The 139,284-nt window shown below is 39.3% G+C and overlaps 9 protein-coding genes and 8 long non-coding RNA genes across 31 annotated transcripts; 11 read left to right on the top strand and 6 right to left on the bottom strand.

Annotated features, from left to right (window-relative positions):
• Positions 1-3,611: 3,611 nt before the first annotated feature.
• Positions 3,612-4,339, bottom strand: LOC121051723. Its single transcript, XM_040514805.1, has one exon. It carries the CDS (start codon positions 4,259-4,261, stop codon positions 3,809-3,811), a length of 453 nt encoding a protein of 150 aa, XP_040370739.1. The 5' UTR covers positions 4,262-4,339; the 3' UTR covers positions 3,612-3,808.
• A 497-nt stretch (positions 4,340-4,836) lies between these two features.
• On the top strand, positions 4,837-15,031 carry LOC112196091. Its single transcript, XR_002934928.2, has 3 exons — positions 4,837-5,078; positions 5,186-5,223; positions 14,818-15,031. It is a non-coding gene; the product is annotated as an uncharacterized LOC112196091 (long non-coding RNA).
• Positions 15,032-18,745: 3,714 nt separating this feature from the next.
• On the bottom strand, positions 18,746-21,129 carry LOC112165098 (zinc finger MYM-type protein 1-like). The gene is made up of 2 exons (XM_024301510.1): positions 19,321-21,129; positions 18,746-19,057 (listed from the first exon to the last, which is right to left on the bottom strand). Exons 1-2 carry the CDS (start codon positions 21,127-21,129, stop codon positions 18,746-18,748), a joined length of 2,121 nt encoding a protein of 706 aa, XP_024157278.1.
• Positions 21,130-25,009: 3,880 nt separating this feature from the next.
• LOC112165089 lies at positions 25,010-25,835 on the bottom strand. Its single transcript, XM_024301500.1, has 2 exons — positions 25,623-25,835; positions 25,010-25,201 (listed from the first exon to the last, which is right to left on the bottom strand). Exons 1-2 carry the CDS (start codon positions 25,833-25,835, stop codon positions 25,010-25,012), a joined length of 405 nt encoding a protein of 134 aa, XP_024157268.1.
• Positions 25,836-26,703: 868 nt separating this feature from the next.
• LOC112182573 lies at positions 26,704-30,447 on the top strand. The gene is made up of 4 exons (XM_024321080.2): positions 26,704-26,905; positions 27,395-27,521; positions 27,625-27,697; positions 29,946-30,447. The coding sequence occupies exons 1-4, from the start codon at positions 26,719-26,721 to the stop codon at positions 30,210-30,212; spliced, it is 654 nt and encodes a 217-aa protein (XP_024176848.1). The 5' UTR covers positions 26,704-26,718; the 3' UTR covers positions 30,213-30,447.
• Positions 30,448-45,118: 14,671 nt separating this feature from the next.
• On the top strand, positions 45,119-46,840 carry LOC112182224. Its single transcript, XR_005804964.1, has 4 exons — positions 45,119-45,539; positions 45,668-45,692; positions 45,764-45,814; positions 46,674-46,840. It is a non-coding gene; the product is annotated as an uncharacterized LOC112182224 (long non-coding RNA).
• A 5,648-nt stretch (positions 46,841-52,488) lies between these two features.
• On the top strand, positions 52,489-54,108 carry LOC112174609 (UDP-glucose flavonoid 3-O-glucosyltransferase 6). Its single transcript, XM_024312417.2, has one exon. It carries the CDS (start codon positions 52,603-52,605, stop codon positions 54,043-54,045), a length of 1,443 nt encoding a protein of 480 aa, XP_024168185.1. The 5' UTR covers positions 52,489-52,602; the 3' UTR covers positions 54,046-54,108.
• A 1,561-nt stretch (positions 54,109-55,669) lies between these two features.
• LOC112196660 (putative UDP-glucose flavonoid 3-O-glucosyltransferase 3) lies at positions 55,670-57,398 on the top strand. The gene has a single exon (XM_024337072.2). It carries the CDS (start codon positions 55,746-55,748, stop codon positions 57,177-57,179), a length of 1,434 nt encoding a protein of 477 aa, XP_024192840.1. The 5' UTR covers positions 55,670-55,745; the 3' UTR covers positions 57,180-57,398.
• A 5,927-nt stretch (positions 57,399-63,325) lies between these two features.
• LOC112181856 lies at positions 63,326-64,174 on the bottom strand. The gene is made up of 3 exons (XR_002929164.2): positions 63,948-64,174; positions 63,685-63,866; positions 63,326-63,563 (listed from the first exon to the last, which is right to left on the bottom strand). It is a non-coding gene; the product is annotated as an uncharacterized LOC112181856 (long non-coding RNA).
• A 1,709-nt stretch (positions 64,175-65,883) lies between these two features.
• LOC121051032 lies at positions 65,884-67,482 on the bottom strand. Its single transcript, XR_005804872.1, has 3 exons — positions 67,222-67,482; positions 66,918-66,983; positions 65,884-65,904 (listed from the first exon to the last, which is right to left on the bottom strand). It is a non-coding gene; the product is annotated as an uncharacterized LOC121051032 (long non-coding RNA).
• Positions 67,483-67,887: 405 nt separating this feature from the next.
• LOC112165078 lies at positions 67,888-68,523 on the top strand. Its single transcript, XM_024301493.2, has one exon. The coding sequence runs from the start codon at positions 67,888-67,890 to the stop codon at positions 68,521-68,523; it is 636 nt and encodes a 211-aa protein (XP_024157261.2).
• A 7,883-nt stretch (positions 68,524-76,406) lies between these two features.
• Positions 76,407-81,872, top strand: LOC121050981. 7 transcript variants are annotated; one of them, XR_005804619.1, is made up of 10 exons: positions 76,407-76,630; positions 76,790-76,844; positions 76,984-78,871; positions 79,269-79,323; positions 79,631-79,717; positions 79,840-80,097; positions 80,198-80,248; positions 80,788-80,853; positions 80,963-81,120; positions 81,386-81,872. It is a non-coding gene; the product is annotated as an uncharacterized LOC121050981 (long non-coding RNA). The 7 variants fall into 7 exon arrangements; XR_005804620.1 differs by having other exon boundaries at positions 76,981-78,871; XR_005804618.1 differs by having other exon boundaries at positions 76,781-76,844.
• Positions 81,873-85,438: 3,566 nt separating this feature from the next.
• LOC121051073 lies at positions 85,439-86,553 on the top strand. The gene is made up of 2 exons (XR_005805026.1): positions 85,439-85,770; positions 85,854-86,553. It is a non-coding gene; the product is annotated as an uncharacterized LOC121051073 (long non-coding RNA).
• Positions 86,554-96,341: 9,788 nt separating this feature from the next.
• LOC121049280 lies at positions 96,342-98,872 on the top strand. Its single transcript, XM_040505991.1, has 3 exons — positions 96,342-97,060; positions 97,148-97,291; positions 97,368-98,872. Exons 1-3 carry the CDS (start codon positions 96,349-96,351, stop codon positions 98,870-98,872), a joined length of 2,361 nt encoding a protein of 786 aa, XP_040361925.1. The 5' UTR covers positions 96,342-96,348.
• Positions 98,873-114,678: 15,806 nt separating this feature from the next.
• LOC121050992 lies at positions 114,679-115,814 on the top strand. Of its 3 annotated transcripts, XR_005804684.1 has the most exons (4): positions 114,679-114,988; positions 115,130-115,158; positions 115,390-115,514; positions 115,617-115,814. It is a non-coding gene; the product is annotated as an uncharacterized LOC121050992 (long non-coding RNA). The 3 variants fall into 3 exon arrangements; XR_005804682.1 differs by lacking the exon at positions 115,390-115,514; XR_005804683.1 differs by having other exon boundaries at positions 115,130-115,514.
• Positions 115,815-116,561: 747 nt separating this feature from the next.
• Positions 116,562-121,703, bottom strand: LOC112193468. 7 transcript variants are annotated; one of them, XR_002933917.2, is made up of 9 exons: positions 121,277-121,703; positions 120,878-121,116; positions 120,151-120,301; positions 119,028-119,134; positions 118,662-118,874; positions 118,461-118,508; positions 117,502-117,571; positions 117,099-117,365; positions 116,562-116,792 (listed from the first exon to the last, which is right to left on the bottom strand). It is a non-coding gene; the product is annotated as an uncharacterized LOC112193468 (long non-coding RNA). The 7 variants fall into 7 exon arrangements; XR_002933919.2 differs by having other exon boundaries at positions 116,562-116,787; XR_002933915.2 differs by lacking the exon at positions 116,562-116,792 and having other exon boundaries at positions 116,924-117,365; positions 121,259-121,703.
• Positions 121,704-129,630: 7,927 nt separating this feature from the next.
• LOC112194795 (putative UDP-glucose flavonoid 3-O-glucosyltransferase 3) lies at positions 129,631-131,367 on the top strand. The gene has a single exon (XM_024335028.2). It carries the CDS (start codon positions 129,690-129,692, stop codon positions 131,124-131,126), a length of 1,437 nt encoding a protein of 478 aa, XP_024190796.1. The 5' UTR covers positions 129,631-129,689; the 3' UTR covers positions 131,127-131,367.
• Positions 131,368-139,284: the final 7,917 nt, after the last annotated feature.

Raw genomic sequence — 139,284 nt, 5'->3', positions numbered from 1 at the left:
CAGAAACCTATCTAAGCAGAGCTAAACTCATTAATAAACTAAGGGACGCTCGCTGAAAGCAAGCCTAACTAAGCAAGACAAACCTCGCTTTCTAAGGCAAATCAATCATCTAGCCTACTTTGCCAACACTCAATTGTGGTACAAAAACAAACTAGAAACATCTTAAGAAAGCATATAGAGATTTAAACCCTACCTGAAACAAGACTTGCATCCAGAAGGTCTATTGATAAGAGAACCTAGACAAGGGCCAACTCCTTCCCCTTAGGGTCAGAATTAACTCCATCTGTAGTAGCTAACAACCTCGACATCAGGTTGGTCTTCATGCTGTTCCTCTTGGTCCTTTTACCTTGATCATCATCCTTCTTAACCATTTAACTCTTTCCTGCAGTACCATACGGCATTTTGTTGAGACTTCCTACAGGACGACCACGCTTTCGCTTTGTTTGCTCAGGAGCACCAACAGGTGCTTCAATAAGGCCCATAGTCACTGCATCTAGAGTTTTCTTACCCACAGCCAAATTGAGACGAAGCTTTTTAGGGCAGATGGTTACCTCATCACCTTCTCTATGATGACGCACCCCTGTAATAGGTTGTACCTCCTGCCGTGGCTCCTCAAGCTCCCTGATCTGCACCTGCCTTCTAGCCTGGGGCATATTCACCACATGTTGAGGTAGAAAAGCTTTAGGAATGGACCGGGGAACCTGGGCCTGGAAAACTAGGGTTTGGCCATTTGCCAAAACCCTAGTTGTAGTAGTACTTGTTTCTGGCCCTCCACGCATCACTGCCAAGGCTGACGGAAGCTCCACCGTCCCCATTGGTCCCTGCTCGTCCTCCATCAACTCAGGCCCGGAGCATGGCAATCCCACATGGGTAACGAACCCACAACAACTACATTGCCCAAACAACTTGTCGTATTTGAACTGCACCACAAACTGGACCTCGTCCTCAACCCAGAAACGACGCTTGAGAAGCAATGGCATCGTATAGCGATCTCCACTCTGATACGTAGCACCCTGGTCCAGAAAGCCGTCTGGTCGAACTCCATGAACTCCCCGATCGTGCTGCCTATCAAGCGCATGATCTTTTCCAATCTAAACTCCATAGGAACTCCCATCAAAGTCATCCAATACGATGACTTCTGCAGCAGTATTGACAACACCAGGCTCACTCCATCATACTCCACCAAAGCGATCAGAGCTCGATTGAAACCCCTAGGGCCGCCCTTCCAAACCCTAGTCCTGTCCATCGGATCTGAAAATGAAATCAGGACACTATCATCTTCTCCAACTTCTTCGACACGAAGAGTGCCATTAACCCTCCACGCAGACCTGAACATTCCCATGAACGACTGGCGTGTATACTCCCTTGCAGTCAATAGTTTTCCAAGCATGAAAACTTCCGGTTGTCGCAGCCCCTTGGACGGACGAATGTCAACAAGCCTTTTCCCTTCTGCAATAGCAAGGGAGGAGGCAAGTCTTGCTGCCATTGCATCAACAGAGGCCATTCTTTGTTAAAAAGTTTATTCTCATAGACGCAAACCCTAACCCTATGAGAGAGTTTGCGGCTTCTTGACTGAGTTCTGTTGAACTGTTGGAAGGAGTATTGTGTTAGGGTTTTTAAAAATTAATGTATATGAATATATATTAGGGAAAATGATCATTTACCCAATTTTAACAACAAAATTGCCCACTTGCTCCACTAACAGTTTTTTAACCCCATTTACCCAAAACACTCTAAGGGATTATTTCCCTACTACCCAATTAATTTTTTTTTATTCTTTTTATTTATTTTTAGGACTTTTTTGCCCTCTCCTTCTTTCTCACTTACATAGAAAAGTCATCCTCCACCATGCTGTGCTCCGGTGACTAGTGGCCGGCAGCGGACTCCGGTGACCGGTGATCGAAATCCGGCGATTGATTACCTGAATCTGGCGACCGGTTACCGGAATCCGGCCATTGGTGACTGGAATCCAGAATCCGGTGACCAGATTCCTGCGTCTGATTTTATTACCCCCCCAATAATACCCAGTAATCATATTATTGCCTCCCAAAAATCATATTATTGCCTCCAAAAATCATATTATTGCTGTCCAGTGAATTGTATGAACTCCCAAAACCAAAATGAACACACTACAGGCACAATTGATCAATTTATTATCATATTATTGTCCCCCAATAATCATATTATTGCCACCCAATAATCATATTATTACCCCAATAATCATATTAGTACCCTCCAATAATCATATTATTGCCCTCAAATGAACTAAAATGAATACATTACAGATACAAAAAATAAAAAATAAATAAAATAAAATAAAATAAAAAATCTCTAGGCACCCACCGGAGTGTGAGGCCGACGCAGGAGTGGTCGGGGCGTGTTTTAGGGTGACAGCGACGTCTGGTGCTTGCAGACCGGGAGGAGATTTTCGTCGAACTCATTGGCGAACGGTTGTGGCTGCCATTGCGGCAGAGGCATGGCAGTGGGAAGGGATCGGAAGGGATCTGGACTGGAACCCGACACCACTGGTGGAGGGCACGACGATATCTTTGGCTTGAGGGGTCGGTTGATGGTGGCGCTCTAGTTTCTGGTTTGGAGCCTAGCATCTCTCCGTTCTGGGTGCGCGGGTGGTGGTGTTGTGGAGTGCTGGGACCGGCAGAGGGGAAGATGGGCTGTGTTTGGTGCGGCATTGGCCGTAGATCTGTAATGCATAGGCTCTTTTTAGAGAAGCCATGGGTTAGAGAGAGAGACAGAGAGAGAGAGCAGATCCGGGAGAGAGAGAGAGAGAGAGTCAAGGCATATGTAATTAATTAATAAAGTTAAGGGTACAACTATCATTAAATATTAAATTAGGTAAATGGGAGTGAAAAACTCTTAGTGGAGTAAGTGGGCAATTTTTATCCTAAAATTGTGTAAATGGTCACGGCCCCTATATATTAATGGATCATAATTTATAAAGAGTGTAAATTAACAAAGAAATAAATGAAAATATAAACAAAGACAGTTTTTTTTTTTTTTTAATAAAAGAATGTTGGCCTTAGATTTTTGACCTAAATGTGGCATTCCATGTCCACCACACACGTCTACTATATCCGCCATCTCATCTTATCAAGTAGCCAAATCATTTTCTGTAAAAGGTCATCTTAATAATCCTAAATCCAATGGTTTCATTTTTTATTAACAATATTTTAGTTGTATAAGCTTAATTAGTGTTGAAGGTTTTTTTTTTTTTTTTTTTAAATTAGTGTTGAAGTTGCTTGTGCTGAAAATTATAGGAGAAAATAAATCTTAAAAGAGGATCAATGATTCAATCTCCCCATATTTTTTCATGAAAGAGAAATCTTTTGTCCCAACTGTTTAGTGGATGAGATATCAAGTTCAAATTCTTATAGACAATTATCAAATCTGTTAATGGCATAGGCTCATGTTAATTGCCACTCTGATCAATGAAAATTTATAATATTGGTCACTAAAATTATTCATGTCGATGCAAAAACTCATGTTTGAATCCCACTTAATACTTTCATCGAATTTACATAAAAAATTGGTACATATCTTAGTTACATTATTAAAAAATAAAATATAAAAATAAAAACTGAGAAAGACACGAATGAAGTTAAGCATATGAATATATAACGGATCTGGAAGATATAAAAAGTATAAATTAACAAAAAAAATTATAAATGAAATATTTTTTTAGTCTATGTAAACAATGAAATAGTCATTGATGTATGTTGTTCGTTAATTTGTTTCCTGTACCTGGGCTTGGCCCATCCTTAATTCCTCCTAAAATATCTACATTTGTAAATTAGTTTCCTGTACCAGGGCTTGGGCCATCCTTAATCCCTCTAAGAATATCTATATTCGTGAATGAGTTTCTTGTATCAGGGCTGAGGCCAGCATCCTTAATCCCTCCGAGGGTCTCAACCTTTGTAAATTTGTGTCCCGTACCAGGGCTTGACCCGGAATCCTTAACCCCTTCGAGTGTCTCAACATTTGTGACTTTGTTTCTAGTACTAGGGCTAGGGCCGGAAACCTTTCTTCCTCCAAGGGTTTGGTTGTCATTGAACTTGTTCCCTTGACCCGGGCTAGGACCCGACTCCTTGATCGATCCGAGACATAAGCCGTCAAAGAAACCCCCGATTGCTCCACGACACAAATTGCGGTGCTTTATAATATCGAAACGTCGAGCACTTTCCCCAAGAATTGTGGAGTTGAGCAAAACAATAACCAAAAGGAAACCGAGGCATTTGGTTGTCATCTTGGTGAGAGAGATTGAGGGAAAGAACTTTGCAATTCTGTGTGTTTTTGTGCTTGTGATCTTAGAATGAGTGGAGCCTTTGGCCGGTGTGTCCTATTTATAAGGGTTTGGCACTTGACAAGCAAGCAAGACTATAATAGAGATGAGGCTTCTTTGACTAGAGTTTTGGTGTGGAAAATATCATGTACGTTTCAACCAAACGACACACATCCAATTTCCATGGCATGCTATATATGCATGTGTAGGAATTAGGAAGCACCACGCGGTGGTTCGTAGTCACTGGGTAACATGGAAAAATGGATATAAAAACATAGAAGATTTGGAGTCCAAGTTAGGAGGTGTGGAAAAAATAGTATTTTGATGCAGAATGGGATTGAATAAGTTGAATATTTAGGCCTTAGCCGGCTGCAAATAGCCATCGGAAAGTTCCTCCAGCATGGAGACCAAAGACGAAGACAGTCAAACACCATTCCTATATTTGAATTCCAATATAGAAGGGTAGTGTGACTTGATAATTGATTTTTTTTTTTTTTTGATTTCTCTGACCAGTCAATTTTCACTAGAGGAATTGGAAAATTCGTGATATGATACACTTTGATTTGTTTTGACGCACTTGTGCATTGCAATACACCACACGTGGATTGAAACAACATTTGGATACGTTGTTGCATTTTGGGGAGTCTGTGGGAGCTTGATATTCAAGAGATCATGGAGATATTCCTACTAAATTTCTTAGATGCTCTAAGTGATTGGTGTTATGTGAAGGTAGCTTTGATCAGACGGCGATTAAAGGATGTGCTTAATATAATCATAAACGGTAATCTCTCTCTACATGTATTTGTGCATGATAAAATGATGATATATATATATATGATTGTCAATTAGTTCTTAATGACTAGTGTTTCTCTAATTCTTTTTATACAGCGTCAGTGTCTTCTGCGATGGAAAATCATAAGCAGTAGGTAATCTCTCTCTACATTTATTTGTCCATCATAAAATGTTAATATCATGATTATTAGTTGTTTTATGTTTGTCTTTTTCTTTTGGTAAATGATTTGTACTGATATTGCATTACTGTAAGAACTCTTTGGAGTACTTCTCCAATCAACTGTTTGCCTTGCATATATAATGACTATTGTAGCTAGTTATATTGTAGAAATTATGCAGTGTATATTTTTAATAACAAAATCAGTAGCTACAAAAACCTATTAACTATGTATGTAACCTCTTCCTTTTTTTTCCCCTTCTCCTTCTAGCTACCTCGTTTCTGGGATCTGATTATATGTAGGTATTAATATATCTACAAGTACAACACAACATAGCCAGGTCAAACACCAAGAAAATATATCATTATATAACATCAAATTCATATACTGTATAGTTCATCAATTTCTCTGATCTCATTGATTTGGACTACAAAAACTCAAAACAAGTAGCTATTTAGCATTTCCATAAAAAATTAAAAGAACAACACAAGATTGAACTTTACTAATTGAGAAAAGCCACCCAAAAAGACTGAGGCTTCAAAACACTTTCACAGAAAGCACCCTTAATTGGCACCTCGAATATTCATAGCTCATCAACTTTCTTCCTCTTCTTTTTCCATAGCTCGAATGTTTCGCACCTCCAGACATTTCACGTAATTAATCTTTAACAATTTTCTTCATCAACTTGCTCTTTGGCCAGTTTCTTTTATCGATTGAAGATGGTGAAACCTTCTTGCAAACCCTAACTTGCCAGCTCAGTTTCCTGTCATCTTCTTTCTTCTCATCCTTTTTCACTCTCTTTGATTTCTCCCGGTACAACTCCGACCACTTGAACTTGAGATTCCACTCCTTCATTATCTCGGAAACCGAATTGGTGGATTCGATTCCGAACTCCTTCTCATAGAAACTCTTCCACAGCGTATCAGTCACTGGACTTAGATCTCTGTCTTTTGTGGACATCTCTATATGGATCAACTGCTTCTTGGAACAGTGAGGTAAGATATGCTCCAGAAGATCCAAGTCCATGTCGCTCACATCACCCAGAAACCTCCGATTGTCTATGGCCGTACTGACGTCGGCGAAAGACAGAGCCTTTCCCTTCTGATCATCGGTGTTAGCTTGATCCATTAATCAGTTGCTATTATGTTTCCGAATGAGATTGGATTTGCAGTGAGTAAGAGTTTCCATTTAGGTATGTGGTGGGTAATTTATAGGCAAATTGTTCCATGTTTTCCTTTTCCTTATGGGATTTGTGAAGATTTTATTTTATTTATCGTTTTTTTCCTTTTCTCATTTCCTTTTTCTTTTTCAGACAAATTTTTTTTTTTTTGGTCACATTTTCTGTCAAATTGAGGTATGCTAAACTACCAAAAAACAAATTTAAAAAAAAAAACCTGAAAATAGAATGTGAATGTGAATAATTTTCAAAGAAAATAAAATCAAACTTCATGAAGCCGAAAACAATGAGGGGGAATTGGGACCATAAAATTACAATAGTAAAATACCTGAAAAGTTATCAGGTGCTTTAGAAAGCTCAAGTGGAAATGCAAAACGATCGACTAAGATATTGTTTTTCCTCAACATGCATGTTGTGAAAAGAAAAGATGAGCACTGATAAGAAAACTGGTATAGGGGTTTATTATTTTTATTCCTATATATTATGTACTGCCCTGATAAAAAAAGCTAGGTATATATAGGATTTTTTGTGACATTTTCTTATCTAGTGTCACTCGACCAGTGGCAAATCCGGCCTAGTATAATTAATAGTTTAATACTAACCCGGCCCACGAGAAAAAAAAAAAAAATTTGGTTAACCTACTTGTGCATACCAAAATGAAACCTTTGGTCATTAAAACTAAAAGAATTCCATTAAGGATTCAATGCGAAGTGCTTCCGAGTTTTAGTCAAGAACTTACTTGAAATCATAGAAGCGGAGGCTATGCCATCTCACGTCTAGGTCAGGAAGCAGAGAGTCACGGACGTTGCCAAACCTTTCTTCGAGTGAGACCCACAGCCTTCGGGGGTCTTCTTCATTCATACACTCGTACTGGAGTGAATCATCCATATGACGAGTCATTAGGATGATGGCTTTCGCTTTATTTGCCTCTAAGGCTGCTCTATCTGCTCCTAAAGCTTGAGTTTGCTCAACAGTTATCACGTCCTGACTAGGCTCGAGAATCATATCCAAGATTCCATCAGCCTTGAGATGCTGACGGACATCACGAACCCACCTGTGATATCCAGAGCCAGTTGTTTCTAATGGAGCAAAGTCCAATTTGTTCAGGTTACTCTTCCTGAAATAGAACAAGAAATTAGGGTTAGTTTCGGAGCGCAATAGGCTACCACAAAAACATATAAAATTTCTGAGCGTAATCACTTCCAAGAAATTAGGAATTTTCGAGCGTAGTCGCTTCCAAAAAATTCGATTCCAAGAGATATTGGATTAGATCGAAACAATGACGTAAGTGGTCGATCATAAATTCTATACAAACTCTAAGTTTGGAGATCTCAACAAGCTCTAAGCTTGGAGTGAGCACGAGCCCCCACATTTCAGCTTAATTTGGTCTCCCCTATGATGAAGAAAGGGGGGTAGAAGAAGGGAGGTTGCAAGTCCCCGAGAAAAAGAAGAGAAATTGAATAAAAACTCAAAAAAGGGGAACTTTTAATAAAAAATACTATGAAATAGGTGGCCGGAAAATTTGGCAGGAAAAAGTCGCCGGAGTAGTCGCCTAAAAGTTGACATGTGCTGACTGTCGCTGACATGGCAGAGGGGTCCTGATGCAGACGCGGCAGTGGGTCTGTCACGACCCTGATTTTACACACATGAAAATCGATATATATAACCCCATAATTATATATGCGTGAACGTCCAGTCATCAATACAAAATACCTGGAATCTTTTTTCCTTTAACTTACACAGATATTGATGCCCTGAACCCACAAAGTTAATATACACTCGCTCCATAGAGTTATATATTACACAAGCTTACGAATTAAATTGTCAACAATAAGATAAAACGTAAATGCTCCTCAGAGCTCACTACAACGGAAGTCCAAATAACGGTAAAGTCACAAAGATGGTTTCCTACCGTAAAGCTGCTAGCTCGCTGCCTCAACCTTGATTATCCTAACCTGCAGGATTAACCCCTACACCGTTTGAATAGTGTACCGGGTTGTCACACAACAAACCCGGTAAGCTTTTGCAAGCCCGTATGAGTAACTCAAAACACACATGCACAACTCACGCTTTAATTCCTTAAAACACGAAATAAGGAGAACAACTCACACTTTAATTTCCTTTCAAATCGAAATAAAAGAAAGCAACTCACACCTTGTTTCCTTTTAAAACGAAACATAGAAAACAACCCACACTTGAATTCTATCAATAAAACATAGAAAACAACTCACACCTTGAATTCTATCAGTTGTACCAGAAGCATACCATAGAAAGCAACTCACACCTTGATTTCTATCAGTAAAACATAGAAAACAACTCACACCTTGTTTCCTATCAAATGTACCATAATCGTACCATAGAAAGCAACTCACACCTTGATTTCTATCAGTAAAACATAGAAAACAACTCACACCTTGTTTCCTATCAAATGTACCATAATCGTACCATAGAAAGCAACTCACACCTTGATTTCTATCACAACATTAATAAGGAAAACAACTCACACCTTGTCCCCTTAAAAACCATTAATAAGGAAGCAACTCACACCTTGTTCCCTAAAAATACGTGATGTCATGAGTTGTAAATAACCAATTCCCGTTACCCCATGAATTACCTATATGGCAGACAGATTAGAGCTCTAACTGAAAACGTAACCACTCGTCCGGCCAAAGACGTGGTCACCTGAGATTCTGCCCAAGGTCTTAGACCTTCGATCCTCGGGCCGCACTGTCCCTTGAAGCAAAACATTAAAGGAGTCGCACAGGACCCAAAATGTTATACAAATCGCAACGCTTTTGAAAACAATCGAAATCATCATTTCCATAATCATTGTTTTCCGAAAAAGCCATAACACAAAACAATAAAAAGCATTAATTCATGCCTATTGTTTTCATACCCAAATCTCAACGCTCTTCTCAAATCTCAATGCTTTTCAAAACAAATTGAAATCAATCATTTCCACAAATCATTTGTTTTCCAAAAGCCACACCCCAAAACAATAAAAAGCATCATTTCATGCATATTGTTTTCATAAATCCACAAACCACCCAAGACATATATATTTCACGCAAATACATATCTATATGTAGTCATCCGCTCAGGAATGCCTACTAATACCAACTATAGTTTGCAGTTAACTAATAACTCTCAAAACAATAAGGTATTCCCGTTCGTGAATGAACTTCGTGAGATTACTCACCTCAGAATCCCGCTGCATCTTCTATACAGAACCGAACTAGTACACTATCACCAACAACTCATCCAATTCACCTTTTAGAAGCACCTATTCACCAATGATCTCAAATCAGTAACGATTCATAACCAATTTAAGTCCGAAACCCCTGTTTTGAACTAAAATCCCCCAAAGTGGCACCAATCGAGGCGAAACCACATCCGAGACCTCCCAAAGTCTCTGGAATACGTCCACGATCGATGTGACCAAACCACAAGTCGATCGGACGCTCAAATCCTCACGGATAGCATAAATTGGTCGGTATGAAATTGCAAAAATCATAACAATTCCATACGAACTCCAAAATTTGCATATTATATATCGAAACGCTCGTATCAACGAGTAGAACATATATAATACCAAAAACAGTTCCTTAAGTGGTCGGAACACCGCCGGAACGCCGCCACAGACGGAGGCGCACCGCCGCCGGCCAAAACTCAATATTTCACAAAACTCCCAACATCAAAGTTCTTCATCTAAGCATGCTTGTGGATACTCATAACTAGCTCGAAGTCAGAAAACAAGCATAAAGGGTCGAAAACTACCTCACAAGCCGTGAACAGTAATCCCAACTGAGTTGAACTGATTTCCACGTCAACCGATCAAAACAAACACCATGGATCGATCAGCGAGCTTGTTCTGAACTCAACTAAGGAAGCCTGAAGCCATGAAGTCGCCGGAGTTGAGTTTTCCGGCCGGGTCCGAAAGCACTAGGCTGCACCGCCTTGCAGCGCCGCCGTGGAAGAGAATCGGCGATAGAGGGCACCACAAGGACGACCAGACGGAGGAGGCGATCCTATCTGGAAAGTTTCGTCGCCAGAGACCGCCGCAATTCGCCGGAAAAGTCGGGTCGGATAGACCGGGTCCGGGTCAGGTCAGTCTGAAATCTTCGATACCGAAGGTAGCAGCCGAGAGAGAAGAGAGAGGAAGGAGCTGGTTTCCGAAAAAGGAAACAAATGAAAATAGTAAGTTTCTCCTTCGGGAAACTTCTATTTATACCAAAATGGAAATTTCTTCCAATGGCCATAACTTTCTCATACGAGCTCCGATTCTCGCGTTCTACATGTCCACGAACTCGTATCGACGCGCTCTATAACTTTCGTGAAGGAAGTTTTTGGAGAATCCCTACGAATAAAAAGTCAACCTTTGGCAACCCCCTAAAACCATATTCTTCAATTAATTATTCGCCCGAAACACTTCCGCTCCATCCACGAGCCACGAAACCGTCCAATAGTTATAAAATTAATTCCGGAAAATCCTCGGAAAATAAATACGAATTTCTGGGACATCACAAGGTCCCTAGGTGCTGACTTGGCAGTGAGGTTTGATGCTGATGTGGCAGTGGGTCCTGGAAGCTAACGTGGTGGTGGGCCTCTGGGCTTCAGGGCTTTTAGGCTTCCTTCTTTTCCTCTTTTTTTTTTCTTTCTCTTCTTCTCTTTTCTGCCGGTTTTCTGTAGAAGATTTAGTTGGCCGGTTTACCATTTAGGCCGGTTTTTGTGCTTTTTCTTCTGTTTCCTGAATCTTTGGCTTGAGAGGCTTCTACTACCAAAATTTGGTGGAAATTGGAGGTTCGGAAAATGGTGAACCGGTGGAATATTTGCTGCAAGTTGTACGGAGATTCCGGTGGTTGGTTCGGTAGGTTTTCGGCTGGTTCTTATGGTGGGGCCGCCGGTTCTGGACTCCTGGGATCGAGTTCTTCAAGGTGTGAGGTGGAGGCAGAAAAGACTTCAAGGTTTTGTGTTCGGATTCAAGGTTTTTAGCTTCTTGAATCAGAGTTTGGCTATTTATTTCAGGGTTAGGGCTTTGTGCTGATAACGTGTTTTAGGAAAACTGAATTGGGAAAGAATTGAGTCGTACTTTCATTGATAATAGGAGCCTTTTTATATAGAGGATTACAAACATAGAGATAGAATTTACATGGAAACATAATCGTACATTGATTGGATATCTCCTAAGATTCTCTGAGAATATCTCTAATATAAACCATATTTCAACTAAAGCAAGTAACCTCTAGTTTGGGCCATACACATATTCTAGATTTACTTGAACAAATATTACATTTAAGAAAAAAGTTTAGTTTTGACTTTTTTGTTTTGATTAAATTTTTCTAAATTAGTTTTTGGTGTATGTACTTGTGAGCCCCAGAAAATTTTGTTTAATTTTCGAAGGTAATTTTCACCAATAAGATTTTTCCACAAGGTGATTTAAGTGGAGGAAATGACATTGTGGGTCATTTTGGTCTCAAATCACGATTTGGGCTATTTGAACTAAGTTTTGGCCGAGATTCCTTCATTTGGGCCTAGAAGGTCACAGAAGTTTATTGAGACAAATCAGACAATGGCTTGTTGAAGTTTCGAAAACGATAAATTGAGTTGTGACAAAGTTTTGAATTTTTAGTTTTAACGAAATCGAGTTTCGACTCTAGGCGTAGTCGAGAAATTACTAAGGACGAGAGAAAGGAAAGTTACGACCCAAAACCCTAGGGAAATCAGCTAGGAGAGTTTCGTAATTCATCGCAAGGGCAAAATTGGTATTTCATGTACACAAGTATAAATAGAAAACTTGGAAACCCTAGTCTCATTTCTCTTCCTCTCTCCCTCTTGACCGCATTCTCACACTCTCTCTCTCCCGACCTCTCGTTCCCTCTCCCTTCTCCTTCCCTCTGCAACCACCAGAAAACACCAGTTCCGGCCACCACCTCTTGACACCGCCTCCACCCTTCGAACCAGAACATAATTCCGACCCAAACCTCACCAAAATCCCGACCATGCACCACCATCCTCCTTCGCACGTGACAACCCAAGATTGCGCGTCACTGTTCCTCGACCCTCATCGATTTTCCTGCGATTTCCACGCCCTTCCGCCACCATCGTTCTACTAAACAAGCAAAGCGTAGCAAAACCCAGAAACCCCTCTGCCCGCCGACGCCTGATGGCGCAGTACAAGCATCGTCGGGGGTCCCAGTTCTGCATGCCTCCATTCTCCAATCTCCAGCTCGAATCGAGCTTCAACACTTCCATAAACGGAGTCGGAGCTACACTATCCTTCGAAACCCAAGCTCCCGACCTCTGACTCCGACCAGAGCCGCCTGACGCAGTACACGCACTGCCGCTGGCGCATCCACCACCGTAGCTCCACCACTCAAGAACGCCAGATCTTCGTACGTTCCTGATTAGGTAATTGTCGTACCCTCCTTTAGTTGAAACATTCAATTTCAATTTGGATGGAGAAATCCCTAACCCACTGTCACTTAATTTCAAAATGAGGTTCTTGGATTTCTGCGAATTGGAGTTTCGGAGAAGACGAGCTACTGGGGTAGCTTTGGTTGAAACCAGAAATGATGGAGACTTGAGGTTTGAGGAATCTGCGTTTTTTGAAGATGTTGGAGAAGAGAGAGATTATTGGTTTAGTCCAATTGATATCGGAGATTGGTAAGGATTCTCAAACTTGGTTTCTGGTTATGAATATTGGTTGGGGGTTGTCTATTAACTTGTGTTTTGCCTGCTAGGAATTTGAATGGTTGACAGTGGTGGAATGCAGATACGTTGGATTAGCTTCCAGTTTGGAAAAGAAGAATTGGTAAGGGTCCGGGTTTTGAATCTACTATTTGGTGAAACTATTGTGGTTGTAATCTGTTGTTTGATCGATGAATAAGTATGGTTAATGTGTGAAATTTTTAGTAGCAGCTATGTGACTCGGTTAAGTCTTGGTATTGTCACTCACGATTGAAGTTGTAGAAATGGGTAATAAGAATAAGTTAAGTGTGAGTTGGTGAGCATGATGTTGAATGGTTGGAAAATGGGTTAAATAAAGGTAAATTTAAGATGACATTTTGGGTCAAAGGCTTAAACAGTTTGAAAATTGAGATTGGATCAATTTTACGACGTAAACTAAATGCTGTGATTGATGTTAATATTGAGAAGTTGTTGATAAAGAAAATGGTGGATTTCTTATGCTTAAGTATAGTAAAGTTAATGAAACAAAAACAATGAAAGTATTCTCTTAGTTATCATATCCCGAAATGAACTTAGTAAACAAAATCATTCGAGAATGGTAGTTGTGCTTTAGTTTCTTAAAGTAAAAGTGCTAAACAAAAGAGGGTGAAAGTGCCAAGTATGATCACCATATCTCGAGTGATTCAAATGCTACATCGGTCATTTGGATTATTTGGGAATGGTAAGCGTAATTGTTACTAAAAAAAAGGAATGGTAGACAGTATATTTAACCTGAACTATATTATTGAAAGAAGTATGATCACCATATCCCAAATGAGCTTACTATTCTAAGTGAGTTGTTCGGGAATGGTTTTTGATAATTATCGATCATATATGGGTTATTTGGTGAATTTTAAAGTGAGTATGAATTAATTACTTATCGGATACAATTTTTGTTAAAGGACTAGAGTGTGTGCACATGGAATTGGATGAAGTATTGTAAGTCGGAAACGAAGCTAAGTTTGGGCGAGCACTCTATATCCAGGTAGGGTGAGCTATCCCTTCCTTGTTAGAGGTTTTTCAGTATATGTGGAATGCTATACTAAGATAGTGTATTACCTGTAAGAATATTTTTGGTTGTTCATTAGTCGATGCCTCGTGATACATGTGTTTTCAGAACTGATAATTGCTAATTGCGAAAATCGAGGCTAGACTTGCATGTTAAGATATAGTATCCTTGTATGTTTGTACTTGTGACCTAAAAGTGAATGGGACCTAGACGCGTAGATTCCTAGGGATCCCACGGTGTCGATAACCGTGAACCTCCAGAGGGGGCCGTGCTCCTATGTTTGTCGAGGAAGAGTGAGTACAGACAGTGAACCAGTCATAGGAGACTCAGGGCCAGGAAATGGACACTTTCGCTACTTGTAGTCACAAAGACTACAGAGTAGTTGGCCGGTTCTCGAAGGATGACGAACCAAGTCGGTCACCGATTTGTTTTATTTTAGCCGGCAGGTAAGTATCTCAGAGCTCCAAGTTGTGTGAAACATACTGCATATGTTTTATAAAAGAGATAAATGTTTGTGGTTGCCTATTTTAAAAGTATTTTCGATAAACGTGCACAATATTATATAGTAAATATTTTCAAGTATATTATTTTTCAAACCTAGCCTGGTTGGGTCGGCCACTACTGGGCATGCGAGGACGAAAGCTCACCCCTACAATAGTTTGCAGGTTTCGAGTATGTGGTCGAGAAGCGTACAGGGGAGACGCATGGCTTGGCTTGGTGCATTTCTCTTTAACTTTATCAAAAGAAGGTTTTGGTCCTTAATCGGACTTTGAAGTCACTTATTTATTTACTTTTTATTTGTTTCCTATTTGCTTATTTACAAAATTTCGAGAGACCGGCAACACTGGGGCGCGTCTCTCATACTTATATTTACTTAGTGATTTGTTATTTCCCAAATTGGGCTCCTATTATAAGCTCAAATCCTTTAGCCCATTTTAAATTCCGCTATTGAAAGTATGTTGTTTGGTTGCTAGAATGATTTGTCCAAGAAAGTGTTTTGTAAACCAACAGTCTGAACTCAAAAGGCCTTGCGATTTCGGATTGATAAGTTATCGGGATGTCACTCGTGACATGTCGGTTTCTCATTGGCTCGAGGTCGTGGCGCTGTGGGACCCCTCTCTCAGGTCACCACAGTACTATTCTAATTTGTTTCAATGTTTCACTCATAGATAAAAAAATAAATAAAAATTAATGTATATAAATAGATATTAATGGATCATAATTTATAAAGAGCGTAAATTAACAAAGAAATAAATGAAAATATAAACAATGACAGTTTTTTTTTTTTAATAAAAGATTGTTGGCCTTAGATTTTTGACCTTAATTAAATGTGGCATTCCATGTCAAGCACACACGTCTACTATCCGCCATCTCATCTTCAATTAGCCAAATCATTTTCTGTAAAAGGTCATCTTAATAATCCTAAATCCAATGGTTTCAATTTTTATTAACAATGTTTTAGTTGTATAAGCTTAATTAATGTTGAAGTTGCTTGTGCTGAAAATTATAGGAGAAAATAAATCTTAAAGAGGATCAATGATTCAATCTCCCCATATTTTTTCATGAAAGAGAAATCTTTTGTCCCAACCATTTAGTGGATGAGATATCAAGTTCAAATTCTTATATACAATTATCAAATCTGTTAATGGCATAGGCTCATGTTAATTGCCACTCTGAGCAATGAAAATTTATAATATTGGTCACTGAAATTATTCATGTCGATGCAAAAAATCATGTTTGAATCCCACTTAATACTTTCATCGAATTTACATAAAAAATTGGTACATATCTTAGTTACATTATTAAAAATAAAATATAAAAATAAAAACTGAGAAAGACACGAATGAAGTTAAGCATATGAATATATAACGGATCTGGAAGATATAAAAAGTATAAATTAACAAAAACAAATTATAAATGAAATATTTTTTTAGTCTATGTAAACAATGAAATAGTCACTGATGTATGTTGTTCATTAATTTGTTTCCTGTACCTGGGCTTGGCCCATCCTTAATTCCTCCTAAAACATCTACATTTGTAAATGAGTTTCCTGTACCAGGGCTTGGGCCATCCTTAATCCCTCTAAGAATGTCTATATTCGTGAATGAGTTTCTTGTATCAGGGCTGAGGCCAGCGTCCTTAATCCCTCCGAGGGTCTCAACCTTTGTAAATTTGTGTCCCGTACCAGGGCTTGGGCCGGAATCCTTAACCCCTTCAAGTGTCTCAACATTTGTGACTTTGTTTCTAGTACCAGGGCTAGGGCCGGAAACCTTTCTTCCTCCAAGGGTTTGGTTGTCATTGAACTTGTTCCCTTGACCCGGGCTAGGACCCGACTCCTTGATCGATCCGAGACATAAGCCGTCAAAGAAACCCCCGATTGCTCCACGACACAAGTTGCGGTGCTTTATAATATCGAAACGTCGAGCACTTTCCCCAAGAATTGTGGAGTTGAGCAAAACAATGACCAAAAGGAAACCGAGGCATTTGGTTGTCATCTTGGAGAGAGAGATTGAGGGAAAGAACTTTGCAATTCTGTGTGTTTTTGTGCTTGTGATCTTAGAATGAGTGGAGCCTTTGGCCGGTGTGTCCTATTTATAAGGGTTTGGTACTTGACAAGCAAGCAAGACTATAATAGAGATGAGGCTTCTTTGACTAGAGTTTTGGTGTGGAAAATATCATGTACGTTTCAACCAAACGAGACACATCCAATTTCCATGGCATGCTATATATGCATGTGTAGGAATTAGGAAGCACCATGCGGTGGTTCGTAGTCACTGGGTAACATGGAAAAATGGATATAAAAACATAGAAGATTTGGAGTCCAAGTTAGGAGGTGTGGAAAAAATAGTATTTTGATGCAGAATGGGATTGAATAAGTTGAATATTTAGGCCTTAGCCGGCTGCAAATAGCCATCGGAAAGTTCCTCCAGCATGGAGACCAAAGACGAAGACAGTCAAACACCATTCCTATATTTGAATTCCAATATAGAAGGGTAGTGTGACTTGATAATTGATTTTTTTTTTTTTTTTTGATTTCTCTGACCAGTCAATTTTCACTAGAGGAATTGGAAAATTCGTGATATGATACACTTTGATTTGTTTTGACGCACTTGTGCATTGCAATACACCACACGTGGATTGAAACAACATTTGGATACGTTGTTGCATTTTGGGGAGTCTGTGGGAGCTTGATATTCAAGAGATCATGGAGATATTCCTACTAAATTTCTTAGATGCTCTAAGTGATTGGTGTTATGTGAAGGTAGCTTTGATCAGACGGCGATTAAAGGATGTGCTTAATATAATCATAAACGGTAATCTCTCTCTACATGTATTTGTGCATGATAAAATGATGATATATATATATATGATTGTCAATTAGTTCTTAATGACTAGTGTTTCTCTAATTCTTTTTATACAGCGTCAGTGTCTTCTGCGATGGAAAATCATAAGCAGTAGGTAATCTCTCTCTACATTTATTTGTCCATCATAAAATGTTAATATCATGATTATTAGTTGTTTTATGTTTGTCTTTTTCTTTTGGTAAATGATTTGTACTGATATTGCATTACTGTAAGAACTCTTTGGAGGACTTCTCCAATCAACTGTTTGCCTTGCATATATAATGACTATTGTAGCTAGTTATATTGTGGAACTTATGCAGTGTATATTTTTAATAACAAAATCAGTAGCTACAAAAACCTATTAACTATGTATGTAACCTCTTCCTTTTTTTCCCCTTCTCCTTCTAGCTACCTCGTTTCTGGGATCTGATTATATGTAGGTATTAATATATCTACAAGTACAACACAACATAGCCAGGTCATACACCAAGAAAATATATCATTATATAACATCAAATTCATATACTGTATAGTTCATCAATTTCTCTGATCTCATTGATTTGGACTACAAAAACTCAAAACAAGTAGCTATTTAGCATTTCCATAAAAAATTAAAAGAACAACACAAGATTGAACTTTACTAATTGAGAAAAGCCACCCAAAAAGACTGAGGCTTCAAAACACTTTCACAGAAAGCACCCTTGGCACCTCGAATATTCATAGCTCATCAACTTTCTTCCTCTTCTTTTTCCATAGCTCGAATGTTTCGCACCTCCAGACATTTCACGTAATTAATCTTTAACAATTTTCTTCATCAACTTGCTCTTTGGCCAGTTTCTTTTATCGATTGAAGATGGTGAAACCTTCTTGCCTATGAAGCATGGATACGGCCAGGCACGGACCTGAGATTTTCAGACCTGAGGCAAACTCTAGGAGCTGGGCCCTCAAATCGTAGTGTGCATTAAAAAAAAATCTGGAACTAAAGCTATAAACTCAAAATTTGATAGTAAAACAACAAACAACATGTAATATCCAAAAATATTTAGATTATAAGTCAATAATATATCCTAAGATGTCTTAAAACAATATTTAAAAGATTAAGTTAAAAATATAGCCAAATTAAAAATATAAGAACAAAACTAAAGATGAACTAGACAAAACAAAACTAAAGCTAGAAATGTTGACAGGAAGCTATATTTGGATATCATCATACATTACACGCTCCCTTGAAGCATCAAATGTTTACTTAAATACCACTCGCCTCGCAGTTTTGGAGGCAAACGTAGTAATTAAGTTTGCATAATCAAGTTTTTCAACCACTTTTTTCTCAATTGATAACATAGCCAATCCATTCAATCTTTCTTGTGACATAGTTGATTGAAGATAAGTCTTGATTAACTTCAACTTGGAGAAGCTTCTCTCTACAGATGCAACTGTAACTAGTATAGTTAGCAAGATTCTATAAGCAACATAAGCATTCGGAAAACAACCATCCATCTTCTTCAAATAATTCAGCACATCAATTGCTCTTTTTGTTTCTCTTGGTAAAGAGCACTTCAAGATTTTTAACTCCAAAAATAAATCATATCCATCAATATCTGAATGGCCATTATGTGTTAAAGAATTCTCAAGATTGTCACATGACATCGTTAAACTATGATCATCAGCAGACTTTAACCTCTCCAAACTAAACAAAAACCCAAAAATTTCTTCATATTTTGAAATTGTTCGAACCGAGTTTGAAGTGAAGAACGGGCTTGATCAATTATAAAGAGGAAGTAATTAACTCTAAAAGATTCTTCAGATGATTGCATTACCTCATCACTGCCACTGTCATCAAACTGCTTCTTTCTTCGAATGATGCGTTTTTCGCGGAATACAGCTTCAATTCCCAATTCACTTGCCATTTGTTTAGCTTCATCCATGGCCATATCAAGCCCGGATTCTCTATACTCTTCAAGAAACAAAATAAGTCCATTTAATTCTTTAAGAGCAGCATCAATATCCATATTTTCAGCTTGAAGACATTTACTCACAGTGTTGATCGCATATAACAACTGATACCAAATTACCATGCCAAGCAAAAACTCAAAGTTCTCAAGTTCATGTGTTACTAAAGACTCAGCTTCACTCTTTGTTTTCGGATCTTCACTAGTATTTGCCAAGTCAACTAAAGCATCTCTTATTTGCGAAGTCTGCTCTTTTATAGGTTTGACACTTTCGACATGACTTTCCCAACGTGTTTGTGACAATGGCTTAACTATCAAACCTTCCACATGATCTTTGAAAATCTTCCAACGCTTGGTAGAAGAAGAGAACAATGTGTAGATGCGTTGTATCACTCCAAAAAATGACATAGCTTTAGGACAACAATTCGCCATATCACATAATGCTAGATTAAGACTATGACAACCACATGGAGTATAAAAAGCTCTAGGATTTATTTCAAGTAACCTGCTCTGTACACCTTTGTGTCTCCCTCTCATATTAGATCCGTTGTCATACCCTTGACCTCTTATATCATCAATATCAAGTTCAAGATTGCTTAACACATTTTTAAGCTCGGTAAAAAGTCCATGCCCTGATGTGTCATCTACCTTCAAAAATTGTATCCAATATTCTTCTACCACTGCAGAGTTTGCTGAATCATCCACGCATCTTATCACAAGAGACATTTGTTCCTCGTGACTCGCATCTGGAGTACAATCCAGTATGACTGAAAAATATTTTGCTTGTTTAACTTTTGTAACAATTGAACTTCTCAGATCATTTGCCAACATCTGTATCAATTCATTTTGAATTTTGGGACCAAGATATGTATAATCGATCTGACGTGCTTGACTACGCCGAATGTGCTCTTCCATTATTGGATCAAACTCAACAATCATTTCAATCATTTGCAAAAAGTGGCCATTGTTTTCAACATAAAGCTTCTCACAATCTCCTCGAAATGCCAAGTTATTTTTGGCTAGTCTTTGCACCACAGCGATTATCCTCTTTAACACTTGTCTCCAATGTTCTCTTTCTTTGTTGATTTCTACTTGCAAGCTTTCATCAATTGTCTTATTTTTTTGCAGCCTTCTTTCCAATTCAATCCAACTTGTCATACAACTAATATGCTCCTTACTAGCTTCATGATTTCTAAGACTCCGAGACAAATTATGCCAATCTTTGTATCCTTCATTAGCCAATTGGCCAATTAAAGTCATATTTCTTTGTGTCTTGAACAATTTGCAACAAAAGCAAAAAATCTTGTCTAAAGAAATAGAATATACTAGCCATCTTCTATCACTTTTCTCCCCATTTGGCAACAACCGCTTATAATGTGATGAATCAAAATGTCTACCAGAACTATCTTTGGGAAACAACTCGACACCATCATCTCTATTTGGACCCCTTTCAACTAAGAAGTCCCTAATATTTTGATCAATTTTATCCCAATTTCCTGGATCATCAATATTCAAAGGAAAGCAGCTCTCTTGATTTAAATCTTCATGTTGAACATCTTCAATCATATTGACATCAACTTCCTCATTCTCAAGCTGCTTCGGGTCTTCAACCTCGGTATCATTTAATTCATTCACATTGGCAAGTTGAATCGCTTCTTCATTCTCATTCTCATTCATAGATTGATCATGTTGTTCATTGGCATGGTCATTCTGATTCGCTTCCCTCTTCGCTTTTTTATTGCTAGTAAAGTACTTACTAATATACTGACAGGTCCCGCCCCGGATTTCACCCTGAAATCCGAAGTGGCCCTGCGGGGTCCACCTTAGAAGAAATTCTTCCAAAAACTTGGCAGAACTTCCCCTAAAATGAACTACCCAAAACCTGTAGAAAGAAAATTTACACTCCTCAATCAATTCATCCTTATGCTCCAGGAGCCACCCTGCTCCCCAAATCAACATCAGTCTCCAATTCACAAAACACACATCTCAACTCGAGTAGCATAAATCCCATAGGTAATCAGAGCAATTCTAACAAAAAGGTATAACAGGAAAACCTAATTCAAAGGCAGATGCGGAAGTCATGCCGTTGACTATGCCTCAACTCCGTGTACGCCCAACCTCAACCAATTCGCATGCAAACTGGGCATTTGAAACCGAAGGGCCCAGGGGAAAGTACATAAAATACGTTAGCGTGAGTGGACAAAAATAAACAATTTTTAAACCAAATGGATTTTATACTTTCCCACATTTATTTCCTTAAAAACTCTCGATGCATGCAACGATTTAGAAAACAAATCACGAGAAGCTCCGCTCAAGAAAAACCGACTAGCCCCGCTAGTCACAAACAACTGAGAGGAAAGATCAAAACTCTGATACTCAACAGGATAAGACCAGCCCCGCTGGTTACACGGAAATCAGACTAGGCCCCGCTAGTCGAGAAATGATAGGATATGGGGAAGAGATATCACTATACGGGAAATGGAGCCTCTACCTACCCTCAACTGCCACTCACACATAGATTGTGCGAGGAGGAGAACTAATAACCTCAACTTCCACTCACACATAGATTGTGCGAGGAGGAGACCAAATAACCTCGACTGCCACCCACGTGAGGAGGAGAATAAATCACCTCTACTGCCACTCACCAACACAAAGTAGGTGAGGAGGAGAACAAGCTACCTCAACTGCCACTCACCAACACAAAGTCAGTGAGGAGGAGACCTAATCACATAACCCGCGTATGGTGAGGAAAAATCATCGAAAACCAGTAAATCCATGTAGCTTCCCCACATTTCTCACGAGATAGAAACCATGTATTCAACGACGTGACCCCGCACGCCAAGATTACTTTCAATCTCAAAATGGATATGTGAGAAATAAGAATAAATCGACGGCGTGTCCCACACGCCCAAATATTCTCAAATCCGTAACCAAAACCGGAAATTAGTATAAGTAAATCTCATTTCCAAAAATCTCTCAAAATCTCCAAGAAGCCAACCAAATCCAAAATCCTTAATTAGGCATTCCCGATGCCAAAATCGAAAGTCAATAAACAATTGAGAATATCCAACTCCATTGAAACTCATCTTAAAAATCTTCCAGGAGCTTAACTCGGTGATTAGGGATATGCTTAATTCCGGAAATTTACCTCGGAAATAAGGAATTCATCAACTAATATTATAAATCAAAACCAACCTTTGAAACTCATTATTGAAAACAAATCCATGATATAATTCGAAATCAATTTCCGAAAATTAATTCATTTCCTCAAAAAGTAATATGAATAATCACTAGAGCATTATTTTAAGAAAATAAATGCATGCATCGCTATTTAAAACAAAAGTCCACTCACAGTACTATTCCGACGATCACGCATTCGTGTTCCGTCATCGAGCAATAGCTCGATACGTCGTCCTGTACACAATTATATTCCGTGAATAATTCTTCAATAATTTAATACAATTCCTAAAATCAATTCCTCATAATTTCGCCTCCCAATTCTCCTCGGATTTAGCCCAAATTATACCACTAATACCAATTCGTTAATTTAAAGGTTCCAAGACAGAACCGAGAGATATCCGACAGTCGGATTCTCGTAATTCGATAATCGAAACCCTAAACTTCAAAAATTCATAATTAATTTCAAGTTTCTCCAAAAATTACCAAACTTCACATACAACCTCTACACAATTTATAGGATTTAATGGGCTAAAAACCGGAATTAAAACACTGCCCTACACGCCTCCACGCGCCACCAACAGTGGCAGCGCGTGGGCCCCACGCGCTTGCTGCAACCACCTCTGATGGCCACCAAAATTTGGCAGCACCATCTACTCAACAAACCCAACCTCTTTCTTAACTACAACAAGTTCCAATTTTACCTGGAAGAGCTCCAATTTGGCCGGTGAAAATTTTCCAGAAATTCCAAGAACCCTAGAAATTGAAATTGTTAATTCGACCTCTACACTGCAAATTGAAATGAAAGACCTTAGGGGAAATGATCTATGTCAAAAACCGAACCTTCGACGCCAATTTTGTGGCCGGAGACTGCCGGAATCGGAAAATATAGGCGTTGACTCAAAACTGCTACAGTGACCGTCCTCTTCTTCTCGTTGCTGCACCTTCCACAGTTCATATTAAGCTACTAAAAAAACCCAGAAATGAAGAGAAGGAAGAGAGCTTTCCAACGACATCTTACACGTCAAAATCCGTCGCCGGATGGAGGAGTTATGGCCGGAAGAAGGTGAAGAGGTCGGAGAAGAAGAGAGAATCGGGGAGAGAGAAGTGAGAGGCTCGGTAAGTTTCCGAAAATGGAAACTTACCACAGTAACTCGGCTATTTATAGAAACTTACTATAAACAGTAACTTTAGTATTTTGGCCATAACTTTCGCATACGAACTCCGATTTTTACGTACCACATATGCACGCGCTCGGTTTAACGTCCTCTACAACTTCCATGAAGAACATTTTCTCAAATTTTCACCCGAACAAAAAGTCATATTTTAGGGCCCCCTAAAAGTACTGAAACGATAGTAAAAGTGAAAGTAAATGTCGTTTACCGTCCTAATGATTAGTAAATCAGTAAATTTAGGTTCGGGACGTAACAAATATCTCCAGCTTGACTTTGAATTAATGCTTCTTCCCTCTGTTTCTTCTTTCTTTTTTGAGCTCCAGACATATATTTAGGAGGCATGATAACAAAGTTGAATGCAACCCAAGACACAAGACTAGAAATTGATTATTGAGAGTAGTGAATTCCTCTTATGTAATTATCTCTATATATAAGTTCACCAAAAGGCTTATTAATTATTATAGAAATAGGATTACCAAACCTTGATGTTTTAGTAATCCTATTTCTAATAAATATTCTAGTAATCCTATTTACATTATGAATCCTATTTATACAATAAATCTCTTAGACGGTTAGGCTTCTACCCGTTTTTTTTTTTTTAATTAAAACTTTTTTTTTTTGGGTACACTTTCAAGCATTAATTAATGGGTGTACCCCATTTTCTTTCTTTTACGTCTGAATGGGTGTACACACTTTAACATTATATTATATATTATATATGGCAAGCAGCCAAGCATCATGTATATATAAATCTATCCAATTCTTTGTGGGCCCCTTAAAATTATGTTTCTTTCCCTTTAATCGGAGAAGTGATTGCTAATTAATGTTTACACACTTTTGTCTTTGGAGCACCAACACATACGGCCAAAGCTATAAAAAAAAATTTTGGGCCTCCTAGATTTCTGGGCCTGAGTCAGCTGACTCTTGGGCCTCGTGTCAGGTCCGGCCCTGGATATGGCAAAATTCTGACTATGGTGTATCGTATCCGTATCGGATACGGATACGGATACGATACGCACTGGGTGCATATCTAAGACCCTCAAAACGTATCATTGACAATGTAGCATCGGTTGACTTTGTTGATACGTCTTGGATACGGTTTGAGCTGATGTTGGATACGCACAACTCCTCTTCTATCAGTTCTCTCTTCGCGTCTCTGACTCTGTTCGTTGCTTATTCGCGACTTCGCAGCTCGATCGGTTGATTCAGTTCTCTCTTTGCGTCTCTGACTCTGTACGTTGCTTCTTCGCGGCGTCTTTCTCTGTGCGTTGCTTCTTCACGACGGGGATGGATATGATCTGATTGGAAAGCTTGAAGGTTGAAGCGGTGTGGCCGTGTGGGTTGTTTGTTGAATGCTTGAATGCTTGAAGCCTTGAAGGCCGTTCTGGGCTATTAATCTATTATGTCCAGATTGAAAAAATCATCTTATATCAATTATACATTTATAGTGAGTGGGGTTGGAATCAAATGAATGTCCATTGTCCAGGTTGAAAGAATCAACTAATTATATCAATTATAGTGAGTGGGGTTGGAATCAATTACGGGTTGCCAGCAATTATCCTTATATGTCCAAATTGACACCTATGGCAGATCGGCAGCAACCATCTATTTTTATTTTAAATTGTTATATAAATTGGTTATTGTTAAATATATTTATTAACACCATATATAATTATATATATATATATATTGAATATTATTTTAAAAAACGTATCGTACCCTGTTATTTTGAAAAAAAACGTATCCGCATGTCGTGTCGTATCGCACCCCGCACCCCGTACCCGTGTCAGTGCATCATAGCTTCTTGCAAACCCTAACTTGCCGGCTTAGTTTCCTGTCATCTTCTTTCTTCTCATCCTTTTTCACTCTCTTTGATTTCTCCCGGTACAACTCCGACCACTTGAACTTGAGATTCCACTCCTTCATTATCTCGGAAACCGAATTGGTGCATTCGATTCTGAACTCCTTCTCATAGAAACTCTTCCACAACGTATCAGTCACTGGACTTAGATCTCTGTCTTTTGTGGACATCTCTATATGGATCAACTACTTCTTGGAACAGTGAGGTAAGATATGCTCCAGAAGATCCAAGTCCATGTCGCTCACATCACCCAGAAACCTCCGATTGTCTATGGCCGTACTGACGTCGGCGAAAGACAGAGCCTTTCCCTTCTGATCATCGGTGTTAGCTTGATCCATTAATCAGTTGCCATTATGTTTCCGAATGAGATTGGATTTGCAGTGAGTAAGAGTTTCCATTTGGGTATGTGGTGGGTAATTTATAGGCAAATTGTTCCATGTTTTCCTTTTCCTTATGGGATTTGGAAATGAATCCGTGGACAGCTGGGACTTGTGAAGATTTTATTTTATTTATCGTTTTTTTCCTTTTCTCATTTCCTTTTTCTTTTTCAGACAAATTTTTTTTTTTTTTGGTCACATTTTCTGTCAAATTGAGGTATGCTAAACTACCAAAAAACAAATTTAAAACAAAAAAACCTGAAAATAGAATGTGAATGTGAATAATTTTCAAAGAAAATAAAATCAAACTTCATGAAGCCGAAAACAATGAGGGGGAATTGGGACCATAAAATTACAATAGTAAAATACCTGAAAAGTTATCAGGTGCTTTAGAAAGCTCAAGTGGAAATGCAAAACGATCGACTAAGATATTGTTTTTCCTCAACATGCATGTTGTGAAAAGAAAAGATGAGCACCGATAAGAAAACTGGTATAGGGGTTTATTATTTTTATTCCTATATATTATGTACTGCCCTGATAAAAAAAGCTATAGGATTTTTTGTGACATTTTCTTACCTAGTGTCACTCGACCAGTGGCAAATCCGGCCTAGTATAATTAATAGTTTAATACAAACCCGGCCCACGAGAAAAAAAAAAAAAAAAAAAATTAACCCTGATGTCTTTCAGCTTCGGCTTGCCTACTCTACTATCCATCCATCCCTCACAGACAAAGTCAAACACAAAACCCTCCGATATCCAAGATCACCTTCTTCTTCTTCGTCATCGGAGCCAGCCAAATCACAGAGGCCGTTTTTGTATCAGTCAGTACTCCGCCATGGGACAAGTCCTTGACAAATTACAAGGTACCCCTTCACTCACTCCCCTCTATTTCACACCCACTTGTTTCCTCCTGTTCTCTTAACAATTATAACCTTTCCTAATCTCATGGATGACCCATTAATTTTCCTGCAACATGGGTTTTCTTGCTCTTCGTGTTTGACTAACTCTACTGCTTCTTATTATGATTCATGAGTTTTCTGTAGTAGAACTACAAGGAAAGGATATGCCTTTGAAAATCAAGTTATTCCCTAATTTTTTCAGAGCTTTTAGTTTTTTTTTTGTAGCTCTCAGATTTATATCGTGGCCATTGTTGGGTTCTATTTCCAGTCACTTATTTCTTGATTCGAAGCAGTGATATGATCGGTTTGATATTGTGCTGGTAATCATTATGATATGCCACATCAGCAGATAGAATGTTGATTCTTCGTCCAGTCATTTGTCCATATGATATCATTTGTACTGAGGATTAGATGCAATCATATGTAGTGTCTGATAGTTTCTGCGCCTTGCAGGTAAGCAATGGAGGCGACAGCAAATCAGGAAGATTACGGACAAGGTGTTTGATCATTTCAAAAACGAGACAGGAAGGGCAAATTTGACATTCGAGGATGTCTACATTGGTGTACTACTTGTGTACAAGTGAGGAGCTATATATACTTACCAAATCTCTACAGCTGATTATTAACTAGTGGCCCTTTTGTTCTAATTAACTGACTTCTTTTGTTTTCCTGTTTGTTTGTAGTGATATTAACAAGCGTTTACCCGGCCCACATTTTGATCCACCCTCTAAAGATGCTGTCAGACTACTGATTCAGGTACCTATGAATGTTTACCATATTATTCTTATTGCTTCAAAGGTGTTTATAACTTGAATTCGGCAGATGACTTGAAATTTAGAGGGCACCTACAATCGTTGCTGTTTCTTAATATATGGATATTTTGTGAATGGTTATGGACCAACTGATAATGTGTGATTCCTCACTGTCCAACCAGTTATGGATAAGATATATCATTTGAAACTTTTACTGGTACAGATCCAATAGAGTAACAGATTTCATACAAACTCTTTAGAAAGGGAAGCAGACTTTTTTTTTCCTGTCTTTTAGGCACCAGGTTGGATTCGGTGGTTTTAAGGTTACTTACGGTGTACGAACGGTTCCTAAGTACTGACATGGGTTTACTGATGTTATTGCATCTTTATTCGTAATATTTATTTTTTTTAGTTTCCTATTTCCATATCCATCTCAGGATTAAGGAAACCAGTAAATCTGCACATTTTGTTGTACCCTTTTCAACCTGAAAATTTAGCATTCACCGTCCTTTTGGTTGAGCATCCACCATATTCCTTTTTACTCAACTATTAGGCCTCAGATTGGATTCGTGATTTTCAGGTTTACTCAACCTGCAGTTAGTAATGGTCCCTTGGTAGTACCATGGGTTTACTATCATTATCGAATCTCTATTGGGGTATTGATTGTTTCAATTTCCTATTTTAAAGTCCATCTCAGGAAGAAGGATATGTAATTATCTGAACATTTTCGTGTACCTTCTTCTACCAAGGATAATCTAACAAAGAGCAACTACCAGGTTATAATTCTCCGGAACCAAAGTTATATGCCTTCTTTGATTATCTTTTGATGCTGCTCTTATCTCTTGGTACGATCCTTAGAAATAATTTTTTTTCCCTTCTTCTTCCATTTAACTTTGTATCTTTGTCTTGCTCTTTTACCCTATTTTCGGGCCCTGTATTGGAGCTTAAATAAAGGTTAAATCCACATTCCAACTTTCAGTATAACTAACAGCCTCCATATCTAGGAACCTTCTTCCCCTGAGTCTTTCTTCGACTTGAAAGTAATGTTTAGCATCTTTTTTTTTTTTTAATTCAGAATGTTACTAGCTGATGGAAAATTTTTGTTATTGCTTTTTCGCATAATTAGTTACTAATGAAACACATCATTTGTTAGTAATTACTTTTGTTGGTAATTTTTGATATGCGTTCATTAGATACCTTTTTCGACACAAGAAGAAGTCTAGCTGGGCTGTAAGGGGGGGTAAACATATGTCCCAAAGTCACTGACATCTTAGAAGAAAGAAAAGAAGATGTGGGCATTCATTGGCTGAACTTTTCCTTTGAGCTTTCCATCAATTGTTAAGTCACTTGCTATCTTTGATGCTTCAGGTCTTGGAGGTCCTTTGGGGAAGGGGGTGGGAGGTTTGGGGTTGGGGGCGGGACCAGGGGTGCAGCAGGTTGGAGATATAGGCTCTTAGTGTAGAAGAGAATTAAACAAAGGAGTAGAAATCTTGGAAAGTAATTTCTTTCCATCTGGATTCGTCTTTGCACGATTCCTTATTATGGCATGGCTAGTCCCTACATATGAGACTGCATAACCCAGTTAAATGTATGAAATTTATAATACCACCTCTAATATTTATAGAGAAGCTTATTTTCTTGAAGGCATGACTAGGGGGCAGCCTTAGGCTTTCTATTTTCTTTTTCAAGTCTTTCCTGTATATAAGAGGATAAAACTCACATTCTAATAAAGGTTGTAGAATGAATACTTTGGTGGGTGGTTATAGTGCCATTGCTGAATGCCTTTTTAGAAATGGGTTTGTTCTGTTTTCTTTTGGCATTTGAATACATGAGTTGATTCCATAACCTGAGTAATCGTGATGTCAGTAACTCCCTCTTATCAGGCTTTCACTTAAACTTTTAGTCCATTGGACTATAGTTTCATATTGAGTAAAACACCTAGAAGATTGTTCACTTGGTCTGTCGGTCTTGTAAACAGTATATGCATATGCGTATGCATTCTGGATCAAAGAGGCAGACTGCTCAATCTCATTTTAATAATTCTTTTGATTTCTTTGTTCTATGATTTGAAATGTTTAGGTTAGTGATCAGAAGAAGAATTTTACTCATGTGTTTCCCTAACTAAATCTTTAATCATGTGTTTCCCTAACTAAATCTTGTTAGGCGCAATGATTCTTACATTGAAGCCTGGTAAAAATTTGGTTAGCTAAAGGATTCAGAAATATATATTGAGAAGTGTTGTTTATTTGCAGGAACACGATGTCAATCTTGACAGAGAAATTGACCGGGAAGAATTTGCCAAGTTGATCAAGCATATTACTGCCGACACACTTGTTATTATCAGTCAGGGAATGATCGTCACATTGGTTGCAGCACCAACAATTGCAATGGCGACAAAGAAGGCTACTGAGGGTGTACCCCATGTTGGGAAGGTCGTGCAACGGATACCCACTTCAGTTTATGCATCCCTTGTGACTCTTGTTGTCATGATGGTTCAGCATGCATGTCAGGAGCCCTAAATTCCCATATATGTGTTTAGCTAAGACCTTTTGGAAAGACTTCATATAAGACCTTTTGGGTGAAGAGTTGTGTAGCCAGTCAGATAGTCGTGGCTGACAGATATCTAGAAGGAGATTGGTGCTTGAACTTAATACAATGATGCTGGTATAATGGTATTGATGTTTGGTTCTCTGGTTTGCAATTTGTAAATTTCTTTGTTTAAATTATCAATTTCAAGAACAAAATTAAGATCAATTGTAGAAACCCCGGGCCATTTCATTGAGCATAAAATCCTATGACTATGCCTTGAATAAGGTATTTGCCTGATAGAGACATAGGGTACCTTATTCAGTCTTCACTACTTTATGGCCAATTATTCTCTTCTGAGTTCTGATGATCACTACAGTCCACCCATTCTACGAAGTTTATTAGCATACTAATGTCTAGGAGGTTAATGTTAATCCTCTTTTTGATCAAGAAAAAAAAAAACCTCCTTGAATTGGAGAGCAACAAGATATGCAAAGATGCATCAATGACTGCTTCGAAATTCAACAGGAGAAAAGAATACATGTTGATGAACTGGAAGCTCAAGATTTTACAAAGCTTGAACAGATGAAAAAGATTTTACAGCACCCACCGCACGAATGTCTGAGTAAGACGGTTAACCAAATTATTTCATCATTTAGAAAAGACAAAAAACCGACAAGGGCTGTGGTTTAAGAGTTCAAAATGCTGAAACAGTAGCAATACACTGTATATTAACCAAAAGGAATAAGATTGATTGTGAATATGGTAATGTTCACTTTCAGAAAAAGTGTATACATAAGCATAGATATCCCAGATAACACAGTAGCAAATATCATCTAACAAATAAACCTTATAAAATCCCAAGGATCGAGTCTGAACATTGAGATCATAATATAGATTAAAATGGTCATCATTTACTTGGACATCCTAATATAAAAGTGGTCTGAAGCATACTACAAAATAGAAATAGAGCAAGTCATGCCTATAACTGATAGTAATAATTAACTGGAGTCAATGCAGATCAGGCGGTCTCCTCTTCCAACAAATAAACCTTATAAAATCCTAAGGAGTCTAAACATTGAGATCATAATATAGATTAAACGGTCATCATTACTTATACATCCTAATATAAAAGTGGTCTGAAGCATACTACAAAAGAGAATTAGAGCAAGTCATGCCTTTAACTGGTAGTAATATTTAAGTGGAGTCAATGCAGATCAGGCGGTCTCCTCATCATCATCCTCCTCCTCCTGATCAGCTGGTGGTGCGAACGCGTAGAGTGGTGGTCGAGCATTCACAGGCATTGGTGGTGGCGTTGTTGTTGTTGGGTAGAATGGTTGAAATGCCGGTGGCGTGGGACTTGGTGTGGTAGAGTTATTGTTTGCCTCAATCTCATGCTTGACAAAGAAAACGATCAATGCCACAAAAACCAGTATCAGGACAGCTGCACCAAAAACTCTGATTTTCGCCATTGATCGATCTGCACCAATAAACTACACCAACACCACACACAATTATAAATCATTAATCTCAAATTAAATGAAAGTTATAATGTGGAGATATTGCCAACTTATGTTCCTGAACAGAGAATAGCTCTCTGCATCTCTCCTGCTCATTTATAGGCTTAGAAGAACAGCCTCTAACTTCTTTATTCATTCTGCTTAAAACACACTGGTTTCATTAATAGTATAAACATCTCATTTCTGTACAAGGAAACAAATAAGTGGACTTGAACATTTTTTTTTTTTTGCAGAACCCAGTAGGATTTTATTTTTTGTAAAACCTTTTTCATCAGCAAAAGCAACTGAAATGGAAATGGAAATGGATTCTTTACTTATTTGTGAAGGGTAACTTAAGAACCTAACAATTTCTAGTGGGATGAAAGCAAGTGATTAACAAATCTATCTTTACTCCATTTCTAGTGTTATCCGAAGCCTTCTCTCTGTTTCAAAACAGAGTATTGGTGGCCCTTTTTCTCCTCTGTCATTGAAGGCAGATCGATAGAACAGTCCTCAAGTCTTTCAATATTTTACAAAAACAGACTCTTTTAATAACATTTAAACCCTGAATAAAGCCCTAAACCTCCCCACATTATGTTCATGAGAATATTAAAAGAAAAAGTTCCCACAAAAATTTGATTCTACATTTTAACATTGTTCAACCATTTGCAAAAGAAACTAAAAGGGAAGATAGCTTCTTCTTAAAGGGTACCTAAGAAATCTGATAACTCTTAAGTAACATTCTCATGCTCTGCTTCACTATAAATCAGAGTACTACTAATAACAATATACAGATTACGCAGATTTTTAAAGAAGAAGGTTCTTATTACCTGTGTCTATGTGAAGCTTTCTCAGAGAAGAGAGCAAAACCCAGATGAGAGAAAGCTGAAAAGATTTGACCTTTGAAGAGAGCAAGAAATAATGTGAGATAGTGAGAGTAGCAGCAAGTACAGAGTGATTAAGTAGTGAGACTTTTAGGTCAACTACAATAATTATGATCACTTTGGGGCTCTGATATACGAATCAAAAGTACAATGCAGATTACAGCCAGACGTTGGCTCTGGTCGTATGCCATTTTTGAAACCATGCAATTCTCGTCCCATTTTCCTTTTTCGGCAATTCCTTCCCTATTACCTTTATGTTTCTATAGACTTTATAGCCAATTTGTCTTCTTATATCTAGTGTCAACTGCTGAATTATTTTGCTTGCGTTCTTCTGATAAACTTGAAGCTTGAAAATTGGTGGAAAGAATTTGAAAACAGCTTTTTTTTTTTTTTAACAAACATGAAGAAATGAAAGTTTCATGGGACTTTGCCTACTTTTGCCGAAATTAATCTCAACACACTCATTTGAACGAATTATTCGTATATGTTGTGCTGCATTGTAGCAATCAGAAACGTTTCGTGAATTAACCTTATAGTCTTATAGACTATTGTTGCTCAATATCAATCAAGTCATACATCATTTATTCATCCAATAGTATCAAATAAATGATTGATTAACAATTTTATGAGGAAATTAATGTTCACTGTAAACCAAATGATACTTCATTTGATTGGATTTTACAATAGGGATTTCGAAAATAAACAATGTTCGTCCAAACACACTCTATTAACTTCATTAATTTGAACATAATGAATATTATTATTATTATTTTTTCATCATGCACAGGCTATTCACTCGTCACATAAAAATAATAATAAATAAAATAAAATACAAAAAAAGCTACTCATGCCGATAAGCATTTGTATTAGGAAGAGGTTTTGGTAATTTTATCTTCACCGAGCTTCTAAGTTTGGTTTTTTTTTTTTAATAAACTTGTACAAAAGGGGTAAGTCAAAGATGGCATATCCAAGTAAAAAATGTTGTTGGTCAAAGTGTCGTATGGTAATTATGAAAATGACCATTTTGTTTTTCATGCGTAGGTAGAAGCTGCAGACTACTAGTGATGATAGTGTCCCTGGTAAAATCTTGCTGGAATTCAATTTTAAGTTTTTAATCTTTTTTTTTTTTCTCAGCATTTTTACAACATCACTTTCATTACTTCATTAGGGTAAATTATTTCCTTAAAAAAAAAAAAATTAAAAAGAGGTAGACAAGGAGATGAGCAAACCTTGTGCCCCAATTATTAAACTATCTTGCTGAGTGCAAGGGCAAATCCAGGATTTACCCCAAGCTAAACGTACGTATACATACGTAATCTTTTTATTTTTATTTTTTACTTCAGCAAGAATGAAAAATTGTTAAAGGAAATGACGAGAAATATAGGGGATTGTTTAAGGAATGGAAAGAAAAATAGGGATGGACGTCAGAAAGTTTTATTTTGTTCTGTAGTAAGTTGAACACCATTCAAGGTGATAAGAAAAGATACACTGCGGTTGAGACAGTTAGAGCGTCCTCGATGCGCCCATATGACTACTCGCCACGTGGAACATAATACCAAATCACATGCGTGCTACTTTCAAGACTCAACTGTTTTAGTGATTTTTGTTTTGGATTCAGATCCTCTCTTCGATTAGTCTAGTCTCTATCTTGGTATCCATAACTTTTAATCTCATCCATTGATTAGATATTCAAAGGTTACCATTTAACCATCTCAGCATTTATTTATCAAATATTCAAAATTTGGTTTCCCAATATAAACAACTCTATTGTCTCTCTTCCTCCATTAATAAATTGGGTCGGAAAAAAGATAGTACAGAGTGACGTCTTAACGCCTTGTTTTCCTATTCATATTTCTCTTGTTTAACTATGTTCTCTAATTTCTATCTCAATAACCATAGCTATGGCAATAAGCGATGTAAATTTATTCTTAGTTCATATTATTGAACCCGATTTTCTTTCTTTTTTCTTTCATCTCTCCATCTGTTCTTCTCACTTTTCTCTTCCTTATGCTAAATTTTTTTCTTCTACTTTCGATATATGAAACCGCAGTACGCACCTACCCCAAAGATCCTTCATTTGCCACGTAGGCCACGCCAAAGGCTACCCAAGAGCAGCGTCTACGTCGTTGATGAAAAACCACCCGCACCCACTTCAGTGGAGGTCAAGAATGGAAATCTGGAAGCTCTGTTTGACCAAGAACGACCTTTTTCACAAGCTGGTTTTTTTTGTAGAGAATTGGAAAAGTTGTATTGTATTGTATTCATCTCCCCATGAGGTTTATATAGGGTTACATCATGTATACAAAAGGCAATACATAATAGCTATACTAATCAATCGCACATTACAAGTATGTCAATCGCATACATTAAGCAATACCTATTGCATGAATAGTCATTATCATTTACAACACTCCCCCTTAGATATTCCATGTCAATAGTGTTGCCTCTGCTATGCGCTTCTAAGTTGCCTCGTCAAAAACCTTGCCAAGTAATAAAAACCCTGTGGGAAAAAATAACCTTGGTCGAAGGAGAAAAAGAGCACAACGCACGTGAATGTGGAGTAGTAGACATCCTTCAACACCCCCCCCTGTGCCGCTCAAACTCGGTGATGACGCTTTGATCGTTGCCTCACAAAAAACCTTGCTAGGTAACAAAAACCATATGGGACAAAAATAATCCTGGTCGAAGGGCAAAAAGAGCACAACACGTCATTCACTCTTTGAGATCAAACATGTAGACATCATACCTCCCCCTGATGTCAAGGTATCCCCCAGATTTCTACAATTATGGGAGTTCGGATAACTTTCTTAATCCGATGCTCTTCACATGTTTCTCGAAGGTAGATTTAGGTAACGACTTGGTAAACAAGTCCGCTACATTATCCTCTGAACGGATTTGATTCACTTCAATATTTAGAAGTGTTTGTTGTTGCTGATTGTAAAAGAACTTAGGCGATATATGCTTGATGTTGTCGCCCTTGATGAAACCTAACTTCATTTGCTCAATACAAGCTACATTATCTTTATAAATACATGTAGGTTCATCTGTGGTAGACTTCAAACCACAAGTTCCTTGAATGTGTCTAACTACATACCTTAGCCATATGCATTCTCGCACGGCTTCATGTAGAGCGATAATCTCTGCATGATTTGAGGAAGTAGCAACAAGGGTTTGCTTTGTATACCTCCAAGATATCACAGTGTTTCCCATGGTAAAGACATAACCAATTTGGGAGCGACCTTTGTGAGGGTCCGAGAGATACCCTGCATCAGCAAAACCCATCAAGACTTCGTTGTCATTTTGATGGAGGGGAGGAGGAGCATTGAAGGTGGCATTTTGCCTTGTGGAGTCCGATCCCACACTTCCATTATTTCTTTTTTCTCTGTAGGGATAGAACAAGCCCATATCAATCGTACCTGTCAAGTATCGAAAGATTGTCTTTATGTCAATCCAATGGCGGCGTGTTGGCGCAGAATTGTGTCGAGCTAACAAGTTTACTGCGAATGAGATATCCGGTCTTGTGCATTGAGCTAAGTACAATAATGCGCCTATTGCACTTAGATAAGACACTTCAGCCTCTAATAAGTCTTCGTCCTCATCCCTTAGATGAAACGGATATTTTTCAGGCTCAAGACTACGACCGATCATGGGAGTACTCACAGGCTTTACTTTATCTTCATTAAAGCGCCTTAGTAATTTTTGAGTATAAGCTGAATGATGGATCATAATCTTATCGCTACGTTGCCCGAGTTCTAGTCTGAGACAAAACCGTGTTTTCCCAAGATCTTTCATCTCAAATTCAGATTTCAAGTACTTAGCAGTTTCCTTGAACTCATCTAGAGTTCCAATTAGGTTCATGTCATCGACATAAACTGCTACAATTGCAAATCCGAAACTTGTCTTTTTTATAAACATGCATGGGCATATTTCATTATTCTCATATCCCTTCCCAATCAAGTAGTCACTTAGACGGTTATACCACATCTGTCCGGATTGTTTCAATCCATATAGTGAGTGTCTCAATCTTATTGAAAACGCGCTCCGTGGTTTAGAGCCACTTGACTTGGGTAATTGAAGTCCATCTGGAACCTTCATATATATCTCTGAATCTAGATACCCATAAAGATATGTTGTAACCACATCTATAAGCTACATGTCAAGTTTTTCGGAAACTACCAAACTGACAAGGTAGCGGAATGTTATAACGTCCATTAGGGGAGAATATGTCTCCTCGTAGTTGATTCCAGGGCGTTGTGAGAAACCTTGCGCCACAAGGCAGGCTTTGTATCTAACAACCTCATTTTTCTCATTACACTTTCTAACAAAGACCCATTTATGGCCAACAGGCTTTATACTTAGGGGTGTCAGCGTTATAGGCCCAAATACCTGTCTCTTTGTTAGTGAATCCAATTCAACCTGGATCGCATCTTTCCATTTAGGCCAGTCTGCTCTTCGTTGACATTCTTCAAAGGAGCAAGGTTCGATATCATCGTGTTCTATAATTCCTTGAGCAATAGAATATGCGAACACATCATCAAGGATAATAGAATCTCGATTCAACGTCTCATGTACACTAGTGTAATTCATGGAGATCTCCCTATTCCCTAAAATTGGTTCTAACATTGGAGCGTCCCCCAATGATGTCTCTTGGACATAACCATAATCCGGAATATCTTCATGAAACGGGCTATTTATGTCGATGATTAATGAATCTTTCTGTGCCAAACTCGCTTTCTTTCTAGGGCGAGAATCTATCGAACCTTTGGGCCTCCCACGTTTCCTTGCTGGGAGCCCGACCTGAGCCACATTACCATCACTATTAGTGGTGGCGGCGCCATGCCCAATACCCCTAGGGGTGGTGCCATGTCTATGATTTTAGGGACATCAATTCTTGTAGGCACTTCTGCAGCAGGTATATGTGATCTTGTCACTTTAGCGATATCGGAAAACGCATCAGGCATAGAGTCTGCTACGTTCAAAAGATCGAGAATTCTCCGCACTTCAATTTCTGACTGTGCGGTTCGGGGATCAAGATGAGACAAAGTGGGGACAGACCACGACAATTCCTGTCGTTCCTGTTGAACATTATTGTTCCTATCTCCCCCTAACGACGAGAAGACTGTCTCATCAAAGTGACAATCCGCGATTCTAGCGGTAAATAGATCGCCTGTCAAGGGTTCTAAGTAGCGGATAATGGTTGGAGAGTCATATCTAACATAAATGCCTAATCGTCTTTGAGGACCCATTTTGGTGAGCTGTGGCGGCGCAATTGGCACATAAATTGCACACCTAAATATGCGTAAGTGTGAGACATCAGGCTTATATCCAGTAACCATCTGGGACGTAGAAAAGGGTTGAGTGGCAGTAGGCCTCAGACGAATGAGCACAGCCCCATAGCCCCAAGCAAAAACAGGGAGATTGGTACGCATAACCAATGCTCTAGCGACTATTTGAAGTCGTTTAATGGCAGCTTCTGTGAGACCATTTTAGGTGTGAACATGAGGAACAGGGTGTTCAACCTCAATCCTAATGGACATGCAATAGTCATCAAATATTTTTGATGTAAACTCTCCAGCGTTGTCAAGACGAATTGACTTAATGGGATGATCAGGGTGGTGAGGCCTTAATTTAATGATTTGTGCTAGGAGTTTAGCAAATGCAGCATTTCTTGTGGACAATAGCATGACATATGACCATCGTGTCGATACATCAACCAACACCATAAAATATCTAAATGGTCCTCAAGTTGGTTGAATAGGCCCACAAATATCACCTTGGATTCTTTGTAAGAATGAAATATTTTCCTTAGTGTCATTTGCATAGGATGGTCTCGATCCTAATTTTGCTAAATAGCAGGCTTTGCAAAACAAAAGAGGGGCTTTAGAAGCAACCAGGGAAGTATCCGGTTAAGCCACGAAGTCACAATTGACTTTAGAAGTAGAAAAAGGAACCAAGGACGTATTTGGGCCACAGGGGGTAGTCGACGCTAGCCCTTCCTTGGACTGAATTCAGTTCTGACTTCTTTTCGTTTTGAAAAATGGATGTCCGTGTGAACTCCGTGTGAAGTCTTTAATATACGGATCATCATATCACGACCTGGGTGTCCCAAACGGTCATGCCAAAGCCTATATGTGTAAGAATCCCATAAGTCATCTCTCATGATATGGTTGGATTCAATAATTCGAATAGTGGTTGCATACAACCCACTAGAGCGACACATAAGTTTCTCTAATACTCGTTTATGTCCGTAGTCATTAGAGGTGATGCAAAGGAACTCTTGTCCATTCTCACAATGTGTTTCCACATGAAAACTATTGGCTCTTATATCTTTAAAACTCAATAGGGTCCTTCCAGCCCTAGGAGCATATAGAGCTTCGGTGACATTAATACTTGTGCCATTTGGCAACATAAATTGAGCTGGTCCTCGACCATGAATCAATTGTGATGGTCCAGCCATCCTAGTCACAGAAGATCGACTAGGCGTCATCCATAGAAATAGTTGCCTATGTCGCAATATAGTATGTGTGGTGCCACTATCAACAAGGCATTCCAACTCTCCAGGAAACATACTGAAAAATAATCAAGTTCGGAATTAAAACATGTCCATGACATCGAATAATAATACGATACTTTATTAATAAAGATAGCCAATAATTACATCAAAGGTCCCAAAAAGTCTAATCCAAAATAAAATCAAACTAAGACACATTGTAGTCACTCTATCCATTTGGTAACTCCAATCAAATATGACCAGGAAAGTAGAGAGAGATGTTGGTGGAGCGAGGCTCTCTTAAGTACCATTAATCTCAATGACTTTCCTAGACATCATATTTTATTGGGTGCACCACATAAGAAAGATTTTAATACAATTGTCATTTATTGACTAAGGCATATTGCCATTACAAAATTCTTGGAAAATAAGAGGACTAATCTAATCAAAGTCTGCGGCATCCTTGTGCACTTCATCGTCAGCTTTGAAGTCCTCTATGGTGAGATAGACATCTCCACCATTTTGTTCTGCTTCTTCAAGGTACACTTCTTGCCCCCTCAGGTCCCTATATGCCCTGTATCTTGCAGCTAGTTGCTCGCTTGCCTTGCATTGCATTGCTTGAACCATTGCTCACTTGATCCACATCGATGACACATATCATTGTGGTTGCCTCCCTTTAATTGAGGTGCACGTTGTGGGCATTCCCTAGGAGGGTTGGTGCCACCACCATGACCCATGGTGCCACCACCACGGGCCATGGCGCCACCACCACGGCCAGGGTTGCCACGACCCCCTCTCCCACGTGTGGCATTGCCACCACGTGTATCCTCACCAAACTTGCGGTTTCCTTCCTGGTTAGGGCGGTTATATAGACCCATACGTCCCTCATATCCCTTATTCTGAGGGTTCCGTTCCTTGCGCCCTCTTTTGGGTGCATTATAATTCGCCTCATGAACGCTCTTAGTTCCAATGGGCCTTAAATTATAATTCCTCATGAGTATGTTATCATGTTTCTCAGCTACAGATATGAGATTGATAAGCTGATGAAACCTCGTGATCCGTCTAGCATTGACTTCAGTGCAGTATTGTTTTAATACCATAATGGCTGAAACGGGGAAGGTGGAGAGAGTTTTCTCAATTAGCTCTTATTCTGTGACAGGTTGTCCACAAAACCTCAACATGGACTGTAGGCGAAGAGCTTCTGAATTATATTCAGCAACAGACTTGAAATCAGCAAAGCGCAGATTGTTCCATTGAACCTTCAAGTCAGGAAAGAGGGAATTTTGGACATTGCAAAAACGCTCTTCTAGCGCTACCCATAGCTCTCTTGCAACCTTGATCGACATATACTCCAATCTGAGTGCCTTATCCATATGGCGTCGCATCAAGATAACTGCTTGAACATGCTTTGTAGGTGTTCGCACCAACACACGGTCCGGGTTAGGTGCCTAGATTATGGGTAATATTCCTTTAAAGTTAGGTGGTTCTCAACATTGGTTACCCAACTGTGGTAATCCGAGCCTGTTGAGTCAAGCATGGGAAAGTCGAGTCTAGGTTCATTCGACATCCTGAAAATAAGAAGAGAAGATATATTAGTTTCAGAGCTAAACTTCCACGAAAACTAAAATAATAAGATTTTCGAGCTATGCTACGAAGAAAACAATTTCCAAGAATCTCTTTTGGATTAGACCAAACAATAATGTTTTAATATGGTCACAATTTGATGCTTACGGACGCTCTTAGTCCGAGCATTATGAACACTCTTAGTTCGTTAAGCGTGAATCCCCATAATTCCGCTTTATTAAATACTCAAAATCCTATTCATATATTCCAAAATTGTGCAAAAATAAAAGGAATTTAAAATACAAGAAAGCAGCAACCTTAATTACAAAACTTACGTGTTGAAATTCGGAGCAGATTATCTTCTAAACAGCTTTCACTTTGATTGTTGTACCGGTCTCAAAATAACTCCGATAAGGCTGCAATTTGGCGGTCAGATGGAAGAGACAGAGATGAATAACTCTGATGAAGAAAGGATTTTGATCTGAGGTTCTGAACTAGATGTTTCAGAGCCTGCAAGTAGACGGACATGCACAGGAAAGGAGAAGGATGCAGTCGGTGTGCGTTGGTGTTGCAGGGGTAGCAGGGATGCGCGCGCAGGGGCGCGTAGGTGCTGCAGGGGCAGGTGTGCTGGTGAGGCTAGCGTGGGCTAGGAGCTGCGGCAGTGAGGCTCGAAGGTGGCAATGGCAGGTTTTGAAGAATTTTCTGGTTTGGTTTTTTTTTCTTGTGGTTAGGGCTCGTGCTGATAACGTGTTGTAGATATTTGGAAAAATTATATTGTATTGTATTCATCTCACCATGAGGTTTATATAGGGTTACATCATGTATACAAAAGGCAATACATAATAGCTATACTAATCAATCGCACATTACAAGTATGTCAATCACATACATTACGAGTCTGTCAATCGCATACATTAAGCAATACCTATTGCATGAATAGTCATTATCATTTACAACAGTTTTCACCAGTAATGGCGTTTGTTTTACTTGTCCTCTTTGCTTTGCTCTCCTTTTTTCAACTCTATTCTTCTCCTACTTATGAGGGTAAAAATTTTGAGAGTGAACTCATAAACACAACTGATAGGAGCATAAATGCTACAAATATAGTGTGCAATCCTTTACACTTTTCTTAGTTATTTCCTTTAAAAAGTCAGTTTTAACTTTGTTTTCTTTTTAGGTAGTTCGTGGAGTGATTCAAGAGAAATAGGAGCTTTAAGGGAGAAAAGAAGCCATGAACCATGAATTACCAATGCAAAGAACCAATTTTGATCAACCTTTTGGCTAGAAATTACAAGGGAAGTCCACGGAAAAAGTTGTGCAAAGCAGAAAATTACCGTTTCAGAATCAGCTTTCTGGGAACAGCTTGAGGAGCAATTCTTGCATTCTTCCAACTGCACCTTTGAAGAAAGGTCCAGTGATCCTTGAAGACATGATGTTATAGTTTAACAAGAGCTAAAGAACTGGTAAAAACCGTTGACGAGGCAGTAGGAAATCAAAGTCAAAGCAGTCTTCCGGATAAGGCAGAAATTGTCAGCTTTTCACGATGCCTTTTGGGAGATCTTTTCCGGCGATTTACTTGGAGTTTTTCCATAAGGTTCTTGATCAATCTAAAAGATATGATGTCATAGAACTCGTAGGAGTCAAGAACCATCCAGAAAAGTGGCGAGAGAAAGGCGTTCCTTGTCCAGGAAGGAAGCTTCAGAGACAGAAATTGAATCCTAGTCAAAACAGGGTATTTTGGCCTAGACTCTTCTTTGGACGGATTTCTTGGGCATTTTTGGAAGGTTATTGATGCTGCAAATATTAAGGAGACTCCCACAATAATTCCTCAAGATTTTGGGAAATCATTTAATTGTGCACCAATTAGAAGATATCCTTAAGCAACTAGGGAAGGTTTTTAAAGTAGAATTGGAAAAGGAAACTTGGGCTATGCTTCTATATGTTTGAGGGCATCTGCAAATGTGAAAAAGGCACCCATCTACAGCGCCACCTTCTGCCCTAAAAAAAATCTTAGTTCACAAAGTCCTAAATTCCTCAACTTCAAGAAGCAAAAACCGTGCACACCATCATCCATCTTCATCAAGCTTTGCCATATGCCATCTTGAAGGGAGTTCTTGCATCCAAGGCTGCCTAAAAGTGAATTCATGGCTCTCATCTTCTCTCTTTTACGGTTTTTATTTTCTTGTAATTCAAACTCATATGTGTTTAGTTGTGAATTTTAAGACAATGTGTGGCTAATTCACTTTTGTTAGGGGCGAGGTTTGAAGCCCCTAAGATATGTTTTTGACAATATTTTGATTCCTAGTTTCGTGATTGCTTTGTTGTGAAATTGTTTATTTGGTTTTGGTTTACAGATAACTCTTGCATGTTTATGTTTTATGAATGCGCACATAAAATATTATGATCATGTGAGTGGGGCTAGAAATAGGTATTTTAATCTCCTAAACAGTTAATAATTCTTGTTTCAATGGTAGTAAAACCTATAGGACAATAGGTGAAACCAAATAAAAAGGATTGCATACTAGGTAGGCGTTCCACACTAGTTTTGCATACTTGTTTCGATCAAACTTCCACATATTCTTAATGCTTAGAATAAATTGTTGATAGGATAGCATTCTATATCTTGATTGTTTATTCTAAAGGCTTAGTAATGGTGCGTTCATCTTGCTTAAGTAATCGAGGGAAGCAATAAGAACTTATGCATGAGTTCATGGTTTGTTCTTGATTGAAGCCTTTTTCATGACTTAGTAATTGAAAGTAGGATGATAAATTTGTCTCAAGCATGTTTTGGTGGTGGATTTCCGAGTTCCTAACAGCTTCATCCATATATTTTCATAACCCAAAAATCTCAAATTGCTTTCTTTGTTTTCTGTTTATTTTTTGTTAAAAACCAAAAACCCCCAAATCAATTTCGTTTTTAGGATTGCAGTGCCCTCTGCTATCCCCTCTCTGACCCTCCATCTTTCTTTCTTCTTTTCTAGTGGTTGACGTTTTCTTTGGTATAGTTCAGATTTTGTTATTCTTTTTTATGTGTTAGTTTTGTTTTGTTTTCTTTTGTTTTCTTTTGTGTAATTAATATAGTCACCCTCAATCTCTGGCATCGACCGATCCTTGCTTATCCTTTACTATTGACGACTACATCATTGCAGGGTTAAGTTGAGCGTTTATTTTGGGCGTATCAACAACGAGAAGACATCTTGTCAAGGAAGAAATATCTAGTCGAGGAGGGAATATATTGTCGAAGAGTATATTTCTCGTCTGGGGGGAAGTATCTCGTTGAGGAGGATCTAGTTACGGCGAAACCATTCCAAGAAGATTTGCTCGAGGAGATATCCGAATGAAATGCAATCTCCTCGAGGCACGGAAGAATCCTTTTGAGATGGATCTGGATGAGGCGGAATCTGTCAGCAAGCTTAGCCAACTCATCTCCCACGATGTTCTAGAAGTGGCGTTGTTGACCCACTCATGCATAACTTGTGGATAAAGCACACCATTACGCTTATTAGTCGAAATATTCATTCTAGATATATCGTCTATAACCTAGCGAAGTAAACTTTCTGGGTGAGCAATCAACCCTCCCTTATACACACTTACTACAACTGAAGATATTATTAACTTACAACTCAAGATATTACTAATTTAGGCATTAGAGTACCTTATGCAGTTCCCCCCCCCCCCCCCACTTCTTTCTTTCAAAAGCTTGATTCGTCAAACACAATACCCTATTTCAAAGACCACAAATCAATATCTTGATCTCAAAGCTTTTGCTCTCGCTTAAGTCAGATGAACTAAGTGAAGAAATCTTCTATTAAATTTTTCCGCACCAACAGTTGGCGCCGTTTGTGGGAAATCGTTTTCTCGAAAACTAACATGGTAGGAGTGGAAGGTCTCAATCTGGATCCACCGGACAAGATTGGATCAGGTGGATCGCAAAACAACCAGAATGCAAGCATTCTCGAAAAGATGAAGATATGGATGAGGAACTTGCTCAACTGTGAAAAAAAAGGAGCTCTGAGAAACTCGTAAACATAAGCAGAAGGGAGGTGAACAAGAACCAATTGAAGATTCAAGCGATGAAGAAATAGAGGAGAAGGGCGCCAAAAAATCTACTCGTGGAGACGCCGAAAATTGTTGATATTAAGAAAAGATACACTACGGTTGAGACATACAGTTAGAGCATTCAAAATGTGTGTAGACCCCCGTATTTTTATTTTATTTTATTTTATTATTATTGTTTCTTTTAATTTGTCGTAACTTATGAAACTACGTATTCGTGAGGTACAAAAGTATTTGAGCTTAGGTTAAGACTTTGAGGCCATTTAAAGGATTAAGAAATTTGGAGAAAATACAATTTGGGTCTAGAAAAGTATTTTTAAAGTATCGAGGCTTAGGACAAGCCCGGAAAATTTTCCCGAAAGGATTCGGTGAAGTATCGGAGAAATAAGGATGATTGAAGATGTAATTTTCGGATTGGGCTTGAGGAAATTAAGAGAAAAAGAAAGTTGGAGCAGCCCAAGCCCACTTGGCCCAAAAGGAGGGGCGAATTAGACTTTTCACAATTAAATTTGGGAGAGGTATTTAAGGAACACATCCCTCTCAAACCCTAGCCACTTCCCTCATTTTCCTTCAGCTCTCTCTCTCTCTACCCGAGACTCTCTCTCTCATCCTCCTTGCCGGAAATCGCTGCCGCCGCACCACCGCCGGTCGCCGCAGTCACCGGAACCCGGATTTCAACCAAAATTTCTAGATTTTCTTCTCTTCCTACCCTCTTTCCATTTCTCCAACCAAAATCAAGAAATTTGGCCATCCAACCCTCCAAAAAGCCTAGAACCTGAAGCTAAATTGGGGCTTTTTGTGATTTCTTCTTTCCAAGCTTAAATCAAGGTAATATCCATCCTAATCTAGCCTCTATTCATCCGATCTACATCTATTTCTTCCTAAATCCGAGTTTTTGATTTGGATTTGTGATTTTGTTTGCATGAATCCGGTTTCTCCTTAAACCATGAAGCTAGGCTATGGGTTTGGCAAGGATTTTTGGTAAGGATCTATCCATGCAACCTTGTTTTCGAGTTTTTTGGTTGAGATGTTGATGTTGGACAGATTTGTAGGTGAAGAAGGCCAAGGAGAAGGAATAGGACGTGATTTTTGAAGAAGAAAGGGTAAGGAATGGGTTTTGGACAAACCCTAGAATTTTTGGAATTTATTTGGTTGATTTTGATTATGTTGAGCTATTGTTGTTGTTGGAAAAATTGTGAAAAATAGAGATTTGAGGATGGTTTAATTAGTAGGATTTTATTAGCATAATTTTCATAGTGTTGGAATTTTGTGGTTGAAGATTTGGTGATTATTGTTGTGTAGTTTTGGCCAAAAGAAAAAGAAAAGGAAGAAGAAAAGAAATGAGTTTGTTTTTGAAAGAAAAGGAAAATAAAGAAAATGGTAAAAGTTGGATTAAATGAGGTTTTACTGTGGTAAAGTGGTAAAAAGTGAAGAAGGTGAAAGTAAAGGTAAATTCGGTAAAAAGGAGGTAAAAGGTCAAAGTGAAAGTGTGGAGGTAAAAGTCATGGTAAAAGTGAAAAGGTGAAAAAGGAGAAGTAAGTGGGTAAAAAATAAAAGTAAAGCTTTATTTATAATTATTTATTTATTTATTTTAAATAAATAAGAATTATTTACTTATTTATTTTTAATAAATAATAAATAATGGTAAATAAAGGAATACTTGGTCAAAAGTCAGAAGTCAAAGTCAAAAGTCAAAAGTCAACTCCGAGAGTTGACCATGGTTGACCGACCTCGTAAAACGTGAGGATCGACTCAACTTTGGTCGCTCGGATTGGCGGAAGTTTTGCGGAGCGATAAGGACGTTTTCCTTTTTAAGAAAGAAGGTAGTTTCCCAAATTGGTAAAGGTTGAAAGAAATAATTAATGGCCTCATTGAAATAAAAAGGAATTAGTGTACGCGGTTACTTTTGGTTGATCATGATGTTTACCTAGATAATTACTTACAAATTAAGTAATGGTTCAGGAAACACGATCGTTATGGAAGCTTAAGCGGAAAGCATCAGAGTGTGGAGTACGCCAGCATTATCCAGGTAGGGTGAGCTGTCCCTTCCTTATTAGAGGCTTTTCGATATATGTGGAATGCTCTAGTATAATATTATGTTGCCTGCAACTATGTTTTTGGTTGTTCATTAGTCGATGCCTCGTGATACATTTGTTTTCAGAACTGATAATTGTTGATTGCGAAAACCGAGGCTAGACTTGCATGTTGAGATACTGTACCCTTTGTTTGTTTGTGTTTGTGACCTGAAAGTGAATGGGACCTAGACGCGTAGATTTCTAGGGATCCCACTGTGTCGATAACCGTGAACCTCCGGAGGGGGCTGTGCTCCTATGTTTGTCGAGGAAATGTGAGTACAGACAGTGAACCAGTCATAGGAGACTCAGAGCCAAGAAATGGACACTTTCGCTACTTGTAGCCATAAAGATTATAGAGTAGTTGGCCGGTTCTCGAAGGATGACGAACCAGGTCGGTCACCGATTTATTTAGTTTAGCCAGCAGGTAAGTATCTCGGAGCTCCAAGTTGTGTGAAGCATGCTGCATATGATTTCCTGAAACGAAACAACTCTGATTGTTTTTGTTTGCATTTGTTTTACTCGATTTTACAAATGCACGCAAATCTATATTCTAATAGTTATGTTTTACCTATTAGTTTTCAAACCTAACTAAGGTTGGGTCGGCCCCTATTGGGCTAGCGAGGACGAAATGCTCACCTCTACATTTCAGGTTACAACGAGGTCATTCCGGACGATTTGGATTAGAAGTGGGTCGTTGGCCAAGTTCGTGTGTTGCTGTTCCTGTTGCTTGAAGTTCTTCCCTTGTGGTATTCCATCGTTTTACTCGTTTTTCATTCCATGTTGAACTCTGTGAGATCCGCCTACCTGGGAGCGCGCCTCACCCCTTTGTTTTATTGTTATTGTTGAACTCCTTTCATTTCGGTTATGATGTAAGCCCTAAGGCGCCACAGTGCACTTGCCCACTTTGTTTTTAAGCATTTCCAGACTTGCTATTTTGAATGTTGGGTTGTTGATTTAAAGTCTTTTCTTAAAAGTTTTTCTTGGTCTCCTATTTTCTAAAAATTGTATTTTCAAAAGGCCTTGTAGTATTAAGTTGGTAGGTCTACGGTATGTCTACGACGTATCGAGCTCCTATTGGCTTAATATTACGGCGCTGTGGTATACCCATTCGGGTCGCCACAATGTGCCCACCGGACTACTCGCCATGTGGAATATAATACCGAATCACATGCGCCAATCGCACCAACTAGTTGACTTAAAAATTAGTTTTTCAAAAGGAAAGAATGAGTAATTCTTTATATGTTTTGTTTTTAATGATTTATTTTCATTTGGTGAGAATTTGAAATCTCTACTAAAATTCTTGCATTTTTTTTTTATCAGACATCAGACCAACAAATCAAATGAACTAGTCTTCCGTAAGTCGAATTCACGACCTTCCACTTACAAAGAAAAAACTTATATCATTAAACCAAATGAAACTGGGCAAAATTCTTACATTTTGATTTTCTTTTTTTCAATAATAAAGAATAACATCAGTTTTATTTGATAAATGAATTGAGAAAAAAAAGATATATATTAATAAATGAATTGTCCATAAGTTTTATGATAAGTTATTATTGAATTTTTTTTTTTTTAGAGGAGAAAGGAAGATATATTCTTGTGATCGAAAGATCATACAACCATATAAGGTCAATCTAGGAGATCCGAATACAACCCCATTACATTCGTTGCTTAAATAATGCACTGACTACTTAAATAGTCAGGCTAATATCTAAATGAAAAATGCAAAAGAACTAAAATCCAGAAGGAAATTGCAAAGACAAACAACTAACAACTAAATTTATTCCTCCACAACCCTAATATTGCAAAGACAAACAACTAACAACTAAATTTATTCCTCCACAACCCTAATTCTTCGCATATGCCTTGACTAGCTTGAGACCAAATGTCCCTCCAGGTGTACCCCTCCACCAGACACTGCAGTGAACAGCCAAAATTAGTGTTGAGTCCAGCCCACAACAATCTCACCAAAGGGCCCAGCTCCAAATCCAGCCCAAGCTAGAGAGAGGAGGGAAGTGAGCTTAAACCAAAAGGCCCAAACCACTCCCACTTCCCTCATCCCTGCACCGGACCAGTCTTTGCCGGAACCCTAGCGAGATCGCCAGAGCCGTTGTAGCCACCAATTCAATCAGGCGGCCTACCTAGATGCAAAACCACGGCGGCCCATCGCTGTAGTCGCTCGATTCCGATCACGAGCCAGTGGCCTCCTTCAACAACCCAGGTAAACAGCATTGTTCTCTATGCACCACCTACTCCTCGATACATGCAGCACTGACGAGCCTACTCGACCCCATAGACTGAGCTGACATCATGCCAACGATCCCAACCTGAAATCGCTTCTCACGGCACAATTAAGAGATAGACACCAGAGGTCGTACAAAGCATGCATAGATTCGGAGAGTGCCACCGCCCTGTTTTGATTCGATTTGCTCAGTTCCAAAAAAACGGGAGTGATTTTTTTGTAAGTTATTATTGAATTTAATTTCGAAGACTAAAATTAAATAAAAATAATCTGAGTGTTTTAATTCTATATATACTATTTGACGGTTATAACACTGTAGCTTAGGAACAGTGCTGGCTTAGTAACAGTGCCAGCTCCAATGAACCCAGAATCCATCATGTTCTTAACGAAAGAAAGAGCGAGGAGGGAGCGGGGAAAAAAAAAATTGCGATGGATATATTGAAAAAGTTGCGGTGGAAAGCCCTACATTGATATCAGCAAGGTATATATATTTGCAGATATTCTGCAGATTAAAAACTAGATGCATGCCAAATTGAATTACTAATTCTCTGTGATTGTAGTGAAAGAAGAAGGGAATGACTGCAAAGAGAAGATGGTTACTGCACTGCAGCCATGTTGGATCAATGGCTACCTGATAATATAAAGACACATTATCATGTTTTGCAACTGGTAAATTATTGTTATTGGACTAAATGAATCGATTGCATTTCGTGCTTGGTGAATGATAGGTGATGTTTTTGGTGCAGGGTGATGATGTGTATGATGCCATGTTGAACCAGACGAACGTTGGCCATACCAATAACAAGTTCTATGTGCTTCAAGTTCTTGGTGAGCTTATTTTCCGTTCATGAGCATTTTGGATTTATATAAACTTGAAATGTTTAGTCATTCTACGTTATTAAATTATTGTGATTTGAAGTCATGGCAATACAAATGGGGTTGGGGTGGTTGATCGAGCACTTTAGTGGTTCAAGCAATCATGTTCAGGAAGTTATACATAAACTGCTGATAAATTTACAATTTCTAAGTGCAAGCTGTATAACAATTCAAACAACATAAATAAACTACCATATGCTCCAATAAGTCTATGCCCTTATGGCATTGGCATATTACAGAAGTAAATATGTACCTATCTTTCTTTTTGAATGGACATGCAGAATCCGATGATGGTGGTAATTTTGTGGTTCACTATAGATGGGGGAGAGTAGGTGTCAAGGGTTAAATGGAGGAGATTGTAATAATAAGATGGTGGAAACTGACCAACTTGGAACTATCGCATTTTGGGATATGCCTTTGGTAAGTTCAAATGTTGAAGAAGCCTAATGGTAAGAAATTATGGACAAGGAGATACGAAGTTCATGTATGGGACCAAGGGTGTTGGCATCCAACATAATGGAAGAAGGGAAAGCAAGTTTATCTGGGAAAGTACTTAATTACTAACTAGACTGCTCAAAACCACTTAATTGTCCGATAAACATATCTTGAATCATCAAACAAAGGATGTATATGCAGGGGCTTATGGTGAAGAAGAATCCGCAATAAAAGCATATGATTTGGCAGCACTCAAGTATCGGGGAACATCAACTTTCAAAAAATTTCCGGTGTCTGATTATGAGAATGAAATTGATCTAATGAAGACTCTTAACATTAGAAGAATACTTGGCCTCTCTAACTTCAAATTAATAAACATTGAGCAGCTACCTTAACTGTTGTAAAAATTTCAAGTCAGTGATGCTTTTATTTTTGTCTATTTACAGAAGAAGCAGTGGCTTTTCAAGTGGTGTATTCAAGGACAAAGGTGTTGCAAGGTAAGCTTCATAATCAATGCTTTTGTTGGGTCTGTATGTACTATTCCCTGGCTCCAATTAAACAATGCAAGCTTTCTCTATTCCTACTTAATCTTAGAATTGCCCTGTTCTTTGAGTTTATTTGTCTATTTACTAATTATTTGATAGTTCAAACCAGTTAAATATTAAATTCATACAAAACTGTACTCTATGAATGAGTGGATGCAAAAGGACACATCTTTGTAGACAATTTTGTCTCTCATTTCTGTTTTTCTGGATTCCAGTCAACTGATATGTGGATATCTGTTGATTTGCAATGAGGTAAAGTTCAGTGAAACTAAATAATGCTTTTGTTGGGTTTGTGTGTTTTATTCCCTAGCTCAAGTTCAACAATGCAAGCTCTCTATATTCCTACTTAATCTTAGTACTGCCCTGTTCATACTCTCTTTTATGTTCTTTTTTTGGGTGAACTAAGGCAAGATCTAGCTCTCACCAAGCAACTTGGTCTGTACTGATTTGGATTTGTAATAGATGATATGGTTTGTCTATCAGCCGCGCATTTGTTTTCTTATTATTGGTTTCGTTGTACACCCTTCTTAATTCTATAATGAAACCCCAAGCCTGCATTAGGAATCCACACCATTTTTTGTCACTTTTCTCCTTTTATTAGTGATCTTTAGATGATATGCACATTTCAATACATATTTGGAAATGAACAAAGCATAGAGCACCTGTAATACTCTTTAACTTCAGGCTAATTAGATTTTTAGTTGTCCAAAGCACTCTGGTTATGATCTTTCCATTGCTTTCTTTCTATCAGTTGGCAGTGAAGTCTCAGTTTTTTCTCTTTTGTAGAACAATGGCGATTACAACCCCTTCATCAAATGTGACTATTATGATAATGTCACTTGCCACATTACCCAGCTGTAATTTAGTCTCTTACTGTCTTTGTTTTTATTTTGATGCCACTCTGAACAACCATACTTTACCTTCAAAATCACACCCATCCAATGATCATGATTTGCATTTTGCAAGAAAGTCTATACCTTCGATGTTGTTGACCTACTTCCACATGAGCTATGGACATCGAGCTACCTATTCAATCTCTATGTTGTTCTAAATTATTGTGCTCGAGATTCACATTTAGCTAGCCAAGTTTAGTACCAAATTCGTAATATTTTTCATATTTTGAAATATGTAAATCCACAAATACTCTAGTTAGAATACCAGCTTTTGTAGTTTGTAAATAAGTAACAGCTTCAATTATAATACATATTCGGCAAGAAAGTAAACCAACGTTTCTTGAATTACAATTGCTACTCTATTATGCAAAAAATTGAGGTGGAAAACAAACCCACAGTATCGCGCGGGATTCGTAACTACTCTTACATTAAATTAATGAAAATAATTTGAGTGTTATAATCTCAACTTGAAATCAACATTTGATGATAGATTGATTAAAAGAGTGATATTAGGTGATTGAATATTGTGACCAGATAGTTGAATCGGAACATCAAGACGAGTTTCTTCAAAGCCAATGCCAGCAAAGACATGACGTCAATTGCTAGGAAAATGCCAAGAAACATTAACTCGTATACAAACAACCATTATTATTCGATAGATACAATTGTCATTCATGCACAAGTTATATATATAGGTGCATATTTACCATATATATAATATGAGCTTGTCATATATATCCCATCACGATATCTTCTATACTTGATTCTGTCCTCACAAACTACGCTTGAGCAAAACACCTCTCTTCTACCTCAGGCTACTTTCAAATGAAGAAAGCTTCAGAGCTGATCTTCATCCCAATCCCAGGGATTGGCCACATCGTCTCAACAGTTGAGATTGCAAAGCTCCTCCTCTCTCGAGATGACAACCTCTTCATTACAATCCTCATCATGAAGTTCCCCTTCACCGCAGACGGCAGCGACGCCTACATCAAGTCCTTGGCAGACCCGTCGTCGAAGACGCAGCGCATCAGTTTCGCCAACCTCCCACAAGAACAATTCCAAGGAACCGGGGCCACCGGCTTCTTCACTTTCATCGACAGCCACAAGTCCCACGTCAAAGATGCCGTCACTAAACTCACCGACTCCGGATCCGAGACTCGAATTGCCGGGTTTGTCATCGACATGTTCTGCACGGGAATGATTGACGTGGCCAACGAATTTGGGCTTCCTAGCTACGTTTTCTACACCTCTGGAGCGGCGGATCTCGGGCTCATGTTCCACCTCCAAGCCATACGTGATGAAGAGAACAAGGACTGCACCGAGTTCAAGAACTCGGATGCCGAGTTGGTCGTCCCGAGTTTTGTAAACCCCTTGCCGGCTGCTAGAGTCTTGCCTGGTGTGGTTTTCGACAAGGAGGCGTGCAACTTCTTCCTCAACTTTGCCAAAAGGTATAGAGAGACCAAGGGTCTTTTGGTTAACACGTTCCTGGAGCTGGAATCTCACGCTCTTCAGTCTCTCAGTTCGGACGGTAAGATCCCTCCGGTGTACCCGGTGGGACCCATATTGAACGTCAAGAGCAATGATAACCAAGTGAGTTCGGAGAAGTCGAAGCAGAAGTCGGATATCTTGAAGTGGCTTGATGACCAGCCTCCGTTGTCTGTAGTGTTCTTGTGCTTCGGGAGCATGGGTTGCTTTGGCGAGGACCAAGTAAAAGAGATCGCACACGGACTCGAGAAAGCTGGGTTTCGGTTCTTGTGGTCTCTACGCCAGCCCCCGACCGGCCCGACGAGCAAGATTGGTTTTCCAAGTGATTACGCGGATTACAGTACCATCTTGCCAGAAGGGTTTCTCGATCGGACGGCTGAGATTGGGAAAGTCATAGGGTGGGCCCCACAGGTGGCTATCTTGGCTCATCCGGCGGTCGGAGGATTTGTGTCTCATTGCGGGTGGAACTCTACGCTGGAAAGTATCTGGTATGGTGTGCCGATTGCCACGTGGCCGTTTTATGCCGAGCAACAAGTGAATGCCTTTGAGCTGGTGAAGGAATTGAAATTGGCTGTTGAGATCGACATAGGTTATAGGAAGGACAGTGGGGTGATTGTGAGTAGGCAAGACATAGAGAAAGGGATAAAGCAGGTAATGGAGCAAGATAGTGAAATAAGGACGAGGGTGAAAGAAATGAGTCAAATGAGCCAGAAAGCTTTGGCGGATGATGGGTCCTCATTCTCATCACTAGGGCGTTTTATTGATCAAATTCAAAGCTCGTGAACCTAGTCTAAGATGGGTGTAAACAAATTCATTTCCTTAATATATGGTCTTCTTTGTATTTAATTGATTCTTATACAGTTTATAATTTACGATTTACATGATCATATCTATATTGTATTCCGTACATTGAGAGCTAGCACTATTTTAGTACATTCAGCTCATGTTGCTCTTCAACGACTTTAGAATATTTAGCTACCATTGTACTGTTTATTTCCTTCATTTTCTTTCGAAACAATATCCATTCATTCCTTGATGTACCCTTATTAACTTCTCTCACACCATTGAATTTTAGCTACCATTGTGCTTTTCATTTATTTCCTTCCTTTTCTTTCGAAACAATATCCATTCACTTTTTAACAAACCCTTCATTAACTTCTCAACTCACGTACACCATTGAATTTTAACTAGGGCTACAAAAAAAGCCTTTTTTTTTTTTTTGAAAATAAACAAACAACTCTTTCTTTGTTGCAAATTATTTTTGACAAATTTTGTTGCCTACTTTGAATGTAGAAGTGTAGACCTAAAATTCAGTGAATGAGAATGACTTAATTTGCTGATAATTTTATTAAATGTGTATGAGACAGACTAATCATCTGCATCATAGGTCATATTCAATTCATCAACGTACTTTGATGGGAGACCAAAATAAACCTTAAATATGGTGCTTTAAGTGCTTAGCTTCCATCCCTCTTTCGTAAGTGGAAAAACAACCTAAATATCTCCCACCTAATTAATAAATTGTAGTTACTACTAAAACTAATTAGTAATGATCGTAGAGTTTCAAACTCTTATAAACAAATATTTCCAATGTACGATTAAACACTAATCATTCTCATCGGTACCTGCATATGTGGCAATTTTCAAATTATACACGTGAATTGTTTATTTTAGATAATGTGAATGATGTGTGACTGAGAGGTGTTTAAGCGTGATAAACCTACTTTTACATTATGATAAAGTAATGTGTGGATCATAATAAAAATTAATTATTGATAAGGATTAATTACAAGAAAAATTATCGCCCTAGACCATGGTCATGTGGTGGTCCTAATTGATGTATTTGACCCATATGGCTCGGACAATTACATGGCAATGTCACGTGGTAATCCGGAACTATAGAATAATTATTTTAATTACAGAGACTAAAACCTTTATATATAAACACATTTACAAGATCTCAAATTTGTAATACGGTAATTTTTTTTCCTTAAATCTGACCGAGATTTGAAGAATTGTTTTTTGATAAAAAAAAAACACTAGATATTTGATATCCCAATGAAGTAGGATGTCATTTCCTCTCTACCAACTAAAGCTCGGGATTGGTTTATTTTCATGTAACAAGCTATGTGTCTTTCATGAAGTTTCGCATAAACTGCAAGGTTCTATGCTTGTGTTTTATTTTGCCTTGGTTTCCAAGTCTTTATGGTCCCCGTACAAGATTTTTCAATTCAATTTTGTATCAAATTCAAAGGTTCAGACACTGAGAAACAGCATTTGGCCAATGACAGCAAAGGCATGACATCACCTAAATCTTGGAAGACAAATAAAGAAGTTTGACTGGGTTGTATCTAAAGCACAACCCAACTACATGCATGCACGTGCATATAAATAGACATGTCTGTTAACTGAGCTTTTCATTGCAATACCTTCCACACAATTTATACCTTCTTCTGAGAACTATTTGCATCTCAATCTCCTAAATGAAGCAATCGGCAGAGCTAGTGTTCATCCCATCCCCAGGCATTGGCCACCTCGTGGCTACGGTGGAGGTCGCAAAGCTCCTCCTGTCTCGAGATGATCAACTCTTCATCACCGTCCTCATCATTAAGTTCCCTTTCAGCTTAGACGGCACCGATGCCTACGTTGAGTCCTTCGCGGACTCTTCCATATCACATCGGATCAAGTTCATCAACCTCCCACAGCAGAATATTGAGACACAAGGTAATAGCACCATCAACTTCTTGAACTTCATTGACAATCAGCAAACCAACGTTAAAGATGTTGTCGCCAAACTCATCGAGTCCGAGACCAAGAATCGACTCGCCGGGTTTGTCATCGACATGTTTTGTACCTCTATGATCGACGTAGCCAACGAATTAGGGGTTCCTACCTACATGTTTTTCACATCCCCCGCCTCCATGCTCGGGCTCATGTTCCACCTTCAAGCACTTCGTGATGATCACAACAAGGACTGCATTGAGTTCAAGGACACAACTGCTGATTTGGTAGTCCCGAGTTACTCCAACCCCTTGCCAGCAAGAATCTTACCTAGTTTCCTTCTCGAAAAGGAGACCGGCAACAGGTCCCTCAACTTGGCCAAAAGGTTTAGAGATGTCAAGGGTATTTTGATAAATACATTCACAGAGCTGGAGTCGCACGCACTTCTTTCTCTCAGTTCTGATGGTAAGCTCCCTCCGGTGTATCCGGCGGGACCCATACTAAACGTGAAGAGCGATGACAACAATGACCAAGTGGATTCGAAGCAGTCGAAGCAAAAGTCTGATATCTTGAAATGGCTCGATGATCAGCCTCCGTCGTCTGTAGTGTTTCTGTGCTTCGGGAGTATGGGAAGCTTCAGTGAAGACCAGGTGAAAGAGATTGCCCGCGGATTGGAGCATGCAGGGTTTCGGTTCTTGTGGTCCCTACGTCAGCCTCCACCAAAGGGAGAGATTGGAATGCCCAGCGACTATGCCGATCACACAGGGGTGTTACCTGAAGGGTTTCTTGATCGAACGGCTGGGGTCGGAAAAGTTATAGGGTGGGCGCCACAAGTTGCCATCTTAGCCCACCCGGCAGTCGGAGGTTTCGTCTCTCACTGTGGGTGGAATTCCACTCTGGAGAGCTTGTGGTTTGGAGTGCCGGTTGCCACGTGGCCCTTGCATTCCGAGCAGCAACTAAATGCATTTCAGCTAGTTACGGAACTAGGGATAGCCGTGGAAATTGATATGAGTTATAGGAAGGATGGTCCAGTTGTTGTGACTGCAGAGAAGATTCAGAGTGGAATAAAGGAGCTAATGGAGCTTGATAGTGATGTAAGGAAGAGGGTGAAACAGATGAGAGATAATAGCAAGAAAGCTTTAATGGATGGGGGGTCCTCATATGCTGCGTTGGGACACTTCATTGATCAAATTTAAAGTTTGTGACCACATTTGGGGAAAAGCTTTGATATTGTCTATGATGATAAACTCCATTTAGTGTGTCATATCATATGACCTTTATGCATGACTTTGAGAGTGTTTCATTCTTATGTTATTTCCTTATATAGGAGCATGGTGAAATGACTATATAGTTCTCTTCCGTTTGTAGAAAGTGCATGTTGTACTGTTTTTGATTATTGAGTTTATTTTTATCAAGTGAGATGCTGTAGCTAGTTCTTTTCCTTTTGGCATGGAGAAATTGTCTTGCACTTTATTGATTATTTAGCCTTTATTTTTGTCAAGTGGATGTGTCTAGCTAGAAACTGAAATGAATAGGATTTCATTTTTAGACGCATCTCACAAAACCAAAATAATTAGATTTATATTGATGCCAGGACCAGGTTTAGCTTTTGTTCTCTTACATACCAATATAGCCGTAGAGGTATTTATCAATATACTTGGACATTTTTATCAATATTGACGTAAAAATACGAGGAGACTAATCAAAACTAGCCGTGATATAACAATGAATGAAACTTTTTATTTGCTGAAATAAACATATCTTCAACAAAGATAAGTCAAATCATCACTACAGGAAAAAAGATCATTTACGACGTGAAAAGCACGCCGTAAATTTTGACGTACAAAAATATGCTCTTATAGACCGCGTCATAAAACTAAATTCAATTTTTTAATTTTACGGCGTACATTTTGCAAGCCTTAAATGTATTCTTTTACACGCTGTAAAATTTTCATTCACGACGCACTTTGCAAGCCGTAAATTTGTTTTGCAAAATTTTTTTAAAAAAAATCAATTAATTTCCAATTGTTCCAGAGTCACCCAACATTGCAGCCATTAGCCATATCATGTTCAAACACTTATCAAAACAAAAGAGAAGGACAAGATACCAAATGTTAAAGCTGGGGCTAGTGGCGGTGGCAGTGCCGAAGCAACAGCAACTTGTGGTGCTGGCTTCTCCAAGGCTTTACTTCTTTCTTATTACCAGCTCTAGATCTGGCTGCTTCATTTGCAGCTCCAAAATATCTCTTGAATCCACTAACCTAATCATGAAAATGATGCCAACATATAAAAAAATGTTTAGGGTCTGATGCATAGTTGCTGGTAACTTGCGACAAATATAGGCATACAGATGAAAGTCGTTGCAACTTAATTGACAAGGTCTGATACTTGGGCGATGAATGCTGAGATTAATGATGCATTTGGGATATTGTTCAATAACTTTTAAGCAGACATTCAATTCAAAAATTGGACCAAAAAAAGAAATTTAAATTCAAAACGTAATTTATCACTGTGAGAGGGAAACGTAATTTATGTCACAGAGGTAGTACTCTTTACCTGTATACAATTACCTCAAATTAAGTCAGAATTACCTCACAGGCCACACCCCAGTAAGCCATAAACATCTGATTCCCTTTAAAGCATAGCCAATTAGTGATGTCTTTCACATCTTTGGAACTAGCCTTGCCTAACAGGAAAGTACTGCAAAGAAACAGATTGAAGAGTTGGCATAGTAAAATGTGAGATCAGCATACATGAAAATAGTTAAAAAAATCTATTACTCATACCTTGATTATCCTCTCTGCACAAGTAGAGATCAGCATACAGGAAAATTCGTATCAGCAAAAAGGAATAGGGAACTGAGACCTAGGCTGGGCTCCCAATCAAATATTGGATGCAGGAATACTTGCCCAATCCTCTGCAAAAAGGAATTAATCTCCTAGTGACTAGGGGAAACAAAAGTACATGAAGCAGGCTTTGTGTCTACAAGTAAATTACCCTTCTTATATCTATCATAGCCACCCCACAGCTTGTCAAATGTAGGTCTGATTGGTGTCTCAAATGCATTGCTCCAACAGTCAACCTAGGTACACCCAAATAACCAAAAAATTAAAGCAATCTGTGATCCTTAACTCAGTCTCACAGTCACAATCTTATAGAGCCATATATGTGCCACAAACACACATGAACTGAGAACTCCAGGTAATGACATAGAGAGCTTATCATATTAGCATCCCATCAACTTTGCAACTCCAAGGCCATTCTAAATGAAGCCTCAATGTGAGCTGTACATGTATTTTGGTGCGATTTTCTCCTGCAATACATACATTAGTTACAATTGACTATATCTTGAATCAAAAGAAAATGATGATTCTACGTAACATAAAGTTTTGTTCTGCTACCTAAAGATTTCTTTTGAATTATTCTGGAACTTTCCACACAACATGAAGAGTACATGAGGGTCATCTCATCTTCAGGAGTCTAACCAACAGAACTTTGAAGCCTAACATCCCAATTTCATACACAGAAGGGTGCTTGCAATCTTTCTGAAATGTACTTGATAGGGACTCTTCCAGCATCAGAGGAAGATCATACTCTCCTTTGGGACATTTTATTGATCAGATTTAAAATTCATGTTCATATGTGGGGTGTAGAAAGTGTTCAGACATACTAGGTAGATTTGTTGAACCATGCATTTAGAGTTAAATAAATGAAATAATAAAACATGGTTTATTCAATAGAATATTTTTGCACCGACTTGGTTTAAACATATTTTCATATCATTAATATTACTGTATTATAAATTCCTATTCTAGGTTGGTACATGCATGTCTAATGTCTTCATCAAGTCTATAAGAATACATCTTTGAGAATCTTGTCATTTGATTTATTTAGATCTTCTTACACAACTCTGGATATTGATAAGGTGCATGTAGATGGTGGATTGGTGGTGGTAACTTTCCTCGGAGAAGAAAAAATAAAGGCAACAAAGAGCAGTCCTTAAAACAACCTAAATTCAATTTTTTTTTTTTGGAGAAATTATTGTTTACTTTCAAAACGACTCGCTCTAGATAAGAATGACAATAATGAGGCTCATTGGGATTAGTCCGGATGGATCATCAATAAGAATAAACTTGGCAACAACTTGAGAAATATAGACAAAAATCTCCTATTTGTATCTGGAATTGGTGACAGCAGCTAGCATATTCTAATCACTCGTCTTAAATTTGATTTATGGTAATATATAGTTGCTGTTGCTATTTTTTTTGTTTTTTTTCTTCTGCTACAGCTATTAGTAACTTATGTTTCACTCGATTAAAAAAAAAAACCAGGTTTCACACCCTATTATTTCGTTTTGACACTTGCTAACCAACATGTTGCGGAAAAGAGATAATATGAATATCCTTTCATTCATTGAAGTCTTCTTATTGGATTAGGATGAGTTTCAGAACCTAATACATTCCCAATGGAGATGGAGAATATTAGGGGAGACCCGCGGGAAATGGAGTGAAAATCACCGATGATTTTACAATAACCAGGCCTGCCATGGACATTGCCCCATCCTTAGTCTCATTTTCAGATCGACAGTCTCAACTCTCAGTTAACAAAAACCTTAAAGTACTTGATATAGAGTAAGAATGATTTGCTGATTAATTCTTTAATTAAATTATATCGTGCCCTTAATTAATAGTCGTGAGTGATGATTGTTAAGAGTATAGAAGAGTCAAAGTCAAGAAAGTCAAGGTCAATGGTGCATACATCTGCCAAGTAGTATAAATAGGGATAATCACTTTTAGTATAATCAGTTGCAACCATTGTACAATTACCAAAGCATTTCAATACCGGCTGCCTCTTACTTTTCTCTCTGTTTCTTCTTCTTCAACCTTTAGTTAGGTTTTCAATTTTCGCCATTGTTGGTTTACCTTCAAGCTTTCATCATCATGACCTTGATTTTTAGCAATGATGATAAAAATAATGTGCATCGTTGTTTGTTCAGCTCTTCAACCATTAGCTTGGTCAACATCAAACTTCATCTTCATGGTACGTTGTAGTAATCCATATAAAATAGTAGTTTATTTTTTCTTTTTGATAAGAATGTTAACAATTTATTGTTTATCCAACATTGCTTTCCTCATCAGTTCCCTACAGATAAGTATATTTTGATATCGTTCGTTTCCTTGGTCCACTACAACAAAAACTGGCTTTAATGACCACCGTATTGGTCACTAAAAATAGCCATTTTGGTCACTAAATATGATTAGTGACCAAATATTGTTGGTCACTGAGTGGTCACTATAGACTCGTCACTAATTTTATTTAGTGACCAAAATATGGTTGTTGGTCACTAATTGTAAAGATTTAGTGACCATGATTATTTGGTCACTCATCATGAAAAAATTAGCGACCACAAAGTTCCTCACTGAAATTAACAGATTCGGTCACTAAACCACATGAGTTGGTCACTAAAACCCGAGTAACATGCTTATATTAGTGACCAATCTGTAGGCCGCTAAAGTTTTGATCACTAGGGAAAAAAAAATATCTCATAAACTTTTTGATTTTGGTCTTTACAATAGTCATCGAATAATAACTAGCTGAAAATAGAGACTAATCCTATAGCTCTGCGACAGCTGCTTGCAGATTATTACAATCAAGTTTTTTGCTCGGATACAATTGATGATGAGGCTATCTCTGAGGTGTTTAGGGCTACACCATTGAAAGTTACAACTGCCATGAATGATGACCTTGCCTTGCCTTATTCTGATGATGAAATCAAAGCTGCTCTCTTCCAAATGCACCCCTCGAAAAGTCCTGGACCGGATGGTATGTCCCCTTTCTTTTATCAGAAATATTGGCATATAGTTGGATATGAGGTTTGTTTAGCTATCAGAAACTTTTTGGAGAAAGGTGAAGCTTGGCAGGAATCCAATTTCACTCACATCTGCTTAATTCCGAAGATTCAGAACCCTACTGAGGTAGCTCATTTTCATCCTATTGCTTTATGCAATGTTATTTATAGAATTTGTTCCAAAGTTCTGGCTAACAGACTCAAAAAATGGTTGCCCAATATTGTCTCACCACTGCAGAGTGCTTATGTTCCTGGTCGATTAATCTCGGACAACACCCTGGTTGCCACAGAGGTAGCACACTTTATGTATAAACTTCGGTCCCAGGAGGAGGGTTTCTTTTCACTCAAACTTGATATTAGTATAGCATATGATCACCTTGAGTGGACATATTTGCAAGCCATTCTCACCAAGTTAGGATTTGCTCTGCGGTGGGTTTCCATGGTGATGTCATGTGTGACTTCTGTAAGCTACGCTATTTTGGTAAACGGTGAAACCTCTCCTACTGTACGTCCTACCAGAGGTATCACTACTAGGATGAAGTTCATAGACATCAGTTCACAACTGATGTTAAAAAAAAAAATCTGATGTCGTAGTGGGCGATGTTAAAGATCGCCAAAACTAAGACACCGGTTCAAAACTGATGTCTATTTTACAACGAGACATCAGTTTAAGGTCCAGAACCGATGTAAAAACATTAATGTGATCACCATTTTGGTGTGTTTAGCTATTGTCAAACCTTCATATTTTGGCATTAGATGCTTAATGAAATATAGGTCTAACAACACAATTATCCATTTTAACATCGTTTCTGATTTAGAAACGATGTCTAATAATATTTTACACATCGGTTCTCATAAATTTTTGCTTGTGGTTCATAAGCTTTTCGTGTGTTTGGTACATAATATTTCACTAGACATTCAATCTACATTCTGTAGTATAGTTTGAACTGATGTCCATATTTATGCTAGACATCGGTTTTGTTTATATATCGATGTCCATAGTTATTCTAGACATCGGTTTTTCTTTATATATCGATGTCCATACTTATTCTACACATCGGTTTTGTTTATATATCGATGTCCATAGTTATACCAGACATCGGTTTTTGTTTATATATCGATGTCCATAGTTATACCAGACATCGGTTTTGTTTATATATCGATGTCCATAGTAATGCTAGACATCGGTTTTTGTTTATATCTTGATGTCTATATTTATAGTAGACATCATTTTTGTTTATATATCGATGTTCATAGTAATGCTAGACATCGGTTTTTGTTTGGTAACTGATGTATTTTCTCATTCTTGACATCGGTTTTGGTTTCCAAACTGATGTATTTTCTCTTTTCTGACATCAGTTTTTGTTTTCAAACTGATGTAATCTGTGCTTTCTGACATCAGTTCTTCATCAATAACTGATGTTTTTTTCATATCCCTTTCCTGCTGTATTTGGTACTAGAAAGCTGATCCACAAATAACATGAAATTCAAATGTACTTTAAATATTAGGGAATTGTATTAATTTCTATTAAGGCCAAGCAAAACAATGATGAAATTGACACATCATATACATTAAAACTAATGAGCCATGAAACTTAACCTTCCATATACATTAATATCAAGGCCAATCTTGAGAAGAACAGCAACATTATTCTTCAGATACTTCAGTACAGCGTTCCTCTTCTTCTTAATCGCCCCTAGCCTCACCTTTATGCTCTTTATATCAGATTTGCTGCATCAAAAAGACCCAAAATCAGAATCCAAAACAAAACTTAAAAGAAATAGGAAACCATACTCTACATAAACTTAGGCAGAAAGACAAACTGGGTTTAAATTGATCATTAAAAGCATACCTGCAGTAAGAATTTTCAGTTTGGCATCCAACCCCATCATCCCAGAAAATATTCATCCATGTTTTGAGTCTGCCTTTAATTGATCCATGTTTTGAGTCTCCTTATAGTGCACTGGTTTTGAATTGAATAGATCAATGAAATGTTTAATGAAAGACCATAAGAAAGCGCCATTCCAATAAACCCTGCAGTTACGTAGCAATTTATATAAGAATCATAACTATAAGTCCAGTCACTGGCTTCCAGAAAAATTTAGGAAAACTAACCAGAGCTAAAAGTTCCAGTTGGAAGCAAAACCATACAGAGTGCTGCAGAGGCGAGAACTGCTGCGCAAATTATTTCTAACCGTTGAATCAACCACTCATTTGCTGCAAAACTATGAAAAAATGGGCTAGCATTTGTGTCAATGAGGTGAAAATTCTTTGCCAAGAAGCGCTCTTCTTCATTGAAAGCTCTTATTGTAATGGCGCCTGAGACAGACTCTGCTAGATGATTTGCTACAAAAGACTTGGTTGTTCCATTGATCCTTATCAACTCCTTTGCAGTAGAAAAGTAATATTTCTGAAAGGAAGACATACTGTGTCATATAAAGAAGTTTCCACGCAAAAGAACATGCTTTGCTCGTTCAATTTCAAATTCCAACAAGATATAAAAGAAGCTCAAATAGCATACCTGTAGCTGAATTGCCAGAAAGACCATTGGTATGGAAACAAACAGGACTTACCATGTAACAGCAGCTAGTATTCCAAGATTGGAGTAAGCATTTATGGTAGCTCCACAAGCAAAGACAAGGCTGAATGGAATATCAAGATCTACGATACTTGGATCAGATGAAAGCTAAACAATCAAAATGCAGTACATAAAACAATTAGGTCCTTTTTAAGTCCTCAGTCTATAATTAAAGTTTCTAGTTAAAATGCATACCCGACTTAGTATCCTTCCCAGAGGCGTTGAGTCATAGAAAGACATGGGTGCATGAAATAGAGAGTTTAGTAGCTGAGAAATAAAGCCCTTGATGCCTCAAGACCCAAACCAACTGTTAACAGAGATCTGAACAGTAAAATAAATGTTGCAGAAAATCCAATCAACAGGTAGACCAAGATCAATTGTGATGAGCTAACATTGGGATTATCAACATTAGCAGCCATCCAAGAGTTCTGTGCTATCTGACAATTTGAACAATGTACATAAACAATCGATTTTGATCCCCAAGCAAACCGCTTAAGCGCCACCACAAATTGTTTGCTTTTTGCGCCTTCTTCAAGAGTTCTCTGTCAAGAATGAAATAATCAGATAAGGGTGAAAGAAAGGACATGAACCAAAACGCAGGGAATGAGGACGGTGAGAGATTGGACCTGTAAGAAGTCATCACTTTAGGATCCCTTAACAGCCTTTGTCGGCGTAAAACGTTGACAATGAGAAAATACAAAAGCTGCCAGAGGGAGTATGCGACCAGGGGCACCACAAACAACCATGTCCACAGATAAGTTTTGCTTTCTACATAAGGCCAAGAAGCTCTGGCAGAAGATCCTTCAGGATGCATGGCTGCAAATGTTGCTGGATCCCACCATCGAATAATGAAGAAAACCAACCCTGAAACAAAAAATACAATATTTTCAGGGGCATGAACATAACAGATCACCACAGCTTATCTAACATACACTTGACCCATGAGGGTTGATCATCATCAAAACAAGACAGTTGATCATAAGTTTGAATTTCTATATGAGAAGATCCAACGATAATATCCATCACAAATTCCTTATAACTAGCTAACCACCATAATGGAAGCTCTCTCCGATCTCATATATGTCCAGAGATACCACACATGCTACAGAACCTGTGGGACTGCTTAACACAAGTTTTGTAGAAAAAAAAATTTACTAGAAATTTGTTTCAGAGGTACTAGAAGTTTGTTTCAGAGGTATATAAAGAAAGGACCAGCTCACCAGGTAAAAGATGTATCAGGACACTGACTAATTTGTCAAGTGAACTAAAAACCAAGCTACAACGCCAAACAATCAGTGCCCATGCTAATGGCCCCTGCAGAGGCATTTTAAACAGTCAGCAATTGACAAGTGAATAATTACTCCCTCAAAAAGAAAAGTAACTGAAATTGTTGCTTACCTCAGCAAATGAGAAACAAACCCTGAAAAACTTTTCATTCCTTGGATATAGAAGAAGGTCAACCAAAAAGATCGTATTGGCATAGTAGCAGAAGTCCTATGACATACAAATAATACATCATTGCCACTTATTCATATTTAAAATAATACAAAGGTAGTAAGATCGTAGTGATTGTACAAGAGAACTAGCCAACGATTCTAAGGACTGCAAGTACTGTAGTTGAAACTGACAGAAAGGGTGAAGACACCAACTCCTTAAAACAGTTTTGCCAAACTTTCAATTGTACATATAAGAACATGAAAACATAAGAATCTAGAAATTAGCAAACTCAGACACCTAGTCTCCATTTCCTTTCTTTATCTAACTTGAGTGATATGTTAAATTTAAAACACAATAATAAGAAGAAAGAAGTTCAAATAGAAATGAATTTTCTGCTAATGTTGATAGCACAGAAGGGACATGTGCAAGCCTTTCAGAACCAGAATTTTGGACAGAAGGGACATGTGCAAAGCCTTAACCTGAATCTTCGACACTCCATTGCCAACACTTCCCCAGAACAGCCTCTTCACCTCATGACCTCTTGTTTGCGACTTCATGCTTTCCACAGAAAACAAGCCATCATCAGCTCTACTTCTAGGCAACTTTTTCAACTCAGCCAACTCAAGATCACAAAACTTGCACTCCAAAGGCATCCCCATAACATCTGATATTCCAAGACTCAATTGAATCAGAGGAGCTAATCCCCCTTTCGAAAAAAACCACATTTCAATCCAGCCTCATTCTCACCACACTCCAATTCATACCTCACATCAACCCAACTCAATTGAATGTCTCTACTACCAAATGCCTCATCCACGTTCTCGAAATCTCTCACAAAACCCATTCAAATCTCCCAATCACTCATCACCCACTCCCACATTCAAGAACTCACTCACAAATTTCAAAGATCCATCCTAGATTGATCCATGACATATATTGCTAAATTGTCAATCCAATTCACATGTGTATACATCATTAGTCTAGATAAACACTGATAGCATAACATGCCACACTATCTCAAAAGACTAGGATTGAGGAGAACAAAGATAAACAAAAATAAGTAAACATACCCAGAGTCTAGGGGAACTGAAGAAGACATACAAGATCTGGTTCTTGGATGCTGTAACAAGGTATTCCTACAAGGAAAAAGAAGATGGTCTTCATATCCAACATCTTGAGAGTAATTTCAGTCCCGGAACAACAACAATCCATCCACTCAACAAACCTGAAGTAACCCCCAAAATAGGTACACACATAGATATAGATTGATACATACGATTAGACAAAAATTAACCGAGAAATTAACCAAAAGATACCCAAAAGCAATTGAAAACAATTTAACGCAAAATCGAGTGAGACCCAATAATCCAATACCTGAATCGACAGCGAGCCTTGTCTTGAATGTTAGGTCTTATCTTCCATGGTGGGCTCGACGAGGGAACAAGGCGGAGCTCCGGCATGGACTGCATCATTGGTGGATTTGAGAAGAGAGATGAGAGAAGAGGTGTGTCGGAGGAGGAGAAGGAGGAGAACGGAGACGGAGGCAGAGAAGGAGGAGAGTGGAGACGGAGGCCGAGGCGGAGAGTAGTTGGGTGCTGGTTGGAGGCGGAGGATGAGGAAGAGGAGGTCGAGTGCTGTGTCATGGTGGGTAGGGTTTGAGAATGAAAAAAATGTCGAGGCAGTCAATATGACTAAGTGTTGGGGAATTGAAATTTTCTCCCCCCGCGTTGAAAATTTTGTAACTTAGTCATTTTCCGCGTTTTTCAAAATTTTGAAAAAAAAATGTAGACATCGGTTAACTATTAGAAACGATGTTAATGTATAGATAGAAATCAAATTTTTAAGAACCGATGTTAGAAATTTTTTTTACATCGCCTCAAATCCTAACCGATGTCTATGACATGATGTTTATTAGCATTATTCTAGTAGTGTATCCGTCAGGGGGATCCACTCTCACCTTATTTGTTTATCCTTTGTGCCGAAGGATTATCTGCTCTAATCTCTCAAGCGGTTCAGTTTGGCACCTTCAAGGGTTTAAAGATGAGTCCTCAAGCTCCAGTACTCCATCACCTCTTCTTTGCAGATGACAGTCTTCTTTTTGGTGCAGCTACCATAAGAGAATGTACAGTTATTAAAGGTATTCTCAACATTTATGAACGTGCCTCTGGTCAGAAGGTAAACTTTGCTAAAAGTAGTGTGGTTTTTAGCAATAATGTTCAACCTGCTTTGAAGTCCACTTTGGCTTCCATCTTGGGAGTGAAATGTGTTTCGGAGCATGATCGGTATCTTGGATTACCATTGAGGGTTGGGAGGTCCAAAATGAAACGATTCCAATACTTGAAGGACAAGGTGTCCAAAAAGTTGGTGAATTGGAAGTCTAAAATCCTTAGTTGTGCCGGAAAAGAAATTCTTATCAAAGCCGTGGCCCAAGTGATGCCTACTTATGCTATGAACTGCTACCTTCTTCCAAAGAGCTTGTGTGATGACATTCATCAGCTTTGTGCGTCCTTCTTTTGGGGTGCCACAGATGAGAAAAAGAAAATACATTGGAGAAGTTGGGAAAAATTATGTTTGACTAAGCATGAAGGTGGCATGGGGTTCAAAATATTTATGCCTATAATCTTCCAATGCTTGCTAAACAGGGATGGAGATTGCTTACTAAACCTACTTCTTTGATTGCTCAAGTCTACAAAGCACGTTATTTTCCCAACTGTTCTTTTTGGGAAGCAGATCTGGGTACGGCACCTTCATATTCATGGAGGAGTATTCTGGAAAGTAGACCTCTTTTATTGGCAGGTGCGATATGGCAAGTGGGTAATGGTATACAGATCAAATTGTGGGAGGATAACTGGGTGCCTCACTGCCCAAGATACATGATACAAAAACCGGATAACATGGAGCTTGTTCATGTAGCGGAGCTGATTGATCCCCATACAAGAACTTGGAAAAGAGAAACTATACAATCTCTATTTCTTCCTCATGTGGCAGATAGCATCTTGTGCATACCTCTTAGGCAGGTTGCTGCTCCCGATCGATTAAGCTGGAACCCAGAGAAAAAAGGTTCCTTCACTGTAAAAAGTACGTACTGGATTGCAAGGCAACAAGTTTTAGGCCATGTGTTAACATCTACTTCTCATGGAGACCCTTACTTGGAGCTTTGGAAGCGTCTATGGAAGGCTAAGGTTCCAAGGAAGGTACAAATTTGTGTTTGGAGGGCATGTAATGACATTCTGCCTACTAGAGAAGAAGGGATATGAAGGAGCTGTGAGTTGCTTACTCTGTAATTAAAGAATTGAAAGCATTGCACACCTCTTCTGTAAATGTCCTACAGCACAAACCATTCTCTCGGGTACTCCCTTCTCTTTGCATAACAGCTTACCACATCCAAACTTTAAAGAGTGGATGTTGGAACAATCTTTGAGTCTTAAAACTGATTTGTTTGAAAAACTACTCATGATTGTCTGGGGATTATGGAAGAACCGCAACTTGAAACTATGGGAGGATAAGGTACAGACCTCTGTTGACATTATGTTGGGCTGCTTTACATGGCTCACAGAGTTTCAACGTGCTAGAGACAATCCGAATGGTCGGGTCCAGAAGGTTGTGCAGAGGCGGAAACCGGCAAGCATCCCTAAACTCAATGTTGATGGCGCTTTTGGGGCACATGCTTCTCATGGGGGAATTGGAGGAGTGCTTAGAGACTCACATGGTCGGTTTCAGACTGCTTTTGCAGAACCGGTGCTTCATGCAAATTCTGCACAGCAAGTTGAGCTTTGTGCCATTATGGAAGGACTGAAATATGTTGAACTTTTGCAACTACAGCAGGTGGAAGTGGAAACGGACTGTCTCTTAGCAGTCCAATGTATTAACAATGATGCTAAAGATCTCTCTGAACTTAGTAATATGGTTCTAGACATTAGAACCAAAATTAGTTCTATGCATGGTGTGAAACTTGTATTTGCACCTAGGTCATGCAATAGTATTGCACACAGATTAGCTAGTTATGCTTATGAAGCACCTCATCGTGAAACATGGGAGGTCTTACCTCCTGCTTGTATTCATGATCTAGTCATGAAAGAATGTAACTCCATTTCACCTTAATGAAATTTCAGTACCTTTTACCTCAAAAAAACTAGCTGAAAATAGAACTCCAATAGTAATGAAACTTCCATATAATAGAAATTGTATTAAAGTAAATACATTGTATTGCTGAAAACAATCCACATTATTGATCATTTGCTGATCATGATCACAAGTACATGTCCCTTGAAAACTAATTTAAAAGCCTAAAACAATTTCAATACTTCCATGACAACAAAATCCATAAGAAAGATGGACAAGCTTTTGCAACTCTTCACATGTAATATATGTAATTGATGTCACTACAAGAAAAAGTAGCTATTGCACACAGATATATTTGTCACGGATTTGTACACAGATGAGTATTGTGGCTTATAGCACCATATGATATAAAACTCCATATGAATTAGTAATACACAGAGACACTGTGTGGAATCAAAGGGTTATATCACTATGCCAATAAAGCCTTCAGACGATAGATATCTGTCGTCTGAACAACCCAACACTGAAGGATTTGGGACTTTCTATCATTAATAATCACATACAGCGACAGATTAATGTTGTTCAAATGAACTACAAACTACAGTTTTAATAAAACTGCTGTTGTCTAACATTTAATAAGATAGAATACATTTATATGTTGTCTGAAGTTACCAAAATAAAGGCTTGTTTAACAATCTGTTGTCTGAATGCATTTTCAAAGACATTTGATTGTTGTTTGAAATTCACTTAAAATTGGGTAAATTATAACTCATCTGTCCTCTAAATAGTTTTAAGAATTTATTTTTATGTCTTTTGTCTTGTATTCCAACCACTGTTTTAAGTATTTATATTGTCTGATAGACAATATAATTATATGTAATCATGTACTTGTGTAGTTTGATTGAGGTCAGAAACTCACTCTTATGTTGTTTGATATAACAAGAAACAACATATTTTGGTACGATTTAGTTGTTCATTTTCATGTTGAGACAACATATGTTGTAATCTTGTGTTGATTGTTGACCATATAGACATCATTCATTTTGGAACAATATGAAAGGCTTGTTATATCATCAAAGTCAAAAGGTTTGAAGCCAATTCAGAACATAATTTAAGAGAACACCAAGCAAAACTAGATTCTAACCCAAAAACAAATAATTACAGAGTAATATTACTCCAAAGCAATCTACCATATATATATATATATATATATATATATATATATATATATATATATATATATATGGAATTGACAAGGCGATCTGCAAGCTCTCGTCTCCTAGTAAAATTGACTCGAAAGAGTCAAAGCAATCTGCATCACACATCAAAAGGGAGACATAAGTGAACTGGAATGTTAAGGCATGAACAACTTAGCTTTGGGAATTTATTAAAGTCCATTTGTTTTGCAGACACATAGTAAACATGTTAAGGTAGAACATACTGAATTTTCATGGAATTCGGATTTAGGACAGCAAGGAAAAAGATGAACACAATCTGACTGAACTGCAGGAGTCATATATAAAAAAAATCTCAGCAGCATGGTCAACTTAGAAAATTCACCAAAAATTCATTGCTAGTCCAATTGATATGAAATCAGTTTTGAAACAACCATTTGAAATGCATAATTCAATATACATAAAAACCAGAAGTCAAATTATTCAAATAGGAGTTCAAATCTCAACAAAAAATTAGAGGATACATTAAAAATGCTGGAACTTTCCCAAATGCAGACCAAATTTGGAAGAATCACCGAAAATTCACTTTGCTTCGGAATAAGATGAAACTTTCCAGATCCTTTGTTAACTAAAAAAACAGAAACATGTCAAAATTTCAGTATATTTGAAGATCAGTAAGTAGGGTAAAACAAATACCAAAGAGAGCTATGCTGCAGGGCAGTTTCTGCAGAATTCCAAATAAAGTTAGCACCTATCCATGACTACTTAGACTACAATTTTATAAGAGATTAAAAGAAATCTAATCACTCACAAGTTCCAACTCCCAACCAAAAGACTATCAATTTCAAAAGCTTATCAATTTATTAAAATGGATGCTAATACAATAGAGAAGGTCATGAAGCAATCTAGAAACTAACAACTACTTGACTGCACTATGTGATCAATTTTGTTTATATATTAAGTTTACAAGAAAGGGTATTACCCATGGAAGCTTCTCAGGGGTTTCAAAAGCAGAATACTTGTTGATGGTAAGCCTATGGGACTGGGAGTTAGAGGTAGCAACTTCATGGGTGATGGATTATCTCCAATCAACTGTTGGGATTGGATCAGCTCCACAGGAAATAAAATATGCCCTGCTCCCATAAAGAAACAAATAGTAAGACTTAAAACTAAGTTTCAGCTCATCCTCCATATCATGCATACCTATATGCCTTCAGGAAATATATATAAACTAATACTAAAATGCTAACTTTGAAATAAAATCAGGAGACTAAGCATCTGCTAATCATGGATGTTTGAGTTAAGAAATTTAAGCATTGATTGCACTTAAGTTCACATAAAAATCCTGGAAGAGGAAAATAGAAAAGCATCCATAAAGTTATGTTACCTCTATTGTTGCATTTGGAGGGATTTCTTGGACTCCTTTGCTTCCATATGCCAGCTCAGGAGGAACTATAAGCAATCGTTGAGGAACAAAGAATCTAAATCAAACAGTTGATAAATTATTGGGACCCAAAGGGATACTTATAATACAGAATAAGAAAACAAAAAATCAAGAAAAGAAGTAGCTGTCATTTCAGTTGTTCAAGTGATTTCACTTTCATGACGAGTATCATAGAGAACAAAAAATGTCCAACACCTTGAACAATTATCACCACAGCAACTCTAAAACTCTTACACAGTGAGAGAGGAACAAATATACATCAGATGTCTGAAATTCTAATCTTTAGTCTTTACATAAATCCACATAGATGGCTTAATACTAAACGCCAAAATGATAATGTAGGAACTTGTGACCTCTTCTGCAAAGTATAAACTCAATTTATGCTGCAACATGGCTTCAGAACATAGCAATGAAACTTTATATGCCAAAAACAAATCTCACCTGGACTCCTACCCGCATGCCTTTTACACCAATATCTAACCCCTTGAGGACTGATCCCTTCTCAGATTGGCCTACATCAAATCCGTATGGCTGCAGCATACAAGCATATGTACATTAGCTTAAAGATTTAGAAACACACACAAGCATACATGTACATTACACTAAAACAGTGGTTAGTGCATACTGTATGGACTTTGTTGATAGAAATTCTTCTTCTATCGTATAATCAATATAATACACATTACACACTTCCAACTAAAAACTAAGATGCGAAAATCTCAAATAAATGATCCATGGAGACAATTGAACAGTCCGAGTAATCAATACAATTTTTCTCAGAGAGTTCAATGTGTGAGGATCAATGAGATTCAGTTAACGAGCGGTGACTCATCATATAAAGAAAACATTAGTAAGCATGTGAATGCTTAATGTAAGAAATAATTTTTTTTTCTTTCTGAAATTTTACTAATCAGAACTGTTTTGCTACATAGTAATGCAGTTTATGGTCTAGATAGTTATTCTGGGAACTAAATTCTATGAGCATAAAATTGGTTGGTTCCTAAATTGTCGTTTAAGAGGAGAGTGACAGCAATTGAAATTACTACCAGAATGACCTATAGTACTAAATATACAAGTGAAGAGCAGCACCAATCTATCCTTACCCCGTTCCTCCACCAACACCAAGTCCTTGTCTACTTGTCATGAAAGTGATACCCTTCCACTTTGCAACATAATGAACCTGCAAACAGAGATGCATGGTTAAATTGTATTCATCGTACTTGAATTACTCATATAAATATTTGGTAATTTGAAAGACTCTTGAATTTCTCATATAAATTGCATTCATCGTACTTGAATACTTGAGCAGACAACTAGCTACGAGCATAGTGAGGTCCTACTAGGAATGTCTCAAAGGTTCATTTGGTATCTAATCAAGTATGGAAGCTTAGTAATATGTGATATCTAATAACACTTGGTATTGGCATATATATTCTTGGAGACAGTATTGATCATATATTCTTACAATATTGAAATTTAACTTGATCACAACCGTACTGCAACCCGGGATCCTGTCACTGCCTCAGTTCCATTCCCAACCTTCAAGTCATAGTACCTGAGGAATAATACCAATACTATCAGAAGGAGAGAAATATATGAATAACACTATCTTATGTCCAGCAGAAAGATATGAACCTTCTTCTAATTAAACCAACTACCAAAGTATGGCATGGAACATCCGAATAAAGCTTAAGAGATAAATTCTAATAGCTGTGTCTTATTATTTGTCAGCACCCAAATTCTGGGAAAAGTTCTTCTGAAATTTTGATCAAAAGTTTCCATTATATTTAAAGAGAATTTATTTTGAGGTGTATTTGGCTACATGTAGCATGTCATCGTCATGTAAGCTTCAAGCCAGCAATGCAATGCAAAGTACCAACTTTTAATCACTCAAATTCAGAATGAATAGGCTTCCACTAGGAGACAAATAGACCATCTAATTAAACCTTTTATGTCCACCAAATCATGGCATCATCACCTCCCTCACAAATAATACGTAATAATAATAAAGCCGTTATTATTTAGGGTCAGCTATATGACATCATTTGGTAAGAGCTTTGCAATATAACCTCTATATTCAATAAACACAACGTAAGTTGCAATAGAATGATTATAGACCAATTTGATAATCCAATCTCAACAGATATTAACTATAAAATTAAGCACAGAAATCATTTGCAGATCGAATCGAACTTGTTACCTATATTAACCAACCAATTCAAGATATAAATAAGTTCCACCAAAACAGACCCTTACATCTCTAAGCAACCATGATTTGGAGAAATTACAACAACATAGATAATTTGGTCTTCAGCTTTTTCGTATACTACTGATCCTCAGTTTTGTTACAAGAAATCATAAATCACTGTTAAAGCCAACATAAGCTCAGAATATAAGAGTTAATAAGTTAGTGACACTCTGAGGACAAGGATAATGGGACAGGGAGACTAATACCTTTGGGCAAGAGTTAATCATCTTAAGTAAACCATTGCAAAGGATTTAACCAATTAAGGGATAACAAAATTTGAACAGAAACCGAGTTGATTACAATCAAACCTTCTTCCAATTATCTGCATAAATCCTCAATACCCTATAACTTTGACTAACATGGATCTAGGATTTCGTTTGGAAACTAAAATCCACAACATTAATGGCAAAGTTGTAAACTTAAATAACAAAGGCATGGAATCTAAATAAGAGGTTACTGATAAAGAATTTATCTGGGCAAATTGAGATGTTGATTGAAAACCTTACCTTTGTAGCAGGAAATTCATAATCTTGGATACCAATTCTCTGCAATGAGAATAGAAAAGTGCCCTTATTTGCATTTCACCAAAAGTTGGGTTCGTATTTAGGAAGCGATAACTTCTGCCGGAGATGATAAGGCATAGATTCGGTAGGAACTAAACTAGCAGAGAACTTGGCATCTAGGAATGGGATTTTAGAGTTTCACGAAGAGAGATCGAAGGGCTCAAGCTTGGGTTTTTAATTTGCCAAAACCCAAGCAACATGTAACCTCAGCTGACGATAGATCGGGGCCTCAAGATTAAGCAGCTATGAATCAGATCCAGAATGAAAAAGATCAAAGTTGAAGGCTCCAGAGAGAGAGAGAGAGAGAGAGAGTCTGTTTTATAAATTGGATTGCTGCTGGGTTTGTTGCTCTGGGTTGTTGCTGGGTCGAGATAGAGCTAGGCATGAGAGAATGTGTTTTTGATGTTTTGAGTTTTTGACCAGTGTGGGAAAATAACGGGCTTGCTAGGGCATCAATTTGGAAAGTTTACGTTGTAACAAAAATAAGTTTTTGGACACACAATGAGAAGTAATTTCCCTATTTCACTCAGACAACATAAATTTATTGTCTTATTTTTTCAATTGAAAGTGAGAATTTCTTAGTTTTTTCATACAACAGTTATCTGTTGTCTGAATTTTTCAAAGCTAGAAAAAATGTACTAGTATGGATTTTCATGTTATTCAGACAACACAATTAGTTTATTATGTCATCTAAAAAACTTGAAATATTTCAGACGACATAAAACTTGTTTTCTGTCTTCTAAAATGTGTCGTCTCAAGACATTATTGGCATAGTGTATGGGAATAAAGTAAAATTGGGATGCTATTGCACACGGATAGCCGTGGATAAAAAAATTGATTAGACATTCACATCAGAGATTCTTACACTCTCATATTTAATTTTCCTTGCACATATAGAACTCCGTGTGATATTGGTTACGTACGGATTTTTGTGTAATGTTAATAATCGTGTCAAGAATCCTGTCTCATCATGTACTGTTGCCTTTTGTTATCACACACGACTATCCGTGTGCATCTCTTTTTATACACGAATTCCTATGTGAGTCTTAAAAGGAAATAAGGTAATGAACCACACGAAATAAGGGAAAAGGAAGACTGAGTGTTTATCAACACTTAACCAACAGAGCTCCCCAAACCTCTCAAAAGCCAAAAGGGTCTTCAACCCCATCGCCACTGCCATAAAAAACCCACTTGATCCTCGCTTCCACAACACCGTCCTCCATCCTACGCAGCAATCTCCACCGTCAACTAGGGACTTAACCAAATAGCCTTGGTCCATGGAAGCTTTCTGGTAAACTAGTTTTCTTTTCTTATATATATATATATATATATATATATATATATATATGTTATATATTTTATTGGGTTTTTTGAGGTTGAAATTCTTCTCTTTTGTGTTATTCCTTCTCATATCTCAATGATCTCCGGTCGGTTGTCGAAGTACATGCAGAATTGCAAAGTCGCAGTTCACCCAAATCGTTCTTGTCCTTGTTAGTTTTATCATGGTATGAACTGAGTTTCTTGATTTGTAGACTCGTTATCAAATGGGTTATTGAAACTTCATGATTGGAAATTTTCCAAACTAGTCTTCATGTTTCATTTAATTTTCTTGATCTAATACTTGCAACTCTTTCGAATCAGTAGTCATGTGCAAATGGTCTGATGAAGAATACGAAGTAGTAGTTTTGGATCTGTCCTCCTCCGCTGACTTAATCTTTGCCATTGCAACTACCGACCTCTGGATCTAGATAATTGACTTAAGATTTCTTGTGCAATTCCTTTGCCCAGAACTTTTCTAGATCAGTTCGTCCTCTGGGAGCATGTATTTTTGAAATAGGAACCATGTATTTTGAAACAGTAACGAAGGAAACAATAAAATTTCTAAAACCAAGATAAAATACCATTCACACGAACTAGTAATATATTATAACACAAGCTCGTTAGATTGATGTGACTGGGTTTCAGCATATGAGAATAGTGTGGGACCCGCCAATTTCTTCCACATGGACAAGTTTTATCGTGTAGCAATGCCGGCAATACGTACAGATCAAAAATCTGTCACCGTATCGTGTGAAATGGCAAGTTCACACGAAAAAGTGTGTAAATTAAGAGAAATACACACAGATTCTGCACTGTGTGCTCTAGCTATATTTTCTAGTAGTGTGTGCATTGAGATATCTACCTCTGAACTAACAACCCTCTTCACCATTCTGTATTATAAGAACACATATTGATCAACATGATATTGTACTGTAAATGAGAAGGCATTAGCCTAAGTTTGATAGAATAGAAACTATATATTGAAGCAGACATTGACATTGTACAACGGAAGTAACTGACATTGGTGATACCAACATACACAATCAATCATTACAATGGAAAACTAGAAAACAACAAATAATGCAATGTTCTTTCTTCAGTTGTTTTTTAATTTGATAAGCGAAGCTGTACTTTCACCATACAATCAAGAAAACTATCAAATTATGACATAAACATCTTAATCTGTTAATTCATAAACTGCATTAACAATCAAGTGCCACAAATGCCATGAAATGTTTTCCTCTTAAAATAACCATGGTTCATAAGCAAAAGAACACTACTACAAAAATTGAATCAGACGACGCCTCTCAGACGACGCATTATAGTTTTCCGTCGTCTGATTGATTTTAATTTTTTTAGACGTTGTTTTTAAAAAATCTGTCGTCTGATATGGAATTATGAATTAGTTCAGAAGACGTATAAGGACAGAACCGTTGTATGACCCTAAAAAAATTGAGCGCCAAGTTTTCCACCATGTCATGTGGTGCCAAACGTCATCTCAAACCCCAAATTTTCCCTAACATGTATTAATCATACGACGATAAACAATAAAACTGTGGTCTAATTAAAATGTTCGACAGAAAGGAGGGAGATTTCTCTCCACAATTTTCTCCAACTCCCCACGGAGGGAAGTCCAATTAATATGAGACAAACCCTAAATTTAAATGGCTACATTCAGACCACGTTCTTACACAAATCTGTTGTGTGAGTCCTTGTACAAATTGATAGGGCCTCACAAATCTGGCAGAAACCCTAACACTTGGAGCAAAAAACATAACAAAAATAACAAAATAGCAAAACCCTCTCTCGACAGCTAGCGCCTCACTCTATTTTGACTCGTCTCACTATCGATAGATCCTCTAGTCTCTCGCTCTCTTGGTCGCCCCACTCTCGACAGACCCAAACCAAAACCAGAATCCTCACTTTCCCAAACCCTCATTCTTCTCTCTATCTCGACAGACCCAAACCAAAACGAAAATCCTCACTCTCTAGCCAAAACCTCACTCTCCCAAACCCTCATTCTTCTCTCTAACCAATCTCATCTCTCTGCGAATGGGATTGAACCGGTGAACTGAGATTGAGCCGATTCCCTTCGAGCGAAGCATTATTGGCCACTTTAGCCTCTCCGACTGGTTCCCGTCGCATCCAGCTGCAAGTCGAGACCGAGTTGTTTCTTTTTCCTGTCGCACCCAGCCGTGAGACCGAATTGCAGGTATCAAAATCGTTTCTTTCTGTTGATTCTCTTCGATTCTGTAACTGGGTTCTGATTATTGCGTCTTGTTTTCACTTGGGTCCTCTCAAGTTTTGATCTTTTTGTTGTAATTATCATGGGGTTTTCTGGAATGGAGAAGGTAAAGTCAACCCAAGACAAAAAGTTTGGTTATCTGGAATACCCGGCCAATTGATGAAAATAGAATAGAATAGATTCTTTCTACTGTTTGATTGTGGGTCTGTTGTGTGCTTGATTTTGGTTAGATATGATGGATGCTGTTGTTCTTGATTCTTTCTGTTAATGTTTATATAATTATTAATATTTCTGTTGATCATATTCAGTTTGGATTGATGTTTGGAAGCTCATTTCTTTGTTCATCTTTTGTATTTGATATCAGATATTCCTGCAAATGACTGGTTTGGCTGCAATAGTAGTAGTTGGAGCATATATGGGTAAGTTGGATTACATCCTGATGAATATTCATCATTGCCTATTTGATTGTGAGCCTTTCAATTTTGATCCTCTAGGGTATTCAACAGTTGTTCTTGTGCTATACTACTCACGTATTTGTTTATATGTTGGGCAACCTGAAGTTAAACACTAAGTTTCCATTAGTAAGATGTAGAGAGGGTCTATTATTGGAGATTGAATATCTTTTATGATATTTTTGCTGGGTTTGTGTTGATTTTGGTTATGGATTTTGTTGGGATTAATTGTTGCTGTTTTCATTAATTTCAAGTGTTTGTTCTGTTTCCTAAGGTGAATGTGAATCTGCTCTTTGGGACCAATCTCATGATACAGATGAATGTGAATCTGCTCTTGAAGCCCGATATCAAATAGGGTCATGTAAGTAAGCATTACTTGCTGTACTCTTTAAAAACGGATTATTTAGTGTGGAAAAAATTTACTTGCTCCTTAAGAACTCAATACTTATAGCTGTTGTTTCTGGATGCTCTTACCAATGCAAGGAGCACAATTGCTACTGTCAAGCTCACCACCAACTGCAAGACTTGTTATCTATTCTGCCTTTGATAGTCAGGGACATGGCAGACAACTAGTCAGTGCTTTAGTATCTGTTTCAGCAAAAGAAAGTTTAGAGCCACAAGCTTTAGGAATTGAGTTCTATGACTCTCCCAATAGGTTTCTGTTCTTGAAAATGTGTATTGAAGCAACTTGGAATTATTGCTACTGAGTGGCTCATAATACTTGGATTGCAGATTGCCAAGGTTTCTTCTTTCCTTCTTTTTTTTTCTTTTTCTTTTGGAAGCTCTCTGAACGTCTATGCATTAAGAAATCAATTGATAGGAAACTTATTTGTTGGCACAGAATTATGTGACAATTTGTTCGGCGGCATATTGGTCATTAGATCTCTTAAAGGTACCTTCCAAGGCTTCTTGTAACAAGATAACTATATCCCTTCTCTTCCTTTTTAACAAGATGAATTGGGTTGCTTAATGAAATAATAGTTTCTGCTACTACTGCTGCTTTGTGTGGCCTAAGAGAAAGAGGACCTTCTGTTCTCTTGGGCCAGTTCTCTTTGGTATGCTCTTTACATTTCTCTACTCATTAAGATAAAATGATATTGTCTTTGATGTTTTTTGGTTTTAGTTTTGATAACAAGCTTTTATGCTTTCTAGGTTGTTTTGTAGTTTTCAGTTTGTCATGAAAATTTTCTTAGTATATTTCCTTGTGTTGCATACTATGCAAGGTAAAAAAAAAAGACTAGAGGTCTAGTGATTGGGATGTGCAACGATTTTGTTTCTTTTATGCCACTGTACTAGATACTTGTGTGGATTACATTGAAATATGTTTTTTGAAATAAATTAATTCCATAATGTTCTGATTTGTACTTAGTTTGATGCATTTTTGCATTCTTGACTCTTATCTCTTATGACTTTTGTTTCCATGACTTTTAGGAGTAGTCAACTGGCTGATCTCGTGGATTTGGATATGTAATGTTTGCATCAGCTGAAGATGCCAAGGTGAGTTGGATTTTCAGTTCAGAAGCATGTTTTTGTTCTCAGCTTATTAAGTGAATTGGGTGTTTTAGTTTATTTCTAATTTTACAATGTCTTGACTCTTTGAATGTAGCTTCAAACTCTGACTAACCCAAGCAAAGAGGAGTTTTGTAAATTGCTTGAATCGTATTAGCCAAATCTTGTATACTTGTAAGGAGAGCAGCTTGAAAATGATGAAGTTGGTTCTCTTGCCTGGAGAGTAGCTTTAAGATATCTAAAGATGCTTATGAGGTAAAATTAATTCATGACATGCACTCAATTCATTGCTTTCTTATATGTAACTACGTGATTAAGTGACCATGTGATCTTTAACTCCAAGTGAGTTATTTGAAGAAATATTCAAAAACCAAGGAGTAGTTACACCACTGAGGTGGGAGGATAATGTGTATTGCAGATTGCTGCATTTCATTTCCCTTGTTTTAGTTGTTTTTTTTTTTTTTAATGTTCTTAAGTTGGTTTGGCATCTCACCCACCTTCATTTCATACCACTATGCAGGTTTATTTGGAGGTTCCAAATGGCAAAGAATTGGCAGTGACCCTTCTACCATCGTGCTTTAGATAACTAGATTGTGATGTCACCTTTTTTAATTGTTTGATGGTTCCAAAGTAGTATTTAATTGTTTGATGGTTGCAGCTCTTAACATCAATTGGAAACTTCTGCATCTATTCAATTGTTGTTGGAATGGTTATTGGAATATCAGTAGGAACTCAGAGGAGGCCTGCCCATTCTTACTGGTGCCAACACTAGGCTAAGCAACATGGCAAGTACCAAGGATGTGTCCCAAGGATCACAGACAGTAGCTCGACTTGTAGACATGGAGCTGCAAGGTACTTGGCCATTGTATGATGTAGAAAATGGCAAAAAAGTTGACAGAAACAGAGAGAAGACAAATGTACATGCAAATGACCATCCTAAATTTGTGTATGAATATTTGGGAAATACTCCCTATTTGATATCAATTTACTGAATTCATTTTACATGTGGTGGGATTTGAATTAATTTGATTGTTATATATTTTGTAACTATTAGACAACAAGAATAAATGAAAAGCATTGTCCGACATGTTATAGCACAATGGTAAAAGCTTAATGCGTCGTCTCAAAGCACAAATACATTTAATTGTTAGTCTTCACACGACACTTTTTGTCAAAAGAACTATCGAATGTATACAATAGTCACAATGGCTACAAAATAAAAACTGTCGTCTGAATAAAACTCACACAACGGTTATAAAATAAAGCGACATCTAAATCGCAGTCACACAACAGCTACATCTTATGCCCGTTGTCTGAATAACAGTCACAATAACTAATGCTGTCGACAGGCTGCCAGCATGCTGTCGACATGCTGTCGGCATGCTGCCGAGCCCTTCACACGACGGTTCCCTATAATCGACCTTCATCAGACGGCGCCTCGATATACGACGGTTTGCCTCCATATCAGACGACGGTTTTTAGCCGTCGTCTGATTCAATTTTTGTAGTAGTGGAATATGAGACTTAAATAGATCAACAACAAAGTATTCTACAAAAGAGCTTTAGTTGCCTTTCTTAATTGGAAAAGAAGACAGAGGGTACTAACCTGAGGAGATGATACAATTGTAAGTAAGCATGGGAACAAAGCGGGAATTAGTGTCGGGAACAAAGCATGGGACCACTGTATCATCCAAGTCCACAGAGAGAAGAGCCAAGCATCTAAGAGCTCTATGCACTGCAAAATTTAGGAAACGTGTAAATCTAAAGCAGAAAAAATTTGTCAAAGTCACAAATATGAAAAAGCACGACAAACAATTTAAGACACTTAGGCCCCGTTTGGGATTACTTCGCTTTTTAAAAAATCATCTTTTGTTCAAAATTTTAAATTTTATTGTGTTTGGTAAATAAATAAAAAGCAGCTTTAATTGAAAGTTATAGGTCACTGGCAGTAGATTTTAGAAGCAGCCTAGAGGTTGCTTTTAGAATCTGCTGTGGATCAAAACATACTCTGCAGTTGTTTTATGTACTAACAACACTTTTAAAAATATTATTTACCAAACACGAAACTGTTTTAATTCACAGCTGATTATTTTCACAGCACAGTAGCAACAGTTTTTTTTTAAAGTCACAGCAATCCCAAACTAGCCCTTAACGTTTCTGATAGACTCATTTTGGCCACACAAATAGAATCAAGATAGAGTTGGCAGATCACGAATTGGAAGGGCTTACCTCCATTCATATTGGTTTGGTTGTTAGTCAACTTCATTAGATATGGTAATAAGTCCGGCCAATCATAACTTGCTATTGATGCTACTGCCATACTAATTGCTGTACATATTTTCCTATGAGGATCATCTAATGAAAACAAAAGAAGTTTGCGCACAACCACCTAAAAATGTAACCATTACTTAAGTAGATGTAGGAGGAGATTAAGGTATATTAGTTTTGACTATATGATAAAGTTACTCTTAACTAAAGGTCAAATGCATTGTCAAGATTAACTATTGTTGAAAAAAATAAGGGCCATTTCATTATACACCCAATTTCTAAAAGATTTAATAGAAAAAACCCACCTATTATTTCTTTTCAATTTACACCCAATTATAGCCAACTAGGATAAAATATTAGATTTCATTTTTTGAAGAATTACACAAATTGCCATAATTTAAATCTGGCAAACATAAGTCAACTAGCAAAATTAACGTCATCTTTAAATACCTTAATTGTAGATCTTTTTTATTGGTCCCATTATTATCGCAATTTTCATTAAATTCATCATGATTGCTAGAATTATGGATCTTTTTTTACATAATTTTATGAATTCAAAGGTTAATTACAACCTAAAGATTAGACAGATATGTTTAGCTAACTTGATTTCTAGAAATTTTCATATCAACCTATTTATTAGAATCATTTTCAACACTAGCCTCTTTTTTAGGTATTCTATCATTGCGAGTTGACCATGTTTATTAGGTTGAAAGTCTCTATAATATATGTGTATACCTATATAACAAAGTACTTGATCATCAGAACACTTTTCCTAGTTAATTTGATTTCAAGTATGTATCTAATATATAGGAGCTTAGGTTTCTTTTTGTATGACACGGACACCTCTATATTACGATCATTTTTTTTTTTTGTATCATACCTCTTTATTAGGTTTTCTATTATATTATACCTATGATCGTAGAAGATACGACCTTTTTTTAGATTGAAGGTTTATGGTATTCAAGTCTCACTTACATCTAATTACTCAGTAGGTAAATTAGAAATGTAGTTGTTGAGAGTAGAAAGCTATCATGGGATTAATACGACAATATACCTAAAAAGAAGAAGAAAGTAATCCAAGAACAAGATACATACCTTATAATTAGAAATCTTTCGAGAATATAGAGAGCCACCAAGTGTGAGCCTAGAAGTGAAAACACAATAACAAAAGCTTTTTTTCCCATTTCTTGACCCCATCTCGAATCCTTTTCTTTTCTTTAAGAACATTTCTTTAGTCGTTCTTCATAGACACAAGAAAGAAGTATCATACCTACTTGCCCCCCGCCATTTCTTTCAAGCAAGAAAAACATTTGTCCCAGTGATTAATCAAAATCTCTTTTCATCTTTTGAAACAATAATTGACCCCATCAAGGAAAAGAAAATTGAAAATCTATTCGAAAACAAAATACCTACATATAAGGAAAACAATAATTGAAATTTGTGCTAGAAATGAGCTACTATTGTAATGAGCATATATAGAAATATATACTCAAGTCAGTAATCAAAATATAAAGTAAGGAAGAAATTAAGGACGTAATTGATTATGATTGATTTTTTAGCTTAATATTTCAAATTCAAATGGATGATAAGATTAAGCAAGTTACTTAATTTAACCCTCTAAAATCAGAAGGGCATATTAGATATATCAAAAGAATGAGAAAAACCATTAATTATAGACATATACTCTATATGGACGGTTTGCTTATGTAGAGTGGGTGTAAATTGAAAGAAAAATATCTATGGGTTTTTCTCAATAGAAGCTTATATTTTTAGGTTTATATCTAATTTTTTCAAAAAATAATAATAATAAGAACGAGAGGCAAACACAAAGCATGAGAGTGACGTCCAGGTTTGGGAGAGCTGGATTTACTCCACATTTCTTGTGATAATATTATCACGCTATCTTGGGAATTCAAATGATAGTTGCAGTTGATGGAGTTTATTGCAAACAAAATTCAAATTTAAAAAAGGAGGATGATCAGCAGCTTGTAGCTCACGTGTTGAGAGAAGCATGAAGCTTCTAAAACAAAAGTGTTCGACTTTTCTTATCTAAAGAGTTTAACTCCTAGTCACTAGGACCTAGTGGGTTCATCATAAATGGACTGTAGGTTTGTTAGACATTTCAAGGAAATAATCTCCAAGGGATAAACATGGAGTCAACCCCACGTTGGAAAGAAAGAGGATGGTGTTTCAAAAGCAAGTCTGGTCATGCATTCAAACAAAGGCAAAATCAGATTGACTTATCCACAAAATGGGATTGACTCCACCTCTTGGAGATTCAAAATGCTAACAAATTAGCCAAGTTGAAATAAAAGAAACTAACAACCTCAACGGAGCTCAGGATCGCATATTTGAAATTTGAAGTTTATGGAATCCATTCGAAGTCAAATTTTGGATATCCTCGAAGTTTATCTCTAGCTGATCCCAAGTCCCTATAAAATGGAGGATTTTGCATCAAATGAGGAGGCGAGTAGAAGCAGAAAATGCTAGAGAGCAGCAGCAGAAAAGGCTAGAGAGAAGAAAAAAAAATACATAAAGAAAGAGGCGAAGCCTTGCTACAGAAGGAGAAACGTTCAGAGATTTTGATCGTGCTTCAAGGGGCCAACAAGTGTCGAGGAGCCAACAAGCAGTTACAAAGGTTGAGGTCTCTCTAATCCACCAGTGGTACTTCTTTTCTTTTTACAGCGTCTCTTTTACTTGTGTCACCATGGAGCTATGCAGGTCCCCAGAGCAGTTGCAATCTCGTTTACGATACATGTGTATCAACAAGTGTATGACCAATCTGGTGGAATTTCTTTTTAAGCCTTGTTGAGTACCAACAAGTGCTTTGCAGCAGCAAATTGAGTGTCAACATACAAGGCTCCAATGCCCATTTGCTTCCACAACAGTTGTTTTGCAGACCAACAACGGTAACCACCAAAAGCCTTCTACCTCCTGCTTTCCTTTCCACCGCAACAAAACAAATTAATGGCCCTGCACCACTTGCAAAACAAGCCACACAAAGAACAGACCAATACTTCTAGCAACCAGCAAGCAAGGAGGGAAGGAGATCAGAAACTTGAAGACCAAGCTGACGAAGTTGAAGCTTTTCACTTCTCCTGACCCACCTTGTCAATTGAATCCCAGCGGTGAAATGGCGTTCGCTGTCAAAGTCCTTCCTGCAGCATATACAAAGGCTCTGTCTAACATGGGATTATAAAGAATTGCTAAAAGAAGACGATACAATTGATCATAGACAAATTGATTATTGTTCTCAGTCTAAAAAAGAGAGAAGATGACGTTCATGTCAAACACAAAGGCAAAAGCTATAATTCTTTGAAACCATAAATGTCAAAGTGTTGTATGATGCAACTTTTTCTTTTTGAAACCTAAATGACAAAGAACGAGGCTATCTCCAGGTGTTTTGAAGAATCACAAAATATATGTTTTGAAGCTAGGGAATTAAGAAAGGTTGATTTGTTAAAGCATGCTGCAAGTTCACATGGCATGCAAGGCAAACAACAAAAGACCAAGTAAGATGCCTAGCTACGTGGTCTTTTCTCAATCAAAAGAAAACAAAATCAAGGCATAATGCAAAGGCTACTAGTCTACCTTAATTAATCATGGTGGATAATCTTTTGAAGCAAAAAAAGACAAGTACTGGTATAAAACAAAGAGACCAAGCGGTGGTGTTGCAGACATGTATAAATCAATGGTGGGGCTATTGCCACCCATCTGTCTTCTTTGTTCGCCATATATTCTCTTAAAAATCTTATTTTGCCCATGATTAAGTTAAATTAAAAATAACAAAAATTAAAATAAATACTCAATAACTTAAACCAAAAATCTAAACAAAGAAAGAGAAAAAAAAAAAAACACAATTCCAACTGAACTGCAGATCGTCGTCGTAACCATTTCATAGTTATCGGTGAAGCCTTTCTCCTTCTTCCTCCTCTCTCTCACTATTTCTTTACGATTGAATTTGGTCGGTACAAAGAAGAAAGAAGTCTTCATTATTAAAGTAGCCATTGCTTAGAACTATGATCAAAGCTCATGGAGAATTTAAATGAAGAAACACAACATAGTGCAATCAAATTTGACAATATGAAGTCCAATGAAAACTTTTTCCATCGATTTTGAAACAACTTCAAATATTCAGGGAGTAGATTTTTCTAGAGATGATCATTGTGATCCTCTAGGAGATATAGTCTCCTTGGAGAGAATGATAGAGATCCATGGAGATGAGGTAAGAGATTTTTTTTTTTTTTTTTTTTTAACTTTGTCAAGGAAACCCAAAGGCTTCATAGACTCAAGATAAATCCCTTCGGCGCATGTGAAATGCTCAAACTGTGCATTGCAGCACAGTGCCTGGCCACTTTGACAGTTTCGGGGTTCGAACATAGGTTGGAGAGCACACCAAACTAGGCAAATACCACTAGGCCACTTGCAGTGGTTGAGATAAGGTAAGAGATAAAAGAGAGGAGAAATGAGTCAATGTCTTTGTTGGGGAAGTTGGTTGCCGGCGAATTTGGCAAAGGCTCATAATATTCACTCTCCAATGGGATTTCAAGTTCAACAATGGCATTGAGTTAATTTTTTTTAATATTGTATTTTCTCTTTAATTTTGTTTAATTTGAGATTGTTTTAGGGGTAAAATTGGAAAAATATTGGTTGTAGGGTGAACAAAGAAAACAAGCGGGTGGCAATACCCGCACCCATAAACCAATTAAACTTTGATAATTGAATTATGTGCCATGGTAACAACTCACCTTTTGGGAAGCCATGTTCAAGTTGATATGCCTGCACACAAAGAACAAAAGTCTTAATCAAGCACTTGAAATTCATGTGGATTGGTAGCGACAAGACAACAAATTTCAATGAGGTAGCAGTTACCCGTCCTAGTGCTCACCAGGCGTTTAGGAGGGAAGCAATGCAATCCCAGCAAAGGAAATGGAAGAATACGGAGACCAAAAATTGCCCCAAATTTTGATAGAGAGTGCTGGCAATTTTAAACAAGCAAGATTAATTGTCAGAAACTTCTCTCTAAATCAAAGAGGCTCAACAAGAAAGAGTCGCTACCCAATACACATCCCGGATTGTTTGAAGTGCAGAATCAGGATGATAACCGCCTTTACTCATATGGGGCAGGATATTACGACTCCACCTCTGAATCAAGCTGATAGAATTTATCTCCATCTCCGATTCAATCTCTAATCCAAGCTGATGCTCACTCTGAAAGTTTTCGAGCTTAGCAAATCTGCCAAAGTGGAGATGACGTCTACCAAGTGGCTACTAGAGTTGAATTTGTACGGAGACATGAGCTGGATTTTACATTGGGTGTCCATGTCATTTCACCTCCGGCCAGTCTGAAGTGTTCATCGACAAATTAAAGAGGCAGCACAAAACTCATTTTAAATGTTAGAGCCCATTTCAAAGCAGTGGATGCTCTACTAAAATCGGGTGTCCGCCCAAAAAAAAATGTGTTCTTTTGACTGGTTCAAAAATATATTTCCGTTGAATAAAAAGATCGGTATAAAATCGAAAATCTCAAAAGTATGAACTACAATTGTTTGATCTCTTCAAAGAGTATGCAGGCAATCTAGCGACCCACTAGATGCAACTGCAATTCTAAACATAATCCCTGACTCCACCAGTTAAATTCGGCCAGTCCCAAATGAATCACTGACTCCAGTTAAATTCTCCCAACATCACAAAAATCAAATCCATTCCAAATCACACAAATAAAGTCCAAACCAAATTCAAGGGCTTTAAACCCTCTCCCAAACACAAATTCAAAATAAATGGGTCATCTACCCATTTAAATCTTAAATGTCGGAACTACATGTTTGATCCCACAAAAAGTATGTAGGCAATCTAGAACCAAATTTATCTAGATGCAACTGCTTCCTAAACACAAAATCGAATCCTTGATTCACTTCAACCAAATTCACCCAACCACTATTCTCACTCAAAAATCACAGCCCTCCAATGAGTCATCCACTCATTGGACCTCTTGAACTACGACTAGCTTGATCCATCTCCAAAGGTACGTAGGCAACCCATTCAAATATCGGGGTGCAGTCGCAAAAACAAATAAACACACATCACATCAATTGGTTTCTTCATAAATGGAATGAAAGTGTCTTTTCCTATAAAAAGGGATCATAATTAAGACACGCATTATGTCTTGAATGGGTCCCCAAAATAATAAAAACTCTATTCACTAAATGAATACGAGTAAAATTATGTTGTATGACATTTTCACTCATTGTACAATTTTTACCCAACTACTACATATTATTGATGCAGGAGCATATAGAGATCAACTGAGTGACTTTAATATCAGCCAAGATCAAGGCAACAATAAACGTGGCAGCAAATTAGTATTGATTTCTTTCTAATATATTTATTTGTAATTGCATAGATTTAGTAGTATTTTTATTATTAATTGGATAGATGTGATATTCATTTTGTAACTTTCTATTTATTACTTTTTCTTATTTTCATTTGACTCTTATGCTATTTAAGCAAGAGTTTGTCATCTTTGTAGGGGAGTTTTTTCTGACATTATAATGAAAATATAGCCGCTTTTCAGTTGTCTATAATGAGTTGTGTTCTTCTTATTTCTGGTGACGTGTGCTATTAGTTTTAGGCCTATGTTTTAGACCCGTCCCCCATCAATTTGGTATCAGAGCTCTGGTGAGAGCGTGGTGGATTCCGTGACTCGAAGCAAGCTTGATCGGGGAGGTTCTTGAATGGAGGGTCATTATAGCAACGACATGGAGGAAATCAAGATGATGATTCAACAACTTGCAGAACGTATCAATCGCATCGAAACTCAACGCCTAGGAGGTAAGAGTTACGATGGGGAGAGAGACGTTTATCAGCGTGTCACTTGCATCGAAACCTCTTGCCAAGACGGTGTGGGTTTTGACGGGAAGGGAGACGTTGGCCCTTTTCATCACAGTGCTCTATTGTGTGAGTCGGACGAAAAGGTGGAACCGGTTAGTTTCGACTATGAAGGTTCAAATACTATCTTTAATTTTTCAGTTGATAAAAGTTTGGAAAAAGAAAATAAAGATGGAGTTGTGGATTTTAGTTTGCCACCAATTTATAATTGTTTTTGTGAGGCGTGCAGTGGCAATTGTGATGATCAGATTTGTGATGGAAATTGTTTGGAGGTTGAAGGTAATATTGATGAACATGGTAGCAATACTATTGATAAAGGGTCTGAGCTAGCAGTAGGAAATATTACTATGCACATGCAAGGAATTGATCCAATTATACAAGTCGATGAAGCTACTGTACCATCAATTGAAGTGGAAGACCTATACCCATATATAGGTATTGACAAAATTGATGTGGGTGACGTGTGCTATTATCTCTGATACCAAATTGATGGGGGACGGGTCTAAAACATAGGCCTAAAAGTAATAGCACACGTCACCAGAAATAAGAAGAACACAACTCATTATAGACAGCTGAAAAGCGGCTATATTTTCATTATAATGTCAGAAAAAACTCCCCTACAAAGATGACAAACTCTTGCTTAAATAGCATAAGAGTCAAATCAAAATAAGGAAAAGTAATAAATAGAAAGTTACAAAATGAATATCACATCTATCCAATTAATAATAAAAATACTGCTAAATCTATGCAATTACAAATAAATATATTAGAAAGAAATCAATACTAATTTGCTGCCACGTTTATTGTTGCCTTGATTTTGGCTGATATTAAAGTCACTCAGTTGATCTCTATATGCTCCTGCATCATATTATAAAGTACTGAATTTTCACCAACTTACTTCACCAGCAAATACACCCACTGTTAAATATATAATATAACATCAAAAGTAGATAATCTAAAATAACAAAACACTATCAAAATTATGGGAGTCGAGATCCAGAAACGTAGATGCACAATGACAGTTCAAAAAATAACGAACAAAAAAAAAACATATAGGTTCTAACTCCATAACAACATAGGAAGAAAAGAGAAAAGCTACTTATACAAAGGTAGGCAACTAAAATTATAGATACATGCCCAAATTGTTACCAAAGTCTCTGGAAAGTGAATACAAGGTAACTATCAAGGTCAACAGTATTACAAATTTAAGCACTTGAAAATGTCAACTGCTAGAAATACCTTCTCATCACTTGAAACAGCAGGGTGTTCAAATGCTTCATTGCCCTAGCCTGAGTAGCCTCGTTCCAGTTTTTTTTTAATAAACTGCTTAAGAAGGACAGCAGCTAGCTAGCAAAATCTGAAACATGAAAATCTGTAAAATACATGAACCAACACGGAACAATGATACACCAAGTATAGCAGCCACAATGATACATGCAACTTCACTAATATTTGAAGATATCAAATATCTTATGAATTGCTTTGTGTTATTGGAAATTACCTCTTATGCAACAAAAAAACCAAGTATTGAATGATAGAGAGAGAGTCTTCCTTTCACGATTGCTTGTGACATGAAAAAGACCAAGTAGCCCAATGAAAAACAAACTAACACAAGCCAAGCAAACCTGACCTTACAGAAACTTTAAAAATTGATTGCATTTAATTCATGCTCAATCCAAAGGTATACCAACAAAAGTCAAGCCAAAGTGACATTACATAAAGTTTTAAAAATTTGTTTGCATTTAATTATGGATATGCTATATTTGATGACTAGCTTACCTGCAGACTAGTGGTTGGAGGAATGCATATGTTGATAGTTGACATATAAGGTCTCTTGCTGTCTAAGTGATGCAAGCTTCAATTTCAAAACAACACCAGCAATTGTGAAGAAAAACACCCACCTGTAAAAGAAACAAGTGGGTAAATGCCTAGTATTAAATGCCTCAAGTAAAAAGAAGCTACTACTAGAGAACATAAATATACTGTTACCGATGAGCATAGATAAAGTGCTACATAGTAAGATATAACATTTTGTAAACTAGCAACCAGTGCACCAAATAAAGATTGTTCTCTCCTTTTCTTTTACTTTTTCTTTTTCTTTTTTCATAGTTAACATGCATATAGATAGATCTAGCTAGAGGAGTGTCAAGCAATTGATTTGAGGTTTTACAAGGAAACAACTCCCTGGTCCAACAGAATCTTGTAGCTTCTACCAAAATGCATTTGTCAAGCTTCAGACACTAAACTTTTAACATGACTTGTTGACTAAAATATATATGCACCAATATTATTACAATTCCAGATACAGATTGCAGAAAAAGAAACAACCCACTACTCATACAGAATCGTGCAAAGCCAACTTCTGACCACCATTACGTTGAACTCATTTTGCATCTACAAATTCCTTCTCCTGGTAAAATACAATTATCAAGCTTCAGACATCAAACAGTAAATGGAATCTGTAACTGGAATATAGAGGCATTGACAACCACAAAGTTACTAAGACCCTTACATTCTTTATATATTATGTAATTGATATAAAATCGCAGAACAATCTGACCTCTTTGTCCATTTCTCCACTCTTCTCCTTCAACTTCTTAAGAGAAGTTCTGACTTTAACTTGGTCGTTGTTAAGGCCTTCAATGGTTCGGCGCAATTCTTTAACTTTGGCATCTACCTCTTGATAAGAAGAGGCAACTCCTTTTCTCTTGCTTCATTGAAGTCTGCAATCTCAACATTCAACTACAAAACAAAGCATTGGTGAATTGATGCACAACTACATAGTGACCCTTTAGTTTATTATAAGATACAATTTCTCTATATGATATACCTGGGAAACCTAACCCTGCAACAATTCGTGCTGCTCCTCAATATCTGTTAATGGATTCATAAGTTCGGTGAGTAGATTTACTTTTGTTTCTCTGATAATGGAAGTGTGCTGGTCAATGTGTCTCAATTCATTCACATCAATGACCATGAACTTTTTCTCAACCCAAAACTTAAATCCCCAATTCAAAATCTGCAAACTCAATTAAAATAATACGTTCCTCACTTCACAGCCTCACGCCTTTGCTTCTTCAATTTCTTCTTTTAGTCTTCCATTCCTCTCTTTAGTGCCTCAACAATTCAACCCTCGATCAAACTTCAGTTCCTCCCTTCCTTAATCCTCCATCAGCTTTTGACTTCGATAGGCTTCTTATGAGGCGAAGCGGTTAGTCGGTTACAATCAAGGCTTTTTTAGGTTTGAATCTTCCTCTCTCTGTGTCATTTAATACTACTGCTACTCTCACTCCTTCATCACGTAGATCTGATAACCAGCCTCAGACAACTAATCATGATTAAGTTATTGGCTGACAGTTTGGATATCTTGTATCACATGTCTTCGTCCTTTCCGAGCTTTGTTGCCAAGGTAGGTTCCTTGTACCGAATTTCAGTGAAAGATTGTTCAATCATTCTGATATTGTAGATGGTAATCACGGATTTGTTTTGATTTGGGCAAAGGTGGTAACTTGGTATCTGCTAGAGGTGTTAATGGTGGAAAAGAAGCCTCAGGTTCCTGCTCCTGCAGCAAAGTAAGTTGCTTGGTGGTTGTTGAAAATTGTCGTGTTGCTTCTCTTTCTTGATGGGTTCATTATTTTGTTCTGCAATCTCAGAGTAGTTTGTCATTTATTGTTAGCCTTCAATCTAAATGGTTTATTTGATGACAAAAGTCTTTGGATTGTTTTGTTTGGATTATCAGATCCAATAGCCAAGGTAATAGAAAAGATCTGAGTTTAAAAGATCTGAGCTTTGTTGCCAAGGTATGTTTAAAAACGAAAGAGTAGAAAAGATCTGTGTTTAAAAGATCAGAGCTTTGTACTGGCCCTTCATATTCTTGATGTTAACATTGTTCTTGTGTACGTTGTTGTTAATGCTCAAAAGTCTGGCGGTAGCCAAACCTTGGTCTAACGCTGGTCCGGCAGGCGGACCGCTACTCTGCTGCTCTGAGGATTACCGCTAGCTGCCAAACACAAGACAGGGCGTTAGAGGGAGACCGCGCTGGGCGGTCTTCAACTCTTCGATGCCTAAGTCAGTCAATGCATATAGGCAGCATAACAGTAATGAGTAGTAAATGCGTAATTAATGAGGAGAGAGGAGAGGACCTTTTATAGGTGAGGAAGAGGATGATCTTCTCCTTGTTTTCGATGTGGGACTGATGTGCTTTAGTTCCCAATTTCAGTAGCTTCTGATGCTAACTTGACACGGCGCGTGGTGGCGCGTCGGCGGTGCTTTGGGGTTGATCCGGGGCTCAAGCGGTAACCCGGCTAGCTGTCTTTACGCCAGTCACTCATATGGTGGGCGTTGGTACCCCTGGCGGTACAATGAGCGTGGCTCATTATAGCTAATTATGCTTGCAAATGCACATGTATGTACAAGTCCCCCAAATCCCCAGTCAAGGAGGGCAATCTTGGTTGGGGAGTTGATCGGCGGTTTGAAGCGTTTCTCCCGCTAGACTTTGCAGAAGCATAATTAGCGTCAGTGCGTCGTCAACCATGGATTTACTGAGCAAACGCTTTGTGCCCTTTCGGGTGGGCCCCTGCTAGGCCCCCAGGGAGTCCCCCACTCCCCGGCTAAGATGGACCTCCGGATGGTCGCTATTATTGTTTGTTGAGGGGGAGCTGCACGGAGCAGCGCTGCACAAAGCAGAGGGTGTTGGGTTGCGAGCCCAATCTTAGCACCCAAGTGACGGGGGTCAACGTACCTGATCAGGGCTGTCGTAGACTGTTGACTAGTCCCCGTGTCCCGTAGGGACATTCTGACCGTAACTCCGCGTGGCGGCGTTGTCAGAGAGGCGTGGCCTCGGGATCCGCTGCTGGCGGAAGTCCCCCCGCTAGATGTAGCAGGAAGCAGCGTCAAGTAGACGTGCTTGGTGGTATTTTATTGAGCGGTATTGCGCTGAATAAAGTACGCAGCTTGTCAGATGAGAAAGGGGGGTCCGCTAGCGGTGTGCTATGTAGCGGAGGACGCCCCGTTTACCGAATGACAAGAGAAGTTCCGTTGGAGACTTCGGTGGTGACAAGAGAAGTTCCGCTGGCGGGGTTTCGCTCAGTGGACTGTCACCTGGGAGATGACAAGTGAGAAAATCTGCTGGCGGGGTTTCGCTCAGCGGAGACTCCACTTGGAGGATGACAAGTGAAGATCCGCTGGCGGGGTTTCGCTCAGCGGAGACTCCGTCACTTGGAGAATGACAAGTGAAGATCCGCTGGCGGGGTTTCGTTCAGCGGAGACTCCACTTGGAGGATGACAAGTGAAGATCCGCTGGCGGGGTTCGCTCAGCGGAGACTCCACTTGGAGGATGACAAGTGAAGATCCGCTGGCGGGGTTTCGCTCAGCAGAGACTTCCAATGGTTGGGGGTTTTCTTCTCAAGTGGTTACTTCCCTTGGAAGCTGAAGGAGACGACGGTTGACACGTGGCCAACTCCTAGAGGGTTAGCGTCTGGAGGCTTGCCTCCTACGCCTAGCCGTCTTCTCGTCATTAATGCGAGCAATGATGGATTTCGTAACCGAGGCGACACCTCGGTTAATCCGGGGAGTTAGTGAAGACGTGGGACGCGTGTACTGTTGCTACGTGATGTCGTTTTCTAGCGGATGGCTCAGGATTGCCTGATGTTGACATAAAAGGGAGGGAACTCAGCGAGTTTCGACACTTCTGGAAAAACTTCAAATCTGAGTCGCCTCCTTCGAGCCTTGTTCGTCTGTGAATTGCGGAGAAGATTCCCCAGTTTTCGTGGAGCTGTCGGACTCGAGAGGACGAAATATCTGTCAGTGAAGACGAGTTGCACGCCACAGCTTCGACGTGAGGTTGGTATTTCGAATCCTTTTCCTGTTTCATTGAATCTGCAATGGTGGTTTCTGGGTTTTGCTACTTCTGTTAATGGTGTGATGTTGCTTCTTTGGTGTTCTCTGAGGGTGTAGAGAGAGATTTGAGGGAGGTTATGGTGTTTGACAGAGAGTTGGGGTTTTGGGTTTTGCTAGATGGTCGAATCTGGGTTGAGTGTGCGTTTGTTCTTGTTTTGGTATTTTTCTGGGTAATTGTTCTTGATGTTTTTGCACTAAACGAATATAGGTAAAGGCTAGATCTTGTGTAAACTGACCGGTTTGGGTTTTAGGGTTGGGGATGGCTAGCGTCGTAGAGATTTCGAGCAGTGAGGATTCCGGGTCTGACGTGTCATTCAGCGCGGCGGATAGGAATTTTATTGACTCGTTGCGTCCGTCTGCCCGTGCAGGAACCTCACTGCCAGAACCGCTAGACATCGAGCCGCTACAAACCATACCCTGGGAAGTAGTAATGGGTCGTGCTTCGCTCCCCGAGAGTTCTAGGGCCAGGGAGGCCGCCGCTGCTCAGAATAGGCGTGAGGAGCGGTTGGCAAGTAACAGCGCTGCGAGTGGCTCCGCTGACGGGGGAGATGCGACAGGGGAGGATACCGAATCGACATGGGTTCTTCCGGATGGGATTCCTGTTGACGAGGCGGGAGGGCGGATGACCGTTGCCAATGTCAACCGGATAAAGCGGATGTTTCGGTTGCCCGGCGCTGTTAAACTGCGTCCACCGACGGTGGATGAAAAGGCTTCAATTCTTCGCCCGGGATTTGCCGCTGTGCATGAGGCCATATTCCGCCAGGGAGTGACACTACCGCTCGTGCCCAGTCTTCAGATCTTGGTGTGCGAGTTCGGCCTAGCCTTTGGGCAAGTCTGCCCCAACATGTGGCGATTAATGTTGGCGATGACTTCGCTGTGGCGGTTGTCCGGCTGTGAGGGACCAACCTTGGCGGAGGTGCTGCATTTCTATGAGCTGACGTATGTGAAGCGTCAGGGCTGCGGAGGTCAAGTGAACCTAAGTCGCCGCCAGGGAGCCCCCAAGTTGATAGAGAACCTGAGGGATTCTATGTCGTATTGGCGGGACACCTTTTGCGTTGCCACGACGGGGTGGGAATATCAGGCGGAATCCAATGACGGGGAACCGGCGTTTAGGATTAAGTCAGAGTTCCAACCTATCCGAGGTGGCTTGTCGGTCTCCGCTGAATATTGCTGGCGGTTTACATTGTGCTTAGTCTTGAACCTTGCTAACGTTTATCCTTGTTTTGCAGTGGGCTTGCGCTACATCCTGACTCGTGAAGAAGAGTGCCGTGTGGCGCGCATCCAAGGTTGCTGGCGGAATCGCAATTTGTTGGACTTTCGCCTACTTACCGGTTGGGAGCTGTTGGTCGATCAACGATTGACTCGCGCCGTTGGTAAGAAATCTCCTCTACCTTGTACACTTAGTTAATTTGGCCCTGTGGTTGACTGAGTTGCTTTTTGTTTGTTTAGAGACGCCGCCAGGTAACGCTAGGAGCCGTGACGCCTTTGCCAAAGCCATGGACCGCGCGGAGATTGACAACTTTTTGGAGGCCATGTATGCCTCAAGGGATGCGGCTCAAAAGACAGTGATAGACCCGGTGACGCTGGCGGTGAGCCCATCCGAGGTTCCGGTGGTGCTGCCAATGCCGCTGCACTCCCACCTTGGCGCCGACGGCCTACCCGTTGCTCAGACGGGTGCCAATGTGGGGGGTGGAAAGGAGGGGTCTGGCGCCGCGCCGCAGGCAGAGAGAGTGCCCAACGTGCGACGTGGGCCACAGAAGGTGGTGCGGCCGGCGGGGGCTGCCGCTACGGTGGGTCAACAGCAACGGGGGCCACGGCCTGCGGCCGCTGGACAGACGCGGTTGTTGCGGAAGCGTCGGCAGAATGACTCCGACGAGGAGGATGATGATGATGCTGAGGTTATCGGGGTCCGCCAGCGAAAGAAGGCCCGCCAAGCTCCGCTGAAGGCGCCAGTGGCCGCTGCAGAAGAGGCGCCTGCGAGTGACCTGGACTCGTTTGCCGCCTATGCCGAGTTCATGACTGACAATGAACGGGGATTTCTCTACCACCTCTGCGAGATACTGGGGTTTGGTGGTCTGGCGGGGATTTCCCGCCCAACGGCGATTGACGGGTCACCCTTTAGTTCAGCTTTTGGTCACCTTTCGGTTGGGCTACATGAGATGTTCATGGCGGCGCAGAAGCAGCCCGGGGTTGAGCGGCAGCTCAGGGACGAGATAAGCGGTCTCGAGAGGGAGCTGGGGGACGCCAAGGACAGGCTGGCGGATGTGGAGCGGCGCCTGACGAAGGCGGATTGCGACCCCGCGGATGCTCGCGGCAAGTTGGAAGTGGCAATCCGGTGGGACGTGGAACGGAACAACCAAATCTCCAGGATGGAACAAGACACGTCTCTGCTGCAGGAGCGGGTGGCCGCTAAGGAGAAAAAGATTGATATCCTGCAGCGGGAGTCTGCCGCCAAGCAAGCAGCGGTGACGAAACTGGAGGCTGAGGTAGCTCGCCTGTGGGACGAAGGGACCCATGCCGCTGCCGCCGCTGTGGAGAAATTCAAACAGTCGGCGGAGTACAAAAAGGCGATGACTGAATCGGCGAAGGCCGGCGCCCTAGCCAACGTGGAGATGTTGAAGCAGAGGGGCGCCATTGACTTTGCGAAGGCGTCCCAACCACCTGTTCTGCCAGTCCAAAATGCTCCGCCGATGCAAGCTGCGGTTCCTGTCCAGCCTGAAGGTGTTCGCTCGGGAAGCGGGGAAAGTGGTGCACAGCCAGCGGATGGTTCTCAGCAGACTCCTCTGCCTACCCAGTCAGAGGTGTCCCGTGCTGGTTTCCTGGCGGCACACACTCGGCCGGATGGCACCGTAGAGACTCCAAGCCCTACCGCCAGAGGGTCTGACCAGACAAGCCGCGCACAACCACAGCCGCCTGCGAAAGGTGGAGATGTTGAAGCCAACCCGAAGAGCTGAGCTCCTACATGTGTTTTTTTTTTTTTTTTTTTTTTTTTTGTTGTTGTTGTTGGCTGAGTTTCGACATTTGAAGTAATGAACAACTTTGGGTGGGGAGTCTCAACCCTGAAATGAAATTTCAAAGTTTGCTGTTTGTCATGATATGTTTGTACCGCTAGAGTTTTGACTTAGAGATTTTTCTTTTGCCAAGCAATGAAACATTAAAGGAATTAAAATTGGTCCAAGTGCACAACGTAGCGGACGTGGTCCGCTGACGATTCCTGGCGTTGCCAGTTGCCATCAGTGCTAGACTTGGTAACAATGGTTTGAATAATTCCTCGTTTCATTGATAGCTGACTGATCAGCGTTTACAAAAGAGGGGTAGTACCCGTTGGGTAGCTTCCCTTAGCTAAATATTGAACAAAAATTTAGCTAAGTCAAGATGCCTTTGGGTAGCGGCATGACTATTTGTAATAATACCGAAGGTGTTCGGTATTCCAAGGGTGGGTCGTTGTGACGCCATCCTTGTCCATTAAGTAGAAGGTGCCTGGGCTAACAACTTCCACAATTTTGTATGGACCTTCCCAAGTTGGGCGAAGCTTTGTTGGCGGTGGAATGACTTCCTTCATTACCCAGTCCCCAGTTGGAGGTTCCGGGCTTTGACTCTGGCGTTGTAGAAACGCGATACCCGCTGCTTGTTTTGCAGGTTGCATAAGTGGGCCTTGTGTCGCTTTTCCTCCAGGAGGTCCTTGTCCAGGTTGATGCCGTCAGTGTTGGTTTCTGGGCGGTAGCCCTCGACTCTGGCGGTAGGTTGAGTAACCTCAATAGGCAGGACAGCCTCCGTTCCGAACATCATGCAAAAAGGAGTTTCACCAGTTGCGGAAGTTGGGGTTGTTCTGATGGCCCATAGAACTTCCGGGAGTTTCTCCGCCCATAGACCCTTTGCTTTGTCGAGTTTTTTCTTCAGCAGCTTTTTGATTATCTTGTTTGCTGCTTCGACCTGACCGTTGGTCTGGGGTGGGCGACAGATGCAAAACTCATCTTGGTACCCAAGTTGGCGGTGAAAGAGATGAGCTCCTTGTTGTTGAACTGTGTGCCGTTGTCTGTGATTATTGTGTGTGGGACACCGTAGCGGCAGTAAATGTTCTTCCAGAGGAAGTGAATTACCTTGGCGGTAGTTATTGCCGTTAGTGGCTCCGCCTCTATCCACTTGCTGTTGTAGTCGATAGCAACTATGATGTATTTGAACTGGCCCTTGGCGGTTCGAAATTTTCCCATCAGATCCAGGCCCCAAGTTGAGTGAATCCATGGAGCGATGATGACCGATAGTGGTTCCGCCGGTGCATGTGGGAGATCAGCAAATTGTTGGCATTTGTGGCATGATCTCGACATCTGGCGGGCATCATCGCCGAGAGTAGGCCAAAAATAGCCTTGCCGCATTGTGCGATTGGCTAAGGATCTGGCGCCTGAGTGGTTTCCGCATTCTCCGCTATGAATTGCCGCCAGAACAACCTTTCCCTCCTCTGGGGTTAGGCAGCGGAGGTTGGGATGGGTGAATCCCTGGCGGTACAGCTTGCCGTTCTGGATGTTGTAGCGGGTTGCCCTCCGCTTGAGTTGTCGCGCCTTAACTTTGTCTTCCGGCAATGTGCCGTTGCGCTTGTACTCAATGACTTTGTCCATCCAGCTGGTATTGACCTCAATATTGAAGATCTCCGCCAGGGTTTTTGTGATACTTGACCTGTCAAGACACTCCACTCTTGTGTCCGCTGGACTCTGATGTGGCTGGGCGGTTGCCAGTCTTGCCAGTGAATCAGCCTTGGCGTTCCTTTCCCTGGGGATTTGTGTGATGTTATGAAATTTGAATTTCTTGAGGAGTGTCTTAACGTACCCCAAGTATGCCGCTAACTGTTAGTCCTTGGCCTGGAAGCTGTTATTGACCTGGTTAACGACCAACTGGGAATCACTGAAGATGTTGACACTGTCAGCCCCTGAATCGATGGCGAGGAGTAAGCCGGCAATGAGTGCTTCGTACTCCGCCATATTGTTGGAGGCCTTGAAGTTGAATTTCAGTGCGTATTCCACGTTCAGCCCCCTGGTCCTGTCAGAATGACTCCGGCGCCGCTGGCCTTGGCGCTGGCGGAGCCGTCCACATGCAGGTTCCAATCTGACTGTAGGGGAGCTGGCCCCTCAGCGGTTACCATTTCCGTCCCGGGCTCAGCCTCCGTGCCGGGATTGGGCTGACGCTCGGTGAGCTCAGCGATGAAGTCCGCTACCGCCTGGCCCTTCATGGCGGTTCTTGGCCTGTAATCTAAGTCAAATTCACTGAGCTCGATGGCCCACTTGCTGAGGCGCCCTGAGTGTTCAGGGTTCTGCATCACCTGTCTCAGCGGTTGATTAGTTAGCACATGGATTGTGTGTGCTTGAAAATATTGGCGGAGGCGCCTGGCGGCAACGATGAGTGCGAGAGCTAGCTGCTCCAAGGGTGGATATCTTGTTTCTGCCCCGTTCATGCCTCTGCCAGATTAGAAAACTGGGAGCTCGTCCTGTCCCTCCCGCCGGACAATGGCGCAACTCACCGCTGATATCGATACCGCTAGGTATATGAACAGTGTCTCTCCTTGCACAAGGATAGAGAGTAGTGGGACTGCCGCTAGGTAATCCTTCAAGGCCTGAAACGCCGTCTGACATTCTGGGTTCCAGTTGATGACTTTCTTGTGAGTCGTTTTGAGGAGTTTGAAAAATGGGGCACACCTGTCAGTGAGCCTGGAGATGAATCGAGAAAGGGCGGTTAACCTGCCTTGGAGGCACTGGACATGTACCTTATACTCAGGGTCCGCCAGGTCGAGTATGGCCTGTACCTTGTCCGGGTTAGCCTCGATTCCTCGTTCACTGACGATATAACCCAGAAATTTGCTGGCGGTGACGCCAAAGAAGCATTTTTCTGGGTTGAGGCGCATGCCATAGGCCAGGAGGATGGTAACTATGATCTTGAGGTTTGCCACATGTCCGCTGGCCTTTATACTCTTGACCAACATGTCGTCCACGTAGACTTCGATTATCTTGCCCAAATGTTCAGCGAACATAGCATTCATCATCCGCTGATAAGTTGCACCGGCGTTCTTCAGACCGAAAGGCATAACATTGTAGCAGTACAGGCCTTTGTCGGTGGTGAAGGTGGTACACTCCTGATCGCTGGGATGCATCTTGATCTGATTGTAGCCGGAGAAAGCGTCCATCATGCTGAGGAGTTCATGCCCGGCTGTTGCATCAACCAGCTGATCAATGCGTGGTAGAGGGAAACTGTCCTTTGGGCACGCCTTGTTGAGATTTTTGAAGTCGACACACATCCGCCACTTGCCGCTAGGCTTCTTGACCATGACCAGGTTGGAGATCCACTGGGGATAGACTACCTGGCGGATGAATCCCATGCCCTGGAGCTTGGCGACCTCCTCTCCTATGGCGCGGTATTTCTCCTCGTCAAAGGCCCTTCGCTTCTGCTTGATAGGATAGAAGGATGGCTTGATGGTTAGCTTGTGTGTGATGATTTCAGGAGAGATACCTGGCATGTCCGCATATGACCATGCGAAGACGGCGGCATTGTCCCGTAGGAATTGAGTGAGTTCTGCCGCCACCTCCGGGTCTAGCTGAGCTCCTATGCGGACTGTCCGCTCTGGGTGCTCGTCGGAGATGCTGATGACCTTCAACGATGTTTCTGGATTGACCGGTTCCTTCTTCACATATTTCTTCTCCTCATCCCTAGGATCCTCGAAGATATCTGGTGGCGGTGCCTGATTTCCTACCGTTAGGATTTCGTGGCGGCGGGTTGACCGTGCAATGGTGGTTGAGTAGCACTCTCTTGCCAATTGCTGACTTCCCCTGACACAGCCCGTGCCGTTGGGTGTGGGGAACTCCGCCATACATGGACTGGAGCCGATGGTTAACCGCATGTAGTCAGAACCCAGTGGTTGAGTGATATCGCCGAAGAAACTAAGCAATGGCTCATGGTCTTGTAGTAGTTTCTTGTTCCGCTTAAGGTTGTTGTAACAACCGCTGAATATGACATTGACAGCAGATCCGCTATCCACCAGGATTCTTCCCACTGACCATCTGTCGAGAATGGCATCGATCAGAAATGGGTCGTCATGGGGTAGATGTGCTCCGCGCTCCTCCTCCTCTGAGAAGGTGATGGGCTCCCAACCAGACTTTGGGAGTTTGGCGGATCTCTCGTAGCGGATGTTACAGACTTCCTTTGGGTGATTGGCGCGTGCGTAACGCTTTCTTGCCCTGTGAGACATGTTGGTGATTAGAGCCCCGCCATCGATGGTGTTGATGCGGCCCAGTGGCTCAATGTTGGCAATTACAGGTGGCGGTTGGCGCACCTTGAATTGATCCATCTTGCCGTCACGGTACAGGGTCTCAATGGCCGTTTTGAGAGCGTTGCAACTGTTGGTATTGTGACCGCTGTCCTCGTGGTATTTGCACCACATGCCGGTATTTCTTGGCTTGCCCTTTTTGGGGAATTTCGGTGAGGGTGGCGGTGGTATCTGATCCTTGCACTGATTGTAAATTTCCTCGTACGAGGCTGTGAGGACCGTGAATACTGCATACCGCTGAGAGGACTCCGTCTGCTTGTTGTGATTGTCCCCATGGGATGGGCGGTTGCCCTTGTAGTGGTTGTCTTTCTGCCTCTTGCTTTGATAACTGCCCTGTTGCCACTCCCTCTTCTTGTCAGCTGGCGGTGCAGTGGGGGCCTTGCTGGCGGTCCCCTGATGGCTGGAGGAGGGTTGAGATGATTTTGTTGGTGTTGCTGGTGGCGGTGGGGTTTCTCCATATGTGATAAACTCTGCCTGGGCATGAATGACCGCCTCACTCATAGGGTGATCATACGCCGCGTTTGGATGATTGTAGTTGAGGTGATAGAGGAACGGTCCCTTGAGGAGTCCCTGCTTGAAAGTCGCCGAAGCCATTGTTTTGTCGAGATCGCGGCACTGAGATGCTGCCGCCCGCCATCTTGTGACGAATGCCTTCAATGATTCGTCCTCTCCCTGCCGGACGCCAAACAACTGGCTCGTGTTGTGATGACCGGCGGACAACAAGATGAATCGAGAAAGGAAAGCATGAGATAACGCCTGGAATGAGCCGCTGGACCCTGGCGGACACTCGAAAAACCAACTCATTGCCTCACTATCCAGCGTTTCGCTGAACAAGTGGCACAGGGTGGCGTCATCAAATCCCTTGTTGTTGGTGACCTTCTTGAACGTGTCCATGTGGACGAAGGGATCGGTCTTACCGCTATAATGCGACATTTTTGGGGTCTTTGCAAACGCTGGTCTGACGGCTTGCAAAATTGTAGCGGTGAATGGTCCTGGTCTGGACGCGAAGAGTGGGTTTGGGGCTGGCGCCGGGGTGCCTGCCTCCGCCAGGATTAGCCTCTGTTCTAACTGCTGTATCCTGTCCAAAATTTGGGCGGTTGCGTTGCCAGCGGGGCCTGCTCGGGCGCTCCGCGGAACTGACCCTCGCCCGGGAATGGGTAGATTGCCCTCAGTCCTTACTCTAGTCCTCGAGGGGCGGGTGCGCAACGATGACTCCGCCTCCTGCTCCAACAGTTGGGGGACAGGGGGTGGTCCCATTCCTGCCAGCTCAGGTGGGTTTAGCGGTACCTGCATTTGCACAATGGGTCCTATACCAGCGGTAGGCCGGCTGTGTCTGGTGCTGTGTGACTGCTCACTTCGTGCTGGGTTAGCGTTTGCGTCCAGCGCCCGCTTTAGCTCGTCGAAACTTGTCATCAGCGTGGCCACCTGCTCTTGGGCCTCAGCCTTTTCCTTGTGTTCCTACTCGCGCTCTCTGTTTGCTTTGTGGAGGTCCGCCAGCGCCAGCTCATACAAGGCGGTGAGGTCCTGACCTGGGGGGCGGCTGCTGCTTGGATTTGTTTCACCGCCAGGGTTGACCGGGGTGCTGAATAGTGCGCGGTTGATGCTTACCGCTTGGTGGGCGGGTTGGGGAACGGCGGACTGGTCTGCTTGCTCCTCAACATTTCCCCCGCTACCGTTAGTCATGGTAATTGTGATGGGATGACTTTTTGTTCAAGGTTTCCCACAGACGGCGCCAATGTTAATGCTCAAAAGTCTGGCGGTAGCCAAACCTTGGTCTAACGCTGGTCCGGCAGGCGGACCGCTACTCTGCCGCTCTGAGGATTACCGCTAGCTGCCAAACACAAGACAGGGCGTTAGAGGGAGACCGCGCTGGGCGGTCTTCAACTCTCCGATGCCTAAGTCAGTCAATGCATATAGGCAGCATAACAGTAATGAGTAGTAAATGCGTAATTAATGAGGAGAGAGGAGAGGACCTTTTATAGGTGAGGAAGAGGATGATCTTCTCCTTGTTTTCGATGTGGGACTGATGTGCTTTAGTTCCCAGTTTCAGTAGCTTCTGATGCTAACTTGACACGGCGCGTGGTGGCGCGTCGGCGGTGCTTTGGGGTTGATCCGGGGCTCAAGCGGTAACCCGGCTAGCTGTCTTTACGCCAGTCACTCATATGGTGGGTGTTGGTACCCCTGGCGGTACAATGAGCGTGGCTCATTATAGCTAATTATGCTTGCAAATGCACATGTATGTACAGTTGTATAGGACAACGAGTTGGTCCGGTTGAAGCGTGAAGCAATGCTGAAAGGAGGATTATATGTTGAACCAGAGTATAACCTCTTGTTTATCATTCGTATCAGTGGGTATGTCTTATCAGTAAACTTTTGATGTTTAGCTTGACTATGTCTTTATCTCATGCATGACATTAGTCTCACCTGAAGCTCATGAAAAAGTAATCATGAAAGCAATGAGAGGGAGCCGTATATTGTTGACTATTTCCATACTCTCATGTACTTGTAGGAAATATGTTAACAATTTCTTGCTATGACTCCAATTTAATGGACCTTATGTTGTTTGTTCTTTCTGGGATGTTTTAATACTTATGGTTTGTTTGAATGCAAACTCCACACTTACCTCCAGTGATCTAACTGCTAGGTGTGTTTTAACCATTGTTTTTTCAATACAATTCTAAAGTTACAGGTTACTTGTTCTGTAAGGCTTGTCTAGGTGAGTCAAAGAAGGCAGCTGATGGTGTTGTGATCTATGGAAACTCGAAAAGACCAGAGAGATCAAAGATGCTTGTGCTGGGACGTCTTATTCCTGGCCAAATCCCTCGGGTCTCATTTGACTTGGTCTCTAACTATCCTCAATCATTTGTTAATCAGTAAGTATTCATAGTGCGAACATAATATCTGACTATCTGGTGTATTTGATTAACGGATTAGCAATATGTAATTTTATAATATGGATAAACGTGCATCAGTCTTAAAGTCTAACACTCTTAGATATATATATATATATATATATATATATATATACAGTCCGGCTACACTAAGGACGTCCTTAGTTTTTCTTAGGTACGGATTTCCGGTTTTCACCCACTTTCCGATCACATTTTCACATCTTAACCGTTCAGTTTTTAGGTCCTAATGTATAGATCACCTCTGCAAAATTTCAGCCAAATTGGTGATCATTAAGGCATCCAAAACTGCAAATTACAACAATGTAAACGAACGGTTCCGGTTCGACAGATTCGGTTCGTTCGTGTAAATTGCAGTTTTGGATGCCTTAACGATCACCAAATTGGCTGAAATTTTGCAGAGGTGATCCATACATTAGGACCTAAAAACTGAACGGCTAAGATGTAAAAATGTGATCGGAAAGTGGGTGAAAACAGTAAATCCGTTCCATAAGAAAAACTAAGGACATCCTTACCTGAGAAAAATCCTATATATATATATATATATATATATATATATATATATATATATATATATATATATCGAAGATTCTGCTATCCACCTAGGTGAGGGTCACCTGGTGACGTGGCAGAGGGACAGGGTGACGTGGCAGAACAACATAGGCCAAATGAAAAGTTGTAGGGTCCGCTCTGACCCAATCTGTCTCCCCCCGTTACCGTCTTCTTACGAACAGGTTTGGGAAAAAAAAAAAAAAAGTAAGTTCAATTGAGAGAGGAGAGAGAGGACGGGTAAAAAACAAAAATGGCTACAATGCCAAACATCCTGGGTTCCGCTCCCTAGTGTTGAGAAAACTTCCTCTCCATGTCCGGCGGCGTCATCGGACAGTTCCTTTTCGAGTTTGGGTCTGATGTGAGGCTTGGGACATCGGCGAGTCGACGATTAGTGTGATTGGGACATCGCGGTGGCGGTGTGGGAATTGAGGGAGGAGGAGATTGGAGAATTGGCTGGGTGTCGAATGAACGGAGACTGCCTGGTGGAGACGAGATCGTGCCGGTGCGGCTTGGATCCGATCGATCTAGTTTGGACTGGGTCGCATGAGTCCGATCTGGGAAAGGGATGGGATGGAAAGGTTGTCGTTGCTCCATGGTTAAATGGTCGACGGCTCGATGGTAGTGGCGGTGGGATGAAGGCGGCGGTCCCGCCAAGGTGGCTGTGCGGCGCAGCGAGTGGTTCGTCGGAGGTGGTGGGGTTGGGCCGGGTTGAATGGTTTGTTGAGTGGGTTGAGATCAGAGGTCGAAATGGGCCTATACGTGGTGGTAGTTGGGCCTGGGCGTTGGCCAAGGCCTTGGGTCTTTTTTGTATTTATTTTTTTTTTTTACGTATTTTTATTTTGTATGAATTGTTTTGTGATAATTTATTTTAATAAACTACATTTTATTATATGAAATTTGTCCGTGACATAAAATTAAAATGGTAAAAAAATAAAAGGAAGAATTATGAAATTAAGCTCTCTAATTGGACGTTGAACGGTTGTAGGAATTAATTTTTTCTAGATTTTGTATATAAGTCACGAAGCTAGAGCTTATGCGAGATGGTCATGAACAAGGTGCAAATAGATTGGAAACCTGTGTTTTATTGTTAGTATGGTTGATTGAGTGGATCGATTTTGAAATAAAGTCGAAAGTTGTTAATATTTTGACTATGAGTCAACACACTTTGTACAAGTCAACTTCTCTAAGGGGAGCGGCACCATGCGTGGACAAACATCCCGAAATTTTAACAACAGTTGGTAGACCCCCTACACAAGAGAGTGTGGGAGCTGAAAGATCGAAAAAATGAATTGGCAAGGACTGGTTACAAGCATATTTGTTTTATGTTCAATTTAGGGTATCGAGTTGACCGGATAGATCGAGACCCAACCGAAGATGGAAATGGCTGAAATTTCTACCACTTCCATATATTCATATGCAGACAACATCCGACGGTGCATTTTAAAAAATTCCAATTCGTCCCCGATTTTGCTCATAGAGGGTAACAAGCCTAATAAACGAAGTTCATACTACATTATTAGGCTTATAAGGATTATGTGTGGTCCAAAAATTGGGAAATGGAAATCGATGAATCTGAAAATTTCCATATGTTTATACAACAGTGATAGGTATTGTACAAAAAAAATTAGGCCGATCCGCCTTGAATAAGGCACCCAATGGAGCGGTCAATACTTTGAACACGCAAACTTCCCTAAGGCGAGTGGCACCATGCGCGTATAAACATCCCGGAATTTTTACATCCGTAAGAAGACCCCCCTACACACGAGAGTGTGGGAGATCAAATATCAAAAAAATGAATTGGCAAGGACCGGTTGCGAGCATATTTGTTTTATGTTATATCTAGGGTACCGAGTTGACCGTGTAGATCGATGCCCAACCAAAGGCGGAAATGGCCGAAATTCCTACCACTACCATATATTCGTATGCGGACAACATCCGACGGTGCATTTAAAAAAATTCTATTTCCTCCCCCATTTTGCTTTTGGAGGGTAACAAGCCTAATTAACAAATTATACTACATTACTAGGCATATAAGGATTATGTGCAATCCAAAAATTCTAAAATGGAACATGATCAATCCGAAAATTTCTATATCTTTATACAATAATGATAGGTATTGTGTAAAAAAATTAGGCCGATCCGCCGTGAATAAGGCACCCAAAGGAGCGGTCAACGCTTTGCAAAAGAAACCATCCCTAAGGGGAGGGGCACCGTCCGCGAACAGAAATACTGGAATTTTGACATCCACAGGTAGACCCCTACTCACGAGAGTGTGGGAGATGAGAGATAAAAAAAATGAATTTGCAAGGACCGGTTGCAAGTATATTTGTTTTATGTTCTAATTAGGGTATCGAGTTGACCGTGTAGATCGATGCCCAACCGAAGGCGGAAATGGCTGAAATTCCTACCACTACCATATATTCATATGCGGACAACATCCGACGGTGCATTTAAAAAAAATTCCATGTCCTCCCCCATTTTGCTTTTGGAGGGTAACAAGCCTAATTAACAAATTATACTACATTACTAGGCATATAAGGATTATGTTCGATCCAAAAATTCTAAAATGGAAATCAATCAATCCAAAAATTTCTATATCTTTATACAACAATGATAGGTATTGTGTAAAAAAATTAGGCCGATCCGCCGTGAATAAGGCACCCAATAGAGCGGTCAACGCTTTGCAAAAGAAACCATCCCTAAGGGGAGGGGCACAGTCCGCGAACATAAATCCCGGAATTTTGACATCAGCAGGTAGACCCCCTACCCACGAGAGTGTGGGAGATGAGAGATAAAAAAAAAAGAATTTGCAAGGACCGGTTGCGAGCATATTTGTTTTATGTTCTAATTAGGGTATCGACTTGACCGTGTAGATCGATGCCCAACCGAAGGTGGAAATAGCCGAAATTCCTTCCACTACCATATATTCGTATGTGGACAACATCTGACGGTGCATTTAAAAAAATTCCCCCCCTCCCCAATTTTGCTTTTGGAGGGTAACAAGCCTAATTAACAAATTATACTACATTACTAGGCATATCAGGATTATGTGCGATCCAAAAATTCTAAAATGGAAATCGATCAATCCGAAAATTCCTATATCTTTATACAACAATGATAGGTATTGTGTAAAAAAATTAGGCCGATCCGCCGTGAATAAGGCACCCAACGGAGCGGTCAACGCTTTGCAAAAGAAACCATCCCTAAGGGAAGGGGCACCTTCCGCCAACAAAAATCCTGGAATTTTGACATCCGCAGGTAGACCCCCTACCCACAAGAGTGTCGGAGATGAGAGAAAAAAAAAATGAATTTGCAAGGACCGGTTGTGAGCATATTTGTTTTATGTTCTAATTAGGGTATCGAGTTGACCGTGTAGATCGATGCCCAACCGAAGGCGGAAATGGCCGAAATTCCTACCACTACCATATATTCGTATGCGGACAACATCCGATGGTGAATTTAAAAAAATTCCATGTCCACCCCCATTTTGCTTTTGGAGGGTAACAAGCCTAATAAACAAATTATACTACATTACTAGGCATATAAGGATTGTGTGCGATCCAAAAATTCTAAAATGGAAATCGATCAATCCAAAAATTCCTATATCTTTATACAACAATGATAGGTATTGTGTAAAAAATTAGGCCGATCCGCCGTGAATAAGGCACCCAACGGAGCGGTCAACGCTTTGCAAAAGTAACCATCCCTAAGGGGAGCGGCACCATGCTAGGACAAACATTCTGGAATTTTGACATCCGTAAGTAGAGCCCCTACCCATGAGAGTGTGGGAGCTAAAAGATGGGAAAAAATGAATTGTCAAGGACTAGTTACGAGCATATTTGTTTTATGTTCTATTTAGGGTATCGAGTTGACCGAGTAGATCGAGGTCCAACCGAAGGCAGAAAGCGCCGAAATTTCTACCACAACCATATATTCATATGCGGACAACATCCAACGGTGAATTTTAAAAAATTATATTTCATCCCCCATTTTGCTCATGGAGGATAACAAGCCTAATAAACTACATTAGTAGGCATATAAAGATTATTTGCGATCCAAAAATTCTAAAATGAAAATCGATCAATCCGAAAATTCCCATATGTTTATACAACAGTGATAGGTATTGTATAAAAAAATTAAGCCGATCCACAGTGAATAAGGCACCCAACAGAGGGGTCAACGCTTTGCACACAAAAACTTCCCTATGGGGAGCGGCACCATGCGTGAACAAACATCCTAGAATTTTGATGTCTGTAAGTAGACCCCCTACCAATGAGAGTGTGGGAGCTGAAAGATGGGAAAAAATGAATTGTCAAGGACCGGTTATGAGCATATTTGTTTTATGTTCTATTTAGGGTATCAAGTTGACCGGGTAGATCGAGGCCCAGTCGAAAGCGAAAATGGCTGAAATTTCTACCACTAACATATATTCATATGCGGACAACATCCAACGGTGCATTCAAGAAAATTATTTTTCATCCCCCATTTTGCTCATGGAGGATAACAAGCCTAATAAACTACATTAGTAGGCATATAAAGATTATTTGCGATCCAAAAATTATAAAATCAAAATCAATCAATCCAAAAATTCCCATATGTTTATACAACAGTGATAGGTATTGTATAAAAAAAAATTAAGCTGATCCGCCGTGAATGAGGCACCCAATGGAGGGGTCAACGCTTTGCACTCACAAACTTCCCTAAGGGGAACGGCACCATGCGCGAACAAACATCCCAGAATTTTGACATCTGTAAGTAGACCCCCTACCAATGAGAGTGTGGGAGCTGAAAGATGGAAAAAAATGAATTGGCAAGGACCGGTTACGAGCATATTTGTTTTATGTCCTATTTAGGGTATTGAGTTGACCGGTTAGAGCGAGGCCCAACTGAAGGCGGAAATGGCTAAAATTTCTACCACTAACATATATTTGTATGCGAACAACATCCAGTGGTGCATTTAAAAAAATTCCATTTCGTCCCCCATTTAGCTCATGGAGGGTAACAAGCCTAATAAACTAGTTATACATTACTAGGCATATAAGGATTATGTGCGATCCGAAAATTCTGAAATGGAAATCGATCAATCTGAAAATTCCCATATATTAATACAATAGTGATAGGTATTGTGTAAAAAAAATTAGGCTGATCCGCCATGAATAAGGCACCTAACGGATCGGTCAACGCTTTGCATATCCAAACTTCCCTAAGGGGAGCGGCACCATGCGCGAACAAACATCCCAAAATTTTGACATCCGTAAGTAGACCCCCTACCCACGAGAGTGTGGGAGCTAAAAGATCGAAAAAAGTGAGTTGCCAAGCACCGGTTACGAGCATATTTGTTTCATGCTCTATTAGGGTATCGAGTTGACCGGGCAGATAGAGGTCGAACCGAAGGCGGAAATAGCTGAAATTTCTACCACTAACATATATTCGTATGTGGACAACATCCAGCGGTGTATTTTAAAAAATTCCATTTCGTCCCCCATTTTGCTCATGGAGGGTAACAAGCCTAACAAACTAGTTATACTACATTACAATGCATATAAGGATTAAGTGCGATCCAAAAATTTTGAAATGGAAATCGATCAATCTGAAAATTCTCATATGTGTATACAACAGTGATAGGTATTGTGTTCAAAAATTAGGCCGATCCGCCGTGAACAAGGCGCTCAACGGAGCGGTTAACGCTTTGCACATGCATACTTCCATATGGGGAGTGGCACCATGCGCGGACAAATGTCCCGGAATTTTGACATCCGTCAGTAGACCCCCAACTCAGAAGAGTGTGGGAGCTGAAAGATAAAAAAAAGTGAATTGCCAAGGACCGGTTATGAGCATATTTGTTTTATGTTCTATTTAGGGTATCGAGTTGACCGGGTAGATCGAGGTCCAACCGAAGGCGGAAATTGCTGAAATTTCTACCACTACTATATATTCGTATGCGTACAACATCCAGCAGTGAATTTTAAAAAATTCCATTTCGTCCCCCATTTTGCTCATGGAGGGTAACAAGCTTAATAAACTAGTTACACTACATTACAAGGCATATAAGGATTATGTGCGATCCAAAAATTTTGAAATGGAAATCGATCAATCCAAAAATTCTCATATGTTTCTACAACAGTGATAGGCACTGTGTAAAAAATTAGGCCGATCCGCCGTGAATAAGGCGCCCAACTAAGCGGTCAACGCTTTGCACACGCAAACTTCCCTAAGGGGAGTGGCACCATGCACGAACAAACATCCCGGAATTTTTATATCCGTAAGTAGACCCCCTACCCACGAGAGTGTGGGAGCTGAAAGATCGAAAAAAGTGAATTGCCAGGCACCGGTTACGAGTAAATTTGTTTTATGTTCTATTTAGGGTATCAAGTTGACCGGATAGATCGAGGTTCAACCGAAGGCGGAAATAGCTGAAATTTCTACCACTATCATATATTCTTATGCGGACAACATCCAGCGGTGTATTTTAAAAAATTTCATTTCCTCCCCCGTTTTGCTCATGGAGGGTAACAAGCCTAATAAACTAGTTATACTACATTACTAGGCATATAAGGATTATGTGCGATCCAAAAATTTTGAAATTGAAATCGAACAATCCAAAAATTCGCATATGTTTATACAATAGTGATAGGTATTGTGTAAAAAAATTTGGCCGATCCGCCGTGAATAAGGCACCAAACGGAACAGTCAACGCATTGCACAAGCAAACTTCCCTAAGAGGAGTGGCACCATGCGCAGACAAACCTCCAGGAATTTAGATCGGGGCCCAACCGAAAGTGGAAGTCTCTTAAATTTCTACCGTTACCATATATTCGTATGCAGACAACATCCAACGGGGCATTTTTAAAAATTCCATTTCCTCTCCCATTTTGCTTATGGAGGTTTTAGTTTTGAATAACCCTAATAAACAAGTTATATTTAAATTGCTGAAAAAGTTTGGGATGTAACATGTCTTAATTTTTAGTTTTGTTGATTTATATCGTTAGTAGTAAATTGGCATGACATGAATAAATTGTCCAATTTCTATTCGATTGTGGACGCAAACCGTGCATTATTTATTAAAAAAGAAGAAGTTGATATTAATTTCTGAAAAAAAAAAAAAAAATGGCGGCGTTTTTCAATTTTCGTTCTTTCCCTCCACCGGATCAATTTTACCTTTATGTCCACCAGTATTTATAGAAACTAACCCTAGAAACTCAACACAAGCTCTCTCTCTTCCTCAGCCGCACACCTAATTCTCTCCTCTCTCCTTTCCACTTCTCTCTGCCATTATCAAAGACCACCATTTCCGGCCACCAATTCAAAACACGCCACCGCCAATCGATTCTGGACCCGATTCCGATCAAAACCCAAGAGGATCACTGCCATCCACCGCCGCCAGCCTCATCACGCCACCATCAAAGTCGCGACGGCGCTGCTCCCTAGCTCTCATCAAGTTTCGGCCATTTCCTCAACACACCCCCGCCATTAGCATGCTCAGAGGAAGCCGGACATCAAAATCCAGAAGCCTCGCCGCCGGCCGTGCCTCGAAGGACCCCGCATGTTCCATCACCGGAATCCTAGACCCTGGGTTTCTCCGGTCTTCCTTCTCCAAATCGAATCGAGCTCCAATACCTCCAAGAATGGAGTCAGTGCCTCTCCTTTTATCAAAACCAAGGGCCCGACTTCTGATTTCAACCAGAGCCGCCGCGGACGCCTCCGGATTATCCTCTTCGTTCTGGTAACCCATTCATCCAAGCCTCTCATTCGTTAATAGGCTGAGTTTCAATTTCACTCTAATGGAGTTATTAATGTTCAATTCTTTTGATTGTTGTTCTTGAATTTCGTACTTGGAGGAAACAGGGGAAATTGAAATGTAAAGGGGAGCTTCTGGTCTTGATTTAGATTGATTTTTAAAGGGATGATGATTTTTAAAGGGATGATGAGGACTGCATGAAGTAGCAGGTCACTGAGACTATTGTCTCTGGCAGAAATGGTACAAGGTAAGAATTCCAAGCCTTTGAGTTGTGAATGTGTTTCTGTTGGGATATTGAGATTAATTAAATCTGTAATTTTGTGGTGGAGATGGATATACGGAATTGATGTATAAAAGCATTAGATTGATTGAATTTGGGATGTCTATGAATTTTATTAATACGGAATTGAAATGCTTCTGCAATTTGTTTCGGGTTTACGGTAGTTGAACTAAAATTTGCAGTCTTTCTTTATGTTTAAATATCTGCAAAGGGAACTGGCAGAAAAGAAGATGGGTATTCCTAATCCAGTAGTGATCAAGCAGTTCCAATTGACAATGGAGGAAGGTAGAGTATGAAAAACCCATTTCAAATATGTAAATGGATCATCCTTTTGTTTGATCTGAAATTTGATCTCTGTTTTTTGTTTGTCTTTTTTGGCTTGATCTCTGTTTTTTGTTCGTCTTTTTTGGCTTTTTAACTTTACAGTTGTTGAGCTGCTGAAGAACACATTTGAGGTTAGACCCTATTTCTCTTTCAAGTTTGCTCGATCTGGGCTCTTAAAGTTTTGAACTTTTCTGATATGCAGCACCAGATAATGAAACCCTTTACTCATTACAGTTTAATCATTTAGCCTTGCTTTTCTTTTGGAAATTACTTACTGCTGAATCTTAAATCAGTTTTATGGATTTGATCTGGGTCTCTGATGTATTGCATTTTGGGCTTTTCCTCATATTTTGGGTTGTTAGATTGATTAGCATGCAGTTCATCTTCTATGTTTCGAAGAGACTTGCTGTATTTATTAATTAATACTCAATCAATTTTCTGGCACTCTTCCTTCTGAGCTTGGTTATCTGGTCAACTTGCTGACCTTGTAAGCCATCAACTCCTCCTTTTTTTCAGTCTCTCTCTCTCTCTCTCCTGTGGATAAATGCATGCTGCATGTTGCTAATGCAAAAACTTGTTCTATTTTCAGGCTTTGTAGGAAGTGCAATGAAACATTCAGAAGACCGGAAGGGAAAGATCAGAAATGCTCAAGCGTCAATCAAATGTTGTACGAGCACTTAAATGCAGCTCAAGACGTAATTTCTACTTTCTGAATGTATATGAAACTATCAAAACCCTAGTATTTTTTCCAGAAAGTGTAGAATCAAATGACATCAACTTTGAAGCATGGATGGTTGAAATGAAAGGCATAACCTATCACAACAGCAAACATGGTAATCAGACTACAGTTAAAAACTGTAGTTTGATTCATTTGTTGGCCTAGTGCGGTCACGTTTCCGAGTTTGTTATGTGTTTGACACTAAACAAAACCCCGAACTCCAAATTTCTGTCATGTTTAAGTTGTATTATTGTTGTTCCACTTTGATGGTAAAGAATTGCTCTTGGGCTTCACATATGATAGTCGCTATAATTCTGTCTTAATTCTAGGTTTGCCATATTGTGGTGCACACTCCTGTGATGTATATTCTAAGTTAAATATCGACAATTGAATGGTGCTACAGAATATAACAATGTTTATTGAGAAATCCGTGAGGAGGAAGATTGAGAAATCTGTGTTTTTGTTTGTCATAAAATCATAATTAACTAGGCAAATAATTAAGAGTTTTGGTATGGTAATATCAGCTAGGGTTCTCGGGGTTCCTGAAAAGGTCTATTAAGGTAATTGGTTTAGGTTTCCCAGCATCAATGCATAGGATGCTATCCTTAATTGGCCAAGGATTCATCAAAATGAAGAGGAACTTGGGGGGCACAAAGAGGAATACGAATACAAGAATGTGCGATCCAAAAATTTCAAAATGGAAATCAATCAATCCGACAATGCCCATAATTCAAAAAGGGATAAATGGTGCAACCATACAAAAATAGTCTGTACATATATATATATATATATATATATATATATATATACACACACAAGTAGGGATCTCAGAGCTTACAATGCTGCTCAACAACCACACTAGTTGTACAAATTTTGGTTCGGCAAGAAACTATAGTGAGGAAGTTTTACAATCCAGTGTTATGCAGCAACTCCGACCTTGTTTTGATGACAGCAGTATAAGCAAGCAGTGCAATAGTTTTCCTTTGGACTCACAACCATGACAGCCTTCGTAAATCTCCCTACTCAAGTGTGATACCAAGCACTATCCTTTCAAGGACATAGTACATGGATCAAGAATTTATGAATCCTAACTTATACAAGTTTAACAAATAGAATTGTGATAGCAGAAAGCCTTTGTAATCTCAGTCTCAAAAATTTCATTTCAGAAGCGCTAAGCATAAATATAAAATGCAGTAATGAATTAAACTCAGTAATCAAGGTTATCAGACAAAACATATCAGAATGAAACAAAAAAGGCTAACTATTGGTACCCACAAAAAAGGGAAGCGATACACAGAAACAAACCAAAATCAGACTTGATGATCAAGATTCAAACTTGATTGAACTACTCACCACCCACAAAGGCAAAGCAGCAATCTTTTGTGAGACTATAAGCCAAAGCAATCCACATCCAAGAAAATTGAGCACTGCTCCAATGGTCAAAAGCCCCATATTATGATGTAGTTAGGATGAAGTTGTTACCATGGAAGAGGCACTTGCATATTGTGTTCCAGACAGATTAGCAGATCGTTATTCTTCTTTTGTTTCAGTTGTCGAAAACAGTGTGGACATGCTTGGTACCACCGACCGTTATGTGTTACAAATCTGGAGATTAAAGCCCTGCAGAAGATATATTTGGGATGTAAACAATGTTAGATGGTTAATTTGTTATGTTTCAATATGTTAGGCACATGAAAGCCACCCAAAACCAAAAAACAAAAACATGGAATATATCAGGAAAGCTACTAACTCTTACTGAATCATATTGAATGCCACAGACTGACAGAACGAAGCATACTTGATCTGGATCGCATGACAGATAGTACCTAAATAAGACAAAGAAAGGATTAAAACACAGCAACTTCAGAATCACTTCAATTTAAAAACATGAAATTCTACATATTAGCAACAAAAAACGCTAGTGCAGCATAGGCTTGTACAGAACTTTACAAAGATAAGCACTCGAGTGCATTATGGAACCTAAAGGAGTTAACTCTACAGAGATGAAGTTGGCAAGAATGCTGAAAGTTCAGTCTGTATCTATGCAAAGTCTCAAACATATAATACTGGTTATGTGTTATAGTCATCAAGACAGGTGTGTGGCAACATGTGAGTGCGTGGAATTTCATTCAGTTAACAAACACTTAAATCCTAATTGCCTAAAGATTTAAAACTAATGGCAGTATGGCACCCATTAATGGTGAAGCTGAATAGCTAATTCAAAGGTTGGTTCTTTATTTTAAAATATGTCATTCAATGAACCTGATATACATAGTGCAGGACTCATGCATACGTATATATGGGATATATAGATATATATTGTACTGTACCTAGTCGAACAAGAACATTTGCATCGGCATTTACATCACACAGGTGAAATCTCCCATACACATACCAACCAAATGAAAACAAACGTGCATTAACTCAACTTCAGGCTAAAAATTAAACCAAAGCATCACCAAGTTTTTGCACCAATTACCAGAACACACCCTGAGTACACGCATTCAAGAGAAAAGAACTTTGGGATTGCAATTACATGAAGCAAGAAACTCCTTTGACAGAAGACACCTATCTAACACTTCTATAAAAGCTGAAAGTTCATCACCATAATTAAAGGGGAAAAAAAAAGAAAAAAAAAAAGACCACACTTTAGCTAGATTTCTACATTTTACAGGAATACTCAGATGTAAAGGAGTCAAATTTAACAATAAGTACCGATATCAATGAATCCTTCCTTTTAGATTCCAAAAGCTGATCAGCATCCTGCATCGAAAAGTACTTTATCAGTAACTGGTCTGAATCCAATTCATCAATAACCATTCAAACAATATACTCTAGCTACTACCACGAATATCTCTTTTGGGTATGTTTTAACAATAAGAAAAGATTAAGAGGGGGTGGTGCGCTGTCACTTACTCAAGAAATTGATATTCATACCGCATCGGTATCATTTTCTACAGGATGACCCTTTCTTGCTGCTAGAGCGGCGGCTAGTTCTTCAGCTTATTTGATTAATACCACCAGCATTAGCATCTTGAAATGATTAATACTACTTATAGTTCTGCACCTTAAATCTATTTGAATTCTCCATTAATAAGTCACGATTTCACCATATTTGATATATCTGTACTGAAGTGGGTAAAAAAAAAAAACTGCTTCAGTTTGGTGGTGAGCTCATCATGCGACCTTGAAACTCCATGAATGCATGTAAAATATTGACTGTGGTAAATTGCTAGCAAGTAAAGAAATTGGAGAATTGAGAAAGGGTAAAGAGGGGCTTACAGCTCTGTTGGCTTCATCGGCCATTTTTAATCGTTTCACACAAACTATGCACTCTGCTGTGTTGGTGGAGATTTAATCTGAAATTCTATATATGTGGCTTTGCACACCTTGAACAGAGACATTAAGCTCATACAATCAAACCCATAGTTCAAATGATCCCAAAAATCATGCAAACACAGCAAACCCAGAAACCCCAGGGGGAAAAAAATACCAAAACCTACAAACAAATCGGGTTGTGATTCCGGAAAAAAAATAAAATAAGAAAAACCAAAACTCTTCTGCAATCAAAACAAAACCCTGAGAGCTTCTCATTATTGTTAAAAAAATAATACCAAAACTCTTGCGCAATCAAAACAAAACAAAACCCTGAGATGCAAATAACCATTAGACCAAATCCAGAGCAAATGTGATTTTTCCTCCTCTTAAACTATAGAGCCTAAGAATAATAAAAATGCAAAAGAACTTCTATAAGTAGCCTAAAAGTACAAAACCCAGAAGCAATGTTAACAACTAATCCTATCCTATATGGATACAAAGAGAATAATATCACTCTAGAAGTTTCAGGAATTAAGAACGCAGGAGACCAAAAAAAACCAAAACGTTCCTGTGCTGCTAAAGTCGATCCATCTCCCTCAGGTTTTGGAATAAAGAAACACACAGGAGAATATATACATAAAGGAAGCATCAATATTGATTCCTTTAGCTGCTAGCTATCTTTTAGAGTAAGTCTTAATTTAATAATAAACGATGTATCTGTTAAGTCATCTTTTGTCAATAACTTATATGTAATTTGTTATTAATTCATAAGCAATCTCTCTACAAAACAAAATTAAGCAATCTGAATTTGACCACTGCAAAGAATGAATGAATAATGCAGAAGAAGGCGTATCCCACTCCTCTCTCCCCTTTTTTAGCAACCCCCAATCAAACAAAACCCAATTACTCAAATCCAAACCCTACTGATCTAAAACTCCAATTGAAGAAATCAAAATCAATAAATTTCATATTGATGCAACGAACCCTAATTGCAGCAATCCAGATCAAGCACAGCAATAATTGATGCAACGATCCTAACAGAATACAGAAACTAAAGAATAATAGAGAAAATTAAATGATGACATACCGGCAGTCAAGGCGAATACAAAGTCTCAAACTTGGGAAATGGCAGAGAGATCCATACGCGTTTTGGGGGCAAACCCAGACCAATCTCTCATGTTCTTCTTTCTACTACAACTTCGATCACTCGCTCAATCTAAAGGAACTAACTTTAACACCTCCAGTCAAAAAAAAAAAAAAATTAAAACTCCATCATTATAGTATACTGAAAACCAGTTCATGAATCAAAAACATATGCCATTATCAAAAACACATACCAGTATGATCACTTCTATATTTCTGAACTTTACAGAAAACAAATAGATATCTACTTTCAGGTTGGTAAGAAATTAAGGAAAAGAAAAGAAAACCGATGTTTTTTTTAGGAGAAATTTCTATATACAGAGACTACCAAAAAGATGCATGGACATAAAGCTGTAAGGAGAACTGAAAGCTATCAGAAATTGAATTCATTAATGACAAACCTTTTACATGTTTACTGCATCATATTTCACAGCATTCATGTAATTATTTGTCACTGCCTCTTCTCTACTCATAGCTGACCGACTTATCCTGTTTCACCCTAGATTCACTAGTCTCACCATTCAGCATAAATAAGAAGAAGCCAATACAATGAGTGACATACAAAGATAATGCACCAACTTTTTGTTTCAAGCAGAGGCAATTTTGCAGAAGAAGAATTAGAAAGTGGTAGTAATAGCAATTGAAATAATAGGGGCAGCAGGGATATATACCAAGAATTCCAGTATAATAAGAGGAAGGCACATCCACATGGGTGCCAGTCATTCATTCCCCAAACCAAGTGATGAGACTATACTCTTAAGATTCGGTGGTGGGAATCTTAAAACAAATACTGAATGGAAGTGATGAGACTATACTCTTCCCAGCCAGTCATTCCCCAAACCAAGTCGCCTTGCTTAAACTTTGCATCCCCAGATTCCAAAACTTTAGCCACGCCAAAACCGCTGATAGGCTGCATATATATGAAAAATGATTTCAAAATTACGCGATTGATTTAAATGTCATAACAAAGCAAGGTTCTTTTTACCCATTTCATACACACAAATCGTGTATATATAATAGTAGCAACAATTGCTACGAGCCAATAAGCTTACAGGTTTGGAATTAGTCACCTTGCCGGGGACTCATATTGAAGCCTTGCCGGGGACTTACAACAAAATTCACTTGGAGAACCTCCCCTCCTCTGGTATTCAGTGACCTCGATTTGGACTTGTTCTCAAAGGCTCAAGCCCGGTATCTTTTCCTTCTTCAGCGCCGCCTGCTACACAAACAATCGGATAGAAATTGAAGGGGGCTGTGGCAGATCTGCGGTCTTCCGATGGCCGACCCTAGACAATCTCGCCTTTTTCTATTAATCTTCTCCATTTCCATGCTCATTCGTCAAGCCCAAATAGCTATTCCTTCTTCAACACCAACACTCGAATCCAATTTCACCGGCGATGTTGCAGATCTACGGTTTGTTTGTTTTTTTTGCTCGGCTTGGGTTTGTAGTTTGGAGGCGTCGAGGTAAGTGAGAACGTGAAAACTGAAACAGCCCTAATCTGAAACCCATACATGTCAAAAGCAATCAGATTGGTAAAAAAAAAAATTACCAAGTCACACACGCCTTTTTTGGTTTGCCACTGTTCTGTCAGCGTTTGTACCCCACGCGCTGTTAACAGACAGCAGGTGAGGGTCACCTAGGTGGATAGCAGAAGCTCTGTGTGACTGGACTCGTCTCGGATTTCGGGATTTCACCCCGAAATCCGAGGTAGCCCTGCGGGGCCCATTTTAGAAGAAATTCTACCAAAAATTTGGCGGAACTTCCTCTAAAATGGACTACCCAAAACCAGTAGAAAACATTTACACTTCTAAATCAATTCATCCTTATGCTCCTGGAGCCACCCTGCTCCCCAAATCAACATCATCCCAATTCATATAACACCAACCACAACTTGAATAACATAAATCCCATAGGTAATCAGAGCAATTCTAACATAAAGGTATATAAGGAAAACCTAATTCAGAGGCAGACGCGGAAGCCATGCTGTTGACTATGCCTCAACTCCATGTACGTTCGACCTCAACTAATTTCGCCTGCAAACTGGGCATTTGAAACCGAAGGGCCCAGGGGAAGGTATATAAAAACGTTAGCGTGAGTGGACAACAATAAACAATTTTAAACAAAATGGATTTTTATACTTTCCCACAATTATTTCATTAAAAACTTTCGATGCATGCAATAATTAAGAAAACAAACCATGAGAAGCTCCGCTCAAGAAAAACCGACTAGCCCCGCTAGTCACAAATAACCACAAAGAAGAATTGAAATTCCGATGCTCGAGAAATAGGACCAGCCCCGCTGGTGAAACGGAAATCGGACTAGCCCCGCTAGTCAAGAACAACAAATAAAGGATATGGGGAAGAGATTTCACCATACGAGAGTGGAGCCTCCCAGGCTCTACCTACCCTCGATTGCCACTCACACATAGATTGTGCGAGGAGGAGAACTAATAACCTCGACTTCCACTCACACATAGATTGTGTGAGGAGGAGAACATTACCTCGACTGCCACCCACGTGAGGAGGAGAATAAATCACCTCGACTGCCACTCACAAACACAAAGTATGTGAGGAGGAGAATAAGCTACCTCAACTGCCACTCACAGACACAAAGTCAGTGAGGAGGAGACCTAATCACATGACCCGCGTATGGTGAGGAAAAAATCATCGAAAACCAGTAAATCCATATAGTTTCCCCACATTTCTCACAAGATAAAATCCATGTATTCAATGACGTGACCCCGCACGCCAAAATAGTCTCGAAGTCATAAACAAATGGGCGAGAAATAATAAATCATTATAATTTCCTTAGGAAATCCCATTTCCGATAATATTCCAGAAAATCTCAAAATCATCATTAAGGCATTCCCAATGCCGAAACCGAAAGTCGATAAATATAAAAGAGATAAATAGATAGATCAACGGCGTGTCCCACACGCCAAAAATATTCTCGGATCAATAATGATTAAGCAAAGAAGTTCAATAATAAACAAATATTCTATCGAAATCCCATTTCGAAAATCTTTTAAAATCTCAACTCGACGAATAGAATATGATTAAAAAGTAAAATTTTCCGGAAGTCACCTCGGAAATAAATAATTCGTCAAATAATATTATAAATCATAACCAACCCCTAAAAATCATTTTTGAAGTACAACCACGAGATAAAACGAATCAACCTCCGAAATTTTAAATCATATGCTCGAAAGGTAATATATTAATTAAATAGAGCATACTTAAAGAAATAAATGCATGCATCATTTATTTAAAAACAAAAGTCCACTCACAGTACTATTCCGACGATCACGTATACGAGTTCCTTCATCGAGCCGGAGCTCGGTACGTCGCCCTGTACACGATTATATTCCTTAAGCGACAATTCGACAATTTAATACGAATTCCATAATCAAAACCTCACAAATCAACTCTCTACTTGTTCTCGGATTCACCCCAAATGATACCACTAATACCAATTCATTATCTTAAAGGTTCTAAGTTAGAACTGAGAGATGTCCGACGGTCGGATTCTCGTAATTCATTAATCGAAACCCTAAACTTCGGAATATTTGGAAACAATTCCAAACTTTTCCAATCTTCATCAAAATCACAATTTCAAGCTCTACTACAATTATAGAATTTAACAGGCTAAAAACCAAAGCCAAACACCTGACTTACGCGCCTCCACGCGCCATCTACAGTGGCAGCGCGTGGGCCCCACGCGCCGCCGGCAACCACCTCCGATGACCACCAAAAATTGGCAGCACAACCTACTCAACAAACCCAACAATTTTCTCAATTGCAACACAATCCAATTTTACGTTTAACTGCACGAAATTGGCCGGTGAAGCAAAACCCAGAAAATTCAAGAACTCTAGGATCGAGTTTTGCTCGATTCTCCCTCCACGCTGCAAATCATGGCTCAAGGCTAGGGGGAAAATGATCCTTGGCGAAAACCGCTCCTTCGACGTCGGTCTTGTGGCCGGAGACGGCCGGAATCGGAAGAAATCGCCGGAATTCTTCAAATGGGACCGTCGGGCTTTTAGGCTTCGATCTCACTTTTCCGACCAAAACATCACCACCCACGGCCACAGCCGTGTAGCGGAGGAGAAGCCGCGTCGACCACTTACCGGGGCTCGCCTTCTGGTGGCCGAATGGCGCTGATCTCGACGAAGACAGAGGGAGACCGAAAGAAGAGGGAGAGAGGTCGGGGAAAGAGGAAAGAGAGAGTTACCGTGGGTTTCCAAAAATGGAAACCTACAGTGGTAACTTTCCATATATATATATATATATATATATATATTTATTACCATGAACAGTAAATTTCACATTTTAAGCTATAATTTTCACATATGAACTCCGATTTAAGTGTACCACATGTCTACGGACTCGGTTTAACATCCCCTACAACTTTCATGAAGAACATTTCCTCAAATTTTGGCCTGAACAAAAATTCAACTTTAGGGCCACTAAAAGTACCAAAACAACAATAATAAAAGTAAGAGTAAAAGTCGTTTACAGTCCAAATGACTAGTAAAACAGTAATTTCAAGTTCTGGACGTTATACCGCGTATATATATATATATATATATATATATATATATATAGGTGCCAGAGAAGTTTCCAATGTCCATTGTGCCAACAAGCCCTTACTTTTTCATAGATAAGGTTGCTTTAAGTATATATTATGCTTTCGTTGAACAAGTTATATTTGGCTCGATGTTGCATATCTGATATGGATTTGTTCTTTTCTTAGCATCTGACAATGATGATTGCTACTTTAGCCTATGGGAAAGCATTCTGTGTCTTTCATTTTTATCTCATCTTTTTTTCCTCTCAAAGGCTTATGCTTCATTTGGCTGGTCTTGTGTTTTTGCTTAAATTTATAATCTAGTAGACTAATATTTCGTTTATACATTTAACTGTTCGTTTGTCAAGTCAATATTTCTTCTCATAAAATTTAGCTCTCACCTGCTAAAATTGGCCATTCAATACATAACTCCTTTTATTTTATTTTTTTTCACTAGATGTTGAAAGTTACTCCTGAAGCTTTTGGAGGACGAGGAAGAGTGTTCCCTTTTGAGGTTTCTTGACATGTTGATAGTATTATTGATAGTACCTCTTGTGAGTGCTTTCCGATATGAAGGAGATGAACGTTACAGACTTACAGTGGCAAAAAGAGAGGCTAAGACACTTCATGAGAAAATCGAAGACAAACTCTACAATGATGAGGAGCTCATCAGGATCATCACTACCAGGATTTAATATTTTTATTTTTTGGGCCTTTCAATTGTTAATGGTTTGTTCTTTTTATTTTTATATCAAAAAAGCTCCAATGGCCTTCATTCCTAATTTTTGATCAAGGGCTTTAAAAAGCCAACAAAAAGAGAAAAAGAATTAACTATCAAACAGGCCTAGGGAAAAAACACCATTATTAAATAATTTTTATTTAAAAAAACCTGGCCTAGGAAGAAAAATCATTATTAAATAATTTTTAATTAAAAAAACTGAGCTGGACTGGACCAAACCGAACCTTTTGGTTTTCGTTTGGGCTCAAAACCAAACCGAAGTGAACCGAACCCACCCCTAATTCCCTCCATTCAGCAAAAAGTTTTGGTCACTAAAGCATAATCACGTGTTATAAAGTGTAGAAACATCAGTGACCCAACGTACATAAATGGTCACGAGTACTAAAACTTTTGGTCTTTAAAAGTGTTAGTGACCAGCTGGTAATAGCAGTCACTAATTCAACACTATTTGTGACCAACATTGATGTACGTGGTCACTGACAATTTGGTCACTAATGCCAGAATTTATTGTAGCTATTTTAGTACATCCAGCTCATGTTGCTCTTCAACAACTTTAGAATATTTGGCTACCATTGTATTGTTTATTTCCTTCATTTTCTTTCGAAACAATATCCATTCATTTCTTGATGTACCCTTCATTAACTTCTCTCAGACCATTGAATTTTAGCTACCATTGTACTTTTCATTTATTTCCTTCCTTTTCTTTCGAAACAATATCCATTCATTTTTTGAAGAACCCTTCATTAACTTCCCAACTCACGTACACCGTTGAATTTTAACTAGGGCTACAAACGACTCTTTTTTTTTTTTTTTTGAATATAAACAAACAACTCTTTCTTTGTTGTGAAGAATTTTTGAAAAATTTTGTTGCCAACTTTAAATGTAGAAGTGTAGACCTAAAATTCAGTGAATGAGAATGACTTAATTTGCTGATAATTTTATTAAATGTGTATGAGACAGACGAATCACCTGCATCATAGGTCATATTCAATTCATCAATGTACTTTGACGGGAGACCAAATAAACCTTAAATATGGTGCTTTAAGTGCTTAGCTTCCATCCCTCTTTCGTAAGTGGGAAAACAACCTAAATATCTCCCACCTAACTAATAAATTAATAAATTATAAACTAAAGCGTAGTTACTACTAAAACGAATTGGTAATGATCACAGAGTTTCAAACTCTTCTAAACAAATATTTCCAATGTACGATTAAACACTCTTCATTCTCACACGTCCCCGCATATGTGGCAAATTTTCAAATTATACACGTGGATAATTTATATTAGATAATGTGAATGATGTGTGACTGAGAGGTATTTACGCGTGATAAACCTACTTTTACATTATGATAAAGTAATGTGTGGAACATAATTAAAATTAATTATCGATAAGGATTAATTACAAGAAAAAATATGCCCCTAGACCATGGTCACGTGGTGGTCCTTGTGATGCCCCGGAAATTTGTATTTATTTTCCGAGGATTTTCCGGAATTTAAATTGTGGTTATTGGACGGTTTCGTGGTTCGTGGATGGAGCGGAAGTGTTTCGGCCGAATAATTAATTGAAGAATATGGTTTTAGGGGGGTTGCCAAAGGTTGACTTTTTATACGTTGGGATTCTCTAAAAGCTTCCTTCACGAAAGTCGTAGAGCGCATTGATATGAGTTCGTGGACATGCGGAACACGGAAATCGGAGTTCGTATGAAGAAGTTATGGTCATTGGAAGAAGTTTCCATTTTGGTATAAATAAGGAATTTCCGAAAATAATTTCAAAAAATCCCATTTGCCATTTTCGGAAACCCTTTTCTCTCCGTTATCTCTCCTCCGCGTAACCCAGACCCGACGGAAACCCGCCGAACCGACCCGGACCCATAGCCATTTTCAGGCAACGCACGACTGCGGACCCGGCCCAGATCGATTCGCCCAACCCTTCTCCGTTGACCCTTGGTGTCAGTTTCACCGGTGGAGCAACCCGGAAGGAGATCAAAGACATGAACAGTGACGGCAGACCAACCCGATCAGAAATCCATATTTCCGGCGACATCTCGGCCGATCCTTCTCGGTTTTGGAATCTCATCCTCCTCCTGATCATCCTCATAATCGCCTTGAAGGACGATTTTGCGTGGAGTGAAAGATCAAGGTTTGAAAATCTGCGGTGCACAACGAATCTGGGGCTCGATCAGACGGCTGCGATTGGCCGATCTTGCAAGCTTGATCTAGGACGATCTAGGCTGAACTAGACTTAGCACCAGGTATGAAAGTTACCCTATTCTTCGTGATGAACATTTCTGGTTGGCTTGATTGTTGTGGTTTTGAGTTTTGGCCGGTGGTGGTTGTGGTGGTTGCACCGTCGACTGTAGCGGCGTTTTAGCGGCCTTCCGGTCGTGTAAGGGATAGTTTCTGGTATTATATATCTTCTACTCGTCGATACGAGCGTTTTGATATATAATATATAATTTTTGGAGATTGAATGAATATGTTATGATTTTTATGGTTTCGGACCATTCGATGTTTTGATCCGTGAGGATCCGAGTGTCCGATCGACTTGTGGTTTGGACATATCAATCGTAGAAGTATTCTGGAGACATTGGGTGGTCTCGGATGTGGTTTCTCCTCGATTGATGTCACTTTGGGGATTTTAGTTCAAAACAGGGGTTTCAGACTTAAATCATTTGTGAATCGTTACTGATTTGAGATCATTGATGATTAGGTGCTTCTAAAAGGTGAATTGGACAAGTTGTTGGTGAGAGTGTTAGTTCAGTTCTGTATAGAAGACGCAGCGGGAATTTCGAGGTGAGTAATCTCACGAAGTTCATTCACGAACTGGCTTACCATATCGTTTTTAGAGTTATTTAGTAACTACAAACTATAGTTAGTATTAGTAGGCATTCCTGAGCGAATGACTATGTACACATGTAGGCATTCCTGAGCGGATGACTATATTTATGGGCTAAGAGAAAGAGGTAAGTGCTAGGTCTATGAAATTCGAATCTCATCGACTGAATCATTTGATTGTTTTGGTTATCTCATCGATGGACATAGATCTCCGCCGTCGTTCTCCTCATTATCCCATCCCAATCGATCCCTAGCTACAACCATTCCCACCCACTCTGAGATCATTCACTCTCCACTTAGGAAGAGCGAGTTTAGCCTCAAGAGAGATGTTCAAGTAATTATATCGAGTTCCAGCATGCATGATTGATCTCCACGGAGATGGAGTCACCGTCATCGATTGCTTTCGGCAGAGATTGGGTAAGAAGATGAAGGAGAACCTAAAAAGGTCTTTTCTCAAAATAATGAAATAATTGAATTTTAATTTAACTAAAGACGAGTCTACGTGTTAATTTTTTATTGACAAGTCAAATCATATTAGCATGCTGACATGGTTTGACTGTAGCATAGAAAAATTTCTTGTGTCTGAGAGGTATTTACGCGTGATAAACCTACTTTTACATTATGACAAAGTAATGTCCGGAACATAATTAAAATTAATTATTGATAAGAATTAATTACAAGGAAAATTATGGCCCTACACCATAGTCAAGTGGTGGTCCTAGTTGATGCATTTGACCCATATGGCTTGGACCATCACATGCTAATGTCACGTGGTAATCAGGAACTATAGAATAATTATTTTAATTACAGATACCAAAACCTTTATATATAAACACATTTACAAGGTCTCAATTTTGTAATAAGGTAAAATTTTTTTTTCCTAAATCTGGATTTGAAGAAATTTTTTATTTATAAAAAACTAGATATTTGATATCCCAATTAAGTAATAAGTAGGATGTAATTTCCTCTCTACCAACTACGCTGGGGATTGGTTTATTTTCTTATGTGTCTTTCATGAAGTTTCGCAGAAACTGCAAAGGTCCTATACTTGTATTTTATTTTGACTGGGTTTCCAAGTCTTTATGGTCAATTTTGTATCAAATTGAAAGGTTCAGACACTGAGAAACAGCATTTGGCCAATGACAGCAAAGGCATGACATCAAAGAAGTTTGACTGGTTGTAACCAACAAAAAAACGAAGTTTGACTGGTATCTAAAGCACCAGCCAACCACATGCATGTACGTGCATATAAATAGACATGTCTGTTTGCTGAGCTTTTCATTGCAATACCTTCACACAATTTATACCTCTTCTGAGAACTATTTACATCTCAATCTCCTAAATGAAGCAATCGGCAGAGCTAGTGTTCATCCCAACCCCAGGCATTGGCCACCTCGTGGCTACGGTGGAGGTCGCAAAGCTCCTTCTGTCTCGAGATGATCAACTCTTCATCACCGTCCTCGTCATAAAGTTCCCGTTCAGCACAGACGGCACCGATGCCTACGTTGAGTCCTTCGCGGACTCTTCCATATCACATCGGATCAAGTTCATCAACCTCCCACAGCAGAAAATGGAGACACAAGGTAATAGCACCATCAACTTCTTGAACTTCATTGACAATCAGCAAACCAACGTTAAAGATGTTGTCGCCAAACTCATCGAGTCCGAGACCAAGAATCGACTCGCCGGGTTTGTCATCGACATGTTTTGTACCTCTATGATCGACGTAGCCAACGAATTAGGGGTTCCTACCTACATGTTTTTCACGTCCAGCGCCTCCATGCTCGGGCTCATGTTCCACCTTCAAGCACTTCGTGATGATCACAACAAGGACTGCATTGAGTTCAAGGACTCAACTGCTGATTTGGTGGTCCCGAGTTACTCCAACCCCTTGCCAGCTGCTAGAATCTTACCTAGTATCCTTTTCGAAAAGGAGACCGGCAACAGGTTCCTCAACTTGGCCAAAAGGTTTAGAGATGTCAAGGGTATTTTGATAAATACATTCACAGAGCTGGAGTCGCACGCACTTCTTTCTCTCAGTTCTGATGGTAAGCTCCCTCCGGTGTATCCGGCGGGACCCATACTAAACGTGAAGAGCGATGACAACAATGACCAAGTGGATTCGAAGCAGTCGAAGCAAAAGTCTGATATCTTGAAATGGCTCGATGATCAGCCTCCGTCGTCTGTAGTGTTTCTGTGCTTCGGGAGTATGGGAAGCTTCAATGAAGACCAGGTGAAAGAGATTGCCCGCGCATTGGAGCATGCAGGGTTTCGGTTCTTGTGGTCCCTACGTCAGCCTCCACCAAAGGGACAGATTGGAATGCCCAGCGACTATGCTGATCACACAGGGGTGTTACCTGAAGGGTTTCTTGATCGAACGGCTGGGGTCGGAAAAGTTATAGGGTGGGCGCCACAAGTTGCCATCTTAGCCCACCCGGCAGTCGGAGGTTTCGTCTCTCACTGTGGGTGGAATTCCACTCTGGAGAGCTTGTGGTTTGGAGTGCCGGTTGCCACGTGGCCCTTGTATGCCGAGCAACAAGCAAATGCATTTCAGCTAGTTACGGAACTAGGGATAGCCGTTGAAATTGATATGAGTTATAGGAAGGAAGGTCCAGTTGTTGTGACTGCGGAGAAGATTGAGAGTGGAATAAAGGAGCTAATGGAGCTTGATAGTGATGTAAGGAAGAGGGTGAAACAGATGAGTGACAGTAGCAAGAAAGCTTTGATGGATGGGGGGTCCTCATATGCTGCGTTGGGACACTTCATTGATCAAATTTAAAGTTTATGACCACCTTTGGGGAAAGTCTTTGATATTTTCTATGATGATAAACTCCATTTAATTATTGTGTCATATCATATGGCCTTCATGCATGACTTTGAGAGTGTTTGATTCTTATGTTATTTCCTTATATAGGAGCATGGTGAAATGACTATATGGTTCTTTTCCGTTTGTAGAAAGTGTATGTCCGTTTGTAGAAAGTGCATGTTGTAATATTTTTGATTATTGCAGCCATTAGCCATATCATGTTCAAACACTTACCGAAATAAAATAGAAGTACAAGATACCAAATGTAAAAGCTGGAGCTAGTGGTGGTGGCTAGGGCTGGATTCGATTCTGAAAATGCAAAAATTCACCGGAATCGGAAAGGGAACTTCGGTTCGGTTGTTGTAGTTGACAGTGCCGGAACCGACGAGAACCGAAATCGAGAACCTTTGAATCGATTTTCTGGTTTCAACGGTTCCTTGATGAAGTTGAAAAAAAAAAACCCAGAAACAGACAATTTTCCAGTTCCATCTCTTTGTAGCAGCCACTACAACAGAAAACCTCATTAGCAAGGAACTTGTTCCTCGTTGAAAACCAACATTTCCTCACTGTAGTATTTCCGCGAGGAAATTCTTTTCGTCTTCAATTCGTCGGAGAAAGCTCGTCAAGAAAAGTTTCAACGACGAAAAAACTATTTCCTCGCCAGACCTTTTTTGTGAGAAAATTATTTTTTCTTGCTGTTAATCTTTGGCAACAATATTTTTCCTCACCCAAACTCATAATTTTACCTCGTTAAAAAATTTCAAGGATTAGAAAATAGTCGTTAAATATATTTTTTGACAAACTTGATTTCATCGCTAAATTATGTATTTTCTCGCTGATGATAATTAGTATTAAAAAAGTTTTAAATAATAAAAAATTTAACTACTGCTTTTGCGACAAAAATATTTTCGTCATTATAAATAGCTTTCGGCAAAGAAGTTTTTCTCACTCTAAACCGTTTTCGGCGAGGAAATTTTGTTTCATCGTAATATGTATACTTTTAGCGAGAAAAAGTTATCTCCCTAAAAATAATCAACAACGAGGAATGTTTTTTCCATCGGTGTAGGAACTATAGTCTATAGAGAGAAAATGCGAGGGGACATACTCTCCCGTAATGGACGTTATAACGTTCCACCACTTAGTTAGCTTAGTAGTTTCCGAAGGACTGGAAATACAGCTCATGGATGTGGTTACTACATATCTCTATGGGGATCTAGATTCAGAGATATATATGAAAGTGCCAGATGGCCTTACATTACCCAGGTCAAGTGACTCTAAACCATGGAGTGTGTTTGCAATTAGGTTGAAACGCTCACTTTACGGATTGAAACAATCCGGGCGGATGTGGTATACCCGTCTAAGTGACTACTTGATTGAGAAGGTATATAAGAACGATGAATTATGCCCCTGCGTATTCATAAAGAAAACAAGTTCCAGATTTGCAATTGTAGCAGTATATGTCGATGATATGAACATAATAGGTACTCTTGATGAAATAAGAGAAACCGCGAGTTATTTGAAATCCGAATTTGAGATGAAGGATCTTGGGAAAACTCGATTCTGTTTAGGCCTTGAACTAGAACACCGAGTTTGTGGAATACTAATCCACTAGTCTACGTATGTCCAAAAGTCAGGCAATTTAACATGGACAAAGCGCATCCTGCTAGCACTCCCATGATCGGTCGAAGCTTGGATGCAAAGAAAGATCCATTTCGTCCAAAGGAAGATGACGAAGAGGTGTTGGGAGTTGAAATTCCCTATCTAAGTGCAATAGGCGCATTATTGTACTTAGCCCAATGTACTCGACCAGACATTGAATTCTCAGTGAACTTGTTAGCTAGATTTAGCTCAGCGCCAACGCAGCGTCATTGGAATGGTGTCAAGAACATTTTCCGATACCTAAAAGGAACCATTGACTTGGGACTGTTCTTTCCCTACAGAGAGACAAGAGGGACCGCAGATGGAACTGCAATCCCTAAAGGAAATGTTGATGGCGAAAACACCACTCACTACACTGAAACGCCAAATGACGTTTTGGTCAGTTTTGCTAATGCTGGATACGTGTCTGACCCACATAAAGATCGTTCTCAAATTGGTTATGTATTTACCAATGGGAACACGGCGATATCTTAGAGATCAACCAAGCAAACCCTTGTGGCTACCTCCTCGAACCACTCAGAGATCATTGCTCTACATGAGGCGGTCCGTGAGTGTGTATGGTTAAGAACTATCATTACACATATCGAGAGACTAGTGGTTTGAGAAACCTTGCGCCACAAGGCGAGCCTTGTACCTCAGGACTTCATTCTTCTCATTACGCTTTTTGACAAAGACTCATTTATGTCCTACAGGCTTTACACTTGGTGGGATTAGCACTACCTGATCAAATACCTGTCTCTTTGTCAAAGAATCTAATTCTACCTGGATTGCTTCTTTCTGTTTAGGCCGATCTGCTCTTTGTTGACATTCTGCAACAGAGCATGGTTCGATATCATCGTGCTCTATGATTCCTCGAGCAACAGTATATATCATCACTGTGTATGGAAGATCTTTCTATCAACTCATATGCACTCTCATAATCCTTTGAGATTTCTTTGTACTCTGTAATCATTTTAAACATCGGAGCGTCCTCTAGTATTGATTCATAGACATAACTATAATCAGAGACAATCTCATGAGAGGAATTCTATACATTGATGATTGGTTTGTGCCTTACTCGCCCTCTTCTTCCTTGGGTGAGTGTCAATCGAACCCAGTGGCTTATCTTTTGTCGTTATTAAATTTTAGTCTATAGCGAGGAAATATTCTTTTTGTTACAATTGTCTGTCTATTACGATATGACCTGTTGGATTATTTCATTCTACAAAGAGGATTCTTATTCAAAACTAATCAAACATTAATCAACAAAATAATGAAGGAAATAAAAGAACATAGCAAGGATTTTGGAACAGAAGAAACTTATATTGCAGCAAACATGGTTTACAGGACAAAACTCTCTTGGTAGTTCATTATTCTTAGACTTGAAGGAAAAGATCCAAACCTATATTTCAAAGGCAAAAGCATATACTAGCAGCTTTAGCTCTTGTTCATGAAAGCTTAACAAGACAAGCCTCTCACTTCCTCATGATCACAGTCCATAAGCTGCTGCTCACTGAGACTCACGAGCTCCGCTGTTGTCAAATAATGAGCTCCTTCCAGTGCAAGCTCCTCTTATCTACAAGACTACAAGCAATAAATCATATCCTAGTATGTGATTCTTGTTCCTACAATCAGTGTGAAGTGCTTCAAATAACAAAACAAACAAGTCAATCATTTACACACATGCTAAAAACATAGAAATAAAAAATAACGATTGCAGCCAAATTGATACGAGTCAATGACAATACACAAAGTTCACAATTTCACCAAGAGGATTCTTACAATCGAAGTCACATGTATTTTAAATGATAAGGACTGCTGGAACCCTCAACCTTCACAAGAGTTCAATGACCAGGATATTGGAAAACAACATTCCACGAACAACTCATGAATATAATTTTAGAGACTGGGGATTTATGGAATATTACCATACTTACTCCTAATCAAAGTTCAAGTATGGTGCACTTACTAAAACCACGTCAGTAGTTTCATAGAATATTACAAGAAACATACGGTGGTGCACAAGAAACATACAGGGAGAGACTCTAAGAATTACCTTAATCATTAAGGCCACAGCTTAACCAATCACGGCTTGTATGGTGTCTGCAAGGCAACATTATAATCGAAGCAAAGAAACTAAAGCATATGCAAGTCTATAATTGGTCTCATGTTTTGATTTTCCCCAAAATTGAAGTAAGCGGCAAGAAGATCAATGATGAAAGTCTTTTGGATTTTCTATTCTCTGTTCAAATTGTGGTACTGTACAACGCATGAATAAAAGAAAGAAAGAAAAAAAAAATTGAACTTTGGCAAGTCAATCTTAAAACATACATGGCAGCAAAATCACCTTTCAAGTAGCCACGTTAAACTTGGAGGTGGAGGAATGTTCAAGACCTGCACATAAGGACAAAGAGATTTAAAACATATATATTTGAACTATGATTGTCAAAATGTGCTGCAAGCTTGCTTTGAATACGAGTTAGACAACAAAGACCAAGAAACAATGTCCAGGTGCTTTAAAGAATAATAAGTTTAATTAAGCTTTTATCTTCCCTCTCACTTTGATCATAAGGCGGTGGATTGATAATGCAAAATGGTGGTTCAATAATACAAGAAGACCAAACAGAGGCCATGCCAAAGTGATAAGTTTATGTCTTGTGTTTGGCGGTGGAAAACTAATCAATATACATGAAGTGATAAATATACATGAAGACAAAATCTCATATGCAATTAAAACATAATTATCAAATATGGTGTGTTGTAGCTTTGTTTATGAAGCTAAAGATAAAAGAAACCAAGAGACAATCATGCCTAAAGAATAATAAGAGTAACAAAGTTTTGCAGTTTCCTCACATTGTTCATGAATCGGTGGTATATTTAAAGCATAAATTGGTGTAGCGGTGCGATGCTCAGCAATTTTAGGTTTGAAAGAATGGTTTCTCACCAATTCTAGGTTCCACACGAACTGCTCAGGCAAACCAATACAAACTATTATGATGACATTAGGATTGCACATCTATTTTGCAATAAGCATATCAAAGCTAATGTTTCAACATCATTACGCATTTGACTTACCTCTGCAACTAGCATTACAATTTCGAAAAGGTTGTCTATATTATTCCCTTTAAGAGCACTAATCTGTTTAAAGACACAGAAGATTGGCTCAGAAGAAAAGTATAAGGCATAAATGAAATATGTATGTAAAGTTCCTCCACTCAAGAAATAACAGCCTGCACTATTGGGACATCACCACCGTGACCTCCGGCATTAGACCAATTGAAGAAAGCTCTTGCATGACTCGTTCTAGATTAGCTCCATCCTTGTCTATCTGTTCCTTGGATTGACCTGCTCTCAAAAGCTCCTAGTCTTGGACTCGCACTCACTGGAACAAAATCAAAATAGAACCATATATCATCAATTAACAATTCAATTCGAATTGGGGGAAAAGAAAACCTATGAAACAAATTTCATCAGATCTTGACTAATCTAAAATTCGGAGTAATCCATTGTAGGTTAATTTCTACGGAGTCTCATCAAAACAAAACCCTAATTTACCCAGAAGAAATTGACGAGAGGAAGGTGAATTATTAGAATTTACCTTGTCCCAAGACCCTAAAGTACGAAATTCACAACAAGCAGAGTATAGAATTCAAGCCCTAATTCGATTGCACGACCCAAATTCTAAAGGGTCCAAGCACTTTTGAAGAAGTGGGAAGGATAACCATCAGGGGCTAGGACCTCCACCTAGTTAGAACTTCTCGTACAATTACCGTGCTTGGATCTCACCAAAATTAATGGCGGGTCAACCTTCCGAAAGTGCAGAGCCTCTATTCACGATGGGAGGTAGGCAGATCATCTTTTCAATTAGGGGATCCAATTCCCAAAGATTCCAAAGACGATGGCGACAGTGAGAGAGGTAGAGAGGGGAGAGGGAGAGATTTGAGAGAGAAATTGGGGCTTTTTGGCAGTGTCTCATTTTATTTGATTTTTCACTTTTGCAAACAGGCGCATTTCTGTTTTGATTGGCGCTTAGAACTTTTAATTGTTTCGCTTTTAATTTTATTCAGGTTTTTGAAAGCCCGCTTTAATTCAGGGTTTGTGGTTTAGGGTTTAGGGGTTGATGGCTTAAGTCATGATAATGGCTAACTAAATGATTTTCAATATGAAGAAGGTATTATATTATCAACAATTTAGTGTTTGGTGCGAGATTTTCTATGGAAATTTTATTTCGATGATCTGAATAGTTCAATCTTAAGACATCACTCCTAGATCATCTTTGTAAATTTTAAGTTAAATTGAGTACCATTTAGTCATTAATTATCATGAATTATCAGGATGATCATATTGAACATAGTGTGATCGATTGTCTACTTTAGTACTTTTCTTCGAAGTTCTACATCTTAAAAGAGTGTTATAAAACCAGAGCAGTTCAATTGGAATGACATAGTAAGTCATGTATAATACAGTAATATGCATAAAGAAGAGTCCCTTAGTGGAAACATCATGTATGCAAAGTGAGCGCAAGATCAATGGGAAGGAATTAGGGAGGGATAATATGTTACACACACACACAGAGGGCCATTCTAGCGAGGGATCCCCCTTTTTTGGTCATTTTAAGGGATTGCTTATTAGACCCATTTTTTTATCACATATTCACATCTCAACCGCTCAATTTTTATGTCTATATGAGTAGATCACTTCTGTAAATTTTTAGCCAAATTGATAATGATTAAGGCATTCATAACTGCGATTTACAGTTATAAAAATCAATGGTTCAAGTTGGATAGATTCGGTTCGTCAATTGATTTAATCTAGTTTGATACATTAATGATCATCAGTTTAGCTGAAAATTTGTAAAAGTGATATATATATTAGAACCTAAAAAATGAATGGTAGAGATGTTGAAATGCGATAAAAAATGGATCCCTTAATGAAAGGGCCTTACACACACACACACACACACGCACATACATATATAGAACCTTGCTCTGGTGCGGATATTTGTACCTAAGCAAAAGGTACAGATTTCCATATTTGACCCACTTTTCGATCATATTTTCACATCTTAACCATTCAGTTTTTAGATCTTAATGTATAGATCATCTCTACAAATTTTCAGCCAAATTGATGATCGTTAAGGCATCTAAAATTGCAATTTACATGAACGAACCGAATCTGTCGAACCGGAACCGTTCGTGTTTATAATGGTAAATTGCAGTTTTGGATACCTTAACGATCATCAATTTGGATGAAAATTTGCAGAAGTGATCTACTCATATATACCTAAAAGCTGAACGGTTAAGATGTGAAAATGTGATCGAAAAATGGGTCAAAACTGGAAATCCGTTCCTTAGCTTAGGAACTAACGTCCGCAGCCTAGAAGGGCTGTATATATATATATATATATATATATATATATATATATATATATATATATAAAACTCGCTTAAACCAATGCACGAACTGAATCTGTCCAACTTGAACCGTACTAGCTTTAAGGCAGTTATCAATGCCTTAACAACCATCAATTTGGCTGAAATTTTGTAGAGATGATCTATACATTAGTACCTAAAAACTGAATGGTTGAGATGTGGATATGCTACCGAAAAGTGACTCTAAACTTTAACCTCGCTCTGGATAAGCTCTAATATATGACACGACCACAAAATAATTAGTTGGTCATCTAATGTACTAACAGCAAGAACATGTCTTTCTTCAATTATATAATATCTTTATTAGTGAAAAAGACATGGTTTCACTGCTATTAAATTTGGCGGTTCAAAAAACTTCCAACCATTGAGTTGAAATTATTAATATCTCACTAAATGTATCAAAGGCAAGAAAATCAATTATCACTAAAAAATAACTTTTAGCGAGGAAGTCATACTTTTGTCGCCATATAATTTCGCAGGTTCGAAAAAACTTCCTACCAAAACTATAGCGACGACTTAATTATTTCCTCGATAAAATAATAACTTTAGCAAGGAAGACTTATTTCATCACTATTAAATTTGGTAGGTTCAAAAAACCTTCTGCCAAAACTATTACGTCGAAATTATCAATTTCTCACTAAATGTATAAATAGCGAGAAAATCATTCATCTCTAAAATTTCTATTTTAGCGAGGAAATCATTCATCGATAAAAGCCCACTTTTAGCGAGGAAATCATTCATCATTAAAAGTCATCTTTTAGCGAGGAAATCATACTTCCGTCATCATACAATTTGGCGGGTTCGAGAAAACTTCCCACCAAAACTATAGCGACGACTTAATTATTTCCTCGCAAACTGCATCTTTTGGCGACCAAATGTTTCCTCGCTAAACATTGACATTTAGCAAGGAACCTATAGTTTTGTCGCTACCAGATTTGGCGGGTTTCACATAATTTTCTGCCAAACAAATAGCGAGGAAAGTGTATTTCCCTCTCTAAATGCTTCTTTTGACGAGGAAATAGTTCCTCGCAAAACACGGACTGTTAGTGAGGAAACCATGG

This window comes from Rosa chinensis, chromosome 1 (genome assembly GCF_002994745.2).
Source record: "Rosa chinensis cultivar Old Blush chromosome 1, RchiOBHm-V2, whole genome shotgun sequence".
Taxonomy (NCBI): Eukaryota; Viridiplantae; Streptophyta; class Magnoliopsida; order Rosales; family Rosaceae; genus Rosa; species Rosa chinensis.
The sequence above is the reverse complement of the archived record's forward strand: the minus strand, read 5'-3'. Positions and strand labels throughout refer to the sequence as shown.

Coding starts and splice junctions, on each gene's coding strand:
- LOC121051723 (XM_040514805.1), bottom strand. CDS start 4,261: ATGACAACCAAATGCCTCGGTTTCCTTTTGGTTATTGTTTTGCTCAAC.
- LOC112165098 (XM_024301510.1), bottom strand. CDS start 21,129: ATGAATGAGAATGAGAATGAAGAAGCGATTCAACTTGCCAATGTGAAT. Junction 19,058..19,320: donor ATGACAGTGGCAGTGATGAG/GTAATGCAATCA, acceptor AAAATCTTGAAG/TGCTCTTTACCAAGAGAAAC.
- LOC112165089 (XM_024301500.1), bottom strand. CDS start 25,835: ATGTCCACAAAAGACAGAGATCTAAGTCCAGTGACTGATACGTTGTGG. Junction 25,202..25,622: donor ACAGGAAACTAAGCCGGCAA/GTTAGGGTTTGC, acceptor TGGACATAATAG/ATTAATAGCCCAGAACGGCC.
- LOC112182573 (XM_024321080.2), top strand. CDS start 26,719: ATGTCTTTCAGCTTCGGCTTGCCTACTCTACTATCCATCCATCCCTCA. Junction 26,906..27,394: donor AGTCCTTGACAAATTACAAG/GTACCCCTTCAC, acceptor TGCGCCTTGCAG/GTAAGCAATGGAGGCGACAG. Junction 27,522..27,624: donor GGTGTACTACTTGTGTACAA/GTGAGGAGCTAT, acceptor GTTTGTTTGTAG/TGATATTAACAAGCGTTTAC.
- LOC112174609 (XM_024312417.2), top strand. CDS start 52,603: ATGAAGAAAGCTTCAGAGCTGATCTTCATCCCAATCCCAGGGATTGGC.
- LOC112196660 (XM_024337072.2), top strand. CDS start 55,746: ATGAAGCAATCGGCAGAGCTAGTGTTCATCCCATCCCCAGGCATTGGC.
- LOC112165078 (XM_024301493.2), top strand. CDS start 67,888: ATGAGTCCTCAAGCTCCAGTACTCCATCACCTCTTCTTTGCAGATGAC.
- LOC121049280 (XM_040505991.1), top strand. CDS start 96,349: ATGGGTCGTGCTTCGCTCCCCGAGAGTTCTAGGGCCAGGGAGGCCGCC. Junction 97,061..97,147: donor AGAGTTCCAACCTATCCGAG/GTGGCTTGTCGG, acceptor CTTGTTTTGCAG/TGGGCTTGCGCTACATCCTG. Junction 97,292..97,367: donor ACGATTGACTCGCGCCGTTG/GTAAGAAATCTC, acceptor TTGTTTGTTTAG/AGACGCCGCCAGGTAACGCT.
- LOC112194795 (XM_024335028.2), top strand. CDS start 129,690: ATGAAGCAATCGGCAGAGCTAGTGTTCATCCCAACCCCAGGCATTGGC.